General features: G+C 44.1%; 3 protein-coding genes and 1 non-coding gene across 6 annotated transcripts; 3 read left to right on the forward strand and 1 right to left on the reverse strand.

Moving 5' to 3' along the window:
* Window positions 1-1,497: 1,497 nt before the first annotated feature.
* RDH10 (retinol dehydrogenase 10) lies at window positions 1,498-26,897 on the reverse strand. Its single transcript, XM_019725924.3, has 6 exons — window positions 26,259-26,897; window positions 24,276-24,511; window positions 5,418-5,516; window positions 4,101-4,246; window positions 2,413-2,544; window positions 1,498-2,320 (listed from the first exon to the last, which is right to left on the reverse strand). The coding sequence occupies exons 1-6, from the start codon at window positions 26,545-26,547 to the stop codon at window positions 2,197-2,199; spliced, it is 1,026 nt and encodes a 341-aa protein (XP_019581483.1). The 5' UTR covers window positions 26,548-26,897; the 3' UTR covers window positions 1,498-2,196.
* A 1,207-nt stretch (window positions 26,898-28,104) lies between these two features.
* On the forward strand, window positions 28,105-31,393 carry RPL7 (ribosomal protein L7). The gene is made up of 7 exons (XM_019725936.3): window positions 28,105-28,245; window positions 29,022-29,127; window positions 29,404-29,570; window positions 30,123-30,260; window positions 30,381-30,490; window positions 30,796-31,005; window positions 31,324-31,393. Exons 1-6 carry the CDS (start codon window positions 28,232-28,234, stop codon window positions 31,002-31,004), a joined length of 744 nt encoding a protein of 247 aa, XP_019581495.1. The 5' UTR covers window positions 28,105-28,231; the 3' UTR covers window position 31,005; window positions 31,324-31,393.
* A 4,769-nt stretch (window positions 31,394-36,162) lies between these two features.
* C7H8orf89 (chromosome 7 C8orf89 homolog) lies at window positions 36,163-74,406 on the forward strand. Of its 3 annotated transcripts, XM_088799368.1 has the most exons (7): window positions 36,163-36,975; window positions 49,396-49,559; window positions 51,109-51,262; window positions 53,348-53,420; window positions 54,209-54,266; window positions 59,263-59,382; window positions 70,195-74,406. In XM_088799368.1, exons 1-7 carry the CDS (start codon window positions 36,809-36,811, stop codon window positions 70,197-70,199), a joined length of 741 nt encoding a protein of 246 aa, XP_088655494.1. In that variant the 5' UTR covers window positions 36,163-36,808; the 3' UTR covers window positions 70,200-74,406. The 3 variants fall into 3 exon arrangements, with proteins under 3 accessions (XP_088655494.1, XP_074175036.2, XP_088655495.1); XM_074318935.2 differs by lacking the exon at window positions 70,195-74,406 and having other exon boundaries at window positions 36,165-36,975; window positions 59,263-60,077; XM_088799369.1 differs by lacking the exons at window positions 36,163-36,975; window positions 70,195-74,406 and adding an exon at window positions 40,989-42,048 and having other exon boundaries at window positions 59,263-60,077.
* Window positions 39,896-40,002, forward strand: LOC141568768 (U6 spliceosomal RNA). The gene has a single exon (XR_012491962.2). It is a non-coding gene; the product is annotated as a U6 spliceosomal RNA (small nuclear RNA).
* Window positions 74,407-119,666: the final 45,260 nt, after the last annotated feature.

Below are 119,666 nucleotides of genomic sequence, written 5' to 3' on the forward strand. Positions count from 1 at the left end.
TACAGCGTGAGGAAGCAATACAACCTGTAAGGGCCTGGCCTCCTACACTTGCATGAACCGTACCCCCTTCCTTCCCGTCTCCACAGCTAGAGAAGTTGGACAGCGTTCAAGGGAGCGCCACAGATGTAATTAAACTAGGCCCGGACATGGGAATTGAAGACTTCTACAAAAAAGTGAAATGAATTAGGTTTATTGAACTCAGAGACGGACAATCTTACAAGGGCAGTAACAAACAAAAATAGAAAGAGGTTTAAATTACAACGCATGAGAATAAAATGTAAATGTAAGGAAGACTTTCCTTCGTGGTGACATGGAGAACTGGGTGGTGAAAGGAGAACAGATTTCTCGGGGGTGTTGAGTGTGCTGGGGGGGTGGGGGGCTCACGCAGAGGTGACCTGAATCCCCTCTGAAATGTCTCCGCCCACATCATGACGAGTCTACTTCCAAGCACTTCTTTAAATCCCGAATGGAAAATGAAGAGGCAGCCAGTGCCTCAGTTGTTTTAATGGCCTCAGGCTTGGTTCTCATCTACAAAGAGAAGTTCAAACATAGCATGAAGCCGTTCCTTACAACGGCCAGCGATGGGGACACTGGCAGCGAGCCAGGACTCCAGTGGACGTGGATACCGTGCAGATTTGATCTGTGGTGCAAACACACAGGTCCTGGAAGCCTTTCTATTTCCCCACTTTTAGTATAAACAAGCCCCTGATAAAGGATCTCATCTCAGCAGATGGAAACATGGGACATTTGAGTGAATGGCACCCTAGGCCTGTTAATGCCTGTTCCTGAACATTACCCCATTCGGATACTTTGCTTTAACTAAGGTGTGATATGGCACAGAGCAAACAACAACAAAAAACACGATGCTTTTCCCTACAACGCTGCTCATAACTAATAAGCACACACTCAGTTGTATGTAAGTTAATTCTTTAAATTTAATCAGTCCTTTATAAAACTTCCCAATTAATTAGTAAAAGATGGCTTATTTTAATAGCCTTAAACATTGGTCGCTGTTTAAACAAGACATTCTAAAGAAAAAAACAAAAAAGGCAGTCACATAATAGTTTATAGTAATTTACAAGTGGATGGTATACATTTAGATACAGAGGTAGAAGTTCACTTTTACAATGTTTCACTGATACACATTTACCAAATTCAAGGCACAAAATAGTTTGCTTTACAAAAAAATACTGTAAAAATGTCATTTGCTGTTCTACAATGTGAATAAAACTTTTAAAAGAATCTTTACACCCTTCCATACGTACTCCATAGGATAAGATTTTCCCCCTCACTAATCATAGTTGGCACAAAAATGGGGACTTTTTTAAATGCTGAAGTTCCCATTTTTAGAAACTCTTTCTTTTGCAGAGCTGCTATGTATTCTAAAGTCCATCCAAAGAAATGAAACACAGCAACTTCCTGAGGACAGGGCACTTTCTGATGCAGCAAAATTCATAGGTAGAAAATGTATGACTTTTTTTTTTTTTTTTTTTTATAACTAGGTCTCCAGAGTAATAGATACTCAAGGACAGATTTCAGAGATACAATTTAAAATTCGGCTAACACCTCAGTCACTATGACTTTAAGAAAGGGACCCGATCACTGTTACTGTAACAATCAAACATCATGTAATTCCAACTGATGGAGATTTCAAAATTCCTTTTGAAAAGCGCTGTATACACAAACACCATGAAAAAGCCACACAGGCTTTGCAAAGCCGAAACTTAGAAAACATGAGAAAAGTGAGCGCTATCAGTCCTTGAAGTTGCAAGGGTGTCAACTGACTACAGTCTAATGACAAGAATTAATAAACTCTATGGGAATTAAAAAAAACCACACACATGAAACACACTGTCGTCATCATCTCTAGACTTTCTGCTCATTAAAAAAAAGTAATAATGGTGGCCTGGAGATGACATACAGTGCTTGTCTAAAAGGTTAGACTGGTTTTGGGGGTTCTGCCTAGAAGGGACCCTGTTGGCAACAACTTGAGCTCACATTTGCAGATCACATTTTCCAAGTCCTCTAGTCAGTGAATTTACCCTTTATTTTTTTTAAAAAAAGTTGATTAAAAAAAAAAGAAAAAAGTCGACATGATTTAGAATCCAGAGAAGGTCGCTAACGTGGATTGTGGACCGGACTGAAACATCTTGATGGTCTTCGGAGAGAAGTGCTATTCCATACAAAAGAGGATTCTTAGATGCCATTTTTTGCTTCGTTATTGTTTGTGGCTTGTTTTCTTTGAGCAATAAAGGGGTACATACACTTGTCTGCTCCTAGGAACCGGTACATGCACACGACGGCTTCAAAAGGGAGGATGCTGCAAAGGAGAGCCACAGTCGTTAGCGAACATGGGGGGGTTAGTTCAGTTCTGGGGTGGATACGGGGAGACCCAGCGCGAGGGGCCGTTACCTCTTCATGAAGGTCACCATGTACATGAGGCGCGGGGTGCAGATCATGGGCTGGTCGGTGAGGATGGCCTTCATGGCCTGCTTCACGCAGTAGTCAGGCTTCAGCGGGGGCAGGAAAGGCTCGATTTCTTTCCTGCAAGTCATATATGTCAACAACGCAATTAGGCAAGAACGCGAAATCGGGAAGACATATCAAAACATTAACAGTGATGTTATCCGAGCCACAAGACTTGGGATCCATTGTGTTTACTTCATCGTGCTGTCCTGTGCTTTCCAAATTTCCCTATGAACACATTTTATGTGCATCGTCTGGAAAACCAAGTGAAAAAACAAAACAAAAGAAGGCAAAAACTCAGTCTGCTTTTCTGTAAAGTGAGTCATGTTTTAAAAATGCCTTGAAAGGTATTTCAAATTAGGTTTCCACTTTTTTCTTTCAACAGAAAAAGGAGAGGGTGTTTGGCATCGCAAACACTAAACCCAAACAAGATGCCAACTTTTAGTCTGAAGTCTAGTTCAAACGACAGTGTGTAAACACTGGCAGAGCCTTCCTGAGTGAAATAAAAGTTGGCGATGTACTTTCCCAGATGCCTGCATAGGGAAAGCCAAGGTATTTTTCTCGAGGGGGTCTCTGAGGTGAAGTGCATTGAGACATCCTACCTTCAGCTGAATTCAATAAGTTCCCCGTTGAAATATCCTAATAATATAATTTATTTCTTTCACTTTTTCATTGTCCCACCACAGCATTGGACACCTGCTGTGATGCTAAATAGGAAACAGCTCCTCAGACCCTCAGGAACTGGTCCCTAAGTACCTAAGAGGAAAACACACACACACACACACACACACACACACACACACACACACACACACGCACACAGTCTGGAAAGGAGGCAGAGCTGGAGCCCACTCCCAGCCAGACGGACGGAGTGAGGCTGACATTGCAATGACTCCAAGTGCCCTCCACCTACGTGGTAGCTTGGTCAGGTTCAGGATGTGACCAGAGGGAGCTTGAGGAACTCAGGAACTCAGTGGTTATCTGCCATTGCCTTTCAAACTCATCCAAGCAAAGATCTCAAAGTAAGCATGTCTTCACAAGTACCCTCTTAATGACTCATGGCTTTGTTTATTCTGCTTAGCTCAAGTCAGATGGGAGCTGACATTTATATTCCCATATGCCTCCTTTCAAAGTGGGTGGGTATTTCATTTCATTTCTAGTAAATCTAATCGTGCCTTCTCATCCTGTCAGAGTGACTCTAGCTAATACACTCTCGGCAGAAAAGGGGCTCCCAAATCTGGTCTGTAATAGTCAAAGGTCTTTTTAGAAGGAAGGCCGTGACTCTTCTGTGGCTGTGACACTGTTTCCCATCTACACTGAAGTCACCTTTATTTACCAACACTAATGTTTACAAAGAAATGAACACCCAAAGGAATAGCTTCTGAGGAAAACCCCAGGTATTTCTGTTTTCTCCCTGAATGTGGACAGAAGCCTCTGCAGGCTGACAGGCCCCAGACGCTCGCTTGCTAATCAGTCGCACGAATGTTGACCAATGAAAACTACAGGTTCCCTGGCAAGTGACAGTGAAAGCACAAGGCTGACGACGTTGCAGACCTCACTCCACGTATTCTCCTGCTACGCAATGATGACTTTTAAAGCAACTTTTTATCAGTAGTAAGATAGGTTTCACGGACCTGATCCGACAGCCTCTGAACATGCCAGTGTCCACCAGGTAAGGGCAAACCAACGTTGTTTTAATGCCATCCTTCTCAGCAGCCTTTAGCTCGTGGCTCAGGGATTCATGGAAACCCACGACCCCAAATTTACTGGCGCAGTAATCCTGAGTTAGAGGGAGAGAGGGAAACAGTCGTAGGTACATGCACGGATCCCAGACCAAGCCCAAGCTCCTTCCCTGGTCTAACTCTGGGTACGTGTTTGCTACAAAAGGTCACAGGTGACTAAGCAAAGAAAAGGAAAGCATTTTAAAAGACAGATATCTGATGTGGTTCAGTGCAGAAATAATATTTTCAAAGCAACAGCAGAAACAGATGAACACTTTTTGCCACATCAACGAAGTATCGTATTACTCTGGGGAAGTTACCACAAAGGACTCTATGAAAGCTAACAAGCTGGAGTTAAAAATGGAGACAGCTTCCCTTTGAAGTGTCTGGAAAATTTACAAATGGTCTCTTGTTCAGTAACGGAGACTGAAAAGCCAGTTTGTTTAAATTAATGCTAGGAGAACAAAGACAAGCCCAGCTTAGGTTATAAGTTGTTATGATCTGATTCCCATTTTAGGGGGAAGAACAAATGAAAATGATAACTATACCTTGTGAACTTAAACTAGAATGTAACCTAAGGACACGTGGTGTAAAAGGAAGTTCTTCCCCATTACCTAACTTTAAATTTAGGAACGGCAATGTGGGCTATGGGAGTCATCTGTTCTGTGTCCCTTGGTGTATGCACGCGGCAGTGCTTTCAATCTTACACTACAGGACAAACAGCACAGGGCAATATACATACATGTGCATGTTTTATAATCTGAATATGGTGAAGAACGTACAATGCAGGACACCTCCCATCTGCCATAACCGTCTCATCTGAGGAGCTCATACAAGCGAGCTCGCTTTTGGCAAGTTGACCAAAACAGAAGGTCCACCTTTGGCCTCATTTATCTGTCCCTGTGGCATTGCCACCGCCCTCCATGGCTTTATTTCTGACCCTGTCCCTCCCCACTGTCATCAAGCAAAACTGCTAATGAAAATGGGGCACCCGAGGACCAGCCGCTGCCTCCCGACTGCATGCTCAAGCCCGTGCAAGGGATTTCATGGCAGAAGACGCAGAGCTGCATTTCAACAGCTGGCCCTGGGTTACTGGAACGTGCCACCAGGCACACAGGTAGAGGGCTTTCGTGAATGGATAGGTACGCTTTAGGGTACTCTTTAGGGTTTTAGCATATTTGTCGTGAGATAAAGCGATTGAATGCAGGAAATGCTTTCCACCCAACAAACCTCTACTCCAGCGGTACTGAACAATCCCAAGGAACTTGCAACTGTCACTATGTGACCGTGATTAATCTCCAGCATTGTCGGAAGAAAAGCCTTCGTGGTCTGAAAGAAAAGGGAGACACAAACTTCAGAACTGACATGATGTGCTTCATCTAAAACCCAACCCAAGATCACAAAACCATGTTTTACCCACACAATATTACACTTCCCAATTCGTTTATTTTTAAATGAGTTTATGAAAAAGAGAAGATCCTTTAAGTGGCTGGCTAACGTCCCACTGTGTCACTGGCATGGCAGGCCTGTTAGAAGCCGTGACCAACAAGACCCTTTGGGGACAATGTCCAGATGAAAAGAAAGCATCAGTAGAAGGCTCTTTGTCACCTTTCAAGTGATAGTTATCTGCTAATCTAAATGACTCCCAGGTCAGAGATCTTTTTATGCTCCTAACACTTTTGCACAGGCATTTCCCGCTCCGTGAGGCACCTCCTGCCTGCAGGTGACTTGTGCTAATGTTTACCTGATAGCTGTATCTACACAGCGATAAACCCATGAAAAGATGTTCCAGCATCATCTTCCAGCATCCAAAGCCTTACGACCAAAGTGTACTAACAGAAGGTAAAGTAGTTTAGGATGCAAAACAAAACAGGTCAAAGTACAGAAACATTTTAGTGAACACTGTGTTATGCCAACTTTGCACTGAGGAAAACTTCTGCACGACCATGCTCCACGGGGAGGTATGCTGGGGAGTGAGTGACTTTCCCACAGAGGCAGGTGACCGGCCACACCGTGTAGCAGAGCACGTGGCACAAGTTCCAGGGCCGTGAGCCCAGAGGCGGCATGGATCTTATTCACTAAATTCTCTTCTCCCTCTGTCTAGCTCTCTTGCCTTCAAGAGGCAAGGCTGTATTTAAAAAAAAAAAAAAAAAAAATTACTTCAAATTGCTTAAGATGATCTATGAACTACTCTGCCAGGCTCCCAACAGTTTTATAACCTGCTTCTTAAAAGAAAGCAGCAAAGAGCAATCTGTCTACTGTTGAGTTATAGCCCACTGCCAACACAGCTTCCCATGATTTATGAAGTTAAAAAAACCCAAACACTACACAATGGACTTCAGGAAGAGCTGCATTCCCTTCTCAGAGGATTTCCTGGCCAAGGGATCACTGAAGTTTTACATAAATATCTAATTTGCTATGATAACTTTTGCATGCACAAGATCAAAAACAGTCATTCCATCAATTTTGAAGTTTTTCCATGTTGCGATCCACAACGCATCCGGTTGCCAGCTGGATCTTGCTAACGCGTCCCGAGGTCTTCTCCAGTCTGACTCCTGACCATCGAGAAACGCCCCTCGCCCCCAACGCAGACCCCATTTGTCGGGGCCTCCTCACTGTGCTCATGTGCGTGCTTATTCTCACCTGTAAGCTTCACCCATGAACTCTTCTCTGACAATCTACCCCCCACGCCCTCCTATGTCATTCCGAGTGTAACATTCATCACCTATTTACAGAGCCTCTTCTGCTTTTCAAAGTGCTTCCGTCCCTGGAGTTTCCCAATGCTTCTCTATCAAAGGTAGTTAGGGTATTAAGCCTTTATCGAATATTATTCTATTCACCTTGACTTCGTCCCAATTTCTTTAAGACATATGGTTGGTACCATTCACCACAACATATAATGATACGTGTTATGCTATTTTGATTTTGATTGTTTTCCTTTGTCTGGCTGCCCCAGACTAGCTGGAAGATACAGATTCTTTCAACCTTTAGGGGAGGATGTGCTGTGACAGGCGCTGCGGAAGACAGCGATCAGTACTTCTCACGTACTTTATACACTTGGTACATCGCAGTATGTACGACAGACATGCGTTTCAGCTTGGTATTATTTCTTATAGTGGTGAGTGGGAATGGTTAGGGTAATTATCATAGTAATTGATGCTGGTCTGCTTGATAGCCAAAAAAACGGCAAGCTGTGGTACTGTAGGTCATTACAGGTTCAACCTTAGGATCTCTAGCTTATTGATGGCTATTATATTACAGAACCACAATACACGAACGTCACAAAGAAGCTTATATATTCCAATCCAAACTAGAGGATCCTACCCTTAAATAATCAAGTCTACAAGTCTTAAGTACCTGTTAGGATGAATTGTTCCCAGATGAGCTAAAAAGCGTAACGTTTACTCTTGATGTTACCCAGAGATCATGTCTAAGCATTAAAAGTTTGCCTAGTGCTGGGAGACAGGGACAGATTGAGCACAAAGGGCCCTGTTTGGAAGTTCTTAAGGATAAGAACTCAGAAATCCCAAGAAATCACACACAGTATAAAACCCCAGAAAGAATTGGCTACTTGGTGACCCAACGAATCCAAGTGACTGTGACGGCTCACATGGCCAGTGTCCCCTCTCACTCAAGCCGGCGGCTGGCCCTGACTAGAAACACAGACACTGAGTGGGCTGGCTGAAATGACTTCCTGGTATTCATGGGCCACATTGTCGCCTGCAGGTGTTAAATGACTAATCCAGAGCCCGGCACCACATAAAAGTAGGTGATAGAAGATTAACAAGTTCCTAACGGTTTTTTAAGTTTAATTTGTTGCAAGGTTCTGAAACCAATGAATGTCCCCTCCTCTGAAATCAGTCGGGTGGTATTCACTTATTCATGCAGAAGTGTTTCTCACACATCTGTTCCGTGCAGGTACTATATTCCGATGTGGACAAACAGGGGTGAGTAAAGTGGCCGCGGCTCGTATTCCTGTCTCGAGGCAGAACTTAGCACTTAACAGTGTTAAATCCGACATCAGTTCTAGTTTTCTCCTGCACAGAAGCTGGGTATGGTGGCTCCCAGCTTCTACAAAAAACGAGATTTGGGCTTCTTCCTTCTGCACACTTTCCCAGTAGTTAACTCACTGGGTTTGTATTTAAAGAAAAAAAAGAGAAAAGAGAAAACAAAAGAATCCATCAAAATCGGGCTAAGTGACTAAAATCTTTTCCAATTGTGGGCTGTAAATGTATTTTTTCAGGGAAAAATACTTCACTTTAAGTAGCTTGTAAAGTGTGACGTAGGTTTGTTTGTTTTAATATGAAGTTGTTTTTTTTTGGGGGGGCGGTTAGTTACAAGATAAAACAGTAGTGTCAGGTCAACGGTTTGTTTAAAATATGTAATTTGTTGTCTGATCAGGAACAAATGTGGCCCCTGTATGAATGAAATCCAAAGTGTCACTGTATTTGCTCCATTTCAAGACAAGTCTTATGTCCTTTCTTTAGACAAGCTGTGCAATGACAGGTTAACACTCCAGGGAAAAAGAAGGTGCAGAGGAAACTGGGAGGGACTGGCTTCGGTACCCAGACTGCTGGGCTTCCAAAGCTGCCGTCAAACACTTGCTCAGCTCCTACTGTGTGCGGGCGAAGGCCAGCCCGGGATGAGCGCCCGCACGTCGGGACCACTCGAGGCTTCTTTTCAAACCCGAGCGTTCAGGGTTCACGCTGGAGCCCGAGCCACGTGACGGAGGCCTAAGGCTGTTAATCATTTCCTTTGCTGCCTGAGTGGAGGTGAGCAATTACTGCTCGTGCGTTATTTCCACAAGCAAACTCCTGCCTTACGTCTGGAGCACATTACCAAATAAACTTTGATCAACACTAATTCTATCCCTTACTTTACAAGAAAAATGCCATAAATGGGTGGCTAGAAAGCATCGCCCTTTCAGGAATTTTCCCAAGTAACGTGACTGGTTTTCTTTCCTAATTACTCTTGCCCTCAACAGTCTGGTAGATGACATCTGAGATAGCACAGCATATTCCGGCCTTGACGCAGTTTGACAGCACAAAGAAATCTGGCACTTTGCAATGAATTATTAATGTGCACAAATAGTGGAGCATGTACGCGATGGGGACAAGCAGTGAAAGGGGAAGTGCTAGTTGCCATGACACCAGTCAGTTCAAACTAAGGTTCGTGATCTTTAATTTTGTCTCAAAGAGTCGTTAGAAGAGCACAAAGGGCAAACCTGAAGCCCACACCCAAATTCACGTGTGGGCTGCCCTCAGTGAATCTGAGTGGCATCTCTGGTAACTCACTGGAGGCCAGGGCGGCCATGTGTTCTCCACTCCAAGGATGGATTCCCTGGACCAGCAGTTAGCACCTGGGAAAGGGATGTCTCCAGGGAGTACAGGAGCCCGTGGTGGTCGGCTGGATCCTGAGCCTACGTCAGAGAACCGTGCTCCCCTGCTGTGTCCTCTCCCTGAAATGTCTGAGAAACGGGAGGACACCTACTCCTCACCAAGAAAATACGTAGGGTTGACTCTTGAGCGTGGGGGTGTCTCAAAGTCAGTAACCAATATACACTAATTGGTCTGTTTAGTGAGAGCATTTAGAGGTGGAATGGACCTGAGGATTATCTCATCTGCAAAAGAGAAAACTCTTTAATAATGGACCCTGGCTAAAAAGTGTGGAGATGGACCTGTGATTCCCCAGGATTAACTTTTATCACAAGACCCCAATATCATAATCTGCCACCTGCTGACAGGGTTGCTATGTGACTAAAAAAAAAAAAAGGAAAAAGGACACCCACAAGGAAACTGACAATTCCTCCTAAACACACTAACAAGTCTAATTTCTCCACAGCTCCTCAGGGGTCCCCTTCAAAGCACCGGACACTTTGAAAGATAACTGTAAAGGTCCTATTTAGAATGTAAACGAGAACTTCTTAAACAGGAGTGTGACGTCACATAGACGAGCCATGTCGTATCTTGAGAAATCTCTGAATGTTAGGTTTACGCCAAATTAACTTCCTGCAGTTCCAACACTCTAGATCCCTCTTGGTTCTCTTCATGACAGATGGCAACGCAGGGCGTGCAGCTGCACTGTCGGGGCAAATGAGCCCGAAGTGAAACAAAAGAGAATGTGAAGAAAACTGGTATCGGGCAACGTCTGGCTTTTGAAATTTCAAGATTGATGACATTTTAAAGGTGTAGGTAAAACACCCAGAATGTGTTCTCCATACTTGTAAGCAATTCCAGGTTCATGGATACGACGGGGGAAGCAAAGTTAGCTTCTCCCAGTACGAAAGGGCCTCACACTGAATTTTTTTGCATTTGTGCATTTTCCCAACCGTCCTGTGGTCAAGTCAAGAAAAGGCATCTTTTCAAAGAACTGTTTTCAAGTGTTTATCTCTGATTTGAACGTCCAAGAAACAGAGTAGGCTTTCTAAAGAGGCCCATAAATCATATTACGAGAAGAGGATTAACACCATCTGCACATATATAGTACAGTTTTCTGACGTACGTTTAAGGGTTTTCAGAATCTCCAAATAACAACAATACATTCAATTTGAAAAAGATACAATCAAGACTCCACTGAACAAAGAACTGCTAAGTGGACAGTCTCGTGGTGCCCACCCCTTCAGGTGGTTCAACACCTCTCCCTGGGGTCTTGCTCCTTCTGTCTGAATCTTTGTCAGCCTCACAATGGAACATACTGCATCTTTACAAGGATAACATGACATCTGGTGGCACCCTTCTCTGAAAATTCAGTCATTGCTCCTGGAAAATTATTGATTCAACAGTACAAACTACTGAAAGCACTGAAAAAAAGGGTGAGCTGTGTTACAAAGGTTAATAGGATAAATCATTAGTGTGTTCAAAGATTAAAAAGTGGCGACCTACCTCCAAGCTAACATGGGAAAGGAACATGCAGCTAAGTATTTACTTTTCATTCTGTAGATTTACAGGTATCTGCTTAATAAATATATTGACCAGCAAACTTGGGACATGTCACTTTGACCATAGAAAGGGCTACGTGAACAGTTTTCATTCTAAAATGATCCTCAGTTAGGAAGCAAAACCCAAATCTCTACTTGCTAGTAATGTACTGACTTTAAGTATTTTATTTGCAGTCGACAGAACAGATTCTGACATTCATGTAACTGGATCTCAGCTTTGGTTTTTCCCCTTTCCTACTTGGGTGTGTCTGCAGAGACAGAAAGGGACAAATTGAGCAATAGAGCCCCAAGATACTGAAGCCTGGAACGACTCTCTCAGACGGAACATGTTCACCAAAATCTCCATCAGATCCACACTGAATGTCCTCTCTCAGCTAGAGACGAGACTGAAGATGTCAGTCACCAGATTCGTACCAACGTTAACCTACCATCCTTTTTATTATTATGTGGAGGCTACAGGGGTCGGTTTGACATTTGCAGGCATCAGCAGTTACTACTTAACACACACGCACCAGTCTATTCCTACAGTTGCCTGCGACCAAGAAGCTAATAAAAGAGCGAGGCTTTTCAAACGAACACCTATGATGACACCATGGGTTATTCAGCAAAATTAATGCTTCATGAACTGCCTCCCCAATGTTAAAGCGTGGGATGAATCTACCCTGAGGCAGAAACTCAGATATCAACATTCCCGTGCATTTTGGAGTTTGCTATGTAGAAATACCAGAAAGGGGTGACTCAAAACCCAATCTGGAAAGTACAATGGCTCTGAGAGTCCAGAAACCACATGGTCCCAACTGCCAGTCACTTAACCTCCAGTTACTTGACCTTTCTTAACTTGTTTGTGAGAGGAAAAGGAGATCTCCAAGGTACGACTTCTATCCACTAGTTTTTTTCTTCGCTTCCTACCACTCTTTCAAAATACAAGTCGTAACGCTGAGGTATTACTTGCCTGAGACTCTCGTAAATGATTCAATAAAGCATCAAGTCCATCAGGGCACTTGCCAGCAGCTGGTGACCAGTAAAACTATTCATTAAACATTTATATGGTGTCATGGTTGTGCCTTTTAAAATCATGTAACTTGAATTCACGCCTCTTATGTATTACAAACATTACAAATTATCAGTGAAACAACCATCGCTTTTCTGTGTTTGACTTGAGCCCAGGGAAGCTCAGTGCATTAAAAGAAACTGTGAACGCAGAGCATGGCTTCTGCTCCGCCCCCTGGCTGAGTCCTAGATGATCAAAGGAGTGTTCCAGATCTCCCTCCAGCTCAGGCCCCTTCCCCCATTTAATAACTCTTTATAGAATAATGAAAATAACCCACAAAGTTGCAGCCAAATAGTCTGCTGCACAACAGGTTGTCATTAATCCCTTTGCTTTGCCTCAAACTCAAATCACATCCCAGACATTGTAATGAAGACAGCTCTGGCAAAGGGCAGAGGCTCCGTTCTGCTCTAGTGACTGGTAACCACTTCCATGAGGCGTGAGCGTGTGCACGCAGGCTCAGCCAGGTGGCAGGGCTCCTTCCCCACCCCCACCCCGTCCAACAGCCCAGCTTAGCAATGTCCCCACGATCACCGGCCATCACCACCCGCATTTCCTAAATGTAAACCGTTCAAATTCTTCTCCGCTTTCTAGTTTGCTGACTGTGGAGTCTTTACAAGAAATTAAAATCTTTACCTAAATGAAAGATAATCCAGAGGTTACTCGTGAAAACATTTTCTTCCCAAGCACGCACAATCACAACTTAGAGTTTACTCACTATGCACAAAGGTCAATGAAGTACCTATATTGTCTTACGCACTGTTTTATTTTTTAAAAAAAAAAATCTTTGGGAAACTCTTAAAGAAATTGAAGGATTGCAGAAGCCACCTTTTCTATAAATCGGTGGTTCTCAAACTTTGCTGCACATGGGAATCATGTAAGGGGTTTCCACTTGCTGTCCAGGCCACATCCCAGGCTAATTACGCCAGGGAGGGAATCAGGCACCAGGAGACAACCTTCCCTGGAGCCAAGGAGCCGTGTACGAGAACCCAGTGTTCTAGAAGAGTATCTCAACCCCAGCACCACCGACGTTTGGGGCTGGGCAGTTTCATGCCGTGCGAGGGGCTGTCCTGTGCTTTGCAGGGTGTCCAGCAGCGTCTGTGGCCTCTACCTACTAGATGCCAGTAACAACCCGACCCGCACTGACAAGCAAAACTGTCTTTAGATGCAGCCACGTGCCGCTGAAGGGGGAGGAGTCCCCGAGAGCCACGCTCTAGAAGGAACATGCACGTTAGCAGGTCAAGTTCCACAGAGCCCAGCAATGATGCTTTCTCACATTGTAGTGACATTTTTCTAGGTTTGGAGGACATTCTGGGCTTTAAAAAAAAACTTAAAAATCACAACTTAAAAATGGGCTCAGAAGCCCATCACTTGTTGTTTGTAAGCCAATACCTTCAAACCACCACTGCACTACTAAGGTAAGAAAGATCTCTGAAGGGCAATAATGCTGACAACGTGTCAGGGGCCAAAAGTGGGGGCGGGGGTCCTGGCCCTCCAGGAACGGCCCTCCAGGCAGCCATCGGGTCCTGGGCAGGAAGAACACAGCTCTTCAGTGCAGGGCCACCACTCTGTGCCGAGGTGCCTGTGCTTTGGAAACACCACCCTGGGCACCGCCACCAAGAAGAACAGTGACCAGAGAGCACCAGGGCTATTCCTTTTAACACTGGACTGGAACCCAGATCAAAGAATTGAAGCCAGACCAGGGTGGACCCGAGTGCACAGACTGGCATTTTCCTGGTTGACGAGATCTCTAACGGGCTGATGAGCTCAGGGGGGAAAAAAGGTGGGGGAAGACTACTGAGAAAGCGGGAAGGGAACTAAGTATCCAGAGCAGTTCCTCCTCAAGCCTGACGTGTGTAAGCATCGCCGGGGACCTGAATACAACGCAGGTTCTGACCCAGCAGGGCTGGGAGGGGTCTGAGGTGGCTTCGCCATGCGGGTGGCTGGTTTGGGACAGCGGCTGAGCATCAGGCTGGAGCGTGAACGGGGGACTGTCTACGCCAAACCTCAGATGGCTTCACATCAATTTCTCCTAGAAATTCAGCAAAATAGGCAGACGGATTTCTCCGCCTTCTATCCCACCTGTGTTCTTTGGAACAGGATTTTAGGGGTTAGGAAGCCCCTTTCTCCCTTCCCCACACTCTTCCCCCAACAATGTTTGTCAGATAAAGGACAGTTCACGTCAATGCCAAGAGCCCGCTGAGCTTTATGCCCGACTCTGGGAGTTTACAGACTGACTCCATGCACGTTGGCCCTGGGTGGATATTTAGCATTAGCCAGCCCCTCTGCTGTGGTCTCAGTGGTGTGTCCCCCTGAAATTCAGACATTGAAATCCCAACCCCCAAAGTGACGGTATTAGGAGGTGAGTCCTTTGGGGGGTGTTTAGGTCATGACGGTGGAGCCCTTAGGAATGGGATTAGTGCACTCGTCACAGATGCCCCAGAGGGCTCCCTCACCCCTTCCACCATGCGAGGTTACAGTAAACACAGCTGTCTACACACCAAGAAGTGGGTCCTCACCAGACACTGAATCTGCCGGAGGCTTGACCTTGGACAAACCTCCCAAACTGCGAGAAACCCATTTCTGTTGTTTATAAGTCACCCAGGCTTCGGTATTCTGTGATAACAGCCCAAATGCGCTCAGACATCCTCGTCCACATGAAAACAAGCTCTCAAAATGAGACCTAGAAAACTTCAAAATCCTTTCCCCTCCTCCACAGAGGCTTTGAAAGCTTAACTTTCAAGACAGGAAATTCAGACCCTTCTTGAGCCTCCGCGTGTATCTTTCTTACCTTCCACATTTACCTTTCTGAAGCTTTCATGCTTTGGCAAGCCTGTGAGAAAACCCTACCCAGGAAAAAAAATTCCCCCTTTAAAAATCAGATGCTTGGGCCCTAAGTTTGGGTGCATGAACTGGCCCAAAGCGCACACTTTTGAAAATCCACGATCAGCATGTCCAAAGGCAAAGCGTATGGAGTTATCTGGAACTCTGATCCCACAGATTGTTAGGGAACAGAATGAAGGCTTTACATTTCCCAGAAGATAGTAAGTTTAAAACAACAACAACAAGACCCTAAAAGGAAACCACCCTGTTACTGACGAGTATTTATAGAACTTTGTTCAGCCTGTGCTTGGAGAAGGGTCCTTTTAGTTCCCACTTTTCCTGTCCAGTTTGTCAATATTGACATACACACTAGGAAGAGAAGGAAGGAAGCTGAGTGACCAAGGATGCATTACACTACTCTCGATGAAGTAACCACCTTAGATGAGGACCATGGAAAATTCCCAAAAAAGCACAGATTAAAACACTTGACTTGGGCTTTGGTAATAAAACTCTAGTGTGCGGATGGCTCTTTAGTCTAGACGTTTACATGCTTGTCTAATTTATGGAGCAAACTTTCTGGGGATATTAAGCTAGAGTTAATGAGTCATTGCTAACCTAACAGGCTAATTAAAAAAAAAAATCAACATTTGAAGGTAGACTCTTCCATTATATCACAGGGCACAGGCATAAGTGACCCCCAGGAAGGTCTAGGTGCTTTGAACATGTAGCCCAGATAAGGACAGCAGGTTCTCGAGTAACGTCGTTTCCTTCGTGTCATTATGACGTTGATGAGACGCCCTAGGAACTTCCCTCTTGGTTGTATCAATTGGTCTACGGCGAAATTGGTTTCGTCATGTCATTTTGCGTAAAGTCGCAGACTCTATCCACTGCGTCAAGTGAGGGCTGGCTGTGTTTGTTGAGGTTCTAACTAAAGCCTAGGACGAGGGTCTGGGTCCCAGCTTCTTCCTCCCCCAGTGGTGACCCCAGGCAAGCGCCATAACCTCTCTGGGTTTGTTTCCTCATCCATACAAATGGGGACAATGGCTCTACCTAATTCAGAAGAGTGTGACTGAAAGAGCTTTGTGAAATTTAGTGCTGTGTTGAAGCACAGAAAGTGCACACAAGACTCATTAAGCATATATTTATAGGCTATTTTGGTTGTTAAAAGTGCTAATATCTATTTTTGTTTCTGTTGTTTCTTCAAGTTCCTCCTGGTTCTTACTATGTATGCCTCCCAGGCCTCCTGCCCGCCACTCAGTGCCAGACCACACTTCCTGCAAAAACCCAGCACCTAACCACTAGGAGAGACCTCAGAAACACTGCTGGGCAGCTGCTTCAGCTGCTCAGCCCTCTCCTCCAGAATCCTAGATGGTGCTGGGAAATCCCAAAATGCTTTCCAATAACAGCCCTTTCCAACCCTTTTCCTTAGTCCTGTTTCACTAGGAGCACAGAGCAACTGTTTGAAAACTATAATAAATGACAATGCCTGACAGAGAAGTGCCCAGCAAATGTAAAAACACAAACAGCACAGAACTACTTGAAAACAATTTAGTATACCTGATGTTTCCCTCTCTCCCGAGAGATTGTAGAACTAGCTTGTTTTTAAAGAGATCCTTGAGAAATCAGTAGGGGGCAGTATGTTAATTACAATTTGCAGGTGGGAAAATTCAGGCTTTGAATTTCAAGTTTCACTTGTCCTCAAAATACCCATGTGCTTACATAAGTTACACCACAAATATTTTCCCAGTTACACTGATTTGGGAAGTGTTATTTTGAGCCCCATTGTTTAGAATAACACTAAGAAGCCGAACTATGTTAATATTCAAAAATCCCAGTACTAAGCTATTTGAAGGAAAGGCACGAAATTCACATTTTATGCAAGCGGCAAATGAGAGAGACAGCACTGTGGTTTCCCCAAACCCAAACTGCCCGTGTTCTGTGTTAACACGGCTGCCACCTTTTGCACAGATCTGTGTGATCTCTGCGAGTTTCACAGACCAAGTAATGTTTTGTTTCCAAATGTGAATTCATCGTAAGTGGCTTGTCAGTTGGGCTGATTTGACAGCACTCAAGGTTGCAGCAGTCATTGCCCTTACTTGTTAAATATTCTAGCAGCATTTGCTGAAGTGTTGAAAGTTTTATGATCATTATGAGAGGATATTCAATTTTCCCCCCTCCTGTGGTTCACTTAATTTTACTTTCAGAGCATTTAGGAAAATGGTCCCTGACAGGTGTGAACTTGAGTTTTAAGAGAATCGACAAATAAAGTGAAAAAGAAAAAGGAATTCAAGCATGGGCCATGCTGGGTAAAGCTATTAGCATTCCTGCTATTGAAAGGCATCCCCTCGAGGGCTGCGATGGAGCCTCGTATACCCAGAGATGTAGGTGACCGGAGCTGGCCGGCCAGTGTGGCGGGGGAATGTGAGGGAGTCCCCAGGCCACGCTCCCACAAACCTCCGCTCTGAACAGCGTAGTCACAGCACAGGCCGCCCTACGGGACCAGCTGTTGGCTTTAACTACTATACATTCTCAAGAAAGAATGAAAAGACTCCATCCTCTGAGTTATTTTCCAGTTATGCTTACGAGGCGTTCTCGGCCTAAAAGGAGTTTTTAGGTCAGTTAATAGAAACCTTAAGAAGGGGTTAGTTCTTTGAATAGCTAACTATTACAGTAACTTGAGATAAGACATCGCTAATTAAGCCAAGAGAGATTTAACACATTTTAATCTGATCCCTGGAGTTACAGGCTCAAAACATTGGATTTAACCCGTTCAGTGGAGGCAGGGAATGGTCCCCTGTTTCTTAAGGACTCTCAGCGTTTGTCATACTCCAAAGATAGCTACAGAAGGCCCTTCATCTTGGGAACATTACTGGCTGTGTGTGTAGAAGGAAATAAGATACAAATCCACCCTGCCAGGACACCCCCTAGTGGAATTTCAGCATAGTACAATTTGGGGGTCCAAAGACACCTGGGTATGGAGGACTCTACCACAGGCTGGGATGGACTTTCCCCAGTGCAGTGATTATAACCGCACCCCAGCCCCGCACCTTCTACCTGTCATTCACTGAGCAGCCCCAGACAAGCCAACTATGCCAGCCACACATCTGTGGACACAGGCAGATATGTGGGTTAGACAGAAGCAATGTGGCTACTTATCATAATCAAAACAGGCTTCACTGTAGTTTCTGAAAGACCGAGAACAAAAATTTTAGATGAATCTACTATTAATATTGCTTAACTCAAGAAAAAAAAAAGCTTAAATAAAATGGGGCTTCCTGCTTTAAAAATGAATTGTAATTCCCCAGTGAGGTTAACACTGCTCGAAAGGAATTTTCTGATTGCCACATCTTAGATATAATCAAGTGACAAAAGTCAGTTCACCAGAATTTGCCAAAGATCTTGGAAATCTGAAAAATGATTCTGGTAAAAACAAATTTAAAGGAAGAGAATAAACTGAGCGAGTGGGTGGGAGCCGTTAAGCAGCTAGCCTTGGGGTTTGTAGTTCCTCTCCGGGCCCCCAGGACCCAATCCTGCAATGAATGGCCAAGGACGCCACCGAGGTCACTGCCCATTCCGTCCCTCTGCAGCACCTACTCAATCAGTAGCAGTAGCCAGGTAAAAGAATGCTTCCATGTCCTAGAGATTAATTTCTACTCGGGCACATAACTGACAAAGCCCTGGATACAGACATAACCAGGGAGAAACGAACATGTGCCAACTTTGTTTCCAGGATCTGGTAGTGGTTACATCTGGGGATTCAAGAAGGGTCAAAAAGTAGTTCAATTTTGAGACTTCCTGCTGTTACTTGCGGGATGAGTGGGACAGATAAGACAGTTGTGTGAACTTGGGAACTGTCACAGAAGTCACAGTTGAAGCCACGGAAATAAAGAGATGACCAGGCTAGAGGCCCACAGCGAGAAGAGGTGTGAGCACGCAATACTAAGGACTCATTATATTTCGGAAGGTAGGGAGGTTGAGAGGTTTGACAGGAAAATGGGAAGAGAAGCAGGAAAAAGTGGGTTTATGGAAGCTCAAGAGCGGAGTCTCAAAGAGATGGCTGACAGGGTCACACTCTGAAAAAAACATCCAGCTGCACATTGGACATGGTGCTAGGGGAGAACTGTAACTTTTTCATGACGTTGGTTACTTAGTAATATCTTCTAAACAACGGAGATAACCGGACACTGATGAGAACATAACCGGACACTGATGAGAACATGTATCAAAGGTGTTGGGAAGGTTTTTATAGGACGGTTTCCTGCTCACACCAGTCATGTAAAGTGCATTTTATGTCACAGATGCTGATTTCCAATAGCAATTGATGTGGACCCAGCATGTAATCTATCAAACATAGACACTCCAAGTTCAATGACTATGTGACCTTATTTTACGTTAGGAAAGAGGCTATGAAATGATCCTGTTAGGTACCTAGTCTCAGGTGTCCAAGCAGTTGCCATCTAAAGGGATGTTTTACTCAGTTGTTCACTGTGACCGCAAGAATTAATAAGACCAAGGGTGTCTACCCCACGTCAATTTACAGTTCAAGACATAAAATGTCTTTATTTCTAAGCTCAAACACTTGATTTTTATGCATACGCTATTTATTGAATAACAGAAGCCAGATCTGGTATCGACTTAAAAATAGGCCTGGTGTGCAAGTTTTTAAGGGCTATTCAAGAGAGGCAACAATGCTCTATAAAATACGCAGTCAAACAGTTCTTAATATTCTGGTTTGGAGGAAGAAATATTGGCTATATAGTTTTACATGAATACTTTAGAAATTTTAAAAAAATCTAAATCTAAGAGGCCTTGAACAAAACTAGGTTTCTTTAACCAGAGAACAGAGGATTACAGTATTTGAGATTAAAAACTAGTAAATCACAAAAGAACTTGAACAGTAATGATTAGGGACCATTCATGAGATATTAGGTTCTAATGTCTTTAAGTGCTACATTACTCAGATCTAAGCTGGTGGGCTTTTACTTCTCCTGGATGGATTTTAACTAAATAGACCTTAGACATTTGGATATAGATAAATGCCTAATTCAGTAATTAGTATTTTAAAACTGTGAAACCTTTTAAGTTAAGTGGTCTATTAATTAACTACCAATTATCTTGTCTGACTACCATATCAATAGAAGTAAATTACCGACTAGCTGTTTGACAGATTTAGTCCTTTGCCACAGAAAATCTCTTCAGAACATAAAAGGCCTGCAGTTAAATGCTTTTGCTTCCCCCTTTTGGTTAATCAGGGATCAATTTGTTGCTCAAGTATTAAGGCCAAATGCAGCTCTTTGGTCAGAAAGGATCTTACAGATAAACCTGGTGTTTTAGAAATGGCAAGCTAAGGTCCGACGCCTCCTAAAAAATAACAAGTGTTAATGTTTCGGGGAAAACACCGGTTTGCAGTTCCTGTGTGGAGGCCCACTTTCCATATTTCAAAGGAGAGCAGAGAGGTATTTTCAAGCTTTTGCATCCCACAAAGATACAGAGAGCCTAAGTGAACGATTTCTATGATTACGGCAGACTTGAGGTGCACTGCCTTGTACATACATTCTCCATGGTCTCGTCCTCACCACGACTGGGGCACAGCAGGTTATGCTGACTGGCACCTACCCCAAATCTGTCACTTCTTTGACTGGGCACCAAGAGAAAGTTCCTCTAGGAGCTGCTGGTGATGGGAGGGTACCGGAAGATGCAGTATCACAGCAGCACGGAGGGCAGCATACTGCCAAGGGGGGCAGAAACTTCCAGCGTGCACAGACATAGTAAGAAGCCTCTCCTTGAGGCCCCGTCACTGGGAAATATGAATGGCTGCCAGGCACTCAACTGGAGCTTGATTCACATTGGTATATCCACACCAGCCTTCTCAAAGTCACTCGCCTCGTATCGCCGAGCACAGTTAATATACTATAGTAAAAATGAGCATACAGGCGGGGCAGGGAGAGTGGAAAAACTGAGTCGGAAAACAAAGGAGATACATACAATAACGACCGTGAGCCAGCCCCACTTTGAAATCGCAGCAATCTTACCCTGCTTGAATGAGTCCAGCATAATGCTTACCTTCTGAAACCTCAGAAGACAGATACATGTGAGCAGTCTCTGAATAGGTTATCTTCTAAATATTTAAGCAGAAGCCTAGCCTGTATTATCAAACATTTACTGAGTGGCTTATGAGCAGAGTTCTGTGCCAGGCAGGGGAAAACAAACAGGTGCATATAATAAACTGCCTTCAGAGAGCTTGCCATCGACTTTGGGATTTCAGGGCACAAAGTCTAAAAGGCAACACCAGAGAGCACATACTATCCACCCAGGGGTGGTAATGACAGTAAGGACTGCCAGGGACTCATGGCAGGAAGAGAAGACGCCTTAGACAAGTCAGTCACCTGCAGCTTCATCAGAAAACAAGGGGTTGCGCAAGACGGTCCCCAAGGGCCCTTGCAGTTCAAATATGCAAAAATGCCAGAAAAGGGCTGCAGTGGGGAGCGAGGGTCCCAGTAAGCACTTGAGCTAGGCCTTTGAAGGTGGTTGGAGTGGAGGAAGACGGCCTTGCCGGCAGGGGGACGAGGATGGGGGAAGCTTTGCAAGTGGCAGCATCCACAGCCTGGCGGCGGACGTCACGTGGTTTTTCATCGCGCTTTAACTCTGGGTCAGGACCACCACACTAGCGAGCAGTTCATGAAAACAGACAACAACTGCTACTTAAAAGTCTGGCTCATGACGATCTGTCCAAATGACCGAACAAGTCTTTGCTCTGCTGAGCTACTGTTTTTTTTTTCAAAGGTTATGGGGGCAACTTCTTTTCCCTACCTGGACGCAGTGAAAAGACACCCCGGTTATTTTTTTCTGGAAGGAAAGCAGCACATGCCGAAACTGTGCATCTTCGAGCGGTTGCCACGCACATTGTCACCTCAGAGCATGACTGGGCGGGCAGCTGCATTCTGAGCCCATGTAAACCACCCCTACTCCCCCCCCCCCATCACTCCCTGCAAATTATGTGAGTCGTCTTTTACATCTTAATTGCTAGGTCTCAACTGCTTAAAAGGTTTTTAAGTCTCGGCACAAAGTCAGAAAAATTACAACTCGAAAATGAATTTTCTGACTCAATATTGAAAATAAATTCTTAAGTTTAGATGCTTGGGGGAAAAACAGCTGGAGAATTCAGGAGCCTCCCCTATTTTAATATGAAGTGACGTCATTACTGGCAGGGCTTCCAAGAACTCCCTAAATTGTGTACTTAAGCAACAACTCAAAGCAAAGGAAGGACTCAGGGAAGGTGATTTGTTCCTTCTCTCTCTATAGATTCAGCTTCATAATATTTCTACTGGAGATTTGATTTACTTTTCTGCTTAGGTTAGAAAGTAGCATCATGTTTAAGGCACAGACACCAACTCATGTGCATCTTCAAAGCTGAAGCCCTGGCTTGTCTGCACTTAAAATACTCTAAACTAGCTCTCATTTTATAGGAGGGCCAGTGAGGAGAAGCTGCTTTCGGCTTCTAAGCATTTAACTTCAGATTGCATGGGATTTCTTTAAAAATCTGGTTGCATTTGAAATTCCACAACCTAGCAAAATCACCATGCAGAGAAAGCAGGCAAGATGGTCAAACTCCAGAGTATTTTGCGTAGGTAAACGTTTATGGTCTGGAAACCAAGCATCATCTCCATCCAGGTTATTGGAAAACTCCAGTCCTGATGTCGGCAGTTCATAGTAGCGACTAATGGCTGGACACGTGTTTTTAAGGATGACGAGCTGGCTGGAATCAGCTCAAGTTTCTATGGCACCTTCATCCTTACCATTCTTCAAATGGGAAGACTACAGTCCCCCTGGAATTTATGTGTGTCCTCTGTTTTAAAGGGTGATTGTTTTACTCATGAACACACACGATTCTTGATAAACTGTACTGCCTAGTTCATTCGGCGGTACTGGCCTTTGCTCATTTGATCTATCCCGTTGTCACTTGCCACCTGTTCTTGTGGACCCTGCAGCAGCAAGATCTTTCATCCACTCCCCACCCCCACTGCACACCACACACACACACACACACATACACACACACACTTAAATTCCCCCAAACTGTATCTGGTAATCTTCATTTAAAACATGATATGAGTTAGCTTACATAATTTATAAGCTCATTTCTAGAGGTTTGGAAATGAATTAAATAAAGTTCAGGTTTGAAAATAGTAATAAAACATTAAAATAAGCTTCTTCCAGGAGCAGAGAAATGGTTTGATAGTCAAGGGGCAACATTATACTAAGTATTTCTAAAGCCAGATTAAGTTTTTAAGCAGTTGCTAAAAAATTAATGAGGTTTAATGTGACCTATTTAGGAGAAACAGTTCTTTGTTGTGTTTGATTAGAAGGGTAATCTGCCTATGGGGGAAACGAAACAAAACACACCACCCTATCTCCTTACTGTGTCTACAAAACTGAAGGGGGAAACACAACGGAGGAAGAAAAGCCTCACGTGGATCAATAGAGTGCAGGTATAGGGCAGAGTTTCACACCCACAATTACTGAATCAGTTCGGCTGAAAAGCTGGGCTGGGTTTAGTGTTGTCCCCAGCGCAGTAGGAAGCACTCCCCTCTCATCCTTAGATGCTGTAGCGGCTCTGATGTCCTAACCATCATCTAGAAGTGGATATGGTTGCAGCCCCTGGCTCACCAGGTCTTACAGCCCCCCGGCTCCCTACACAGTAACTGCGGCCCTATCAGGGTGACTTCTGTTCTCCTAAGAGAATCACCTTCTCAGCTGAGATGTACTCCCACAGGACAATGCCACAGACACTGCAGATGGTCAGTGGATGCTCAGTGACTGTCAGGGTGGCCTGACCGTTCCCAGGGGACCACAGATGCTGATCTCAGAATCTCTGGCACTTTCCAAAATGTGGCTGAGCAGTAATTTGGAAGCCTAAACTCTGACTTTAGGAATTCATAAGAACAACCAATGTTTTACAAACTCAACAGAAAGTAAAATAAACAAACCCAGGGTTTTATGCTTCCTCTTGTTATTTTTATGGCAATCTTTCAAACTAGTTCAAAATGTTCAGTCCTCTACCCTCTCAAGAAATACTGAATTGGGGGGTGGGGTGGGGAGCAAACAGCTATTTAATAGCAACTGGCATACGTTGTAATTCACCATGGGGAATAGTGAACTGGAAGCAAGCTTTGTGGTGAGAGTGTGCAGGTGGCTTTCAGGCTGGCATTGAAAATACCCTCCTTCCCAACCTTCTCACTGAGTAGGGCCCCGTAATGAAAATAAGGATGTTGATATTTACCCAGAAGTGTGCGTGGCAATTGACCATCATGGTTCTCTCAATGAGCTCGTCAGGACATTCCAGGAGGTGATGCCCCGACACCACACCGGCATTATTCACCAAGACTGAGACCTCGCCAACCTCTTTGCGGACCCTTTCGGCCGTCAGGTAGACGTTCTCCCTCTTTCCCACATCACAGGTGTAGGTAAAAACCTGCAGGTTACAGTGGGGCAGAATTTCTTCCTCACCATTCCCAGCTGTCCTCAGAAGTCCAGATGAGGGGGAAACATGGAACAAAGAAGGGGGGGTGGATTGCAAAACGTGAGTCACAACGGCAATTGGTAGGACAAAGATCACACAAAACAAAAATTCTACAGTGAGCTTCAAGTTTCTCACACTGGAAGGCTTGCCAATGACTGAACCTCCAGCTGCCTTCCTCCCCTAAAAGTCTTGGGGAATTAGAGCAATTTGCTGGAGAACTTTGCTTAGGGGGAAATCATGTAATTGTGACAAGCCCAATACAAGTCAGACCTCATGGGATCGGCTTCCTGGAGCGAAAGACACCTGGAAAGAACTGATCTCAGCCCAGAGAGTAACACCTCCCCCCCCCAAACACACACATTATACCCTCCTCTTTTTGGGGGGAACAGTGGCCAGAAGCAGCTCTTCAGCTTTAGTATGAGGATCCTCAAAATGGAAACTCACCTCAAGGCTCACAAATCAAAACTGTAATTAATAATCTGAATTCATCCAAAGCCAAGAAATGAACCTCAGGTTTCTCATGAAATGTGGAGGTCACATGGGTTTGTTCTAACTGGAGTAGCTGAACCTCCTCTAAGAAAAGCACCCTTACATAAATCAAGTTCATAGGTAAACGTGCAATTTTATCACACAAGAACTCAATTTAAAAACCAAAATCTGTTCCCTGGAAAACAAATAACTATCTCTTAAGTTTTGGCAGGGAGAACAACAATCTGTATTAGCTACCCTCCATACCAGCGTTGAAAATGCAACGTTTTTATTAACCTTTGATGTTCTGACCTAAAAGGCAGGTAGGTGCCAATAATTTTGGTGACAAATGACCAATATGGGGGAGGGGTGGTGCCCAAGTTAATCTTCTCCTTATAGTTCAAGGTTTTCCCTGGAAACAAAAAAATTTGTCGAAAAGCAATTGCCACTATCAAATTTCCTGGACCAATACTTATGGTTGGTAATGGTCTCTGCTTTGGGTTTTTTTTTAAAAAGTCTCAGATTCATGGTAATTGATAAATACACAGAAATGCATTTTTCTTGAGGTTACCAAAAACATGGAATAAATTTACAAAAAAGGCTAAATCTTTCAAGCACTTTGCCTTAAGAGGCACGGTATCCTTTCAATCGGGCTGAGTATGTAACTAAAGTACTTAACTTATCTCTGGTGAAACAATGTAATTATTTTCTCATGGATAAAGTTATAGTGAAATCATCAGTGCGGCCCCAGTTTAAGAGGTTCACAGCACAGTAACATACAGAGGAAGCCAAAAAAAAAAAAAAAAAAGTATACACATTTTAAGATAACACTTCTTAAAACGTGTCTACATTTTTTGGCACCCCCGGTACATTAGTGCATCAATCGGCCCTGAGAACTTCCCAAAGACACTTTAGTTTCCCATCCCAAGGGCGACAGAGGCATTTCTTTAGGATTCAAACTCGTGGTAACAAGTTCCCTCTGCCTTCCCTGTCGTCAGAGGGCTTAGGAAACCCCACGGAGAAACCCCTGTCGTCCCCAAAGAGACAGGACCTCGGGGAAGACCAGGGGTTGGCACACTTTCCCCCTTCGAACCCAGAGGTGACCATGTTCCTTTATCAGGGGCCAAATCCAATCGCAGAAGACCGTGGCGGGGGGTGTTCTCTTCCTCGAGAGCGGGGCTGACCGTGACAGTGGGGTTTCGGGGCCCTGCCGGGCGGGGAGCGGGGGCGGGGAGGGGCTTGACCCAACAATGCTCGGGCGCAGGTCCCAGTTACCTTGCAGCGCCGCGGCGTCCGCCGCCTCCAGATCGCGGTAGATGTGGCGCACCATGCCCGCCGTCTCCTCGTTGCTCTGAGTGTTGATGTCCCAGAGCACCAGCAGCGCCCGGCGCCGGGCGAACTCCAGCGCGAAGAGGCGGCCCAGGCCGCTGCCGGCGCCCGTGATCAGGCACACCTGGCCCGCCACGCTCTTCTCCTTGGGCCGCACCAGCCAGCGCGCGGCGGCCAGCACGAACGCCCAGAGCACTTTGAAAGTGACCACGAAGAACTCCACCACGATGTTCATCGCGCCGCCCGGGGCCCCGCACGAGCCCAGCGCCCGCGTCCGCGCCCACCCCGCGCCGGGCAGCCCGGCTCCCCGCCCTGGGGCGCTTGTCAGAGCCGCTGAGACCAGACGGCTGCGCCCCGCGCCGCCCCCGCCCCCGAGGTGCCTGCCTGGCTGGAGTGCGCGGCGCCGCTCCCTGCGTGCGCGGGGCCACTCCCGCCCGGGCTCCGCGCGGTGGCCCCGGTGTGCCCGCTGCGGCGCTCGCCCGGCTCGGCGCCTCCTGCCGGCGGCCGCCCGCCCGTCCCGGAGCGCCCGCCTGGCCGGCCGGTCCCGCTGCGGCGGCGGTGACAGCCGCGAGTTAGGCGGCGCGCGCTGCCCTCATGGCCAAGCCGCCGCTGCCCGAGCGTCCCTGGAGCCGGCCCGGTGGCTCCCTCTCACCCCGGGGGAGGGGCGCGCGGCGACGGGAGTTGTCAACTTGACCCAAGTTGCGAGAGGGTGGGAGAGTGGGGTGCGGGGCACCGGCAGCGCCAGCACAGGCGACTCGCTCCGCGCAGGCGAGCGCTGCCCCACAGCTTGTAGCCGCCCCCGCGGTCTCGGGTCGCCCTGCCCTGCACTCCCCGCGGCTGTCACTCGGGCACCGGGCTCCGCAGCGAAGCACCACTTGCAGGTCGGGGCGCTCCTGGCCGCTTCTGAGCGGGATCCACGCTCCTCGCTATATAACCCGCGACCGGGAAGAGCCAGCGGCGGCATCGGCCCTCCCTCCGCTCGGCCCTCCCCGCCCCCGGGCGCACCCCGCCCCCGGCCCAGCCCCCAGCCCGCCCGCCGTCCGCGGAACCGCGGCCGGGCAGCCCCTCTCACATGGCCGTGGCCGCAGCCTCCATCCTCGTCGCACCTCCCTTCGCGGCTCACGCCCCCTGCCGTGGGGTGTCCCGACCTCCGCCTGCCAGGCGCGGAGGTCGGGAGTGCCCCGACCATCCTCCTCCCGCCGTCCGATCCTCGCTCGTCCCCGTCTCTCCACTTTGATTAACCGGGGGACTCTGGACGGCCCGCTCTGTAGTCAGGCGCTGCGAAGGACAGCCCTTCAGGGTGGAGGGACGAAAGGACCTCGGCAGCGCGGCAGTGGGGGTGCGGGAGTCGGTGACTGGGGTTGGCAGAGAGCCGAAAAAGTGGTCAAAGCCGCATCTCGGGAGCGACTTAGAGTCGCAGGAGGCTCTTTGTAACGTGGGCTAAAAGGCTCTCCTTTTTCGTGGCTGGAATCACCACCGCGTCGTTTGCTTCCAGTCCCAGGCAAGCGTTGCCCTCCCGCCGGGCGGGCAATGAAGCTGGTGCATGCCGGGATTTGTAGTTCGCACCCCCGCGGCGTGTCATTTGCCTACAGAACTGGGTGGAATTCGATCCGTACCCGGTCTACTCAACCTAAGCACTAGGACCCCGAGTAGTCAAGCTGTCAGCACTCTTTGCTCTCGTCATATTGATTAAAGTTTAATCAGTGCACGCATGTTTCCCATACACATTTTGCCAGAAACTTGATCCTAAGGCTGAATCAGGCACTTCTTAACGTTGAGTCTGCAAGGTGAGTTCTCAGTTCTGAGTTCTTTTCTGGCGTATCCTGGGACACCAATGAATCGTGGGGCTTCCCTCTCGCCGTCTTTAAGTGAACAGTGCGCATGCGCCGACTTCCTCTTTTTTTCCCCCGGCCGGTACCATGGAGGTTGCAGAGTAAGTTGCTCCTCGTTCTGTTGAGAATCCTCTTCCATCCTCTAAACCAGAGACCTTTAGCCTCACGCTCTTTGGATCTGACTGTAGCCTGTACCTTTTCCCACTTACCTGTGTGTTTATGCTGCTCTGCGGCCCCTCTCTGCGGCACTGGTGGGGGCCGCAGGCTAACATGGGATGCAGGCGGCCTTGGGGCGGAGGTTTCGGAGTTACTGGGAATGGGGAGCGGTGTGAGAGCTTCATGTGTACGGGCCCGGTCGGTTGTCCGGTCCGCTGTCTTTTGAGGGAGGCGCAGAACCTCTGAATTGGGTTCGTTCTTGGCTGGTACCTGGCTGGAGAGTAAGTGCCGTCAGCCCTTTGCTTTTAGCATGTGGAGCTTGAGGCCTGAAGCAGGGTGGTCGGGGTTTTTTTGAGTTGGGTTTTTTGGGGGCGTGGGGGGGGACCCTAAGCCCTCGTTAAGAGTCTGGGGTTCAGTGTCTCGTAGCGGTCTCCGTCTGTGCATTTTGTTCACTTCGCTGGGGCTGGTTTTGAGGGAGGCCGGGCCTGGTCGTGGATGAGACGTGCGTCTGTCAGCGCGGTGACTGCTGTTGAAAGTGATTGTTGGCACAGAGAGTCCCTAAGGTCTGCGACTTAGCGCCGTGGCACGTCAGACCCGTGAAAGATGCAAGTGTGTAGACTCCGTGACAGTGGTTCTGTCACGTGAGCAAGTGGGCTCAGTCCCGAGCGGGAGACACGTCGGGCAGCGAGCTTGATGCGCTGTCCCTGTTTGCTAATGTCAGAGAGAAGAAGAAGGTCCCTGCCGTGCCAGAAACGCTGAAGAAGAAGCGGAGGAATTTCGCCGAGCTGAAGATCAAGCGCCTGAGAAAGAAGTTTGCCCAGAAGATGGTAAGGACGCTTTTTGTAAGGCCCTCGCCATGTCAGAAAGTGGCTTTGGGACCCAAAACGAGGAGGGTGTTCTCAGGAGGCCGTGATTACCTCCCCTGTTGTGCCGGGGAGGCGGGTTAGCTCTGGACAGTGGCATCTCCAATGAAGGTGGCCCCTGCCTTCTGGGATGTTAATGGACACCAGGCAAGAAAGATTCCGGGGAAGGTGGTTTTTCTTTTCACGAACTGAGGTTGGGGAGCGACAAATCAGATGAGTCACTGAACGGTTGTTTTTCAGCTTCGAAAGGCGAGAAGGAAGCTTATCTATGAAAAAGCGAAGCACTACCACAAAGAATACAGGCAGATGTACAGGACTGAGATTCGCATGGCGAGGATGGCAAGAAAAGCCGGCAACTTCTACGTCCCCGCGGAACCCAAATTGGCATTTGTCATCAGGATCCGAGGGTAAGTCCAGTTTTTACTGGTTTTAAAGGGAAAGCTGTGTGGTCCCAGCCAAGCTAAACATTACTTGTGGGGCCTGGGTCCCTAAACACGGGAATAAAGATATTGTGGGGATAGTCTGAGCGAGAGGGGGTTATTTTTTAATAGTTTAGTTGCACGCCCTGTGCCCGGAGCTGCTGTCCGTTCTCTCACGGAGCACATGAGTTTGGTGTCCTGGAGCTGAACCTCAGCAGGAGGTAAAAGGTAGCCGCAAACGTGCTGTAGCAAAGGTGTGTACAAAACAAGGAAGTGGTAAAAGGCTCGGGGGAAGTTTGAAACGTCCACAGTATGTGTCCAAAGACAGTTTACTGGATGGAGGAGGTGGCAAGTTGGGACAGGTGACAGCAAAGGTTAGCTGCCTACCGGAAAGCCACCAGTGGTCTAAGTAACGCGAGAGGGTTCCTGTCTATTTCAGTGGGGCTTGTGTTGTCCGAAGTTATAAAGGTGAGTTTCCTGTTCTCCGTTAATGACAGTTGTGACTAAAACCCAGTAAATGTGTTGGTCTTTTCCCGGCAGCATCAATGGCGTGAGCCCAAAGGTCCGGAAGGTGCTGCAGCTGCTTCGCCTTCGCCAGATTTTCAATGGCACCTTTGTCAAGCTCAACAAGGCTTCCATTAACATGCTGAGGATTGTGGAGCCGTACATTGCGTGGGGGTAAGTCTGTCCTTTCGATTTTTCTCTTGGCAAAGTGACTGCGTTAGCAAGGTGAATTTTAGGTGTTTTGACACCTGTAGATCTTTGTTCACTTACATTTATTTGTGTTTCATATTTCAGGTACCCAAACCTGAAATCAGTAAATGAATTGATCTACAAGCGTGGTTATGGCAAAATCAACAAACAGCGAATTGCCCTGACAGATAACACATTGATTGCTCGCTCTCTTGGTAGGTTGCTTACTTGGGGGAAAGTTTGATACTAGACAAAGTTGGTATTTTCTGACCTCTTGTGGCCCTACATTTCTTACTTGTGAACCTTCACATATTCCCTGCAATGCTTAAGTCTGGAAACTGTAAGGTATGATTTTATTGGCTTCAACCTAATCTTAACCATGCGTTTCCCTCTTTACACTATTTACTTGTATGTTCCATCCTATAATTGTGCTTGTGGAATGCCTTAAAATTCAGTAATCTTTCAAAAAGTTAACAACAACAAATGAACAATTCTAATCAAAGAACCTTAAAATGTTCAGGTAAATATGGCATCATCTGCATGGAGGATCTGATTCATGAGATCTACACTGTTGGCAAACGCTTCAAAGAAGCAAACAACTTCCTGTGGCCCTTCAAATTGTCTTCCCCACGAGGTGGAATGAAGAAAAAGACCACCCACTTTGTAGAAGGGGGAGATGCTGGCAACAGAGAAGACCAGATCAACAGGCTGATTAGAAGGATGAACTAAGGTGAGCAGCTACACCTGGAGAGTACTTTACTGCTCAGTAATACTGGAGTGTAAGTCGGAATCGCGAATGCTTCTCCCACTACATTTCAATAAGGGTTTGGTTGAGTTCTAATCGATATTTTTAGTGTGGGAAAAAATCAGCCATCTTACATTACTATGGTTGGCTTGTTACTCCTTTTGAAGATGTTTATGGAGGGAGGAAAGGCCGGGTTTTTTCCTACTTGGAAACTGAATTGGTATTTTTCTTATAATCCTGATGTATATTAATTCTTAGCTATTAAGGTAGTTTCTTTAACGGGTTTATTTTTTTTCTTTTCAGGTATCTACCATGGGTATTTTTGTAATCCAGTCAGTTAATAAAATAAACAGCGACTGTTTTCAAATTGAAATGTGTTGTCTTGGTGACTTCTGTTAGCCTGCCGCTGCTGTCCCTTGACTCTTACGGAAAATCGTGGCGTGTGCTAAAATTAAGCCAAGTCCACAGCTATTGAATGCAAAACTAGGGTTCAGTTGTATCTTGGAAAAACATTCCTTGGGTTTATTTAAGGACCTTTCCATACAAAAGAGAAATGTTTTTTCTGATTAGTTCATTCATTTATTCTTTTTTAGATTCCATTTATTTTTCACTTTTGATTTGTGCCTTTGCGTTAGCGCAAATGGGTGTATTCTATGAAAGGCTATTTCACAGCCTTTGTGCATGCTTTATAGGTAAGGTGGTTAAAAGCAGTTTACAAATAAAAATTCTGTTGCTGAAATGCCGTTTTCACAGGCTTTGGCTTGCCTGTAAAAGACCACATAAACGTTGTTTTCTTTTTGCATTCCATTTTTACGTTCTTTTTCTTGTATCTCGTGTCCTTACTTAGGTAAGTTTTAATAATTGCATGTTATGAAGGAAGGAATGAAATTTGTACCCATTGATGCAAGTTACTTTGGCGTACCCGGAGCGCTCCTAATGAAACTAGTGAGCAAAAACTTTAAATAGAAAGTTTGAGAATTTTATAAGTAACATTCCTGTATGTTTTATGTATCACCTCACCTAGACTAGTGAACTGAAAGTTTTAAGCGTAGGGTGTACCATGCAGCACGAAGAATAGAAGGGAAAACATTTGTAGTCCTCGCTGATGTGTGTGAAAAGGATGCCCTGTCTAATTCTCTTGATACTGTTGCGCCAGAGTCAGTACTTTTTAGTATTTGGAAGTTGCTAGACAAATATATTTAAGAAATTTCTTTAAATTCTTTGGTCTTTGAAGCTACTTCTCTGGATTAGTGAATTTAGGGTCTGAATTCTGGAGAGAAATTAATGAATGTCCTTTCGTTTATAAACTCAGGGTATCAACCCTGTTTTACAAGAAATTTAGTGTCTTAGTAAACAAACAGTTTGATCAATGAACAAAAAATTGTACATTAATCTCTAGGTGGAGTCGAAGAGTGTAAGTTTTGAAGTTATGTTTTACTGCTTCAGTAGATGGAGCAGTAAACCTTTGCTCATCCAGTATTCTGAAAGGTAGAAGTGGCCCCGAAGAAAGAAAATCGCATTGCAACCAAGTACAGGTGGCATATTGTTTACCCAGGTACGGGTGGATGGGGGAGAAGCAATGGGGATAGTAACAGAAGTGGTACTCTATATGTGTGAGGTTTTAGGTTCACAGCGAAATTGAGGGGAACAGTAGCCCCACCCCCCCTTATCCATGGGGGATATGTTCCAAGACCCTCAGTGGATGCCTGAAAACTGGATAGTACCAAACCCTATATATACTGTTTTCTCCTGTATATACATACCTACAATAAAGTTTAATTTACAAGTGAGGCACAGAGATTAACAGGAATTAAAACTTATTAGTGTAATAAGTTATGTGAATATGGCATTAAAAATAAGGGTTACTTGAACACAGGCACTGTGATACAGGACCTAGAAGACAAGTGACTAATGAGCAGGGAGTGTATACAGCATGGAGACACCAGACAAAGGGACGGTTGCCTCCCAGGCCGGGCGTGGGAGTTCACGTTATTCAGAATGCTGTGCATTTGAAAACATGAATGTTTATTTCTGGAATTTTCATAAAATATTTTTGGACTGTGGTTGATGTGGGTAACTGAAATTAAGGAAATCAAACCCATGGCTAATGGGGTTCTACCCCACACTACTTCCCATGTGCCCCTACCCCCAAACACCCATTATTGGTAGCGATAAGTTAGGGTCCACGAACATTGACATGTCACCAAAGGAGCACAGCGTTTAAAGCTGGCAGGGGTAGGAAATTCTGCCAGTATTTCTGGGATAAAGAAATGGATAGTAGATTGACTGTATCTGTCCTGTGCAGACACATTCCTGTTTTCAGTTCTGTAAATTCAACTGTCTATGTAAATGACTTTCCAAGAGGGGCTAGAGAACCAGATGGTGACATGTCTGAGAGTTGGGGAGTGGGAAGGAATTGCAGACATCTAGGATTGCCCTAGAGAAGTCGGAGGCACTTGCTTCAGAATTAAGTAACCTAGGGAATTTGCAGAGGGGGGATAAATAGAAAACATGCGTTCAGGTGACAATTTCAGCTCTCAGTTTCCTGGTACCTAAAGTGGGATCGCCTGCCTTCACCCAGAATTGTAAAGACTAAATAGGTATGAACATGAATTTGTGAACAGTTACAACCTATTTCAATGCAGGTTAATACCCGATTTTACTTAGAAAGCCAACCTCTTAAAAGTCCCTTCTACAAGGGACTGTCTACTGGAAGGCTAACCCACCTACTTTCTGAAAGTGGGCCACTCAGTAAGTTGTACTTGTGCAAAGTCACCTCACGTGTACATTTCCATTTGTACCCTTCATAGTATGCCAGCTTTCTCAGTCTTCCCCTAGCTGTCTTCGTAAGGGGACCTGTCGCATTAAGGGCCTTCAGCAATATGAGCTCGTAACCATTTGTATATCTTCAAAGGTTCCTCTGGTGGGCTGGATAGAGAGTGCCAGCTCTGCCGAACTGCTCGGGGTCACGTACAGCCTCCATGTAGTAGCTTAATACATTGTTTAAACTTCCCTAACCAGGAAATGGCGGGAAACGGTCATACCTAACTTCATAGGATTTTAAAGCGCTGCAGTGATGTCTGGGATGTGATAGGCTCTTGCAAAAGATTGACAACATTCTGATCCCGCAGTCTTTACAGATTTGGTACCAAACCAGCCGAAACACTGCTCTCATACGTGTTTCCCTTCTCTTGGGTAGTAAGCCGTCTAAGGCCAGCCTTTTATCATGCCGTTCCTGACATGTAACACACAGCCATACCTTGTTTTATTGCGCTTCGCTTTACTGTGCTTCACAGATGTTACTTTTTTTATAAATTGAAGGCAAGACCCTCCACCAGCAAAAAGGTTAGGACTTGCTTTATTGTGGTACTGGCTGTTGCAGTGGTCTGGACCTGGTCCTACAGTATCGAGGTATGTTATGGCAGGCCTTAGGTATGCTTCCTATTGCTGTAACAAATCAGCAAACTTAGGTGACTTAAAACACATTTATTGTAACAGTTTTGGAGATCAGAAGTTCAAAATCGGCTTCCCTGGGCTAAATCAAGGTGTCAACAGGCCTGCCTGCCTTCTGAAGGATCTGGGGGAGACTCAGTTTCCTCGCTTTTTCCAGTTTCCAGAAGCTGCTTGCATTTCTTGGCTTGCCCCTTCATTTGCAATGTGCAGTCTCTGCTTCCATCTTTCCATCTGTCTGGCTCTGACCCTCCCTCTTCCCTTCCCTCTTACAAGGACCCTGTGATTACACTGGTCCAGGATAAATCTCCCCATCTCAAATTCCGTAAGTACATCTGCCGTCCTTACATAAGGTAGGATATTCACAGGTTCCAGGAATTAGGACAGGGAAATATTTGGGAGGGAGGGTCATTCTTTGATCTTTTAACTTGTGGCTCCCAGCAGTCGTTTTTTCTTGTTCCTCAGTAATGACCAGCTTCTAATGTAGGGTCTTGGTGCCTGTACTCTTGCATCTGGAACACTCAGCCCTCAGGTGTGTATACATGGGCTGTATCATTCTGGAACAAGGGGTCTCCGACACATCACATCACATCACCTTGTTCTCATGGCATCTCTCACGATCTGAAGTGCTTTTTCCTTTACTTGTCTGTTGCTTTTCCCAACCACTCAAGAATGGAGTGTGTGTACTCAAACCCCCGTAAGGTTTGAGTCTTTGCCTTTGCTATTCCAGCAGTTAGGACAGCGCCTGCTGCATTGCACGCCCTTTGCTGCTTTGAATCCAGCCTCTTAAAGGGTAGTAGCCACTTAAAATTTTGTATCTCCAGTTGTTGATTCATTGCAGTCCTTGAGTGTTGGGATGGGAAATGGTGAGGGGAGTAGGGGCTGGAATGTGGGTTTATGGAGATTCATATATATATATACACTTTTACTCTGGATGAGTCAGACTTACGCAGGGATAAGTAGTACATGAAAATAGAACAGCATATTAGGGAAATATAGGAGATAGTGCCTGCTGTGAGGGTTGGGGAGGTTCACAAAGGAGACAGCACAGCAGGAGCTGTCAGTGGGGGTGTGATGGCCTGGAGGACGTGGCAGCCAGACTGCAAAGCAGACCGTTTAGCAAACGTTGGGCCTGTGGTGCATTGAGCGCAGTGCCCACTTCATCCACAGTCCTAGGTCAGCGAGCGGTTCCTCACTGGAGCAGCCCCAGAACTGAATTCTTCCTTGGTTTTGGGATGGTCCTAGACTTTCCCCTTGAAGTTGTCCATGTGGTTTTAAAATGCTCAGCCCATTCATTCAGGTAAGGGCACCACTATCCCAATTTTCAGATGAGTTAACTTGCCTTCCCCAGGGTCACACAACTCAGTACGTGGTAGGGCTAGTATTAGGTTCCAAGTTTAACTTGAAGCTGGTTTTCTTAACCAAAGGAAAGGTTAGTATCCAGCTTAATGAAAACAGAAGTGAACTTGAGAGTGGTTTCAGGAGTTTTGTGGGATCTGAAACCATATTACCCGAGCTAACCGAGCTAAACTTGGCCGCCCTTCCGTCGGGTCAAGAAAGGAAGGAAGAGGGTTTAGAATACAGGTCAGCAAGAGGACAGACAGATGCTGAGGTACTGCCGTGGAAGACGTGCTGGGCGTCCCAGCTCCGGAGGGGACACATCTATCTAATCTCTCACCAGAGAACCTAGACAAAGGAGGCCTAGAACACGAATCCCTTCCGACCTGGGAGGGGTTGGGGTGACTGCCACTTACCCAGACTGGACTAGTCAGGTATTGCTGGGCTGTTGGAAAGGTCCAGACTCCTCAGTGCTCAGGAGACCCTGGATAGTTTGAATCTTAAAAAATGCAACCCAGAGAACTGCAGGTCGCCAGCCTCGTCCAACTACCCACCCTGTGACCTTTCCTGTCCCGCCGCAGAGCTTACGTCACCAATGACTCCTGTTCACTGGCCTTGTTTCCGCACCCTCTTCCCACCCCTGTGCTGTGACCCCGAAGGCGGCGGCACCTCGAGCGGTGGCTGACTTAGTCCTGCAGAGCGGGGGCACCTCCTCGCCGCTCCAGCACCACCCTGGCTCTGCCCCCTAACGGTCGGCCCTTGCCTGGGGCTGCGGCGGCCCGCGACAGCGCGCAGGGCAGCCGGACGCTCCAGGCTCCTGGCAACCGGTGCGCGTCGGGCGGGTGGGGCGCGCGCCGCTGTGGGCCCGGCCCGGCGGGCTCACGGACCCCCGAGTGTCGCCGGGCTGCTGGCAGCGGAGCATGTTCACCCCGGGAGCGGCGCTGGCAGGAGCGCGCGGCCGGCCGCCCTGCCCCGCCGCCACCGCGGACCGCGCTGCCCCATGGCCGGCCTGGGGCGGGGGCTCTGCCCGGCGCCCGGCCGCCCCAGGTTCCCGTGCCGCTCGCTGCCCCCGCTGACCCTGCTGCCCGAGGCGCAGACCTGGGCGCCACCGCCCCGGCCTGGGCACACGAGGAAGCCCCTCCCTTCCACCGCGGAGCTGCGGGGACAGTGAGTGCGGGCAGCGGCCTCAGGGCGCGGGGCTGGAAGGGAGGCCAGGCCCCCTCCCGAGAAGGGGAAACACCTGGCTGGGCACATGGGTCTCTCCAAGGGTTCTCGTGCACTTGGCGGGGACCTGGCGGGGAGGCCGGGAATGACGAACGCACTCAAGCTGCGGGTTTGGGTCGGGGCAGGGACAGATAGATGGTAGTGAGCCCGGGGGAGGACCCCTCGCCAGATCTCCCGCTTCCCGCACTCCTGCCGTTCAGGTACAGGCCAGCGCCCACGTCCCTCCCTCCAGGGGACGCACCCCTACAGGTGCGCCCGGCAACCCTCCAGGGTTTCAGCTGAAGAGACACGAGAACGGGTTTACTTTCCCCCACACTTGCACCCAGCCGTGTGGATGGAGCAGGACTCCGGCCGCTGAGCGTGTTGCTTAGATAGGTCTGGCCCCGTTTTCATGGCCAATTTTGCTTTGTTCCATTTATGATTTGCCTATGATTTGTGTGTTTATTACTGTTTTCACGAGAGGTTAAAAATACCAGAAAAGATTTGTGTCGTGCAGGAATCTGTTCTACTGTGCCCGTCGTTTCCCCCGCAAACTTTGTAGGGTCACAGACATGAAAAGTGGAGCCTTTCTCTATCCAAATGCACTTTTACAACCATTTTCAGGGTATTGCCCTCCAAGTCACAAGAATCCCCGTTCTTCATCTTTATTGACTTTTTATCTGCATTGCTAAGGGTGAGTTCAATCTCCAGTTACAATGGCATTTCTTCAAAAGTATTTCTGACATTTCCTATTCTAAGTTCTTACATTTGGGAAATTACATTATAATACCTTAGTATTTCCCATTCAAACAGCCCAGAAGTGGAGCTTGAGGTGAAAGCCCTCTTTCTACTCTACTTTCGAACACGTCTTAGAGTTGAGTTGGTGTTTATCCTTCCATTCTTTTTTCATTTGTGTTTTTTAATCGTCAATGGAATCATATGTGGATTCCTTTGAGAAATTGCCTTTTGCACGTAAGCTATGGCAAATACCTTTCATATCAGTTTACTTAGGTCTGCATTGAATATTTCATGGATGTATCATACAGAAGTATGATGTGGTATGCATGTATCATAATTTATGTAACCATTCTGTATTAGGATTGCTTCCAGTTTTTGCTTATTACAAACAACACAACAGTGAACATTCTTACACATGGAACAGTTCAACAAAAAGAATTCCTTGAAGCAGAATTGCTGGGTCCGGAGTATATACTTTAAAAATTTGGTGGACTCTGGTCTAGCCTTCCAAATAGTCTTTACTGACTTACATTTCCATTAACAGGCTGTGTTGAGAAAAACCTATGTGTACTCGTTATTTAAAAACAAAACAATAGCTTCCACTTACCTGGGGCTTATTACATGCCCAGCACTGCGCTGAACCTTTTACATGCATTTTAAGATTTAATCCTCACTAACCCAATGAGAGTCACAGACACTATTATTTTCTTTGTGGTTATTATTTCACTATGGTTATGCAGCTATTGAAGGGCAGAGCCTAGATTAGAATCTAAGTTCATTTTACTCCTTATGTTCTTTGTCGGGTCTGAATTCCTGGTCAGTAGCTGGGAATTGTGTTTCATTGGCTTGTTTGATGATGCAATGAGATTGTGTATTTGGTGTTTCAGAAGTACTACTGCTAGCAGTTCCTTTCTCTACTGACTCCTGTAGAATTGGACATGGTCCAATGCTTCCTGCCGTTTCAGTTCCTCTGGATCTCTCCCCCTCTAGTCACTTCTCTGCCTTTTCTTTATCTTCCTGCCTTGCGTGTATTTTAAGGGAATCGAGCTGTCTTCTCTCTCTTGGCAACTGTAATCCAGTCCGGTCTTCATTCTCACCAGTAAATAGATAACTGAAAATTTTCCATCTATCAACCAAAGCTGTAGACCTCCATTCATGCAGCTTAAGCCCTGGCTGTGTCTCCTCCCGGATTCCCTGTGCTCACTTTAATACTGAGCTTATTGCCCTCCACCCCAAGAGAAGCACTTTCTCTTAGAATTTAATGCATGCTTCCGTTATTCTCTTAGTCACCCTCAGCCACAACCTTCATCGTCTCTGACTCCTTTTTCTTTGCCGAACCTCCTAAATTCAACTGTTAATCGTGCCTTCGCGCTGCTACTACCGTAAGCACCCTGGACCATTACGGTAGCCTTTAACTTGGCTCCAGGATCTGCCAGATTACTCTTCGTAAAGCAGAATGGCTGTGACTGTCCCACGACTCTGTTAAAAAACCTTCAGTGCCTTCCCATTGCTCAAAGAAGAAAGCACAGACCACTTTGGCCACCATTCAAATTTGTCTGTGATCTCGCCCCAGTCAGTCGTTTCATTATTTCTCACAGTGCCCTTACCTGAACTCTCTCCACTCTCCATGGGATCTTGGACGTTTGTGTCTTTTCCTGGAATGCCTCTACCTACACTTTTGCCCGTCTGAATTTTATTTAAATTTTCTAGGGTCATTTTCTAGTGTCTTCCAAATATTTTTTCTACCCTCCATATGAAACTAGTATCTCCCTTCTTTTAACTCCTCTAATATGAGGGAGCGACATACATATATGTGTATGTATAGCTACATATATGTACGTATATATGTACGTATACGTCTCCCCAAGGCTGTAATGCCACAATGCCTTATATTGTCGCTGCATGAGTGGCTACTGTTTTTCCTTTTGGGCAGGAAATTCCGTGAAGGCGGGATCTCTGTTTTGTTCACCTTTGTACTTGTCATGCACGTGGAATTCCCATGTGCACATAGTACATGCTTAGTGAATACATTTGAGTAAGTGAGCGAATACACTCACACTTAGGAATAACAACCACATGTCTTCGTGTATTGTTAGCTATAACGACAAACAGACCCCAACATTTTAGTGATTTAACACATACAGTAGTGCTTGCTTCGGCAGCACATAGACTAAAATTGGAACGATACAGAGAAGATTAGCATGGCCCCTGTGCAAGGGTGACATGCAAATTTGTGAAGCGTTCCATGTTTTTATATCAACTATAATTATATACATATATACATGTATAGTGACAGGATGTGGAGTACAGCATAGTCAGTGGAATTGTAACAGCTATAGACGATGTCAGAGGGGTAGCAGATTGGGGGAGGGAGGTTATCACTTTGTGAGGGGTGTAAATGTCTAACTATTACGTTGTTTTGTACCCCTGAAACTAATAAAAAAACAAGCCAACAACAACAAAACCCACATACAGTAAATTCTCATTCCCCTCACGTGCACATCTTTGGGATGTGGGAGGAAACCAGAGTCCCGGAGAAAATGCACGCAGACCTGGGGCAAACTCCACTCAGACAGTGGCTCCACGGGGAATCATTTATTTTTCTCATCAACACTGTAACGAAAGGACTTTAAGCAAAATGACGTCCTTCAGGGACCTGGTGTTTCTGGTCAGAAGTCAGCTTTGCTCCTTAGTAGTAGGATCCAGGCTCTGCTGTTCGTTAGCACTTCACTCTTGACTAACGGCAGCCAGCAGACAGGGAAGGAGAAAGGATGCAGAGAGCAGGTCTGCTTCTTGAAAGTATTACACCTCATATCCACTCCCGTTCCAATCGCCGGAGGGAGCGAGGTAGCCACTTTCTGGGAACAACTCTCTTCTCTGGAGGAGCAAGGATTTGAGTACACATTCCGCCTTCTCTGCCACAGTTAATTTCTACTAATCAAAATCCGTGGGACTTAGCTTGAACATACCTTGCTTAAAAACGAAATCAAAACTCGCCTACTTCCCCAATCTGGTTAGGTTAGCAAAGGCTCTGTTGTACGTGGAATTTAAACAGCTTTATCGTTAATATTTATAATGAACTGTAATTGTTTGCTTTGTCCGTCCCCCCTCCCCCCCGCCCCGTAGACTGTATGCCTTTATATCTTAATCATTTTTATATTTCAGCTTCTAGGACAATGCCTGGCATTGTGGATCAATAAATAACTAGCTTTCTCAATGAATCTACAACTTGTCTTTCTGTTCACTTGATCATTATTTGGGTTTAAACAGAGCTGAAATTCAAGGTTATCTTACCATCTGCTGCTTGATGTTTGGGTTATTTTCAGCCTTTTTTGCTTTTCTATTATAAAAATATAGGATTTGACATCCGCGAAGATAAATATTTGAATATATCAATGATTATTTCTTTAGGATAAATTCCTAGAAGTGGAATTACACGGTCAAATGTATACAAAATTATAAGGATATATATATAGAGAGATTGCTCTCTGGAGATATTATACCAATACATACACTGAAGCTTTATGTTCCTTAAATCCCATCTTACACTGTCGAGTGTTAAAGAAAATCCTTGGCCATTTTGTGAAACTCAGTCATTACATTGCTTTTATTTGATACCAGTGAGCTTTTATTGACCATGTGGTGTACTTTTTTTCTGTAATGAGTTATCTGTTCTATAATAACTGTACATTCTATAGGCTTCATTTTTATTTTTAAGTATCTTTACCAAAGAATTTAAATCCTTCAGCTCTTTATGTCTTCATTTGAAAAGTTATTCTGGGAACTCCTGGGCACAGTGAGCTGATATGAAAGGGACTCCATTCTGCTTCGTTACATTTCAAATGCTGGGTAAAATATAATAAGATAATTTATGGGTATGTGGCCAAGCTAGGAACCAAGGGAAGGAAATCCCCAGGTGGCAGAAACGAAGGAATGTTCACATAGGAAGCCACTGTTGAGCGTCTGCCGAAAGCTGGAGGTCACAAAGGAGTACTGTTCCAGTCTGTATGACTGCATCACAAATTTCCCCAAAACTGAGTCATGGAAAACAACCACTGATTGTGCTCATGGATTCTGCGGGTCAGGAATTCGGGCAATGCACACCAGGGGCAGCTAGGCCCAGCCTGCTTCCTTGTGTGTGGGGCCTGACATGGATGCTTGGAAGGCTTGGGGCTGGAATCACCTACAGGCTCATTCACTCCCATGTCTGGTGCTTGATGCTGGCTGTAGACCGAGACCTTAGCTGTGGACCTTTCCTGTCACCTGGTTTCCTCACAAAATGGTCGCTGGGTTTCTAAGGTGAGTGTCCCCAGAGCGAGCCGGTAGAAGTTGTATCACCTGTTATGACCTGAAATCACACAGTCACTTCTCCAGCATGTTATTGACCGAGGAAGTTAGTTTCAGGGAGGAGAACACAAACTCCGCCTATTGAAGGAGGCGTGACAACACAACATTGAAGGAAGAACTTGTGGGAACCGATACGTGTCAGTGCATTCATTCTTCTTTGAAAAATACAACCCTTGACACAGTACCTTGACACAGATGATGGCTAGAAAAATACCCCCCATTTCCTGAGGAGGCTGCAAGGAAGCTTGCCATCCCCTTGAACTAGGAAATGAGTCAGCAGCTAAACATTAGACCTTCATATCCTGCAAAGCTCAGGTCTGGGGTCTGAATTCATACGACTACATGGTTACGGTAACACAGTCCAAGAAACTGACATGGGAACTGGGCTGGCACGTCTGAAACCCAGGTCCAGGCAGAGAGAAATGGAAAACCTCTCTGAATAGGGAAGTTTCAGTCGCTCAGGGAACATTGGATTCCTGTAGATAGCGATCTCTCGAAGATGAGCTCACAGTCAAAGATGACACATTATATAAAGAAATGAATCACAAGGAAGGAGACTTGGCAGATTTAGCAAACGGGATACTGGTACCCTAAAACTAAAAAATAATAGAACATGATGGGAAAAAAATGAGGAGACGAAGGTGTGCAAACCACAAGTTAAGAACAGGAGAAAAAGAACAGGAGAAGTCTAGGATTGCATGTTCTGGTTTTGCCGATCACATCTCTGTGATGTCATGTAGTGTGTTCCTTTGTCCCCTGCATTTCCTCTAAATTGGTAGTTACTTCTAAAGGCTGGATCAAAGTGGCTGCTCTACTGGACAGCGCAGGTGTTGACACAGGTCTTTCTGCTGTAGAGCATGTTGGTTGTATTCTGGCTTTGGGGCGTTTGCACTCACTGTTTTCTTGGCGAAGAATGTTCTCTCCTTACATCTTCCCCGGATATCTCTGGCTACTTCTGGTCCGTTCAGATCTCATCCCAATATCACCGGACCTATGAGACCTTCTTTACCCATCCAGTCTGAAACAACTCTGGCCCTTCGGCACATTGCCACAATGAATCACAGTCAGCCCTCGTTAGCCATCAATTCTGTATTTGCTAATTCACCTATTCATTACAATTTATGTATACCTCTGAAATCAATACTCAGAGTGCATTCCTGCTCACTTGCAGACATGTGCAGAGTGGTGAAAAATTTGGGTTGCTGACACACAGTTCCCAGTGGACGTCAAACAAGGTGCCGCTCTGCCTTCTTTGTCACAGCCCTTACACTATAAGCAAGGTTCTTCTCACCATCTCTGCTGTGCCATGTATTTCACATTTGTGTGCTTGCTCTTGGTGATTTTGTTATAAGTGCAGTGCTAACATCCCGCCCTGTGTGCCTAAGTGCAAGATGAATGTGCTGTATCTTACGAAGAAAGGATGTGTGTCAGAGAAGCTTCCTTTAGGCATGCGTTACCATGCTGTTAGCGGTGAGCTCAGTGGTAATCAATCAGTGATATGCATTCAATAAGGGGTCTTTAAACAGAAACACACCAAAAACAAGGTTACGTATTGATCAGCGGATGAAAATGTTGCGACCAGAGGCTCACAGGAACCTAGTTTCATATTTCCCCTGGGAGCAATAGTTCAGTGTTCGTTAGTTCAGTATTAGTGGTGACTTCATAGAACGTGGTTATCGCGAATAATGAGAATCAGCTCTACTTCCTTTGATTTTATCTGAAATAAACTTTGTTCATTTCTTGGCTTGCTTAGTGTTTATCTCCCCCACCTAAGCTTCAGGAGGACAGGGGCCCCCCCACCCCCCCACCGCCCTGCCCCGCCGGTTCTGTTCACTTGTACATCCGTAATGCCTGACATATGATTGTCCTTCAGTACATTTTTGTTAAATGAATACATGGAAGGATGGATAAATAATGAACAGTGAACAAACATTCAATTACCATTGTCCTCTAGTTCTAAACTAGGTGGTAAAAAGATGACATTAATTTTAAAATATTTGGAATATTTTTAATACAAAAAAATACTTACATGCACTCATATTTTTGGGGTGGCTTTGAAAATATAGTAATTATTTGATAAGTCCTTAGTCAAACAATTAGTTTGTTTTAATCCCAGGTCTCTTTACTGTTAATTTGAGAAAGCATTTGTTTTGAGTGAGTTCTTTATGGCCTGCCCTAGACCATAAGTACTTGGTTCCTTTGATTATCTCTTTCTACATGTGTTTTTTTGTCGTTTTTCTTTTTCTTTCTTTCTTTCTTTCTTTCTTTCTTTCTTTCTTTCTTTCTTTCTTTCTTTCTTTCTTTCTTTCTTTCTTTTCTTTCTTTCTTTCTTTTTTTTTTGTCCTATAAAATATCCTTAATTTTTCTCTTTCCACTAGAATTAGGTGGTGACCATGATTTCAGGAAACATCAGATCAAAAACATTTGTTTTTTAAAAAATTATTTCAGCACATTCCTTAAGTGGTACATTCTTGCAACTCTGGGCTTCCCCTTCCTCCCCCACCCCCAAGTATTCAGTTTTCAGAAGTTTTTCTCTTGACCTGGTTTGATCAAATGCCGCAGAGGCATTTATTGTTAGTCCCTGATTGTTTCTTCTGCTGGTAGAGAGAAGGGTCTGCCTTGGAGCTGCAAGAAAGTTGTCAGGTCATCTTCACCTCCACAAGTAAAAGGAAAAACAAGTTCTTAGAATGGAGTCTGGATCGTCATTGTAAGAGTCTTTTAAGACTTTGGAAATTTAATTTACTCCATATTTTAGTTTAGATTTGTTTAGATTTTCATTATTGCTGTTGCTGTTATGGTGGTCTTGTTTTCTCAAGTCGTTAGCAAAAAGCCCTATAAAAATCCGGCGAGTTCAAGAGCATCAAAGACAGAATGAGTCATTCTTCTTGTTGCTTGGAAGGGGAATGAAGCCCAAGTCCAGAGAGAGAGGGTGGTGGTAGCAGTGGAGAGTATTGGGAAGCAGTGGGAACCTCTGAGCCCTGCTGCAGGGAAAGAGGGTGGCTCAAAGCCAGAGAACTTGGCAGGTCTGGTTGGAGATGCCCACGCAGGCCCTTGGCGTGGTACTGAGGTTGTGACTCTCCCCTCTCTTTCTGTCTCTGGCTGCGTTTCCTACTGCTTTTCACCCCCATCTGTAGCCCATTTCCTGTCTGCTTTCCACCCTCACCTTTAACTCTCAGCACTGCCATTTCAAAGCAGACCGGAGACCTCATCACCAAATCCAGACTGTCCCCTGTATTCTTATCCGTTTTCTCTTATTACAATAAATAACCTCTCTAGGGTATGACACAGCTGGCTCTTTAGGGCTGGCCTTCCTAGGAGGTGCTGACTGCTCACCACCCCTCCGTTTCTGAGGCTACTTTTGTGTCTCTGCTCCTTCCCTCTTTCCTCTCCTTCTCCCTCTTCCTCCTGTCTTCCCTCTGTCTCCTGTCCTTTTCCCTCGCCTCCCAGGTCCTCCTCGTTCCGCTCCTTGCTTGCTGGCGTGTACCCAGGCGTAAGGAGGCATTCATGCCATGTTGCCTCTCACTGTGTAGACTTTTTTAAAATTATTTTTAGTTAAGTATAGCTGGCATACAATCTTATATTGGGTATATTAGTTTCAGGTGAACAGTATAAGTGATTTGACATTTTTATACCTTACAATGTGATCACCCCATTAATTCTAGTAACCATCTGTCACCATGTAAACTTACCGCAATATTATTGACTGTATTCTCCCTCCCCTTTTCTCCCACCCTCCCACCCCCTTCCTTCCAATAACCATCCCTTTGGTCTCTATTTCTATGAGTCTGTTATTGTTTTGTTTATTTCAGTCTTTTTACATGCTTTTCTGTATTAGGAGCCTGTATTGCTACAAGCACTCACTACACTGCATTATCCGTTTTCTTGTCTGTGTTTCCTGTACTGGACTCTAAGCTCCTCAAGGGCAGGAACTATTTTGTTTATCTTGTTTCTCCAACGCCTGGTGCTATCCTCAGTATAGAATCAAACCTCAGTAAATAACATTTTGTAGGAATGAATGAACACAGCTGACTCTGGATGTCTGTAATCCTTATGTTGTGAAGATTGAAGAAAATGAATATAAGATTAAGAAAATGTGAAGATTGAAGAAAATGAATATAAGCCAGGAGCACAGATGAATACGCGTCCAGTTAATTGTCACTGTGGTGGTTTCATTGTCCTAAGTAGGGGCCGCGTCTGAGCAGAATTGTACTCTCTTCAGAGTGTAGTAATACCTTGTGCATAACCGACACTTAATATATATGACTGAGTTGAATATACATGTGGTAAGTAAGCTGGATATATGATTAATTGTTCTTCGGTGTCCATTTTAGAATAAAAGTAATGGCTATCTGAGGACGTGTTTTTCATGGAGCATAGAAATTATCTTTTCTTCAGGCACGAATGCATTTTATCATGGTAATAATTTAAACAATTGTTTTTATTGTGGTAAGAACACTTACCCTTGAGATTTACCCTCTTAAGATCAAGTGTACAACACTGTATTGTTATCTGTAAGTACAATGTTGTACACAGATCTCTAGAACTTACTCATCTTGCTTCGCTGAAACTTTATACCCAATGACGAGCAACTACCCTTTTCCTCCAACCCCCAGCCCCTGGCAGCCACCATTACGTGCTTTTATGAGACGGACTACTTTAGACACCTCGTATAAATGGAGTCATGCAGTATTTGTCACTTAGCATAATGTCTTTAAGGTTCATCCATGCTGTTGCAGATTTCCTTCTGTTTTTATGGGAGAATAATATCCCATTGAATATCTATGCCACCTTTTCTTTATCCAGTCACCTGGTGATGGGCACTTAGGTTATTTCCATATCTTGGCCCTTGTGATAGTGCTACAAAGAACGTGGGAGTGCTAGTATCTCTTTGAGATCCTGATTTCAATTCTTTTGGATAAATACCCACAAGTAGGATTGCTGGCTGGTAGGGCAGTTCTATTTTTAAGTGTTTGAGGAACCTCCATACTGTTTTCCATAATGGCTGCACCATTTTGCATTTCCACCAATAGTGTGCAAAGGTTCCAGTCTCTCTACTCCTCACCAACACTTGTCTTTTAAAACAAAAAAATGTATAATAGCCATCCTAACAGGTATGAGGTGATAGCTCATTGTGATTTTGATTTGCATTCCCCTCATGATTAGTGATGTTGAAAATCTTCTCGTATACCTGTTAGCTATTTGTATGTCTTCTCTGGAGAAATGTCTATCCGAGTCCTTAGCCCATTTTTAATAGGGTTATTATTATTATTATTATTATTATTATTATTATTATTATTATTTGGCTAGGGTGTTGTAGGAGTTTCTTATATATTTTGGATATTAACCCCGTATCAGATATATGCTTTGCCAATATTTTCTTCCGTTCTGTAGGCTGTCTTTTTACTCTTTGATTGTTTCCTTTGCTGTGCAGCTTTGTAGTTTGATGTAGTCCCACTTGCCTATTTTTTATTTTGTTTCCTGTGCTTTTGGTGTCATATCCATCAAATCATTGCCAAAACTAATGTCATGAAGCTTTTCCACTATGTTTAGTTCTAGGAGTTTTACAGTTTCATGTCTTAGGCTTAAGTCTTTAATCCACTTTGAGTTTATTTTTGTGTGTGGCGTAAGATAAGAAAGGGTTCAGTTTCATTCTTTTGCATGTGTACGTTCAGTTCTCCCAACACTATTTGTTGAAGAGACTATTCTTGTTCTATTGCGTATTCTTGGCACTCTTGTCAAGAATCATTTGACTGTATATGTGTGGATTTATTTCTGGACCTTGTTCTGTTCCATTGGCTTATATGTCTGTCTTTATGCCATATGTCTGTCATATTGCTTTAATTACTTAAGATTTGTAATATGTCAGGAAGTTTGTTGCCTCCAGCTTTGATCTTCTTTCTCAAGATTGTTTTGGCTATCTGGGGTCATTTCTGGTTCCATATAAATTTTTGAATTATTTTTACTATTTTTGTAAAAAATGTCATTGGGAGTTTGATAGGGATCACATTGAATCTGTAGATCATTTTGCATAGTATGAATATTTTGCCAATATTAAGTTTTCCAGTCTATGAACATGGAATATCCTTCCATAATTTTGTGTATTCTTAATTTCTTTCATCAATGTTTTGCAGTTTTTCAGTATACGAGTTTTTCACTCCCTTAGTTGATTCCTAAGTATTTTATTCTTTTTGATGCTATTGTAATTGGATCGTTTTCCCTTTTCAGGATAGTTTGTTATTAGTGTATAGAAATGCAAGTGATTTTTGTTTGTTGATTTTGTATCCCACAACTTTACTGAATTCCTTTATTAGTTCTAACATTTTTGGGGTAGAATCTTAGGGTATTCTGTATTCTGTATATGTATGTGTGTGTGTGTGTGTGTGTGTGTGTGTGTGTGTGTGTATATGTGTGTGTGTGTATATAATATATATAATACAGAATGTATATATATATTCTGTATATGTGTGTATATATATATTTTACATATATATACACATATATATATAAAGTCATGTCAGTGTCAAGAGGGACAGTTCGGTTCTTCCTATCCTATCTGGATGACTTTTGTTCCCTTTTCTTTCCTAATTGCTTCTGGCTGGGACTTCCAGTACTACATTGAATATAAGTATTGAGAGTAGACACCCTTGCCTTGCTCCTGATTTTAGAGGAAGCGCTTTCAGTTTTTCACCATTGACTGAGGTTAGCTGTGGGCTTTTCATATACAGCCTTTATTACGTTGAGATAATTTCACTCTGTTCCTAGTTTGTTGAAAGTTTTTTTTTATCATGAAAGGATGTTGAATTTCATCAAGTGCTTTTTCTACATCTATTGAGATGATCATGTGATTTTTTTTTTATTCTTCATTCTGTTAATGTGGTGTATCCCGTTCATTGATTTTTGTGAGTTGAACCATCCTTGCATCCCAAAGATAAATCCCACTTTGTCGTGGTGAATAATGGTAATATTTTTGAGAGAATTCTAAGCATTCTCTTGTACATGATAACTTGCTGTTGGACTTTAATTGTTTGTTTGTTTATGTTGCCAAGTATCTTACCTGGAATTTGAAAGAATTCATTAAAATATATAAAAGAAAAAAATTCTTACTGTGTATTTTAGCTATATTCTTAAAGACCTCTTGCTTTAAAATCCCAAGAATATGTACTGACATGTTACAAGTAAACTTTTCATTGAAATCTATGTTAGTATTTAATGTGTACAATGGCAAACAAATTAAAAAAAGTATGTATCTCTGAAATACATTTTTTTTTTTTTGTATTTTGTGTTCTGAACCTGGATTAGCATCTCACTTTCATCAGCACTGTTGGAAGAAGGAAAAATGCCGGTGCTATCTCCTGAAATCAAATTTGAGACGTCTTATGTCACCAGAAATTCCCTTGACGGCTGTTTTCTTTTTGAGAGTAGTTGGAGGAAAGCAGTTTTAGAAACACAAAAGATGAGGAAAGGTGACTTCAATTTTACTCTTATTTTACTTAAGAAAATATAGAAATAGTGAATTTGTATTTACTTGTATATTTTTAAGCAGTGAGAGTATAATTTCTGTAACTTTTCGGTAAGGATAATATCTTAAGCTTATGGAAAAGAAAATGGAAGCAAATTAAAATGAATTTACTTAATGTAATTCTGTAACTCATGATAGAAACAAATTTTAAAGAACTATTTATTGTGATATCAGTGCAGTACTCTCTGTTGGATCATACTGCTTTTCATAAATAGTGTTTATTTTTAAATAGCTCAAGTTGGTTTTTATATTTAAAAAAACCCAGATCTTTAACAGTCCCTTTTTAGTAATTCTAACCAAAATGTTACTTTTTGAGTGAGCTATGTGGAAAGTATTTTGTATCCTATAGTGGCTTAGTAAAGACTAGTTTGACACTTTTGACATGTAAATGAGTGTATTAATAGCTTCCTCCCTTAATTTCAGATTATAATTGTATTTTTTATTTATCCTGAATTCTGCCTTTAGCTTTATTAATGGAGATATAATTCTTGAAAATAGCAAAGCTCAAACTCCCCAACCATTTCATCACTTCTGATTTTGAATACATTGCTATAGGTTTTCAAAGTTTTCACCATATTCCCATTAAAGATACTCAGAACACGCCAGTTTATCGACCCTCCTACTCCTAAATCTAGTTGCTGAAAAGAGAATCTATATATATTTTTTGATCAAGAAAAACTATTGTTTTTTGCAAAAGAGAAAAATAAGAGATTGCAAAATGATATTTTGAGTATTTAACATAATTCCAATCCCATTGAATACCTTTGTTATTGTTGTGCTAGACTTGCTTAGTAGAAAAAGCGTAAAACACAATTCTCTATGTTTGGTTTAATGATCACCCAGATCTCTTAATCTGCCTTTTCCATTTATGGCCTCCATTTTGAATTAAAAATGATAATAATTTGACAAGCTCTATGTCCAGTAATAATGTGAGGTCAGTAGAAGAGGCAGTCGTAAGGCTTCAATGTTGTTGTTTATAGATTCGGTGTGGAATTTTGCAGAGAGATAATTAAAATCAATTCCTGAAACAGATTTCTTTTATCTCTCATTGCTAGCTCGGAGGATCATGTATTTACACATCTTGATTTTTTTGCATAAAACCCAGAAGGTGGAAAGATTTAAAGTAGGAGATAATACAAGACTCTTGAAAGTGCCCTTAAAGTCTTTCCATGTGAATGCACCTAATATTCTGAGAATTATAATTATATGAAATAATGAAGCCAAAGGGCAGTGGTGACTGTGGGAGATCTGTGAAGCTGTCCTTTATCCCTTATTCTAATTCTTAATCATCCCCTTGATCACTCTTCTCCACTGTCCCTACACTAGGGATTCTAAGGTGTCCTCATGGGAACGATGTTAGATAACTCACAGTAGCTTAATTTTCTTTACTTAATGACTGCGTGAGTGTATGCTATTATGCATTGTAGTAGTATGTAGGTATATACATTTACTTAAGAAATAATGAACAAAATTATGATACTATTTTTAATTAGACTACACCACAGCATTTGGTCTGGAAGAGCTCAGAAAACGTGTCAAAATGCCGTATTTACCAGGACTGCAAAGTTGCCAAAACAGTGTGAGTTCATCGCCCCTGGCGGTTCATGGTAGGCTGCTGGGGGCTGACACCGAGATGCCTCGAGCCAGGTAGATCGTCTATTCACTTCTCTTTTGTTGAATATGTATTTGTAGTAATACTGCTGAATATAGAGGTCTTTCCGGCCAGTAAATCTAATTCTTTCTTGCCTACTAATATTTTCTTTCCATGAAGGAATTAATTTTTAAATCCAAGTTAGCGATGTTATTCAGTTTGACCAGTAGGTGCTTTTCTCGGTTTTCAAGTGACATTGCCAGAAAGGATTTAAGGGCTTTCTCTTAAAAATCTTTATGGCCCAAGTGTAGATTGCTCATGAGAATATTGGAATTTTTAGCAATAAAAACAAACGAACTCTCTGCAATATTAATAGGTTTCATTACCTTGACTACAGAACTTTGTGTTTCATTTCTCCTTTGACTGAAGTGGTGTAAGGGGAGATTCTGAATGAGATGTCAGCCGAATGAAAACCCTGCATCGCCTACATCAGAAATGAGTTTGTCAGGCAGTCAAGTCCCACTGACTTTGCATACTGGCATTTAAAAATATTATTATAAATACCTTTCCTACTGCAAATTAGACTGACTTACCATGAAAAGAAACCCCTTTCTTCAAAGGGATTTATAAATTAGTAAGTCTCCTATTTTATTTGGTTTATTGAATTTTTTATCAGGTATTAATTGAATGTGGCAGACTAAAAAAAAGATGAAGCATTTATAGCAGTCTGACTTGCAACTCTCTTTAGGGCAGATTTTTATTTTCATATTATCTCCTGCCATAATGAGCTTTGAAAGTTATCCAGTTATGCATAGCCCACAAGTACTGGAATTTCAGAATCTATTTCTTGAGTTTTCCACTAGTATTATTGTTCTTGTTAATTAACTCTTGAAATAAATCCTGGTAATATAAATAGAAAACTAGAACATACTAAAAATGAAAAGCTGTGGTTAGTTTATATCCCAATTATGAAAATAAGTAAGAGCTTTGAAGAAAATTTGGGGAAAAAAAGAAAAACAATTATTTGACAATTTACCCATCCTAACATATCGATTTTTATTGTTGGGTATTCTCTTCTATCCTTCATTGTCATGAGTTTTAATTTTAATTGTGGTTTTGGTGTACTTACAACTTTTCTATTCTGCCTTTTTACTTAGTATTACAAGTGTATCTTTTTTCATGTCACGACATAATCTTCAAGTGGTCTTTACTGTCCACATTATATTTCATTGATGGGTCCATATCTTATTTAACTGTGTTTAATAACAGTTTATGTAATAGTCCCTATCATTGGACTCTTAAGGTGCTTGGACTTTTTCGGTTTTCTAAATAACACTCCGAGGGAACAATAGCACGCATCAAGTCTTTCCCATCATTTTTTAAAATATTATCTGAGGACAGGTTGCCAACCTCTAAAAATATGAAAAGCAAAATTACTCTTTCTGAAATGAGATTACAGTGAAGTAAGAAAGAATCAGAGATGATAGAAGAGAGAGAGTGAGTGGCTAGTAGACTAGAAGGTAAGAGTTAACAGAGGAAGGCTGACAGGGATGTAGAAAGAAGAAGGATCGTTGGAAACATGGGTGTAAAATCCACTTAAGGACAGTGACTTTCCATGGTTACCAAGACACCTGTATCCCTGACACTCAGCTCGCTCTTGTCATTTCACTGGGAGTCACAACCCTGTGATGGCTGGTGGGGCGGGGGCAGGTTAAGAGTGTGGAGGGCTGCCTACGGCAATGGACTTGTCTCAGTACACACCGGTCTTGTTACCCATCTTTCAATGCATATGATTGTCTTAAAGAAACGGGAAGCCTGGAAAGCACCCCCTGAATGAGTCCATCCTGCCTCTAAATGTTCAGTCTTTATTTTGCTTCCTACTGTTTACACTCTATTTCAGTTTATTTATTTTTTTCATTTGCAATTTTATTTGCAGTTTGTGTGATGATCCCTTTACATTGTGCATTGACTTGAGTGTGAATTTACTTAAGTCAATGAAGTATAATTTAACTGTATTACATTCGGGTTATGATAAGTGGTCTTTATATGAAAAGTGGCGAAGTGCCGTAATGTTTACGAAGTGCTTGGCAAGTGTAAATAGATGTTAATGCTCTTGCTTGTCTTTATTTTAACCATTCTAGTGAGAACAAGTTGAGTTGCCTACAAGTGTTTTATTCGCCTCTGCACATTACCCAAGAACAGTCTTGGCAAAGCAGGGAAGTACTTAGTTTTGTTCTCTCTCTCTCTCTTTTTTTTTTTTTTTTTGCAACCTCTTACCCTCTTTTTTTCTCCCTCCCGATGTAAATATTTGCTTTGAAAATGCTGATAAAAGTCTAACATTTTTTCAGATTAATGATAACCAGAAATTTTCAGTGAATCTCAAGGCACATTCTGGTAATATAACTGATAGCAATAATTCTAGAGGTAAAGAGTATTTAAAAGTTTGGGCTGACTTCTAAAGTTTAAAATAGTTACAAGAAATTTCGAATTTTTATGGACTATCTCACCCACAGCAGATTCAATCATGATGTACTTCCTCTAATAACCTACTTACTAACTGGGTCTGTTCCAGAAGGACAAAACTTAATTATGACAAAATTCAGATTATGGTGATGAATAGTAAAAAGTACACAAATACGGGAGCTGGTAGTTGGCATATCCAGACACCCTGTGAATCCAATCTTGATTCCCTTCCTCTTAGCATTCCCAGAACGTTGATCAGTGAGAGGTAAATTGAGATAAAGATGGGAAAAGTTAGACCTAACACTCATCCACTGGTAAAATTTATTAGCAAAACCAGACATATTAAGTTGGTTCATATCAGCTTCTGATTAGATTCGTCCTAGTGGAAGGAATTTTGTTTCTTTAATGTTTATTTAATTTCCACGTAATATCTTTCAACAAGTTTCACCGAAAGCATGCTTCTTGTCTCTTATTCTATTGTTAAGAATGAATAAACCCTGAATTTATAGATAATTGATTTTATGATAACATATAATTTTAGGATGAAGAAAATTAGGGAGACATGCTCTGTGGTACCACGCCATGAGAAATCAAAAGGTAAATAGGCACATCTTTTTCTCCTACGACACGTCTATTTGGTATTGAATACTCACTTTTTTTTTAACTTCCTTTACTTCCACTAGTTTAATTGTCTTTGTCTTGTTAACGCTTTTTAAAATCTTTGTTTATTTTATAAACTTAGTACATGTTGTGTTCAACATGCATATACCTTTATTATCTCAGGACCTGGGACAGGCCCTCATCACCTCCCATGGGTGGTGCAGTGTAGGCCAGCTTTGAATTTCTGACCTTTCAAATCCTCAACACTGCGACAAAAGCCTAAAACCTTGGCTTCTAATCACATCACTCCCTTATTCAAAAACAGTGACTCCTCCTTACCCACAGGCTAAAGTATAAACCCCGTAGCTTGGTATTGAACCCTTTCCCATCTTCCCCTAACTTTCCTTTCTGGCCTTATCTTCTAATGAACTTTTTTCATGAATCCTGTGTATCTATAACACCAACTACAGAAACTTATTATCTATACGCCGTCCGTTTTGGGTTCATAAAAACTACTCTTAGATTGGTTTACTCCTAAGTCCATAGTGACAAAAAGGGTTTATAACAACACCAAGGTGTATTTCCACCTACTTGAAGTATGGGTTTGTTCTTTGAGTCTCTAAAATCAGGAATGCTCACCTCTACATTTCTGATATGTTTGATCAGAATTTTGGTTTTCAAAAACAGACACTGAAAAATCTCTTGAGCCAGGTAATTACACTTTTAATGATGTCTACAAGAGAATTTCTTGGCAGCTCTGGTATCTAGACTTACTGCCTTATCCCTTTCTATAGCTTTCATGTATTACAGCTTCCTGGGCATTTTATGCCAAGAGAACGATATATGGCATATGACATAATGCATATGTCTAGCATTTAAATTCTCCAATAAATTCTTAACCATTTCTTGAAAAAGTTTTCAATTTTGCCACAATATTTTCCTGTCTTTTGTTGGTTATTATCCAAGCCAGGGTTTTCAACGGCAACAATGCTAACATTTTGGACCAGATCATTCCTTCTTGTGGGCGTCTGTCCTGTGCAGGGAAGGCCTTTACTCACTGGCACCACCACCCCAAGTGTGGTTATCAGGAATGGCTCCAGATGTTGCCAAATGTCCTTAGCGTGGCAAAGTCATTCCCAGTCGAGAATCCCTGGATTAAATATAACATCTTTATGTTATTTACTATTTGTCCTTCAGACTTTCAAATGTTTCCTTCTTTACCTATGTGTAACAATTATTTCCTTACCAATCTAAGATTTTTTTAAACCTTATTTTTATCACTGTCATAGTTGTCTTCTTCTAGTGCATCCATCACTTCCATGACTTTGCACTGATGGAATAATGGAGTAAATAGAGCCCCTCCAATCACAGCACAGACACAAAATTACTAAGTAAGACCTTCATTGACATCTTTGGTAGCAGTCAGAACTGACTTGTTAGCAGCTTTGCAAGTTCTGTCTCTAGATGTTCATAAGGTTAAATGTTCGTGAACTTCTCCTTGGATATTTCCTTTTCTGTGAATTTCCATGTACTATAAACAACTTCTGTAATCAACGGGCAGCCTAAAATAAAAATATAAGTGTTCATTTCAACAAAAGGCATTTGTTTTGCATTTTGGCCCAAACGAACATTTGCCGACCTATTTTCCAACAGGCCCATTTTAGGGTTCTGTCGGGCTGGGTGCTCTGCTTACTTGCCTTTGTATCCTGCAGTGCCTACGCCAGTTTCTGCAACAAACTGAGTGTTCAGTAAATACTTGCTGAATTTCCTTCAGAGTCATGCAAGGTGGCAGTTCCTTCACTTGTGGAGCTTACGTCCTAGTGAGAAAATACAGCCACCCAATATTAAAACTAGTAAAGAAGTCCGTGACCTAGTATATTAGAAGGTGCAAATGCAATGGAAACCACAATAAACAAGTAGAACTGGGTAAGGTAGGTCAGGTGATCTGGGGCGAAAAGGACGATTTACAGTTTTTAATAGAGTGGTCAGAATGGGTTGAATCGAGAGGGTACTATTTGAGCAAAGACTTGAAAGAGGTGAGGGAGTTAAACCCCGGGGAAACAGTTATTCTCTTGGAGCCAGCAAAGGTCCCAAGGCAGGACGGTACCAAACCTGTTGGAAGAGTGTCAGGAGTCGAGTGTGGCTCATCTCAGAGTGTGGAAGATGAGGTCAGACAGGTGATGGAGTACCCCCGACCATGTAGGGCCTTGGAAGGGATGTGTATTTAAATTAATTCTGGTTGAAGTGAGGGGCCATTGAATGATTTTAACAAAAGAATGCTTTCACTGTGCTCTGATTTACGTTTTTAAAGGATCATTGTGACAACTGTCATCTATTTCAATACCGTGTTTCCCCGAAAATAAGACCTAGCCAAACAATCAGCTCTAAATGCGTCTTTTGGAGCAAAAATTAATATAAGACCCGGTCTTATTGTACTATAATATAAGACTGGGTCTTATATAATATAATAAATATAATATAATATAATACAATATAATACAAGACCGGGTCTTATATTAATTTTTGTTCCAAAAGACGCATTAGACCTGATTGTCCAGCTCAGTCTTATTTTCAGGGAAACACAGTAGTTACAAGTTTTTAAAAACTGGCCCATAGAACTCCCACCTCTGGCTATGATAGAATAACTCCTATCAGACCAACTTTACCACCAATAATTACCATGAGAGCTAATTATAAAGATATAATACAAATATATTTTATAATAAATAAATAACATAATGTAAAAGTAACATATATTTATTATTAATAGAGAAATATTAAAAAGCAACTGTTTTAAGGTGTTGAGCTATCGTTTCCAACAGGACTTGAAAGACTGAGATACTGGAGGGATAACTGCAGAGAAGTGAGCCCAAAATTCTGTGAGCAGTTTTCCCAACAGGTGTCTGCCTCTTCCTGAGCAGCATGCATGCTGGGTAATATTTCAAGACCTCAAGCAGAAAAGAACTTGGAGACTAAAGAGCTGAGCAGAGGTTCCAGCAAATTAGCGTTTGCTGGGGAGACAGAGGTAGGGGCGTCAGGCCTACTAAGAAGAGCCCTTAGTAAACACCAGGCTTTCAGTTAAAATTCCTGAAGGGCTACCCACTATAAAGGCATTGCAAGAATAGACTAGCTTTCAAACAGCCTAAAATGCAGTCTTGGCTGGATTGGAGTGATCTGCCTGCCAAAAAAAAAAAAAAAAATGAAATCTCTCTAGAGAACTATAAGGTAACCCAGCGCCTTACAGGTAAATCATTTGGGTCACTTGTGTCCTTCGTAGGAATCTTTTAATATTGACTCAATCATTTTAATTTTGGGGACTCTTAAGGCATTCTAATTCTTCTTCAATCCATTTCAGTAAATTATACTTTCTAGAATTTTTTGCATTTTGTGTTAAGTTTTCAAATTGACTGGCATAAAGGTTAGTCTTTGCTCTGTCTCTACTTCTGTCTCTCTTCCACTACTATTATTTATTTGTTCCTTGTGCCTTTTCTTTGTAATTAATCTCACCAGAAGCTTTCTTTTTTATTAGTCTTTTCAGTGAAGAACTCTTGACTCTTTAAAAATCTTTGTTATTGTAAGTTTGTTTTCTATTTCATCGATTTCTCCTCTTTTCTGTATTATCTTTTTTTCTTCCATATTCTTTGGATTTATTCTTTCCCTCATGTATATCTCATACCTAGCTTATTAATTTTCAGCTTTCTTTTCTAACATAGGAATTTTAGGCTATAAACCGCTCTATGTACAACTTTTGCTGCACACACAAGTTTTGTAGTGTTTCCTTTATCATCTAGTTAAATGTGTGTTTTTTGTGTTATTTGTTTTTTGATTGATAAATAATTTAGAATGTGTATATACATTTCTAAATATTTGAGAATTTTTACTTATTGTGAACAACTTCCATGTTAATTGGATTGGTCTGTACGGTAACAATTCTTTGAAATTTTTCTGCTATTGCATTATCGCTTAATGCTTGGAATCTAGTGATTTTGCAGCCCGAGGGTCTTTCTAAATGTCAAGTCCATTGTATTGCTCAGAAAAAGAATCCTGATCATATTTTTACCCTCTACTCTCTCTCTGAACTTCTCACACATGTTATATACTCAACTAAAACAAAACAAAAAAACCCAACCACATTGGAAAATTGAAAACAGCTTTTTGACACTTGAAACTGAAGTTAAATAATAATATTTCAAAGCTGTGTGGACCCGTATGTTATTTTCAAAGACTTGTATGTTTCTAAATAGAAGTATTTATACACATTTACATATTTAGGGCAATGCATAGTCATGGTATGGGAACTTGGACTTTGGTGGATCTAGGTTGAAATCCTGTCCGTCACAGTTACTAGGTGTATGCTCTTGGGCAAGTATTTTCGCTTCACTAAATCTTTTTGTTGTTGTTAAATCTGTAATCCAAGTTAGCACTAGTTCCCTACTTCATAATGTTGTATGGATGAAATAGATGAAAAGAGTACTTGCCTAGAGAGATACATGTTATCTATTACTGTTAGTATTACTGCCACTCTATAATAGAGGCTGGATTAATATTGTTTCAGTGAATGACTCATTTTACTTTACAATTTTATTTTACTTCACTTAACATTTACGAGAAACAATTTTATTTGGAGACAATAACTTGATAAGCATGTAAAGTGTTAGATGAGCTAATTATTTCTAGAGATTGTGCCTTTTACTTAAGAATAAATTCCTCAGCCATCCCATGTTTTAAGAAGCATGAGATAGACACAGAACTAGTTTTCTATCATTAAATGCAAGCATTGCAGGGTTTTTTAAATTAAATATTTTTTTGAGATGACTTGCTATCACAGTCACTTTAGGACGTAAGTAGTGGCATTTCTACTTCAAGGAATGTGTTATATGAAGAACTAATTGTGTTGATGGTGATCTGAGGAACAGATATTTTGCTCACACTATAGAGAATATCATTAATGTACACTTAATTTAATTTTAATGACTGATGTTTTTCTTCACAGGTTTTGGCTTCAGCGATCCTCTCAACGGAGCATCATCTGAATACTTACAAAGACTTTCCCAAATGGCCATCCTGGAGTATGATACCATTCGTCAAGAAACAGCCAGAAAATCAAAAAAGGGTAAGAAACGAGAGCTACACGACTGCTAATAACTCTCATATGGATACTTTCTTCACTGACTTTTAAGGTTGAAACTTTTTCACTTCCTTTTCCTTTTTCTTTTCTTTTTTTTGATATGTGGTATGATGTGTAATGAATTACATTAAAATGCAAATGTAAATAGGAAATAAATATTTTATGTTACATACAGAACAATTGATATTTTGTCAACATTACAAAAGGACATTTAAGTTATGGGTTATGGGGACATAAGCATAAAAAAATTCTATTCCATGCATTTTATGCACATTGATTCTATTTTTTGATTCAATTTGATAAGTGTTCTTTGAGTGCCTATCTGTACAATTACCTTCGGTAGGAGTTGTAGAAGATTCAAGAAAAAGTGAGTTCTTGTTGTTAGAAGGCGCCGAATTAAAACCCCTCCTTTACCCTGCTTGAGTCTGAAACAGTTGTGAGCTAAGTATTCAAGCAGATGAAGATGAAAATATTGGCTTCATTTGCAGATAAAACCTGGAAGGGAAATCCTAGCTTAGGTGTGTGGCAGCCTGCAAATGCTGAGCATCAGAATTGAGCCCATGCATGCACCACGTCAGGTGGTGCTGATGCCCTCAGGCTCATGTGCTGAGTGAGGGTCTTCACCGCTAAGCAGAACAAGGCTTCTGCAGTGTGTAGACAGGCAGATCCCTGAGGGGGAAGGAGGTGGGGAGAGACGGGGAGGAGGAGGGGGAGGAAGGTCTAGGTCAGGAGGAAAACCCCTCCTCAAGAAAGCCTGAGGCGTGGGGGAGAAGTGTTTGTCAGTGCACCTCCCCGAGAAACCTGGAGAAATCCTGGACCCCAATGACTGATCCAGTGGAGAGTGGGATCCGGCTGTAAGAGAACCACAGGGGGTTAGAGAAGTTCGGAAACGGGGCAGTAACACCCAGCAGGTAAGTTTCATGGAAGATGCAGTATTAGAAATGGGCCTTAAAGACAGGACAGATGGAGGGAGAGGGACTTTCTAGAGACGGACTAACATAAGCAAAGATGCGCTGTGCATTTGGGAGTGATGCGCGTGGCTGGGTGCATGTGGTAGGATAGGGCAGGCGGCAGAAACCACAGGCCAGCACCACGCTGAGTGACACTGAGCAGATGAAGGCTGTGGGAACTGGGGCGCTCACTGCCAGCTTCCGCCCTTGGTGTCATGGGGAACGTAGGCCCAACGGGGCCAGCTGTTCCAACTTTTCATGAGAAGCCAGACTCTGGATTTTTGTGTGAAATCTTCCAACGTGTAAATGTTACCAACGAATTCAAAATTAGCAGCTAATTCCAAATTTGTAAAGCCCTCGTGTGGGCCAAAGAAAGTTACAGGTGCGCGCTCGATCTGGCTTTGAGGGACCATTTATTTATGGAGCCTTGGGGTCAAAGGAATCGAGGGTGGTAGGGCTTGAGGTAATTGGATGATACCTGGTGGAGAGACTCAGGTCCTGAGCATGAGTTTGTATTTCCTCTGTGTCACAATGGGAGATTTTCAGGATGAAAGTAAATTATTGCTTTTGTGCTGTAGGAAGATTCACTCAGGTATAATTGGTAGGCTAGATTGTGACGGTTGGACACTGGAGGTGGGAAAACCAGCGAGGAAATGTTTATGAAAATTGAAGTAAGAATCTCTCAGGAGAAAGGTAGAAACAGGAATGGGAAGGAGAGACTAGATACTTGGGACATCAAGGCAAGGACTTAAGATCAACGATTGGATCTATGGGTCTCAAGAAAGGAAGAATCAAAACCAGCTCATTTCCACTTTTAGACAGAAGGTTCTCGGGAGGACGTACTGGTTTTGGGGAATAGCAGGATGAATGAAACTTTGGGTGTATTCAGTTTAAGATACTATCAGGACATCCACACAGAGATCCAAACAGGTAGGTGAAAGCCGGTGTGTAATTCTGGAAAAAAGATACTGACTAGAGTTAGAACTTGGAGAAACACCTGCATAGCAAAGGCTGAGTTTTCCTGCTACAAAAGTAGAGAGAGAAGAGAGCCCAGATTCGTAAGGGATGGGAGGGAATAGGAAGAAGACAAAAATAGAAGGAAAAAAAAAAAGCATCACCGATGTAGGGGAATGGACATATTCCATGTCCTTGCATGCTTTATATTAATGTATAAAATATACTATTAATATGTATGTGTTTGTATGCATTGTCACAATGCATTAGTTCCTATGGGGATAACTAAATAAACTTAAATGCATATGCTTATGCTTACATCCGAATTTCGATTGAGAATGATTTAGATATTAACCTGTACCTTTTCTACCTTCTGATAATCCACTCCAAGTGTGGTCAATGATTTAAGAAATGGGAAATGGGAGAAAAGATACTCTCAAACAAAAATTTGACGAACTCTCTTTGGGTGAGCACTTCTAAACACCTTTGGTTATCAAATGGATTTCATTAATTAAGCTCCTACTATGTACTCTATAAACATTTAATATTATTTGTCAATCTTATGAAAACCCTAAAAAGTAGGAGGGTGATATTATTCCTGTTTTTTTTTTTTTTTTTTTTAATAAAAATAAAGTAGATAAAGGGTCTTTGTTTTACACTGGGTCTCTAGCGAGAAAATAGGAGAACTAACCTGCTAGGTTCCAAAGCCCATATACATAAACTTAATGGAATACTGATTTTTAAAAACCTTAAACTTAGTTGATACACCTTGGTTTAGTTCCTTAACATTTAGGGGAAGGTAGTACTTGCAAGATAGAAAAATATCTCATAATATTGAGCTAAGTTTCTGACTTATGACATGCACACATCTTGGAGCATTTATACCAGTAGAGTAGAAAGACCCCTCCCTGCCCCCCTCTCCCCCATGAAAGAGTTCAACTCAAGTCAATTCAAGAAAGCAGTGGAATGTTTATTTCTTTTTAATAAATGAGATATCCTGACAATAATTAATCACCTTTTTAGCCTTGGGTTGAATTTAATTTAACTCATGTTTTTCATTAAATCTTTTTTTTTTTAAAACCCACAGGCTCTACTTCCTTACATTGCATTTGCTCTTTTTGTTTCTCGTGAGCTTTTTTGAAAAACCAGCATGTATGTAGTGCACAGAAGTAGTGCTCAAATCACCCCCCAGTAAGATACACCCACAATTAAGAGATAAGGATGAGACGCCAACTTCTGAAATTGTAGCTACTACTATGGATGTTAAATTTATGTCTGGGGTTGAAGACGGTCTTGCCGGAAACGACCATTGTGTATCTGTGATTTGGACGTTTCTCCAGTATAAGCCGTGTCAGTCAGAATCTTGGGAGTCTGTACCTTATGGCAAATATTTAGGGTGGGAGCACTGAGTCCTGATTTCTGCATGAGAAAACTGTTCTTTACAAAGAATACTTACTTCAGCAAGGACAAGTGGTTAGTCAATGATAATTTCCAAAGGAGTTTCCTAAGACTCACTGCCTTTTCTCTAATTCTAAGCTCATCAAGCAACCCTTTACTATGTAATCTAGACTCCTGAGTAAATACAGTCACCAAAAAGCGATGACAATAATAGCTAAATTTTTTTCCATGTTCACCATTACAGGTCATTGTGCTAAACGCTTTTCATCTATCTTATTGAATCATCCCAACGCCCTAGGTTTACAAGCTCCAGTCATCTTCACTCCATTCCCCTGGCGACTATTATACGCCTTCTCTTTTCTCTTCACATCACTAGTGCCTTTCCCCAACCTCTCACTCTTAGCGTATGACCTCTGTCCTTATCTCACTGAGAACGTAGGAGCAATCAGAAGAGAACTTGCACTTACTCCTCTAGGAACCTGCTCGATGCTCTAACATTCACTGTCCATGCCCCTGAGAGCAGCCTCACCTCCATGCATCTCTCTTCCTCACCTCCATGCGTCTCTCTCTCCTCTTACTCCAGCAATTGTCTCCAAATCATCATTTTCCCTGACACGATCAATCGTTATACCTCTTGCTGCAGGATCTCCTGTCTTAAACAAACATACAAACATTTACCCTCTTACGATCTACCGCTCTGTGTGTTTCCTTCTCAGTCTCCTTAACAAGTCATACAGCTCGTGAAGTGGCATAGCTGGGATTTGAACCTTCAAAGGCGGACACGCCTGCTTATCCATTTCTACGTCCCTCGTACCTGGTACTGTGCTCAGCATGTAGTGTGAACTGGGAAGCTTCTTTCCTTTCCTTTTCTTTTTTTTCCTGTTTTCTGTGAGAAGCCTCTTTATGATTTTGTGAGAAAGAATGCAGAGCTAGAGGTCAGTTGGTGGTGAGATAATTGAGACCAGAGACACTGGGCTTTCTCACCAACAAGAGGGAGACACGACCAAGGAATGGAATTTCTGAGAAGTGGGCACAGGTAGGCGATCCAGACAGGTAAGTGGCAAACTTTGGTTAGGACCTGACAGAAGGAAATTGGGTCTAGTTTGGCAGGCAGTGTCTTCAGCGGCTAGCAGCATTTCCTAGTCTGCAGTCAGGAGCCCATCATCTCAGGACAAGTCCCTGGGACACTGACACTGAGATGGAGACATGTGCACAGTAAGTTTCTTGGGGACACTGTCAGGAGTGGCCCTCCTGAGGGAGAGCTGGCAGAAGGAAAGGGCAGTGCAGTCTCGGTGAGAGCTTCAGCCAGTCCCGCATGGAGCAGTGAGGCTGGAAAAGCCCCCTCAGGGGTGTGAAACCCTGAAGCAAGGAGACTTCACCTTTATAAGCTACATCCTTTGTCCCGCGCACCAGTCATTGGACGTGAACTGCAGGTGGGGACGGCTGAGACCTGGGCAAGGGCGCTGTCTTCTGCTGAGGGAAATTCCAGAAGGAGGACTCAGCTGAGAGCACAAACACCCCCAGCCACTGGGGGGCGAGTCCTGCAGTCCCACAAGGGAGATCTGGGGGGCACGTGACAGCACCCACCTCCCTCTCCCCAGAGAAACCCAAGTATCAGGTAGGACGTGAGGACAAGCCCTCAAGAGTGGAGGAAGAAGACGGCTTGACCAGGCCCCGGGAAGGCGCCTGCTAGGAAGTGGTTCAAGTGGGGAGATTTTGTGCGCGTGGTCAGGGAAGCAGACGGGATGCTGAGGTACCTGAGTCCACCAGCAGGGGAAGGCTCTTACCACGCATGGGACTGAGGGGCTGAGGGATGAAAACAGTGCCGGCCGAGCCCAGCGAGGGCAGGAGCTGGGGAAGGACGACTGCCTGGTAGGAGCTGTAGTCACAAGGGGCCCCAGGAGGTGCAGCAGGGGAGCCGCTAAGTCCCTGACGCTCCACCTCCCACCAATGCCTCTCATCAGCCAACCAGCTGAAAGTCACTTGGTAACAGAGCCTGGGTGAGGCAATTCTGGTGTCTGTATCTTGGCTCAGAGCAGGGTGAACAGAGGGTGGACTTAGGGTGAGCAGATGGAGGACAACCAGCAAAGAGTACAAATCCAAAACAGTCCAGGGATTAGAACTCAGGGTGAAGGGTGAGGTGCTGCTCTGCTCTGCCTTCCAGATGTTTCTACTGACAAAGACTGAGGCTGACCTAGAGTCTGGGATGGAACTGAATTTTGGGGAGGTCACCGATGTGAGGTTTGGAGCCAAAGTACAGGGACAATGTGGAGCAGAAGATGGGGACAAATGGTCCCAGAGGGAAGGACCGGAGGGAGAATTTGGCTAATGTGAAGCCCAAGAAAGCAAGAAATCCACCAACCCCCCAGAATTCAGGGGCCTCTGACCTCGCATCCACTCCCACCGAGCCCTGCTGGCTTGTGTTTGGTTCCCGCTGAGGTCTCCAACACTGTGCCTTCCAGTGGCATTTGAGTGACTGAACTTGAGGAGGGCAGCTTGAGTGCACCATGCAGCCTGAAAAATCTGAGACGTCAGGAGGGAAAGGGGGAGCAGGAAACGTTTAAAGCGAGGGGGTTGAATTGGACGGGGATGATGCAAGGTTGTGCCGCCGTAGTCCATCCCCTAAAAATCACCAGCGTCTGACACGGAGCACGCAGAGTTCAAATGGTGGTGGCCAGTATTTGTTCCTGTTCCTGTACAGTCAGCTTGAACCGGGCATCCAGGAATGCCGGTCTCCTCCCTGATCTTCTCTCTTTGTTTGTAGTCCTGTAGCTGACCTCCGCCACATCTCTGTCTTGGCTCACTCCTGGGAGTGGGAGGCCGAGGCTCTGGAGAGTATTCTTCCTGAGACGATGAGAAAGACGGCAGCTTGTAAACACTCCTCCTCTTTAGAGGCAGGCCGGGCCCTTTAGAATGTTCACAGAGGAGCACCTGCCAGACACACATCCCTCTTGGTAAATGTGACCACTCCCGTAGCTGCTTTGATGTGTCATCCAGGTAAAGTTCCCTTCCACCAGGAGTGAGGCCAGGGAGGAAGGAAGGAAGGAAAGAAGGAAGGGACGAGGGAGATGAAAAGCCCCATCCTTCCACACTGAAAATAGTATTAATAACTATTATTCTAGGGGCTACTTATTGAGCAGTAGCTCATAAACTGAATGGCTGCTCTATATCAGGTAGATATTAGATGCTGTAGCAGGTTAAATGGTGGCCACCCCGCCCCCAAAGGTAGATCCGAATTGCTGGAACCTGGGAATGGGACCTTATTTGGAAAAAGGGTCATTGCAGATGCCATTGAGTTAAGGATCTCAAGATGAGATCATGGGGGTGGACTCTAAGTCCAATGACAAGTGCCCTCATAAAAGACACACAGAGTGACACCGGAGAAGAGAAGGCAATATGAAAACCGGAGCAGAGATGGGAGCGATGCAGCCGCAAACCAAGGTTGGCCTGGAGCCACCAGAAGCTGGGAGAGGCGAGGGGTGATTCTCCCCGAGAGCCTAGGCAGGCAGGGTGGCCCTGCCGACACCTCGATTTTAGTCTCCTGGCCCCTGGAACTGTGAGAGAACAATTTCCTGTTGTTTTCAACAACCCAGTTTCTGGTGATTCTTTCGGTGGCCCCAGGAATCTACACAGATGCCCTCCATGCAGTATTTCTAATCCTCACTACGCCCAGCAAGGTGAAGGTACTGTTTTCCCGTTTTGTAGACAAAGAGATTGCGATTTGAACTTGGGCTTGCCTGAACCCTGAGTCCCTGTGCATTCCGTCACATTACAATGTCACGCTAATGTCCTTCCAGTTCAAACAGTGCCCTTCTGTGTTCCTGGCCCCACTCGGACTCATCCATCAACAACATTTAATTGACGGGTCATTGGGTTAGGGCTGTGGATACAAAGTCGATTGTCATTAATTCCTGCTTCTTCACCTCATTTAGGGCCTGAAGCTTCAGGGGGAGGAAACCTTCCCACCTCGGAAAATAAATAGAAATATTATGGAGCCCTAAGTAATAGTTTGAATTTTTATAATAACCGACATCTCTGCAGTGATGTATGGGTTACCAAACCCTTTCACTCACACGATTTCATCTGATCCTTGGAAGACGAGGTTACACAGAGATGTTACCTGTGGATGATTTATTTCGTGGATGAGGACAACAGAGGGTCCCCAAGTCAAGTGGGTCCCTTGGTGCCACACATGGTTATGGAGCGGCAGCTCCCCACAGCACCCCATCACCGGGAACACTTTATACACCTCCTTGAGGTCCATCGTGGACTCATATAATCAACCATATAATCTCAAGGGCTTTACGTTTATTTGGTTTTTCTATCTGGATTCTTCTCCTTTGGAAATAAGGGAAGACTGCCAACTGGAATTATGAAGAGCTGGCTCCTATTTGAACGGGTTTGAGGTGTTGAATAAAGATCTGATGTTGGCTGACAGCCCCACGTCAGAAGAAAGCTGAAGCAAGACCTGCGTTAGAATAAATATTTGTGATTCCTTGAGCAGGCCTTGCCTCTTAATGTATGGCTTTTGCAAAATGCTTATGGTGTGCAGTCTGATTGATGCTCATGTTTAAAGAAGTATAGAAATCGCCACCAGTGCCTGGTGATTCCACCACAGTGTTCAGCTAAACACAGAAAATGTGTGAGTTCAGAGTTACGGGCATAGCTGACTTTCCCTGGAATGCAAGTGGTCATCTACACAAAGTAAATGTGGGGGGGGAGAAGCGTGCTTTGGAGTCATTGACAGTGTTTTGCTTGTGCCTTGCTTTTATCTGAAACTAAAGAGGTGTCAGTCTGTAATTTTTCTACAACTCTATAAACCTGAGTACCATCTGAGATAACGGGAACATGAAGAGAGACCAAAAATCTCTCTTCCAAAAACTGGATCTGGTGAAATAATGCCATCGGGGAGAAGAAAGGAAGTCAGTCTGAAACAAAACACCAACCGAACTCAAGATTATCCAAGAGAATGTACTTAACGCCACTGAATTGTACACTTAGAGATGGTTACGACGGTAAATCGTATGTGTATTGTACCACACACACAGAAAAACTGTACAAACAAGACCTGCAGTTGGGGTAAGGGACAGTCGTCAGAAACTGTTTCAAGGGTACGTTTCTAAAGGGTAGATCAACTTGTGAATATTTGCAATCTGCTAAAATACATTTACATTAAATGAAATTGACTTGTCATGAGGCAGACCTGTCATCTGTCTTTTTGCTCTTGTTGTCCAAACAGCACTGCGTAAACATAGCCTTTAAATCTGTCAGCTCCTTCTGCCAGCCCCTTGGTGATTTTCTCCTCCCTTCCAGTGTTTTCTCAGAGCCCTGTTGCCCAATGCGTAACGCTGATGCACGAAAGACACATATGGGTCGTGCACTCGAAAGCATCAGTCAGTGAGTGACTTACGTATTTGGCTCAAACTAGAAAACAGCGACTTTCACTGTCTGTCCCCCATTCCCGCCCCTCCCAGTTGTCAAGGGAATGGAAGTCGGAGACCAGGGAACCATCAGAGTAGTTAGATCACTAAGCAGGAGTGTGACGTTTCCATGGAGACCAAAGAGCTGAGGCTAGGGCCAAAGCAGGTGACATTTAGAGGATGCACAGGTGAGCCACCACCAATCTATGTCAGGTACTAAGTTGACCAACATTATTTTGTTTATTTCTCACAGTGGCCTAATGAGCGAGGTGTTATTTTGATCATGATTAACCCCATTTTGCGATGAGGCTCAGAGAGATTCGGTCCCTTTCTTGAGGTCTCATAGCTAGTTCACAGCAGAACTGAAATTTGAGCCCGTGCCCTTAACCACTATGCTGCCCTCGAGGCAGGGGACCCTCCGTGGGGTTACAGAAAAGACAGGCTGCCCTTCCCCGCAGCTTCTTGTTTAGAAGGAACTGGAATGTATGTCATTGCATCTCGATGCTGCATCTTCACTATTTGTTTATGAAACAGAACACACGTAGCGTCTGATTTTGTCATGGGCGGGAAGAGTCACGCCGTAGATTCACACCCCCGTGTGTGGCTTAGATTCACTCTCCCCAAAGGTGGCTGCATGGAGACGTGACTGTCTATTCCGTAAGCACGAAGGACGAACTCGATCCAGTTCCACCTGGTGAGGGGGAAGCCTGGCCCAGGGGGGCTGGGCATGAACGAGCCATTTGGCTTGTGAGATGTTGCAGACACACCCCAATGTTGTCATTGAACGAAGAGTACAGTGTTCTCGAGGGGTGGCAGTCGTGGGTCCAGTGTGTGACAGAGGGATGGGTTGCCAGTTATTGCGGATATCCCATCAGGGAATGACTGACCTCTCGCCGTGTCATGGAAGGTAACAGGATTCGCACTGGGATAGAAACTAGGAACGCAGAAGTCATTTGTCCCTTTGGCTCTTCGTGGAGGGAAAGGCAAACCCACAGGACCGCTTCTAACACCGAGGTCCAAGTGCAGAAATGGAAGCGAGTGGAAGGGTCTGTGTGAGCAGAGAATGGGACAGGCTAAGGCCGCTGCTGAGGCTTACAGGACAGCCTCAACATCTGGAGGAGGATTTGCTAAGCAGAGCAGAGAAGAAAAGGTCATTTTAAGTCAAGGAAACCCCATTTTCGATGGGGTAGAGGTATGAATGTGTATGTCATTATTGCGGAATAGTGAGAAATTCGGGGCTGGAGCAGGAGATGTATATGGGGCAGGTAGGAAGGTGTGTGGAGGGGGTCCCCATAAATAGGCTTTATGACAAAGATATGCAGCAAATCTCCTCCTGTTTCCTAACAATACAAGTGGGAAAGAGATCGCTGTAGTGTAATGTTCAGCACCATTCCTTTTAGAGAAAGGTTCACATTTCCGAGTATTCAAGAGCAAAATAACTCCTTTGGGTCATGGTCAATTTGTGGCCACTGGATTACCATGAAAGTAGAACTCTAGAGACAGTCCTTTTACAAAGACAGAGGACAAGTTGATAACTTACGGTGGCTTAAGAAGTCTCTCTGGCAGATTGGGGCGGGACTTCTGAATATTTTCTGGATTTTGCAAGGGAAGAAATTTTTAAAAACACGCCAAGAAAAAATAGATAGGACAAAGAATAAATCCACAGAAGTTTTTGTTTCTTTATTCTTATCATCCAAGTAACTTCCAGGGATACGTGTGTTCTGCAAAAAGAATCCACTGGAAAATGATTTGTAGGTATTTACATGGTTACTCTAGTTCATAATTGTAAGCTTTCCAATGGACATTCATAATGAACTTCAAATGTCCAAAAGAACCGACAGGGCTGTCACACATTCCAGGCTTCACATCTGCTACCAAATTGATGGTAACTTAGGTAAGTTAGAAAGTACATAGGCAGGGAGGTTTGCTTTAAGAATGCTCTTTGATGCGAGGGCAGTCAGAGCTCCTGGGTGGAAGACACAGGAGAGGTGCTGGAACCCCCAGACATAGCCTCATGGCGTTTGAGCGACTTAGTGCTTTAATTTCAGGTTTGTTTCTCTGAGTCTCTCCCACAGGATGAGTTGTGTCCAGTCCTGGCTCCTGACCCTCTTAGATAAGTCCCCAGCGAAAGAAGTTTCTGGAACAAGAGAAGACTGTTGCAATTCAACCGTTCTTCTTTGGTGATCACAAAGAGTGGAACAGAATAACCATAACAAACCAGCTTGATTTTAAATGACAAAAGGAGATAGTGAGAAATAAATATAAAAACATGTTTCAAATTCTAAGGAGAGAGGAAAATGAGCAGTAATTTCCCACTTTAATCCCCTGTGTGTTAAGGGAATCTGTCCTGCCCTGGGATCACAGGGCTGTCCATTATTGTGTAAACGGAATTTGTTATTAGCATATCAATGTGTCTTCTCAACCATTTTGTAGACTTTTATTTTTTGAATGCCCCCCTTTTATGTTCTTGAGTTTTTCCATTTCCCCATCATGTAGGATCATACACGGCCAGATTCATTTTACATTGGATGACAAATGGCGTTTGAATTTGTAGGGTTGCAAGGTCAAGGCTGTTCTCTATTAGTCAGCCAGGCTCCCCCAGAGTGTCGCAGTCATGAGAATGTGTGGAAATCCCTGAGTACTGTGCCACTGCCTGCTCGGTCCTGATGAATGCAGAATTCTGCCCTCACTTGGATTCCTAATCCCTCACTCCATCCAAAGGAGGGACCATGCCACGGGATTGCCAAAGTAAACTGCTTCGTGTGGGCATGGTATTATTATTCGTCCTGGGGCTCTCCGGAGTCCATGTTAATCCAGAATTCTGAAAGATCCATTTCCTGAGCCTTAAATAAGAGACGTGTCTCAAGGGCTATGCTCCCACCTGCCAACCAGGGAACCTTACAGGAGAATAAGCCCCCTTGGGAGAGACACACCCAGAATTGTCAGGAGGGAAGCAAAAACAGAGTCCTTCCAGGACACCGAGTAACCGAGAATTTAGAAGCTGCCAGTTGTGACGTGGATGAAGGGTGTTTCTAATCCCAGTAGCCTAGTCCACCAGCCTTTACCACATGCCTTTACCCAGTGGGGTAATTTGATTAAAAGCGACTGATTGCAAGATGTTTCGGTCTTCTATGAATATTGTGCTTATGTCTGTGTGTGCTCTCTGTAAAAGTCGTGCTACACACATACAGATGCACACAGAGAAAACTCACATCAATTCAGACCCTACTCATTTTAAATTTTGTGCCACTCCCATAGATACCAATTAGCATTTTGTACTCTCTATGATAAAATGGCTTTTCATAGACCTTTAGTGGGACAAAGGAGATTGTAAGTAAAATACTCAGGAAAATAGTTTTTCCAAGTACTTACATGCTCTAGCTAATGTACAAACAACTGAAATTCTAATTCAAGTCATTTTAACAGTGATTTAAGTGGTCTCTTTCAAGACCTTTACTAGGTTAAGGTCTGTTTCTTCAACTAAATCATTACTTACCCCCCCTCTATTCTCTAGCCGAGGGCACTGAGTACTCTAAATTAAATTGGTTTTCAGAAATGTTTGTTGGTAGTTATGTTGAAGATCATGATAATAAGTCATCATGTGTCTTTAGTTACTAAATATGTAAAGTAATAAATCTAAAATAAAAATTCTACAATTCAAACTTTTCCCTTATTAAATATTTAATAATAGCTATCATGTGTCAAACCCTTATTTTATGAGGAGGCTACGTGCTTTATATGCATCATGTGATTTAATGTTTCCCATGTAAGGATAAATGTGATCGTGATATTACAGATGAGATTCAGAGAGGTTAAGTAACTTGCCTCAGGTCACACAGCGAGTGAGTGGGCTGAGCTGCAATTCAAACTCAAATCCTTCTGATTTCAAACCCAGGCTTTTTAACCACTGCGATGTATTGCTTTGGTGGTGTGGTTCAACTCGTCCCCCCTGTGTCTGAATTGGTGGGATTTTTAGTGTTCTGCAAAGCCTGGCCTCCATGCAGCCAACCAGGAAACACTTGCCCTGCCCTTGTGGACGTTAGAATGAATGAAGAGTCAAGGTTAAGACCAAAGCAAAGGGAATGTCTGCAACAGAAAAGACTAGCTGCTAGCAAATTCCTGAATCCAATTTTGATCTTCTTGCGTAAAACAAGTCCCCAAATCCTGCTTGCTTTTGTTGGAATGGGACAATGTTGACTGAAAGACTTAGCCATTGTTATTCATACTTTTGTAGAAGGCAGAAGACTTTAAAATGATAATTAATGTTGCAAATAGAAGGACAAAAATAGAAGTACAAACATATTATTCATTATACTTACTCTTTTTTAGAGGCATATTTCAGTTCTTTCTAAAAAGGTTTCAGGGGAGCAATCCTTAATACATGGATTTTAATTGATTTTAACCTGTTCTTTCACCTTCACATACATTCCACACATAAAGATAAGGAAGATTCAGTCCAATTCTCCACGGATTTAATGAGGACCCACATATGTCATTCTCTGAGCTAGACGTTAGAGACTTGGGTTTGGGTCCTGACTTTGCCACTTGGATCTGTATGTTATGGGCTGAATTGTGTCTTCCCCAAAATTCATATGTTGAAGGTATAGCCCCCCGACCTCAGAATGTGCTCTTTTTGAGAAATAGTCAGTGCAGATATAGTTCTTTAAGATGAGGTCACACTGGAGTAGGGTGTGTCCCTAATCCAATATGGCTGGTTTGCTTATGAAAAGGGGAATTTGGACACAGACAGAACACTGTGTAAAGATGAAGGCAGAGATCGGCATGATGCTTCTACAAGCCAAGGACTGCAGAGATTTCCAGCAAACCGGAAGCTCGGAGAGAGACATGGAACAGATTCTCCCTCACAGCCTCAGAAGGAACCAACCCTGCCTACATCCTGACCTTGGACTTCTAGCCTCTAGAACTGTGGGACAAATCTCTGTTGTTTCTGTCACCCAGTTTGTGGTATTTTGTTACAGCAGCCCTAGCAAACCGATACACTATATAATTCTGAGGTAGTTCTTTAATGTCTATAAGTTTGGGTTCATGCATCTATAGAAGAATGATAACTCACCTAGCCCTTTGGGTTATGGTGAGTTTAGTAATGCTTATCCCATTGTGTTAGAAGGACTCTTGTTTTTTCTCCACTTGTTTGTAAGTTCAGTGAGGGTGGGAGCCATGGTTGTTGTCTTTTATTCTGTTCCCAGGCTGCACAGTAGATGTTCAATGATGAAGTGAGTTATTTAATGAGGAAAAAATATGCAAAATATCTAGCACACGGTAATAATAGTGAATGCTTATTCTGTATCAGACATGCCATTTAATCTTAATCCACACGATTTTTCAATTGAATCCTCCCATCCCCTCTGTGAGTTAGGTGCTATTTTATCACCTTCCTTTTATGGAAGAAGAAAGTGAGACAAAAAGAGGTTAATTCATTTGCCAAGACTAATATCCCTGGCAAGCTGAGTTTCAAATCCAGGCAACCTGGTCCCAAGTGCTGGTATCTTAACAACTATACTGTGCTGCCTATTGGTGATTGCTGTGTATGTATAAATATTAGCTCACTGCCTTCTTTCTTTCCTTCCATGTTTTTTTCTTAACCATTGTGATAGTAGCTCTTTGGTGTGTGAAATACGCTGGGCTAAATTCCAGCTGTATGTAGAATTCCTTTCTTGCTGTGTTTCTAAATAGAGTGGTTTACAAGAGGTGATCTCTCTAGAGAATTGGAGAATAAAAGGGAAGCAGTAGCCTTTTGTATCTCTCTCTCTCTCCCTCCCTTTCTCTTTCAGTTCGTCAATCAAACCTAATCTAGAGGTTACGGTGAAGGGATTTTTCCTGATATTGGTAGTTTGTGTCTTCTCTCTTTATCAGACTGACTCAAGGTTTATCAGTTTGATCGATCTTCCCAAAACCCAGCTGTTGTTTTTCTTGATGATCTCCATCGATGTTCAGTTTTCTTGCTTTTCCTGTTATTGCATCCTTCCTTCTGCTCACTTGAGTTTGCTTTGCTTTTCTTTCTCTAGTTTCTTAATGGAGGCTTCCATTATTTTTCTGAGATCTTTTTTATTTTCTAACGTAAGCATTTATGTTATAAATTTCCCTCTAGGAGCTGCATCCCTCAAATTTTGATGTTATGTTTTCTTTTTCATCCTATTAAAATATTTTCTCATACCTCTTGTGAATTCCTCATTCAACCAAGATTATTTAGAAGGACATTGTTTAATATAAAGTAATTAGTGGTTTTTCTAGATAAGTTTTTGTAGATAAGTTATTGACTCTTCTAGATAAGTTATTGACTTCTAGTGTTAATTTACTATGCTCAGAGAGCAGATTTTTATATGATTTTAATTTAAAAAAACCTTGTGGAGGCTTTTTTATGACTCAGAACATGGTTTATCTTGGCAAATGTTTCATAAGCACGTCAAGTGAATATGTATTCAGCTGTTTTTGGTTAAATAGTGTTCTCTAAATATCAACTCAGTCAATTTGCGTATTAGTTTTGGTCACTATTTACTGATTTTTCTATTTGTTCTATCAATTATTAAGAGAGGAGTGTCAAAATCTTCAATTATAATTGCATGTTTATCAATTTTTTCTTTTTGTCCAATTTATGCTTCATGTATTCTGAAGCTGTTTGGTGCTTGTGCAGACAGAATTGTGATGTCTTTTTGATGAATGGACCACTTTGTTATTATGCAATGTCCCCTGTCTCTTTAGTAATATTCCTTTCTTTCCCCCATGAAATCTAATTTGTCAAATACTAATGTAACCACTTCTGCTTTATTTTCAGTAGTAATTTCATGGTATACATGTTTTCCATCCTTTCACTTTTAACCAGTTTGTGTTTTCCTATTTTTAAAGTAGGTTTCTTATAGACAGCGTATAACTGGCTCTTGTTTTTTAATCCAGTCTGACAATCTCAGCCTCTTTCTTTCTTTTTTTTTTTTTTGAAAGTGTCGAAAATTTTATTAACATTCAGTTTACCTTGTACCCGTGGTCCACCAAGATATAAGAGTGCTGCTCCCTAATGAAGTTACCCTTCAGGGTTTGATCCTTGGCGTAGAAGTTGTGGAGCTTTGGTGTTTTGGGAGGTTTCAGCTCCACTTGTGTCACTAAGAGGGTCTCTCCCTGGTCTCTTGCCCTTTCTCCAGTCTTTCTCACGAGCACCAGCGAGAGGCCAGTGGTAAAGAGCTTGCAAGTGAGTCTAACCTCCCCTTGTGTTTTGTGACCCTACCTTTTCCAAACTGACATGCTAGCCCCCACTGGCTTTTAAGAAGATGTCCAAATTTTAGATAATTTATTTCTACCCACTTGTCTGGTGGCCACCTCTTTTTTCCTTGCTTTATCAAAGGTGAAACAATATTTGTGTCCCATCTCTGCTAGGACTTGTCACTCTTTGTAATTCAGTTTCCTTGGTTGCTTTGTGACCTCAACTCCTTGATGGGTTCAAGAAAAGTGACGATTTTGTAGATTATCTGCTGTTTTCTCATTGCGTTTTCTCATTGTGGGGTGAGGTAGGTTCTCTTGTGACTTTCTACATCCTAAGTGAAGCTGGAGGGTTTTAAGTAGCAGAGTGATGTGATCTTACTTACATTTGTAAAAGCTTCCTGTGGCTGCTTTGTGGAGAATGCATTTTAAGGGGCTAAGAGTAGAAGTGGGGAGACCGTGGAGGACACTAGCAAGGCACTTTGGCATGAGAGAATGGGGGCCTAGACTGGGGTCGTGCAAGAGGTGAAGGAGGGGTTCAGGGCATAGTTTAGAAGTAAATTAAGCGGATTTGTTGGCAGACTGAATGGGGGCAGTCAGAAATGGAGAGGGTTGAAGGGTAATACCTAGGCCTAGTTTGAACAATGGAATGAATATCAGTGCTATTACTGATAGGAAAACAGACCTGAGGGAAAGTCCAGAGTTCTATGTCGACATGTGAAGTTCTAGATCAAGTGAAGGTATCAAGTCAGAAGTTGGATACTCAAGTCCAGAGCTCAGAGTAAAGTTCTGGTCTGACGATTTACCTGTGAGAGTTATCTGTGTAGAGTTGATATCTAAAGTATTGGGACGGATGGGATTACCTAGCAAAAGGATATAGATAGCAGAGGTCACCCATTTGACATAGGATTGAGGAGAGAGAGGGGGGGCATAAGCAAGACAGAGAAGCGGTGGTCAAGAACCCTCAGGGAAGACTTGAACGATCCCTTGAAGGAAGATTTTAACCTAGATTTGGTAGGAATCAGTAAGTCACAAAAACACTGTATTTCATTCAAGGGAAACTTAAGATAACACTATAAATTACTTTGATTATTAGGTAAATAAAACTGTCAATTGCTTCTGGAATCTTGGGCTCAGATCTTTCATCGATACCAACCATACATCTGCCACTGCTTGCTGGTGGCGGAAGAGGGTGGACAAAAACCTCTCTTTCCAAGAATAACTGCCGAAAAAGTCTATTAGGTTCTCGAAAGAAACTTTGCTCCAAATCCCGCAGCATCAGAATAAACCCTTCACCTGTAGCTCAGTACCAGGGTTTCTTGCAGTTGCGTGCAGGGGTATTTTACTGAAAATTTACTAAGCTTTGCAGATACATGCACCTGTCAGAGGCTTGATGTGCCTTTGTCAGTGTTTGCCTCTCCTTCTCCCTCTGAGGCTTATGCTCCCTGGTCAGATGGGTCCTGGCTGCATTGCACAGATTCTTTCTTTGGTGTTTGCATGTGTTATTGTGAAATCTACTGGTTCTTCAGAGGAGATATGCTCTGTTGAGTAAGAGAAATGTGGCTAAAGGAACATACTAATGAGGCTGATTAGATGCTTTTATTGGTGTGACCTTTCCACTTAACTCTGAGACGGTGCTGTTTGAGGTTTAAAAATGAATCATAAACCTCACATTTCTTTCATTTGGTCCCTGAATCACATACAGACACTATGTAGCAGGGTTTAGAAAATATGAAATATTAGTGTGAGTTTGGATTTTTTTTTCAAGTAGGGATGAACAGTATTAAGCCCCTCTCAAACTTTCTGACTGAGAGAAGGACGAGACAAGCTGAATGGAGGAGGGTGCGTTTTTGTCTGCAAGCACCAGACACCATCAATTCCACTTCTGTTTCCTAGCAATTCTAAAAGGCCACCATCCCGCCCAGGCACTAGCACACCGCAAGCTGACCCAAGCGCCTGTTGAGAAATGTTTTAGACATGAATTCTGCTGGACTGCAGGCCACTGCTTGGGTCCCAAGTGGTCATTCTTTTGCCTCCCTTAAGACACATAAACTTGAAATCCATCTTGATCGTTATCCCTCCCCTTGGGACCTAGAATGTCATTTTTTCCTGATAATTATTTTTAGTTAGTTTGGGCATTTCTGTCATCTCGTGGCAGCTGAAGGACCTTGGTCCTCTGTGCTAACCCCAGGGAATGGGCCACCCGGCCCGCGCAGTGGTGGCTGGACTCCACACCAGCAATATCCCAGGTGGCCTTTCTTCTCCCTGCTGCATCCTTCCATCCCTGCCCAGGAATGCAACGTGCATTGGTGCACCTGTGACCACACTGGGAGGCATTTTCCATCTTCCCCCTTCTGCACAATCAAGATGCTGACTCATTCGTTTTGGCCACCGCCTTGGCCTCGCTTAGTGTTTTATTTGTTTTGGTTTGTTTGGTGTTCCCCCCACCGCGAATCTCCAAGAGGAGTATGTGTAATTAGAAGCAAGCTGTGATCACCAGCCAAGTTTTATTACCTGGCTCTGCATCTAAGCATGTTAGATGAAGATGGTTACTATGAAGGTAGTGTGAACTTAAAAGAAAAAAATGTTGTGGTTTTTGTGGAACTCAGATGTCCAGATTGGTGGGGGTGGGGAGAGGTGTGTGTGGGGGGCCTTTTCCCTGCTCCATCTCCATCTCTTAAGAGTTCCTTTGGTTTGGCTGGAAAGTCATAAAAATCTACTGCTCTCCCCAAAGGTGTGCAAATTCCTGGGACACAGAAGGAAAGCCCTTTCTCATGGAAGCTTAGAGAGAGAGAGAGAGAGAGAGAGAGAGAGAGAGAGAGAGAGAGAGAGAGAGAGAGTTTAAGGAATTGGCTCACATGATTTTGGAGGCTGGCAAGTAAAAAAGTCTGTAGTTCTAGTCTGAAGGCCATCAGCCTGGAGACCCAGGAAGGAGCAGTTCAAGTTCAAAGGCCACCGCTGGCAGAATTCCCTCTTGCTGTGGGTTGGGTGGCAATGGGGGTGCGGTCGTTGAATGAGGCTGTCACATTATGGAGGGCAATCTGCTTTATTCAGAGTCCACTGACTTACATGTTAATTTATCCAAAAACATCCTCACAGACACATCCAGAATGTTTGACCCCCATCTAGGCACCCCATGGCACACATACAATTAGCCATCACCCCAGTTTTCACAAGTCTTGTCCTACTGCACTGAGGGGCTCACCATCCCGGTGTCCCTGCTCCTTCCCCACCCCCCACACCTGCTTGTTTCCAACACTGGGAAGTTTGGCTCCTTCTCGCATTGGGTTGAATCTTCAGGGTCTCAGCTTCCAAAATGGTGCATCAACGTGTTTTCCTGAACAAGTAGTTTCTGCCCTAAGAGCACCAGGAACTGCCAGTCATTTCTTCCACTCTGTTACCTCTCTGAAAATGCTGTCAATGTCACAGCAATTTGAAACGATTTCACGATGTCCTGTTTTCAAGAAACAGAGCTGTCATTTGCATTTAATCAAATTATAATAATTGATATTATAAAAGGACCAAGTGCAAAGAGCCTTTTCAAAAAGCAAAGTCCCTTGTGTGTTTAAAATATGATTGTGTATAAAGTTCGATTCCCTGGCAATCTGTCAGGTGCATTGATAACGAAAGGTGAACACAACTAAAGCTTGCACAACTAGAGTGAGACTTCCTAACCTGCCTCCTAGAAAGCTGGGAGGCCCTACTGTACTTTGCTTCTGTCCTGGGTCCGCGCTGCCTCATGCCCACAGCTGAAAATACTCATTCCTGACCAACCCAAGAGTGGCAGAGAACAGTAACTACTTAGAGGCAGAGACATTTTTCTATGCTTCGTTCTTATCATAATTAGCGTGTACAGTTGACCCTTGAACAACATAGGGTTGGGGCACCGATCCCTGTGCAGTGGAAAATCCACGTATAACTTTTGATTTCCCCAAAACTTCGTTGTCCCTCGGTATCCGCGGGATTCCCAAATCTATGGGTTCTCAAGTCCCCTGTATAAAGTGGCATAGATCGATACATACAGTCAGCTCTCTGCAGCCCCAGATTACCAATCACGGATGGAAAACAGTACAGGCATTTATAGAAAAAACTGCGTGTATGTGGACCCACGTAGTTCAAACTCCAGGGTGAACTGTATTCATTAAGGGACGGTAGTAGCTAGCATCTTTGAGGTTCTGCTTTGTGCCAGGGCCCTGTATTAACACAGCACATGCCTTCTCTCACTTCATCTTTATAAATCACCCTTATCAGGTACACTTATCAGCTTCATTTTGCAGATGAGGAAACGGAGGTTTGACGGCTGTTCACAAGCTGTCTGATCCTGAAGCTGGGATTTGCATCCAAGAGGATCTGAGTCCCTGTGAAGAAGGAGACTTAGCCAAACAACCCTCCACATCACGGGGGCCAGGCACAAGTCTTGCTTCTCCCTAACTCTCAGCTTTGCTTCCCTGCTAGAATTATTCAAACAAGCCAACCACATCCTCCCCTGGGAACCAGAGGGCATGTCACCCTCCTGGTACTACACAGCCTGCCCCCACGGCCCCTGCTGTTTCACTGTTTCTGAGCGCAACCCCGTGTGGCTTTGTGTGGTGGCAGCGACCTCCTCCCCTGGGCTAGGAGTTGCTAGCCCTGTGACTAATAAGTTGCTGACAATCGCATCTGTCCAGTGTCGCTGTTGAGTCCTTGGCCATCCCCCAAACCCTAGGGTGGGACCCCCTCCTTCACCAATAGGGTGAAGAGGAGGCGATCAAAACGGTGGGTGCTGTGCCAGGAGTGGGAGCGGCGTGGCCTGGGGCAAAGTGCTTCATCTCCTGCCGTCTACGTCTTCGCGGCGTCCAAGTCATGAACTAGAAGCTGTTAGCGCTGTTGAGTCACTTCTGTTTGCTTGACTTGCTTACATTTCCTCCCTTTGTAGATGGAGTAAATGTCAGCAAACCCAGGGGCTGCCTTCCATGGGTTGCTCTGCCAGTGTGGGAAGAAGTACCCCACGGGGCAGGTTGCTGGCTGCAGGGGTGGCACCTCGGAGGGGCTGTGGGGTAGCTGGGCTGCAGAAGTGGGAGTGACACACACACACACATCAAAACCACAGGGGGAAGGAGGCTCATGATCTCTGAGCCATCCTGATTTCTCGTTAGTGAGGTTTTTCCACATTAAATGTGTAAAAGGCATGCTCGCAAACATGCTTTTGAGTTCGAGGCATATTTGGCTAATTGAGAACAGGCGTTTTGTATCCAAAGGGGCAAATAAAAGGACAGCCTAGGAAAACAAGCTACCAAGATTATCTTTCCTTCAAAAACCAAAGGAATGAGAGGAAATAACTTCGTGAAAGAAGAAAGTGTCCTCAGTTATATTTTGGGGTCATTATTCCTATCAGTCCTTTCAAAGGCCTTTGTTTTTATAATAATAGTACTTCATACTTTTTGGGGGGTGGGGCGTTCCGTCTTTGATTGCTCACAATAGTCCCATGAGGTGTAGCAGCAACTTAATATTGACTGAAGGCGAGAGGAGGCAATACAGGCGCCGTCATTCTCAGATACCAGGTCAGTTATGGTGTAACCAGAAATGGGATGAGACCTCCTGTGCCTTGTTACCATCATAGTACTAGGGATACATGTGGTATGAAATCCCTCGTAGCAAGCCCGCTGTCTCTGTTTAGACAGTGATGGTCCCTGCCACCCTCAGAGACAGTAGACGCACATGCCAACAGCAGAAAAAGCCGCTAGGACTCGGGAAGGGTCTCACAAACCAGTGGTGCCTTGGGAAGGGTCACACGGCCCAGATGTGCCATTCCCAAAACTGGTCAAGCCGAGGAGAGTAACTCCTGCCCACCAAGCCTGCGAGGTCTGACACAGAAACCAGATTTCCAACCTCTTAGTCCACAATGAGACCCATAGCTGCCAAGTGGCATAGACTCGTCTCAATTGTCCAATTTTAAGATGCACTTTCCCCCTCATGTTTGAAGATCCCTGACACAGGGATTAATTTCGCAACCACTGTCAGCCAGACAGCGGCTCTGACAGAGTTGACGTTGCCCGCAAACAGATGAATTGGGTTGTTATTTCTTGTGACATGTCTGGAAAGCTGCAACCATTGATGCTTCCATCAACAAACCAGTGAGGACCACTTGGGGGGAGGAATATGAATTGTGATTCTTGTCTGAAACCTGTGGACATCCATCTGGTAAGATCAAGAAAGCACTAGAATCAGAGCCTTCAGAATCGGTGTTGGCAGCCTGAGAAAAACTTGGAAGAAAATCTGGGTGGATTTCTTAGTAGGAGCACAGTTTCCCCCACCCATTACATTTTATTTAAAAAAAAAAAAAATTAGACTTACAGGAAAGTTAAAAAGTAGTTCAATGAATACCTAGATTTTCCTGTTCATGTTATTTTGAGACATTTGCCTTCTCTCCTTCCCTCTGTTCTTTTGGGTGTTTTTGTTTCTTTGCTTGCTTTGTTTCATTTTGAAAGTGAAGAGCAAACATGATGCTTCACTCCTAAATACTTCAGCATGTACTTATCTTTTACAAACTAAGACATTTTTCTAGATAACGACATACCATTATCACACCCCCAAAATTAACATTCATATCTTAATATTATCGGATATACAGCCTATATTCAAATAGATATCAGTTTATTCTGTTTTTAAAAAATGCTGCATCACCCACATTGTGGAAGGTAGAAGGTCATATTATGTTGGAAAAAACACAGACATCAAAGACTCTAAGTCTAAAAGTGAGTCAGCAGAAGCAGACACCACATGTGAAGGCGTTTTAGGAATTACTTTAGCCGTTTTATTTCCCTCACATTTTTCTTTTCATGTATGCACAGACTTGACGTATGATAAAAATCTATACCTAACTAAGTTTAAAATCATCTAAGTGATTAAAAGGTGAAGTGGTAAGAGAGCCTTGTGTTGCAGTGTAATTGGCAGCATTGTTTTTTCCCTCGCGGTACATAAAACAATGGTGCACCTTACATATGGTAAAATGCTTTAGGCAGTTGGAGGTTCAGAGCCAAGAAGGAAACATGCCGGAACATGAACTCAGCTGAGTGTCCTGAGTGTCACTGTTTGCACACCTGATGCCCAGTGGTCAGGCCAGGACCCCTCCCTCTCCGGGACCCATCGGCTGGAAACAGCCCACGTGACTCTCGCTCTCCTCACCTTTCAGGATACCTGGCAATCTCCCCAGCCCCTCTGTGGTCACTTTCTTTCTTCAGACCCGTTGCAATACAATCAATTGAAGTGCTGCGTTCACTCCAGCTGGACTGGGTGTTCCTAAGTCGCCTGTGTCTGAGTTATGCTCTTGGCACGTCTGTCAGCTGGCTAATCACGGCCACCTCAAGTTTATCCTTCCCCATACAGAGATCTGCTTTCAGGCTCACCTTTGCTGTAAGCTTCCAAGTGGCTACCAGCTTATCTCTGCCCAGCTGCCCTAGCTTCCACTCTAGAAAACAAAATATACGACCAACAAAAGAGAAAGAAACAAAACAGAAATATATAAGAGTCTTGAGAGGGCATGGATTAGTTGCTGGCCAGGGGACCCGACTTCCATGCCTGGCTGATCGGCACGTGTTGGAGATGGGTCATGTACACATGCGACCACCTGAGCTGTGTCTTCAGCAGAGGCCCTAGATGGGGGCCGAGTAGGGGCTGGGCTGGGGCAGACACGTCCACCTGCCTCGTATAATGGCATTGCCCCTCCAAACGCCATCAGCACATTTGTTCACTTTGTCTATTTCCTTTTACTATTGATAGAAGATGTGGGCCTTTTACGAGGGTGTACGTATGCGTGTGTATCTACAATTAGACACTAGTGAACATTCTTCAGGGCTTAAACTGGGTCGGCTCTTACAGGATCTTTTCTCTGGCTCCTTGGTGATCCTGCCTCTCTCTTTCTAAACCTTCTCTTCCTCTTATCCTCGCAAAACGTCTTGTCTCGTATTCTGCATAGATTAGTATAAAATGTGCGTTTTCTTCTCCCTTAGGACAGCTCTGGGTACCATCTCTTAATTAATCTTCCCAAAGTGCTATTGCTAGTATATTAATTATTCTTTTCCTGGGAATCTACTCTGGTTCCCCATTGTTTTTTGTTCCTGGGAAAATCAATTCACTGCTCTGAATCTTGTACTTTGGTGTAAATGGTACAATAACATCAGCCTTGTAGGGCTGTGGTCAGGGTGAGTGGTAATGTCCACAGGATGCCTGGAGCAGGGCCTGGCAAAGTGTGGGAGCCTAACAGATGCTTGTTTGTACCTCACAGGTTGGCTCTGATGCCTGAGTCTGCATCATGTCCACAAAGAGCCCGCACGTTTCTTGAGAACGTTCCCTGGCTTTCTCTCTTATCTAGACCCAGACACACTCAGTGAGGCTTGTGCAATGAAACTGAAAAATGGTGCGACTGGCCCCTAGGAGAGGCAGGACCCGGCCCTATGGCCTCGAAACTGGTCACTGCCCATGTGCTTGGCTCTTCACAGCCCCAGGGGAGGCCCCCGGTGGAGCTTTTTGTTTCTGGTACCTACAGGCTGTCTCCCTGGCACTTATACTGGGCTCCAAGTTTTCCTGACCTCGCTCAGGGTGCTTCCGTGACACCTTCTGTTGACTTGTCACCCCAGGATGAGGACTAATGGACCCTTAACTCTTTTCCCCAAGACAGGACTAGGAAACTACACGGCGGGAGATTCAATAAGTGTCAGGAAATGCTGGCAAGTCTGAGTTTGCATCAACAAGCCTAGACTTTGCTCCGTCTCCCTAGGAACCAGTGTTTGCTGCCCTTCTCGATGACCGGGAGTGGAAGCCACTCACTTGACTTGCCAGGGTGTTGTTAGGATACCACAGAGACCAGGACAAAGGAAGGAGTCCTCACCTTAGGGCCCAGCCTCGTGAGCACCCAGGAAGAGCTGGGGCTCACCCAGAATGCGTGGCCTTGGGACTGGAAAGACCTCCTGACTAGGTTATCCTGGTGTCCCTGGGGCAGCACGACCACCCCATTACCATCTCCAGGTAGTCTCTTGGTTTTAGCACATTTTTTCAACTTCTGCTCCTTCAACCACTGTTCAACCCTCTTTCTATGTCTCCTGTTCAAACTCCTCAGCGTAGGATTTGATTCATCTACAATGTCATTTCTGATGCGCAGTTTTGCAGCAAACCACACCGTAGGTGGCACCGTAGGTCGTGGGTAGGTGGCCTCAGATCAGGTGGCCACCCTGGTCCAATAAGCTGTGGCCAGGGTGACGGTCATAGGCATCGACAGCCCCCCCGCCCCTCCCTCCCCACCATGGGGAAGACCCTCTGGAACCACTGAGACTATGTGCATCTCAGGAGAGTTCAGCTGGCTCCATTCACCTTGCGTCTCCTTCTTCCCATAAAAGATGTCTAATAGTCAACATTTATAGAAAATATTTTTATTCAAATGTAGCTGATATACAATATTATATTGGTTTCAGATGTACACCATAGTTATTCAACATTTATGTTCAACTCACTAAAGAAATGACCACTATAATAAGTCCAGCCACCATCTGACACCGCACTGTGCTATCACAATAGTATTGACTATATTCCCTATGTTGTACATTACATCCCCATGACTTATTTGTTTTATACCTGGAAATTTGAACCTTATTCTCCTTCACGTTCCCCCCCTTTTAATTTTCAATTATAGTTGACATTTAATATAATATTAATTTCAGTGGTACAGTATAGTGGTTAGACATTTATATCATTTAGGAAGTGATGCCCCAGACTAATCTAGTACCCACCTGGCCCTATCCATAGTTATTACCATATTATTGATTATATTCCCTATGCTTTACTTTAAATCCCTGTGACTATTTTGTAACTACCAATTTGTAATGCCTTCACCTTTTTCACCCATTCCAACCCCCCTCCCGTCTGGCAACCATCAAAATGCTCTCTGTATCTATGAGTTTGTTTCTGTTTTGTTTGTTTATTTTGTTCTTGAGCTTCCACATATAAGCAAAATCACACTGTATCTGTCTTTCACTGTCTGACATACTTCACTCAGCACAGTACCCTCCAGGTCCATCCATGCCACTGCAGATGGCAAGAACCCATTCCCTTCCATGGCTGAGCAATGTTCCATTGTATATATGTACCACCTCCTCTGTATCCATTCATCCATCAACAGACACCAGGCTGCCTCCACATCTTGGCCATTGTAAACAATGCTGTGATGAACATATGGATGTACATGTCCCCTTGAATTAGCATTTTGGGTTTCTTCAGATAAATACCTAGAAGTGGGATTACTGGGTCCTTCTTTGTCACTTGTTATAGCATTTGTTTTAAAGTCTACTTTGTCTGGTATACGTATTGCTACCATAGCTTTTTTGTTTGTTTCAATTTTCATGAAATATCTTTTTCCCATCCCTTTACTTTCTGTGTGTGCCTTTCCATCTGAAGTGAGTCTCTTGTAGGCAGCATATGTAAGGGTCTTGTTTTCTTATCCATCAGCCACCCTATCTGTTGATTGCAGCTTTTAATCCATTTACTTTGAAAGTAATTGTTGATAGATACGTAGTTATTGCCATTTTATTACTTAGACTTTTTTATCTTTTTTTTTGTCTTAAAGAAGTCCCTCTAACGTTCCTTGTAATACTGGTTTGGTGGTGAGGAACTCCTTTAGCTTTCTTTTGTCTGGAAAGCTCTCTGTGCGTGGCTTGGAGGTGCCCTGAGAAGCCAAGATGTGAACCAAGGCCAGCTGTTGCTAATGCCGTGCTTAGGGCAGCTCAGCCAGAGGTATGGGACAGACCAAAGCCAGATGCTTCTTGTTTGAATTTTGCGAACTTTTGAGAGATTTTAGGAAAGTCCGCAGCATGAGACAAGTCTTTTCTGTTTAACTGAAAAGCCACTGGAAGCTGTTTGGGTGTACCTGAAAGTTGGGTGGGGCGGGATCTCAGAATCACCAGGGCAAGGCGAATGAAGGGCATTAGCCAGTTTGATGGAGACTCGGATATAGCATCCACCTCCTCTGCACACAGGGAGGGGGCAGGCTCAACAAAGAAACAATGGCTTCTGCCAGCTCCTCCACCTGGGAGAAAGCTGCCCCTCCAGCCTTGGCTGTGAAGCCAGACAATTCTGCTCCTCTCTGGCACCTTTTGAGCTGCTACCCAGCACTGGATCTCAGAGTGAATGAGTCTGTCAATGAATAAGTTTGTATGTGGTCTTTTTAAGAGGAGCAACTGGGAGTGCAGTTGCCCTCTGTCTCACTCAACCACAATCTCTGCAGGTTTTCACACCCAGAAATTATGGGGACTTCTCTCTCTGGTGTTGGAACCCTGGGCTGGGGAGCTTGGTGTGTGTGGGACCTCCGCAGCCGAGGTATCCCTCTTGATTTTTAATGGTCACACATGGGTGTGGGACCAGCCCGTTCCGCGTCTCTGCCCCTCCTACCAGTCTCGAGGTGGCTTCTTTTGCATGTCCGTAGTTGTAATGCTTCGGTTCAGCTAGACTTCAGGTGATTCTCAGTGATGGTTGCTCGGTGGTTTAGTTGTAATTGATGTGGCCCTGAGAGGAGGTGAGCACAGTGTTGACCTACTTCACCATCTTGACAGAAATCTCTATAGAAACTATTTTAGTTGGGGAAACGAGCTAATTCTTATTTGAAACCACCCTGAATTTTACCCCTTTTCCCTTCAATTCAAGCTCCACACTACTGCTAAGGTTCTCTTTTTAAATGCATATTAAATCGCATCAAGATAAAATCTTGCAGTGGCTTTCCATCACCTTCAGGCTGAAATCTTAACTCTTTAGTATGTCTTTCAAGATCTGGCTGCAAACGGTCTTACTGGACTCACCCCTTGTCTTCCACTCCACATACCCCCCCCCACACACACACACACACTGTGTATATAGATCCCCTTTGCTTTAACTATGTCCAACTTTTGCAGTCCCCTGAAGGCCTTTCTAGAACACCTTTCCCTCTCCCTTCTGATTAACTCCTTGTCACTCTTTGGGATCCAGGGTCAAGTCTCGTAACGAAATCTTCCACTGTCCTCCAGAGCTGTCTTAGATGTCCTCAGTCATGCACCCGTAACATGTAACCCCATCTACAGCAACTCACCCCACTGCTTTGGAACTGTTGATGTAACTTGTTTTTCTGTACTGGATGACAAACTCACGGGGGCAGGGGCTATATTTTATTCACTGTGGTATCCTAACATTTTGTGGGAGCTCACACATTTTTTGAATGAAGTGAAAGAAAAAAATGAATGACTGAGTGGATTTCCTCCAAAATGGGTACCTCTTGCAAAAGCAATGAGATGAAGTAAAGAATATGAGCTTTAGAATCTTGAATTTCAGCTCTGCCACTCAATAGCCGAGTGACCTTGACCTCTCTGGGGCCTGCATTATTTGTGGGGTGTGGTGAGGGGTTAGGGGTGGGGCAGTGTGTGGCCTGCAGTCCTATTCTCTTAGCTCTGGACTCTCAAGGACCTGGGTCCACATAGGGCCGTCTGAGGATGTAAACAGAGCTTCCTGGCTCAGGAGAGCTGGTCACCGAAGACACGGAACAAGACGTTTCTCCTTCTAGAAAACCTCTGCAGTATAAACGGGACTGTTTGGTAGCTGCTACTGGTTAGTGTTTTTTTTTTGAAATGGTGTCTTGACTCAATTTATTTTTCTCTAATTGGTCTTTCAAAAGAACAAGGCTTGAATGCTGTGGATTGGGGAGTAGCAAAAAGGGAAAGAAATAAGAATCTACCCACATGTCTCCCCATACTAGAACTCTCCATTCCCTTTTTTACTCCTTTTAAAAACTTTTATTTTGAAAACTTTTTAGATCTTTTCTACTTGAATCCTCTTCTTGATTTGAAATTGTTCCTTTCGTCAAATATGAAGTGTTTGGGGACAAATGGTGTCCCAGTGCCTTTATTCTTTCTAATAATAGTATGAAATTTTCGAAGGATCGTGAAATAAATGGATCACCCAAAGAATCTGTGTTTTGGACAAGACGCAGCCAAACTCATTGCCATCTTACTGGTGAATATGTCTGTTGGCCCGAATGTGTTGAACTTAGGCCCAAGCAAGTAATTCCAGTTAGTCGTTGATTGCAAACCCATTGTCTTTCAAGTTTAATAGCGGTCTGCCTGGTCACTGTGGCCAAGAACTTTGAATAGAAAATAAAGACAAGGTGGATTATTGGCCTCCAAGTGCCCCTCCAAGGCAAACCTTGCCTCTGCCTGGGTTTTATGTGGGTACTCTGTCCCCATTATGGTGTTCAGTACCCCTTACCCTGCTTGCCAGAGCTGGGTTATTGGCAGGGGGAGTGTTTACTCGCCTTCTGGGGATAAGCTTTTAATCACCTACCAAGAGCAGTTGGCCTGCCCTGAAAACACTTCAGTAAAATGGGATTCAGCCCTCAGTTGGCTCGGCCTTTGTCAGCCCCAGGTTTGCTTGTGCCAAGATGCTTTAAAGCCAGAAATGGAGGTCAAAAAGTTATTCAGCGTTGGCATGTCTTGTTGGCTGGCTTGTTTGGTATATTCTTATTACAACATAGGTGAATGTTGGCTAGCTTCTTTCTCGCTTTTATAAATACTGCCGTGCACATTTTTATCGTTTGCTTCTCTGCCTGGTCTTGCAAAGATGGCTGTGATGGAGGATGAACAAGCTGAGTCCATCAGTGGAGCTGTCCCCTTATGAGAAGGGGTCGTGGCGTCCCAGACAATTAGTGCTGGGGATGCCATCAAGGGTGGTGTGAGGAGGTCACCTGGGAGCTGGCCAGACAGGCCAGAACACTTACAGCTAAACCCTTCCCAGGGATCCAGTTCTTCTGAGAGGGCTTCAAACCGCGCTGAGCTCTGCGTCCACTAGATGGCACAGTGACACTGGGCACACACATCACGGGGTGCCTCGGGGTCTCTGGCACTCACCCTTCCTGGCTTGATCGTCCCTGAACAAAAGCTGGAGGGTAGTTCAAGCTGGCAGTTGGGGTAATCTTCCTAAATCTCTATATCTTGGATCCATTTCTCTAAATCTTTCATTGTATACATTGTGAAAATTGTGTGGCTTTTGTAAAAAAAAACTCTGGACAATAATTAATGAGAAGGATCCAGAGAAATATATACCTGCTTGATTATATAGGAGAAATGCCATTTAAAGTGGATCAAACCATCTCTGATCCTTAGAAAATGTATCCTAATATTTTGGGTAAAATATACGGCTTACCTAGCCGTTGTGTTATGCCAGGTATTGTCTTACGTGCTTTAGCTGCATTAATTAATTTAATCCTTACAGCATACTGAATTTGCAGACAGGAAAACTGGGGCATGGAGAGATTAAGTTATTTGCTTACAGTCACAGAGCTAATTAGTGCTGGAGCTGAGACTCAAACCTTGAGTTTTGGCTCTAAAGTCCGTCTCTTAGTGAGTGTGCTATCCACAGAGAAGGCTGAGGAGCTCTGCAAAATGAGCTTCTGTGCTTTCTCATTGCAAAGGGAAAAGCTTAGGTTCTAAACACCTCCCTTCCTCCCTGCTCCCCGTTACCATTGCTACTCAGAACCTCAGTGCTCTATATCAGTGTACCAATATTCTCACGTTTGGGTTCTATAGCAAATGTCATCGTCTTACAGAAATGATGCTGGGACAGCGTAATTTCTTTGTCTTTCCATTTAGAAGAACATTGCTTTAAAAAAAAAAAAATCTGCCTGCTGATTCTCATTCTGACTTTTCATTTACAGATAAAAAAAAATTACTGCGCTAAGTCGTTTCTCCACTTCAGGATGTTTAGCCTATGGCTAGAGAATCTATCCTGATATTCATTCTTCCACCTACTCAGTGATGTTAACAGAACATATGCAACGTACCTGGTCATGAGGTTAGAGCGAAAACTCAGGCCAGCTTGCTGCCTTCACGTCACTCACAGCTTGGGAGAGGTGACAAACATATAAACACACCATGGGAAGCTGTTGGGGCTATAACAGAGCTTTGGGCATTGGGGGGCCGGGGGTTGTCAGGACAGCCATCAGAGAGGACAGGATCTTTGTGGACTGAGTCATGAAGGATGAGAGGGGTCCCCTAGGCAAACACAGTGTTTTCCCAGGTAAAGAACGCACACTGTTCGAAATGCTCAGAGTGTGGACACTTTGGGAGATGAGCCTGGAAAATTCCCAGAGGCCAAGCCACGAAGTTCTCAGTCAAAGTTGGAAATTTCTTCTGTAGCCACTGGGAAGCCACAGTGAGCTTGCCTGGAAGGAAAGGATATCATCAGATTTGTGTTTTAGGAAGAGGACTCTGGTCCGAAGGATGGGTTACAGCTCAGGGGGCTGTGGCTGGACGGGATGTGGGGCCCAGTCTGGAGGTCCTTGCAATTGTGGGGGTGAACTGAGATAATGAGGGTGGGGATGCTGAATGGGAAGGGGGAAGAGTTTCAGGGGAATTTCTGAGACACTGTAAGCAGACCTTTATTTGTATGTGTAGGTATACGTTATTTGTGGCCAGCTTTCTCCCACCGAGGATTTGGGGTAATACCTCAGGATTTGCTAATCTGACGAATACAGGATGTGAGGGACAGGAGAGCATCTGGGAAGGTGCCCATCCTTGGGTTTGGACTGCTGGATGGGCAGGGTGCCATTAATCAATCCGTACGGGGCACAAAAGGAAAGGAGCTCTGACTCTCGGAGGGACCTAGTGTTTAATTTCAAACCCGTGGCATAGCAAGTGGTGTGGACCATTGAGTGGCTGCAAGGATCTGGCCCTTGGTTGTAATGCAGAATGTGGAATTAGCAGCCTATTGGTGGAGGCCAAAAACCGTGAGAGTAGATGTCGTTACAGACTCAGATAAAAATACAAACTGTTTAGTTCTTTCCAAATGTTTGGCTCTTTCAAATCTCATAGATCCGTCTGCATTTTTTTTTCACCTTTCATCAAAAGTTGAAATGCCATACAGACAGCTTTTGGGAGCAATGACGGAACTGAACAAAGAATACAGTGTCTCCAGGTTTCTTTTGGTCTGCCTTCGCTTATGCCCAAAGTCCCGGGCACATTTTATACTCAAAGTTCTTCCCAAGATCAATGGAACACTGGTGTGGAGGGAGACGACCTTGAGGTTCAGTCAGATCCTTTGCAGATTCTAGACAACGCGGCACCTCCAGCAGTTGAGTAACACTCCGGATTTTTGGAGGACTGGAGAGAACATGCTTCACTGGTAGGTGAAGTAAGGGAGGGGACTAAAGTCAGCTTCAGCCTTCTATTTAGTTTAAAACGGTGTAAATGTTTAAACTATGATACGTAAACTCGCTCTCAGGCCCCTTTTCACTGTAAGCAGCCTTGACAGTTAACCATTCAGTTTCTCCGGGGTGGAGGACGCTCTGAGCATCCTTTTGGAGAAGACAGGGGGCAGGGCAAATGGGTTTGCCATCGGCTCCAGCTTTGGCACGATGGAGGCGCTGAAGGCAGCTGTGCCAGCACGTGGGTGAAATTCAGTGGGAGAGACCTTCTTCCTCCAATCTTGGGGCTTTTGCCACAATACCAAACAAGTCCCAAATCCAAGTGACTTACAGCAGCAAACATTTATTTCTCCGTAATGCTACGGAGAGCAATGAGAGCAATGGATTGACCATGGTTCTGCTCTAGGCTGTGGGCTGACTCGGAGGCGGCTTCTCCTACCTTCTTGCTCTGGGACTCAGGCCTCAAGAGCGTTGCCCACCTGCAACGCGCAGCCTGTGGCAGAAAGTGGAAGCACAAGAGGCTGAGCCATGCCCAGCCGTCTCATTTCCCTGCTGCTCAGGAATGACTACGGCATGTCTCCTTGTGTTCCGTTGGCCAAAGCAGGTCACATGGCCACGCCCAAAGGAATGTGTTACAGGGAAGGAGGAAGTGAGTCATTGAGCACAGTAGCGCTTTCTGCCACAGTTACTTGTTCATTCATCACCTATTTATTGACTGCCATTGTGCTGGATATTGATCTATAGGAACAGAAGTAAATCTGTTCCTTGCCCTCGTGGAGCTTGCAATCCAGTATGGGACATAAATGATGAAACCAGCAATTACCTTAATAAAGGTTGAGTGAACCCAGTCCTAGATTTCAGACCCTTCACACCGGGCGGGGAGGTTGCAGAGCATAGGATGGCTGCCATGAGTTTTTAGGGATGAGTTACTCCAGAATGTTACCATATCAAGGCCTACACAGCAATTTTCCATGGATGGGGTGGGGATTGGTAGAGAGATTCTGTTCTTGAAAATCCTATTTGGGTCACCAGCTTCCGGGGACTCATTAGGGCCTTCTTTGCTGAGATAATGTCAGGCCTGGCATATTACCTGCCTTGACATCCTTTATCTCACCTGCCACCTGAAAACCCAGCCCCACTGGGCCTCCCAGTCTGATCTGTCCTGAATCAGTAAAGGCTTAAACTGATCCAACTCTGCATTTGGGGCTGAGGCTCAAGTTCCCCTTGGCTAGTTGTCTCTCCATGACCGGCTGCCCCAATTTTGAAAACCGGGTCCCTGCCACATGCCAGGGCTTTCTCTCTAAGCTTCCAAACTCTTTCATGTCCTCCTGCCTGTACTGCTGTGACCCAACTTCCCACCAGGGACTCCTTTTATATTTGTTGGGCTGCCTGTTCCAGGGTCAATAAACACCACTGCTCCTTCAACATCTTTGCAGGAGGTTGTCTCTCAGAAGACTCCTCCTGTGGGTGCCACTTCTCCAGCCCTCTGGAACTCAGGGCCAGGAAACGGGGAGATGTTCTTCTTATTCCCCAGTGTGGCCTCCTGTATGAGCCCTGTGCTCCTTGAAAAGAAGAAATCCTGCTTGCATACGAGTATATATAGACAGCTCTTTTGGGGTTCAGGGAAGACCCCGGCACAGGATGACTGGACTTTTCTCCATACTCACTGCTCGGTACAACTGAAATGTGCTGGTATCAAGGGGTGTTCCATGCACGCAGCGTGGAGACAATGCATGGGGAAGGGATGGCTTTCACATATAGCAGACCAACAGTTTCCAGCCATGATTCATTCAAATTTACTTTTTATACGAGTTCTTGGCCTCTGGAACAGTGATCCTGGACAGTGGGGTCCAAGGTCGCAGGTGAATATAAATACACCCCGAGGTTGTAGAGAAGTTTACCGTGGGCCAGTTAAGTCTGAAAGCAAGCCAGCCAAATGGGGAAATAGCTCAAGTGCCCTGTCTGCAAAGCTTTGCTGAGATTTATTTGGAAAGTTGTGGTGTCTCCCAAAATGAATCCACAGATTGCCTTGCTCTGATTACAAGAAGAACGTTGAGGTCTTTATTAACCGTCATCAGTGGATTCCTTCCCTCCTTAAGGAGATTAATTAGGTAAATTTCATTACAGCAACACCAACTTTCTTGGAAAGAAACCATCCAACTTCAGAATGACTTTGAGTTTATATCTGGAAACTAAGCAATGTTAATGTTTACAGTTGAGAATGTGAAACGTTAGGTTTTAATAGATGTTGATGTCATTCTTGGCATCCCGCGATGATATAAACTACTCTGTGAAGAGGTAACACATTGTTAAATGGAACCAACATGCAAAGAAAGAAGTTGAAATGTACACATACTCACTGTTCAACCCTGCCTCCCACTTACCCACCCTGCATCTGCCATTTGAGCTGAACCAGAAAATGGCAGTTGACGTGCCCCCCATCTATCACGAAGGTCTAGATAGAGAGATGAAGGAATTTCTCCCATTCTCCTTAGTGGTTCAACACTCTAGCTCTTTCAAAGAGGGTCAAGATGGCCAAGGAGAGAGAAGTCACTTTTAGCCTGGGTTCTGCCACTGCTTGTTGCCTGACCTTGGACAGTCACCCTCTCTGGGCTCAGCTTCCCCATGTGTCAAGTGAGAAACCTAGACTCACTGGCTTCCAACCATCAGCATAAAACTGTTTAGAGAGTAAGTTTCCTGCCACTTAGGTAGATTTGCCCAAGATGCAGCCATTGGACGAGCCCCACTTCCACCCCTGAGGGAATCTGGGAACTTTGGGGCTGAGTCCTTACACCTGCCAGGGGGGTCATTGGAGTCCTGAACCAGCTTCATGACAATCAGGGGCTGGGACAGTTCTGAGATGGTCTCGGGCACACGCTGTGCAAACACACACTCCTTAGACCCTCTACCCCCAACCTCCCTCCATCTGTTCTCTGCTTTTCTAGTTTTTGGAGTGTCACCATGTGTGATTGTGTTCTCGCACTTCCGCAAGGTGGGCAGAGCAAGAGTCTTACACAGAATTGCTAAACGAAGCTCAAATGTATTAGGTAAATTGACATTTTGGGGCACAGTGTAGAATTTCTCTCACTTTACTAAGGAGAGGAGCATCTCTCCATGACCTCTTAGTGTCCTTAAAATCATTCCACATAACAGCCTTGGAGAAGTAGTTTAGTTCGGTGGGCGTCTGACAAGTCCCGGAAAGACCTGTATGCCTGATTTCCCCTAATAGTTAATTTGGTTCTCTCGGGGGGCTTGAGAACCTGGGCAACATTTTAGTAGTTCTCTGGACCACCAAGTGACCTAGGACTAAACGGGACTTTCCACTCATGAAGTTATAAGGTAATTCGGTGAAGTTACAGGTACACCTCTTACCTGAGATATTGTGTGGATGGAACTTGAACAACCAAAGGCACGTCTAGGATGCCAGTGGCCCCAAACAGGTGTGCTTGGGCTTGGAGCGTCTGTGAGGTCCTGGCTTACCTGGGAGGTTTGACCCTCCCAAGGACGCAGGAATGTTGGGCCTTTTTGCACCGACTACACACACCCTCCAAGTACTGTGCTCTGTTCTGGACTCAGCAACTTCAGAATGAAAGGGAAAAACCAACACAAAAGTTCAGAGTGGAGCCATGAAGTTGATGAGTGAGTTGGAAATATTATTTTAGGCATGATGATGGAAAAACGGGGTGAGCTCACTTTGGGGAGAGATTGTCAAGGAGAGGACTGGTCCTCATCCTCAAACACATAACGATTATTTTACAAAGACTAGAGGCCGTTTGCTATCCAGGGAGGACGGCACAAGGAAATGCAGGCACACACTCCTGCTCAGGTGTATTCAGGTAGCGGGAGGAAGGCTGGCCTGCCAGCCCGGACTGGGTCTGAGGAAGCGGTCTCCTGCCTTCCTCTCGTGACCTCGGAAGCAGAGAGAATTTGCCTCTTGCTAGTGAGGTTGAATTCCCTGACAGGAACAGAGGGACTAGATCACACCTACATGTTAGCACTGCCCCCGCAACTCTAATTTTTCACCGGAGGCCAAATCAAACCCACCTACACAATTATGAAAACCAGCGTTGAACACTAATAAGAGCACAAGAGAAAAAGAGAAATATTTTAATTGTCAACTCCAGGAGTTTGAAGTGCGAAAGCTGGGGTACAGGGCCAGTGCCTCAGATGTATGACAGCGCACCCCAGCTCTGCTCCCCTCGAGTTCCAAAACTATTGTGAAGACAGAGCTAGCTGTGCTCGCAAGCTTCCAGCGTTCTAGGGTCATGTCACTGCTTTTAAAAAACAATATTTTGAATTTGTCTAAAAACCACTTTTTTCCCCCAAAGATAAGACTTAGCCGGACCATCAGCTCTAATGTGTCTTTTGGAGCAAAAATTAATATAAGACTGGGTCTTATTTTACTTGAAGACTGGGTATAATATAATATAATATAATATAATATAATATAATATAATATAATATAATATAATATAATATAATATGATACAATACCAGGTCTTATATTAATTTTTGCTCCAAAAGAGCATTAGAGCTGATGGTCTGGCTAGGTCTTATTTTGGGGGAAACACAGTAGGAGCGACACATTCTCTTCCATTGACCACTTGGGAAATGAGAAAAAAAGAGACTGTTTCAATGTCAGAGGTTTAGGTCAAAGGGGTACCTTTGCTACAAAATGCCTGATTTGCAAAATGGACAACTGGTTTGCATGTGTGTAAGTAATAAAGGCTGCTGCTCTGAGCTGGGTTTCTTATTGTCGGGATGGCTGGTGGCACTCCTGGGGCCTGAATCCCACGACCACGGGCTGTGGTGGGACGGGAGGGCTCCCTCTTATGGGTTCCTGACCCGTTCTCCTCACCAGGGACTGTGATCTTAGACAAGCCACCCAACTTTCACAGTTCCAGTTTCCTTCTTTAAAACGAGGCTGTTAGAGTAGATCGGTGTTTCCTAAATGTCAGGCAGTTTGGGATTCAACGTCCCATCTGTACCCTACTTGTCCTTTTCTATTAATATTTTTCTTTACATGAACTCCTTTTTCATTATATAAATGTCTTTAAAAGGTGATTTTATGTCTTACCAATCAGGAAAGCTACCCCACTAGCCATAAATAGTAAGTCAATGCAAAAGGGAATACAATGAAAACAAAACTATGTTATTAAATTCTAGCGGGTTAAGTGCTGCTTGCCAAGATCTGTGCCTGGGGCTTGCTCTCTCTTTATTAAAAAGGCAGATTAGCAAGTGTTAGAAAAGTGTTAAAGATATATTAGCCCCAAACTGATACTTTCTTTTTGACATAATCATGAGAGTTGAAAGAAACTTGAAAGACTGGCTTACTCTTTTGTAAGCAAACTTTTTACTTGGAAATAATTTCCAACTTACTGAAAAGGCGTAAGAATAGTACAAAAGAACTCCAGTAGATCTTTTATCCAGACTTAACCACTTTTGAACATCGGCCATATCCGCTTTATCATGTTCTCTCTTTCTCTATATACACTTATAATTTTTTTCTGAACCACTGGGTAGCTTGCATACACACCATGCCCCTAAAACCTCAGAATGTCTTTCCTAAGCTTAAGGAGATTCTTTTTTACAACCACAGGATAACAATTATAGTAAGGAAATTTAATGTTGATGCAATACTTCTGTGCCTAGCGGGTCAACGGACAAAATACTCAATTTTGTCCGTTGACCCGATAATGTCATTTATAGCCATTTTTTCCCTCCCAGTACAGGAAGCAGTTCAGATCATGTATTGCATTTCGTGGTTATGTCTCTTTGGTTTTATTTAATTTGGAACCGTTCTTCGTCTTTTCTTTGTATTTCATGACTTTGGCATTTTTGAAGAATGCAGGCTAGTTACTTTATAGACCAACCCTCAATTTCCGGTGTGTAGAGTAGATCCAGGAAAGATTGGCATGCTTCTGCTTCGGGGCTGTTTAATGGCATGCCCATGTTCCTATGAAATCGTCTCTTGTGTAACAGCGAGGGCCACCTACTCTTGACTGACACTGAATGAGATCATCTCCATAATTCCGTTTAGTACCTTTTCGTTTATAGTTCTGAAGAAATCCAGACACTGGTATTAACCAAACCACATTATTTATAATAAGTCACATCCTCTGCGGTATTTCCTGTTGTTTCTAGTGCTATCAGATATTGTACAGGCGGCCTCGAATTTAAAGGGAAGCTCTTCCTTCATGCCGCCCTCGGTCTCTGCAACGGTCGATAATGACTTTTATATGAGAGTCACGCATGGCCAAGGAGAGAGCGTAAAGAGAAAGAGGATGCCTGAGTGATAGATGCATAGAGTGGACGGTTGGAGCAGGAATTCCTACTCCGTGGGAGCTCCGTTGTGAACAGAAACGGAAAATAAATAATGGGACAGAAATGAGCCTCAGTGGAGAGCTGTTTGGGTCAGAGTGGAAGTCTCCAGAAGCAGTTAGAGAGGCAGCCAAAGATGGGGGCCAGGAAGCAGGACTCAAGTCTTCTGCCCCTTCTGTATACGAAGTATCTTTGTAGTTTTTTGTTCTTGTTTTAATGTTTAGAGACAGAAAACCAACTCGCACTAGCATTAGTAAAAAGAAGAATTTATTGGCTTCCGGAGTGGCTAGATCCAGGGGCTCAAATGACATCGTTAGAAGTGTCCCTCAGCTCTGCTTTTTTCTACGTTAGCTTCTTACTCAAACCCTCTCTCTTTAGTTAGATAGAAAAATGGTCCTTATTAGTGTACATGTGGATTACCCTCTCGGAAGGAGAGCCCCTCTTTCCCAGCATGCATATTAGTCTTCCAGAGTGGACTCTGCATGACCTCGTGTGGGTCAAACTCCCACCACTGGGCCCATCATTGTGTTTAAGAAGATGGGATTCTCTGACATCCAGGCTGCGTGACCCACCCCATGCACTGGGGAACCAAGGCAGGTGATGGATAGTCCTACCCGGTGTAGAAGAGGCCGTTCCCCCAAGGAAAAGATGTTATTCAAGGAAAACTTAGCAGATACTCAGTACAAAGAGATAACACACTACAGAGGGTGGTGTGGTGAGCTCTCTGATGGCACATGAAGAAGAATTGGTGCAGTGTGGTGGCCCAGGGCCCAGGCATTGGGTCTCAATCCTGACTGGCCCGTTCATTAGTCTGTGGCCATGGGCAAGTTCTCTCCAAACCCAAGTTTCTTCATCTGCAAAAATGGAGAAAATACTACTTACCGTCTTATCAAGGTTCTTAGTTGCAAATAAGAATGCACTCTATGTAGCTCAAGCAGAAAGAGATTTATCGAGATTTATTGGTGGCTCGTGGGCCCCCAGAGCATCTAGAGAAATGGACTCCGGGGTACAATCCCAGGAGTAATTCCCCGAGCCATGCTGGCCCACTGGCCCGATAGGAGCTGCCACCTCGCTCCCCCAATTCTAGCTGCACTGGTGTGGAAACTGCCGCTGCTGTCGACCCCAGAAACCTGCCATCTCCACTGGCCACCAGGCTGACCGACAGACGTTCCCTGCCACACCTGATTCTCACACAGCTCCCTCCGAGTCCCCCTCTCTCAGGGGCGTGTCTGATCACTGGAACCACATTTCGTGCACGCTGGCTTCGTGGCACACACACGTATAGGGCTCTGCCCTTGGGATGGGTGGGGCCATGCCTTGCTTGATGGTCTGCTGCTGTGGCTATCTTAAACTTCTTAACCATCTTATCCTTGAACTGGTGCTTTTATACAAAGTCGATGGGACAATGGAGTGTGTGTGTGAGTGCAGGGAAGACCCACTGGGCGTCCCACGTGCACCCATGGGCTCAGGCCTGTAGGGGTGAGGGAAGTGTGGGCACCGAGCTGTCGGCTCCACTGCCGAGGCCCACATCCTCACTTGGGACAGTCCAGGGCACCATGAGGGGCCCAGGTGGTGGCTGGGCAGGACCCAGGCTCCGATTGGTGGTGGACGCAGAGAAAGGGCCCCATCAGGGTGGGGGTGGGGCAGGGACCGTGGTGGGCAGCCAGGTGGCCTGTGCCTCTTTGCAGCATCTGTACAAATATTAATGCAGTAACTCTAACCTAATTTAGATCCTCCAGCCCGAGAGGTAGGATAGGAACTGACGGTGATTTTCCTTTAAAGTGTATTCTGATCACATACACATAAACGTGGCAGTAAAGCGATAAAATAAAGACATATATGTAGCCATTGCAAGAGAATGTAGCAGGGAATGGTTAGAATTGTTCACAGAGTTTAGAACCTCTGGTTTTGACAACCGCTGCAACATTGCAAAGCAAACATCCACAGGGAGAGAAACAGAAGTTACAATTTAAGATTGCCACATTTGATGGAAAAGCACACTGTTTTCAGATGAAGCTTTGGATGAATCAGTTATTACCAAGGAAGATAATTTCATGACTAATTTTTCTTTGTAACTGAAGACCCAGTGGCAGAATATAAAAATAGGTGCTCTGAATTACGTGCAAATCATGAGGCCACTTTCACTTTTCTTTACGACCGCAACAAGTTACAGGAAGTGTCAGAAGAAAGAGCAACATGCCATTGTATGAATCTGCACTTAAAATTTCATTCAGACTTACACAGAACTGATTTGTATGCGGACTTAAATCTTTTCAGAAAACTTGTTCTGCAAGAATCACCAGCTCTAGATATACTAAAATTTGTGTTTCAAAATAATTGAGCAAAAATTTATCCCAATGTTGTCATGGACGATGAGATACTCTTAACAACTCCAGTGAGAGTGGCATTAGAAAAGTCCTTCTCAAAATTAAAAATTATGGAAAATCATTTGTAAGTTTCCGTTTGCTAACTGCCATCATTTGGATTATATTGACTGACAATCATGTTGCTAAAAGCATAAATTTTGAGGCCTGAATAAATGAAGTTTCAGAAAAAGAAGTTAGAAAAATCTGAAGATCAGTCAAGATACCACATTAGTATTGTTCCTTATATTATTTAAAGTTATGCCCCAATTTGTTTGCACTTGTAAATTTACGTTATTAATATATTACTATTACTGTATAGTATATTTGATGAGTAATAAAATATTTTAAAATAAATGGATTATAGTTTAGAACCTTTAACTGTAGTTTTCCCCCTGTGTTTTGACTAAGAGACCCCCCATTTTCATGTTTCACTGGGCCCCACAAATTATGTAGCTGGCTCTGGTTAATGCCTATACTTTAGGTCCAAGCGAAGCGGGGAAATGTCATTTTGGGGGATTCTACCTTGGAAAAAGGGCTTCATAAAGCAAGCAACCAGCCAGTCAGGAATAACAGAATATCAGCACCCCTCCCACCTCACTGGCGGCCAAGCCACTAACCATATTTATTTTCCCTCTTGGTTTGGGTGGGCCCAGCAGAGTATGAAAGAGGATTAGGTTCACAGCATTAATCCCGACATTCTCAGGAAGGATCAGCGAATTCCAAAGGCCAGGGTGGTGCATCAAAGTGAAACCAGCTGTCCCCAGCCCTGGGAGGCTTGGCTTGCCTAACTACACAGGCCCCCTGGCCCCAACGGTGCTTTCTCAATGCCCCTGGGCACCTGCCTGCCTCCCAGAAGCTATTTTTGTTCTTTGGTACTTTCCTAATGCTCTGTTTAACGCACAGAATGCATAGACTGCAAATATTTACCTTTCTCAAAGCTAGGTCCCAGGAAACTCTTATTGATTTAAAAAGGTTAGTCATTTAGTCTAAGGTTAGTCATTTAGTCTCATGCCATTTCTGTGCCCCGTGAATGACTGAGTAGCCCTAGAGTTCTCCTCCGCAGTTATCCTGAGAGAGAAAGAAGTTGTTCTAAGTTGAGGAATGAATTTGAACCTGAAAATCAGAAAGCTCCGCTGCAAGACTTGGCAAAGATACATTCGCTGTCAGCGTTCGTGTTTTCTTTCTTATGCCCCAAAGGACACCAAGAACATGTGTGCGTGTGTGTGTATGTGTGTGTGTGTGGCCAGTTTCCTAGAATAAATCCACTATGTTGCCTAAAGATAGACCAGCAAGCCCCCTGGGAAAGTGTGGTGGCTACAAAAGGAAGAATGACCCGTCTTGCATCCCTGGAAAGAGCCCACAGAGACACAGTGTGTTAGTGTGTTAGGGATCCCGGAGACCCAATTTCTTCAGTTTGGAGATAACAAACCCGTGCCTGGGGGGCCGCCTTGTTGGTTGGAGGTAGAGTTGGGGTCGCCTGAGTCCTGACTCAGGGCTTGCCTGCTTCTCCCCCACTCTGCCCCACAACTGCCAAGACCAAAGACAAGAGTCCAGGAACAACCATCAAATGGGCTCGGAGTGCCAGTAGTGGTGACTCCTTGGCCTGGAGCTGTCACAGCAGGGAACATAACGAAGAAAAGTCAAGACCAAAATATAGCTGTTTGGGAATGTTGGAGTCTGGTGGAACAGGGCTAGATCAGAAACTTGCTTCAGGCTAGGACTGGGGACGTAAGAAAGTGAGTGTGTATGCCATTTTTGTATAAGAGAAGAAAAGGCATCTGACTTTAGCATCCCAAGAAATCTGTGTGTCTGTGTGGAGCATGCAGTTTAAGAGTGACCGTTGTGGAATTAGGCTGCTGGGCTCAAGACCCAGCTTCTTCCCTTACTAGTTGTGCACTCTGGGCGAATCAAGTCAGGCCACAGCTCAGATTCCTTAGTTATAAAGTACGGGGACTTTTAATAGTAACTTCATAGGGGATATTGTGAGGATTCAGTGAGATTATCTACGCAAAGCCCTTGGAGCAGTGCCTGGCGGTTGGTAAGGGCCGCGTAAAAGTGAGCTGTTATCACATCCGACAACATCTAGGACCCATACTTCTCAGGCTGTTGATTTTCTGGGACTCCTGCCCACCAGTTATGCTTCTCACCTGCTGTACACAGAGCTAACACCCTCTCATCCAGATTGCATGCCAGCACTATCGAGCACACGAAGGACAAATTCACCTAACAGACCCACTCCTCTGTGGGGGCACAGGGGGACCGTCAGGCAGGGCTGTCCAGTCCCTTCATCCCACCTCAAATCTGCCTCTGATAGGGGTTGACTTGTTCGGATGTCCACCCCAGCTTCTAACCCCTAGATGAAAATCTCCTTCTCTCAGTAAGGACTCTCGTGTCTGAATTGCCCCATGAAATATGTAAGATCTTGGAACTAATTCCTCATAGTAGATATTTTTTTTATAAAAAGTACTTTTTGCCTGAGTAGAACAAGCTTGCCACATTGAATAGCAGATTTTTATTCATCCACAGTATAAGGAAACCAACTTTGCTCCTTGTCTCTTCTTTCAAATGACCTCACACGTGTCCCAGACTTCCTGATATTTGTCCTTTGGTGATTATAACTATTGTACGCTGTTCTGAACTGACAATGCACCCAGGCTCCAGAGGGAGGTGGAACAGCAGAGGGTCAGAGGATACGGGGCTTGGCCGCTTCAGGAGAGATTCTAGCCCAAGGCATGGTGGAGCTCTTCAGTGAGCAAGAAACCCAGAGGGGACAAAAGCCCACACCAAATAGTGGCTGGAGAAGCTGTCTGCTCTCACCAGGGGCTGGGGCAGTGGGGACCACTGTTCACCTGTAGTCCACAGTGAACAGCTGCTCCCATAGCCACCTGCCTGGACGGAGGCGTCCAGTAGGGACCTGATATTAAGGCAGCCCCCTGGGAGTCCACAGCTGTGTCCTAAAGGCCTCGCACTGACCATTGCTCTTGGCAGGGCAACCCAGGGGGGTGGACTGCATGTCCTCACTAGTCTGTGGGCTCAAGGCAAGTTTTTGGCAGGTCTAGATAGGTGGGGGGGGGGGTAGGGTTTGAGGTCATCACGGTGGCCATGATTATATTGTGATGTGGCTTCCTTTGAGTTGGCTGGCCACGTCCCAGGCTAAGGGACGCTTATAAATTTGTGGCATTTTGACTTGATAGTTTTGTAATATCGTTGCCTATCTTCTTCGCAATTCCCTCCCTTACTCCCTCCCTCACCCGCACACTCATTCCAACACCTGACGAACATCTACCATGAGTCTGACCGGTGCTGAGGGACAGGGACATAGAGAGGAGACGAAGTCTTTCTTCAAACAGTGGGTCTACTGGAATGGTGATGATGATTTTATGTGACAAACTGGCCAGGCTACAGTACCCAGGGATTGGGTCCAACAGTATTATGTTTCTAGGAAGGCTTTTTTTTTTTTTTTTTAGATAAGATTAATGTTGAAATCAGTAGAGTTTGAGTAAAGCAGATTACCCTCCGAAATGTGGGTGGGTGGGCCTCATCCAATCAGTTGACGGCTTTAAAAGGAAAAAGGCTGACCTCTAAGGAAGACAGAATTCTGCCAGTAGACGGCCTTTGGACTAAAACCGCACCTCAGCTCTTCTCTGCATCTCCAGCCATGTAGAGTGTGGACATGCCAGGCTCCATGAGCATCCTAACGAACACCAAAATCCAGTCTCTGTTTTATTGCCCTCTTGATGACTTTGGCATTTTAGTAAACAATTTTTTTTTCTGACAATACTGTGGAAAACATAGAAAATATTAAACATAATACCCAGATGGTCACTGTCAGCAACTTGCCGAACCTCCTTTTTTTCTATGCACATATTGGCATGTACACCCAACAAAATTAGAATCATGAGTCTTTATCCTGTTTTTCTTTTTTTTTAAAAAAAAATAACATTAATGGTAAGCATTTTAAAAGTGTCATTAAAATATATGGAGAGATGTGTAGGGCCTGCCCACTGGTCTGTTTTTGTTGGAAATTTAGGTTGTTTCCTATTTTCTATTATTATAAATAGCTCTGCAAGGAAAGTTTTTGTACATAAATCTACGTCTGCCTCTGATTATTTCCTTAGGGAAGATTCCTGGAAGGGGAACTCTGGCCTCATAAATGAGAGAATTATGAAAAATGGAAGGGGAAAACGCAATAAATTAAATGAATTGGGTTGCTTGACTCAATTTAACTGAGAAAATAAGAAACACCTGACTTCCTCCAGGGCCAAACTCATGGTCACTGACGTTCCACAGGCAGGAAGCCGTGAGGCATGATGGAAAGGGAACTGAATTAGGGGCCAGCTTGCGCCTGGGTCCACTTCATTTCTCTTTACAGCCAGGGGCCCCTGAGATGCTTTGCTCCCAGTTCTTCAGGTAAAGCGGAGATTTAGTAAGTGCCCTACCTGCTTCGCGCGAGGTGGTGAAGAGCCACCGACGGCATGTGTGTGAATGGTCCCCTCACCCACGTGGCTTTTCCTCCTTTAAGAGCGAGGTGGGACGCTGCTTCTTCTGTGAAGTCTGTTTTGACCTGCCAAGGATAAATCAGTCGCCTCTACTCTAACACTTTCTCCAGGCTCTTTCCGTGTGTATAATGTTGACTTAGAATTTGTTCGCACTTCTGTTCTTCCAGGAGCCTGTGAGTGTGAGTTTTATTTAAATCTTTTCTCACCACTGGTGCTTAGTAGAGCACAAGGCATGCAGAAGGTGCCCAATCGATGTTGACTGATGGAATGTAAAGTGCTAAATGAGCATGATACCATCCACGAGCATTTATTAAGCACCAGGGGTGTGTCTCTGAACTCAAGATGCTCACGCTACAGTAGAACAAATAATTTTTTTAAAAGATTCGAGGTAGCCGTTGCTAAGTGCCTGGTGGGTTGTGCAGATGCAAAGCACTGTGGGAACTCGGAGCAGAGCTGGGGGCCATCACAGAGGGCCGTGGAGGTCAGGGAAGCCTTCTGGGAACAGACCTGGGCCTCTGAGAGACGTGGGCCTTAGACGAGAGGGGAATAAAGAGATGTTATCCCAGAAAGGGGAACTGTGTCAGCAAAGGTGGTCCAGGGCGTGAATATGTCGTCTGGTATACGGTAGGGACTCCATGACACTTGTTGAGTGAGTGACTAAAGAAGCCAGTGGAGGACCATGCATTCTGAGCACAAGACAGCCGAGGGTGCCTTCCCAAAGGGACTACCAATTTTGTCGGTGCAAAAATATCACATTCCCAATAATGTGAATGCAGTGTCTTATCACCTCATCGTTTTCCAAATATGGATCTACACACTGTTCGGCTAGATTTCCTTGTGCTGTGGCTGACATTACAGGTGCGTGCTCCATCCGCCTCCCTCCACAGGCCCACCCTTCAGCAGACCAGGGATGGGGAATTTGGCTCTGCTCTGTCAGGTCAGTTTCCACGCGCAAGTGACATGCAACTTGGAGGTGTCCTTCTGCTTAATTCACTGTTTCCTCAGACAGATATTTTTAAAGCCACTCTGTCCCTTCTGTTCGGGCTGACATTTGTGTACAAGTCATATTGTTTGTCAAAGACCAAGCTTCAGGAGTTGAAGGGTTTCTCACAAAAGCATCAGTGAATTGCCAAGTAACCATGTCAGGCAATATATTTTGCCTCTCAGCATCTGACTTTAGGTAAGAGATTCAAACTTGTCTTTGCAATGGATGGGTCATGGAGTGTTGTTTTTCAGTTAAAGTTAGGTTCAGCTGTGAATAACAGACCCCCCACCCCCCGCCAACAAATTTAAACAAGATAGTAGTTTAATTCTTTTGCACATATAAGAAGTCTGGAACAACGGAGTCCAGGGTTTGTAGGGTGACTCCATTGTCACCAGAGATACAAAGCCCTTCTCATCTCACCCGAATCCTTCCCTTGGATGTGACCGTTTCTTCGCATCCAAGATTCCTGTGGCATTTGGCAGTTTCAGCCCTTGTCTCAGCCACTTGGCAAAGAGCAGGATGGAGGAAGGGATGGGAGAAAGTGCAACTTCTCCCTGTGTTACAGGACTCTCTGGAAATCCCACACAGCACTCTGCTTATGTCTCAGTGGAAGGCCACACCAAACTGGAAGGGAAAATGGGAAATGTTGTCCTGTAGCTGGGCTCGCAGTGCCCAGCTAAAAACCAGGCCTCGGGTCATTCGAAACAGTAGGAGAAGATGCATGTTTGATGGGCAACTAATCATCTCTGCCACAAATTTGACTGCATCCATCCTTATCTTCGACTCACTTCAGAAGCAAAGCAATGATCCAAATGAATGGAAGAGACATACAAAAATGTCACCCGTGGGAAAAAATGCAATCTGTGTTCTGAATCCCAGGTCCTTCTATTTCAGAGGTGCTAAATCAGAAGTTTGAAGCCCTAGGGAGAGGACGGATGTCTCTAGTACTCTATCATATATATACACAGGAGGGGCCAGAAAAATGTATATGCATTTTAAGAAACGAAAAAAACTGTATTAAAATTGTAATACTCAATATATACCAAATATACTCAATATAACAAAAGATGAAAACAAGTCTCGTTTGACTTCTGCAATTATAAGAGGTGCTCAAAGTGGTTCCTATCCGTGGAATTTTAATACAGTGTGTTTCCTTTCTTAAAACATGTATACATTTTTTTGGCACCCTCTGTATATGTTTATTTCAGTAGGTAGGGTACCGACTAACACCTGAATAGCCATCCTTTGTTTTGCAGATTTGACAATTGTTTACAATTGTCAGAGTTACAGTTTTCAGATTCAAGAATTTTAACCTTATTTATTGGGACATCTAAATATAGGAAAAATACATAAAGCATAAATGTAACTTACTTTTAAATAGAGCTTGCGAGAGCTTCTATATCATTGTTTAACTTGATTTTCTCTATAGCACTGTGAGGAAGGAAGGACAGCCTTCCGTTGTGTCTCACTTTTCAGAAGTGAGGAAACAGGACAGGTGACTTACCCAAGGTTCACAGCCAATGGTGGGTCCAGAACTTGAACCCGTGTCTTCTGCCCCCAGAGCCCGTGTGCTTTACCAACACGGCTGCCTCTCTCAGAGGCTGTAGCCGTCCTGGGACATTTGGCTGAGACAGAATGAGGTGAGTTGAGTGTTCTGAAAAATTGTTGGTAAGTAAAAATGAACGGAAAGAAGTAGTAGTCGCTGTAGACATTGAAACATAAGATATCCTGAGAGCTATGCAGTAAATGCAGCATGAATTACCGCTTGAAATAAACAGTGTCTAGCGAGAGGAATGTGCAAAGCCACTCTCATAGATTTAAGATTTTACTATAAATGAAATAAAGGCGGCTGGAAGGCACACATCTTTGGCAATGCTTTCTCCTCGTCACTATTTTTGTTCCCCATCTAAAGAAAATTTTCAAGATTTCCTTGTAAGGACAAGAGGAAAAAAAAAAAATCATGCCGTGACTTCATGACCTTTGTGGAAGCAACTGTGAGTGAATATTCCTCTTCTCCAGCAGTTGGAAAGAACTGGTAACACACTGTGAAATCTTCCCACCCACCCACGAATGGCACACACTGACGCAATCAGCTCAACAGTCTCAAAAAGTGGTCTCTGGGAATCATTACCCCGTATCTTTCAGCTGTGGAATGCCCCCTGGGACTTGAATAAAGGGTGTACCCTCCGAAGGGGCAGCCCTCTTCTTCCTTAAGTAGGCATTGGAGCCGAGCCCTTTGGTGCTATGTATTTGGTTCTCATAAACTCTTTCATTTCTGGAATTTGTTCTGGATGGTGGCAAGAAGAGAAGCAAGAAAGAGAAATGTCTCGCTCCCATGTATTTGGAGATTGGCTATAACTGTGTTGGCTATCATAAGTGATTCTTCTCTCACAAAGGGACGTTGAGCTAACCCAGCTCATTTATTTATTAAACACACACTTAAATAATGTTTATTGAGTGCCAAGTAGGGACTTTGCAAATACTAACTCATTTAATACTTACAACAGCCCTCTGAGGGAGGTGCTACTTTACCAGTGAGGAAACTGAGGCACGCAAGCTTTAATTAACTGGCCCAAGGTCAAAGGGCTTGTAAGTGGACCCAGGACCCATGCCCTGAGCCACCACGCAGGCTCTCATCTTCCTGACTTGCAGAAGTCCAGGAAGAAGGTCTGTTTGAAGACCCCAGGTTGTATAAGACGGTATTTATTCGATTTGGGGCCGTGTACAGTACATCGCTAAAAACAAAACTGCATTTTTCTCCCTCTACGACTTCTGACACCAAATGTGAGTCTTTTTCCCACACCGACCACGGGACGGCATGAAGGGAGGCAGGGAGGGTCATTACCAGGAGGAGAATATTGGTTTGCTCATTTTCTCGAAAGGCTGGTGCTGCTAACGATGAATCTGTGTCTGATCTGCAGTTTCCTCTCTCTGTGATGGGGATTATCAGAGCTAACTTGCATTCATTTTGGTTTGTAGGCTTAGAAATATACATCAAATCAGACAATGCTCGTCACTGTACTTTATAAACCAACAGTTATGTATATGAAGTACTTCTGTAATCATGATGGAGCCAAAATACGTGTTTCTGTTTTCATTTTTTTCTCACTCCACCCTTCATTTGACTTTGGGGTTAAAAGAAAAAAAAAGGAGGACTCAAGACTCTCATGTTCTCCAGAAGTCATTAAAATCAGCTACTAATCTTTTTCCCTTTGTCGGAACATTCCAAATATTACACCGCTCCCCCAAACGCAAAACATTCATTATTATAATGACACCTTCATAAAGGAAACACTTTCTGAATGGCACTCTTCCAAAATCTTAAAGTATACTAATCTTCCAGGCTTGAAAATGTTTTATTGGCTTGCAAACATTCAGACCTTCTGTTTATCACAAGAGTAAGGATGGTAGACTTTGTGATTATCTGATATTTGAAGCCGCAGACAGTTGTACTCACAAGAAGCTTCGTTCTGTTAGGTCCCTTCCATCTTAGTCGGTTCTCACTTAATCGTGGAGCTCATCCGCTTTGGGGGTCTACTGTCTGTCTTCTTTTCCTGGGAGTCTTACCTGCAGACATTAAGGCCACATCAGAGGAGGGCCACGGCTGGGGGAGGGACGCCTGGATCTATGAAAGAATACAGGTTTCTCATACGTTCAAAGTCAAACGTAACTTGTGGGCTTACCTCTTTCTGTTTGTTTCCCCCACATTTCTGTTGTGTTCCCTCCACTTGGCTAATTGAAATTCAGCCACATTTTAAATTCCTCAACCTATTTCAACCAGAATCCCATCCCCACCGCTTCACTGAAACTACTCTCAGTTGGCCAAGTGGATGGACATATTTCAGATGCTAGGAAAACAGAGACCAAAAACAGGCCTCGACCTAGAAGAGCTTGTTGACCCCTGGGGAAGAGACACAGGTGAACAAACAGCACATGACATAGGAAAGGCTTTGGCTGGTGTTTGGGGGAGCACAGAGGCCATCTGCTGACCCATGTGCAGTGTTTGAGATCCTGGCATTGGGGTCTGATGGTTCCCCCATAAATCTCTGGTATTTGTCATCCCATCGGGCTGTCTGCCTCTCAGAGGACACAGGTGGCATGAGATATCATCCTGCTCCTGGCACCCACTTTTAGAGATACTTCCTAGAGCAAGCACAGTGTGAACCAAATAAGGGAATGCCAACAGGTGGAGCGGCAGGCTTGGTGGCCGGCAGGTGGGAGTGCTGTCACGTGCTGTGGTACTAGTGGTGGCTTAATTCCATGGCTGCCCAGCTGGAAGCACCTCCCCCCTCAGCAGACGCACATATCTTCTACTTGGCTTAACATCTGGCAAGTGCACAGGGTGTGCTGAGGCTTAGGGCTTTGGAGTCACACAGACTGGGCGTTCAGATCCTGGATCAGCCATTTCTTAGTTGTGTAACCTTACCTCCTGGTAGAAAAAAAAAAAAAAAGGAACAGTAATACTGGCTGCGAAAATAAATGTAAAGTATGTAGCATGTAGTAAGCGACTGATACCTTGCAGCAAATAGTGTCATTATTCTTACTCCAAGAGATACATCAAAGACATCTTGAAAATCTACTCATTTCGGAAGAGAATGAGGAGACTAAGCCCTTCCTTTCCACAAAAGAGCTGAGATGTGAGAAAGGCAGCTGGTTTTTGTTTGTTTTCCCTAAGGCCACTTCCAATGGAATAGCCTGTCATTGGTGTAACGGTGGCCATTCATCTAACGGATATAAACACACAGCAAGAAGCCCACCCGCTGACCTCAGCCTGCTGGTACCTCAGGTGGGCCGGGTAGCACAGACGAGCCATGCCACACACCTGCTGATTCTTGCACAGAATCAGTCTTCCTTTGCACAGGCTTCTGGGACCAGCACTCAGGTGTCTCCTTTAACTTGTTCCCCTCGTAACTGGACTGTCACTTGCTTCTTGGAATGAAGGGATTTCATTTTGGGTACATGACGATGTAATTAGACAGCGAATGTGGACGTGCTCTGGGGGGGGGGGGGGTCTCCTAGCCCTGGCCCCGTAGCTTTTCTCTGGTGTCTGTTCTTAAATGCTGTGTTACTAGCAGCCAAGCCGTGAAATGGAAAATAACCTTAGTCTCTTCCCTATGAGGAAAGGGGAAAATATTACTGAAAAGGAAAAAAAAAATAGTGGAACCGCTTCAAATTATTCCCAATATTTGGGAAATTCAAATGATGGCAAAGTAGAAAATATTCGTATTATTTTTCACATTAAAAATGTTCAAAATTAAGTGAAGTCTGTAAGATTTTGAAAGAAATTTCTATCCAGGGACCAGAAAGACTGGAGTTTCGGCTGTGTTTTTTGGACACCTGGATGCATGATAATAGTATATGGTTGAAAAAGGGATAATATGCTTTCAAGATAGTCTTTGCACAGTGTTTGGGTTTCAGCTGGCTATAAACCTTTCCTGTTTTTATTGTGCACTGCAAAATTGGCGAAGAGAAAAACTAGACCCAGGTGCCTGAATAATTTTCTCTAATGAACAAATAATTCCACACAATTTACATTATGGTGAATCAGATTAACAGTTAATTTACAATTTAAGTGAGGAAATGCCAGTCCCTAAAACAAGTGTATTCTGTAGATTGAACCGTCACTGCTTTACCTGCTCTGAGGTTAAAGATTGCAATGCAGAAAATGTGTATCTAACTTTCAGAACCATCCCAGAAAGAAAAGCCCATTAGAAGTAGGGGAAAATCTCAGCACCTTCACGGTTCCTGACTTATCCGTGACCAAATCCCATTTGCTTTCCAAAAAGATTTCATCAGAAGGAGACAGGGTTAGAGGGTTGAGACGGTTTGCTCTAGGCAAGCTGGGCCAAAGCTCTCATCTGGACTTCTGACACGAGAGGGCTTTTCAGGCACTTTTTCGTGCTTCTCAGAAGAAAGCATTCTGGCTGCTCTGTTTCTCTTCGGAACTCTCCAGGGGTGTCATCATAAACTTCTTGTTTACCCGTTACACACACCAGCCTTCTGAAGAAGATCTGTGTATTCCCTTGGTGATATAAGAAACAGCCCAACGGAAGAAACACACAGAAATTCAGGAGCTTTGCCACAAGCTTTGTGGAAAACGAGGTAAATAGGCTTGTTAGAGGGTTCTTCTTAAAACAAGTTTGAAGCTTGATGGATTTCCATTGGAATTGAATTCCTTGATAAATGACTTCCTGTAAAGAGGCCCTCACATCTCATGAAAGTTAGTGCAGTGCTTCGCCACCCTCCACTCTGGGGTTGTCCCAGCCTGGCAGAGTCCGGATGCTTCCGGCCCACGCTTTGCAGAATGTTCTGGAGCCGCCTCCGCCAGACATAGCATTCGGTGGGTGTGGGAGGCTGTGTTTGTTCCGTGTCACCTGGAGAGAGCAGTCACAAAAGGGAGGCTCTTGGGAGGCCTTGTGTGTGTGTTCGTTTGTTTTGACTCTGTGTTGAGCACAAAGCGAGTGACGCCCTCGGTAGAACTTACCATTCCCAGTTCCTACTGACCACCTGCCCTCCAGTAAAGAATACTGTTTGGATCCAAAATAAAATCAAAATGAAACAAAAATCCACATGGAAGAGGAGAATCCTGTACTTTCTTTTGTCTTTTCTAATGTCCTTTTTCTCCTCTATTGAGTTCTAACATCTCCTGTAATCTCAGGGTCACAGTAAGTATTTCCATTTTGGATTCACATGTTCAAAGGAATTTGTCACTTCAAAATTTACTCTGCATTAAGCTGCCACTTGGCTGCCGTATTATGCCTATTTCAGGAATGGGTAAACTCCTAAAAACTGACCATTTGGATCCAGCACTGTTTTCCCTGGGTGGCCGTTAGGGCCGTGGTTCTCAATCTTTTGTGCAGAATATCTTATCAGCTGCTGGATGGAAAAACCTAGTTCCTATCATTAGAGAAGCAACCAATATGACTTTTTCCCAAAGAGCATTTCCACATTGACATGCATTCTTGCAGAGGCGTAGAACTTTCATGAAAACACTGCTCCCCACCCAACAATTACCCACTGTCTTTCCTCCTCAAACGCCCCACCTGGCCCCACCCCCCTAATCCCCCTGGAGAACCCTTGCTGTCCCTGATGTTCTGCAAAGTGTGCTGGAGGGGAAATTGAAAGTTCCAGGTGCCAGCCCTAGCTTTCCAGGCTTTCCCAATCCCGGGACCTGGTTCAGTTCATCTAGCCTCTCTAGCACTTAAGTTGGGACTAAACGCCAACTGAGAAATGCTGGCTTCTACGCAATGGGAACAATGAGGGTTTCAAGTAGTTTCCGATTCCGTAGGCCTGAGAATTTGCATTTCTGCCAAGATCCCAGGAGATGCTGATGCCGCCGGACTGGGAACCCCACTCCGACCACGCATGCTTCTCTTTCTTTAAGCCCTTAACTGCAGCAGGGCAATCAGCTTCTAAAGAGTCCTGTTTTATTTATCTGGCCCTTCTTGGTATGGTTGCCTGGAGAATTCCAGGAGTGAAAGAGGACTTGGATGTATGGGCCTAAGAAAGCAGTTATCACCCTGAGCTTCCACACGGCAGTTTGTAAAAGCCCCTCTTATCCCCTACAGCATGTTTGGGGACAGACCCGTATCTGAAAGATCGGTAGTGGGCCATTCGAGAACGTAATTAGAGATAACAACATGTGTCTGTGTTACGGTTTCCATGGTACCAGCTGGATCAACAGCCTGCCCATCACTCAGCCTGGCAGTCACCCTTGGCATGGAGTTAAATGGAACAGTGGCTTCAGAAGGATAGTCGTGCTCTTGATTTTAAACCCAGCTCAGGAATTACTGTGTTCTCAGGTTTCACTGCATGTCTGGGAAATTGCACAAATTCTTCAGGTTTTCTTGCTCGAAGTGGGCCTTTTTAAACTCAAAAGAGTTCTCTATGCTGAATGGGGACTCTGACCCAAGGCCAGGCACACCCACAGGTGACTGACCAGATTTCTTATTGTCGCTGGGCATCCTCAACCTGCCGCTGAGAACAGTATCTTGGGAAGAGTAGACAGTTGTACTCTGTGTCATTTGTCAAAAAGCAGTCACATCTCTTATTTCATCCCATCTATCACAAATATTAATGACAAAGCCGGGAAGACAATCCAGGTTTCCTGAAACTTCGTCCCATGTTCTGTCCTCCTCATGCTGCTTCAACACTTTTATCACAGTCCTTAGATCCATGCCCAGAACGCTTTTCCACATATGGGAGGGAGGGAGGACGGAGGGAGGGAGGGAACCCAGAATAACCAAGCCTGCAGATCTAACTTCCAGGTTACAGGAAATACAAGGAATAGAAGCACTAGGGAACGCCATGAAGAGGCCAGTGGAGGAATCCAGAATGTACGACCTTCTGCACTATTTCCAGACTCATGTTTTTCAACAAGTCAATGGCATGGGGAAAAAATGGTTTGTGTGTGTGTGTGTGTGTGTGTGTGTGTGTGTGTGTGTGTGTGTGTGTTGATAGGGGAGAAACTGTAGTAGATTATAAGAGACTAAGGATACAAAGCAAACAAATGCAACGTGTGGAAATTTCCTAGATCCTAATTAAACCAAACCAACTGTAAATAAACATTGGGGGGTGGGTTGGGGGGAATTAGAATATTAAATGATATTAAGGAATTACTGTTACATTTTCTTAAGTGTGATTGTCACATAGTTGTTAGGTAAGAAACTGATCTTAAGTTTTAGAAAGGTTATGCTGAACTATTTAGGGGTGAAATAGCCTTTAAATGCCTCACCAGGTTTGTATGTGGACATAGGATCAATAAACTCCCTTCGTGATTAGGTCAGTGTGAGCTTTCTTAATGGTATGTTTGAAGGCTGATGATAGCTATCTAGTGGAGAGGGAAAACTAGTGGTTCAGAAGAGGGGGGGACATTTCTCAAGTAACGTCCATGAGCAAGCAAGAAGAGTTGTGCTCTAGTACGGGGCCAGTTAGTAGCTACTCAGTGACCCACGGTCCCACGCCAGCCTTCAAAGTGCTTCTTACGGATCCCTAGAAAGATAAGTACAGATATTGAGAGTACACATTTAAAAACTTTTCTAGCAATTTAACAGAGCAATTTTATGCCTATCGAACCTAATCATTAACATTGGGCTTCTAAAAAACGATGAGTTTTCTGTTATTCTTAACAGAAAGAGTCATAACCGATGGGATATTTATTATTTTACCATCACTGCTGCCAGGGCTTCTTAACCTGGGTCCTTGGATGCAGCCCAGGAGCTCTGTGAACCCCGTTTATGGTATACCACAAGGAATTGCATACAGATACACAAACACATTCATACATACGTCATACACGGTGTCGCACACATCTCTCAGTAGCTTTCATCAGGTCCTTGTAGAGATAGATCCACAACCCAAAAATGCTGAAAAACCCTCACCCCAGAGTTGCCTTAGAGTAGTCCTCCCCACTCTATTTAGAGTTGCCTCTGGGGGCACTCCCCGCCGCCCCCAGATTTCCAGATTTTAAAATTCTCAATCGCTAATTCCATATTTGTGCGGCCCCATCACCTGTAGTCGTGAAAGCACGACTGTCTTTGGTTGTTCTTCTCCTCATCACTCTGCCAAAAGGCAGCTCTTAAAACGAACACGACAAGGAAACCAAGATGCCCCCGTGACAAACAAGCTTCCTCACACCCGGGTTGGGTGAGGGGCAGGGCTGTGCGGCTTCGGAAAGCCTCAGGCACCAGTCCCTCCTTCCTGCCCGTCTCAGTTCTGCCAGGTTGGCAAGCTCCATTTGCACAATCCTTTATGGCTTAGCTACTCCCCACACGATTAGCTGTTTAAACAAATTCCAGAAAGCACATCAATTATTACTAATGAATTCCAAATCAATTCATCCAGAACTACAAAGGGCCACCAGATGTTTCAGGCAAGGAGAAAAGAGGGGGGTGGAGGCAAAGGAGAGGGCAGATTCCTTCCCACTGCTCTATTAACTTGGATCTGAAAGCTATAATTTATCAAGGCACCCGACACAAAGAGGCATCACACACATTTAAAAATGTTTCTTGGAGATCATTTGAACATTAATTTCATTGTGGACTATGACTTTACGTTGATAAAACTAGGAAAAACTCTTCAGATCACTTTTGCGTGTATATCTTAGTTTATCCTCCGTGTATCTGAGTGAGAAAGCAAAGGCTGTGACTATTTCCTATCTTTCTGGGTGAGTAAATTAAGACAAAGTAAAACACATAGTTTAAGAAGAAAAATAGTACGACTATGTTTAGAAACCAGATGTGCCGAGATTATCGTTGGATACTGTCACTTTCAAAAGACCAGTGAGTGCATAGACCTAGACACTTTCCAAGGAATAAAGTCACAAAGGCCCATATGAAGGCCACCCGATGTGTTTTAAGGTAGGGATCATGAGATATGACCAGGGCAAGGAAACAACACTACAGTGGTGAGCTTAAGGGTCAGCGTGAGAAAGTGCGCTGGCTGTGGGCAGGTGAAGGTCCCCAGGGGCTGGGGTCTCTGGTAAGGGGAGAAGGAGCAGGGGATCTTTAGGCATTGGGACGCCGTCAGCAAAGACATGGGAATGTATTTCTAGTGCCAGCTCGTCAGAGTTCACGTGCCAGAGCTGCCCCTGCAGTTTGACTTCCCCCCGGAAACTGGTTCCATTATCTCACTGACCTTTAAAGATTCTTGTTGTTCTCATGTCGAAAACGAAACCCCTTCAAACACTGTGATGTCGGTGTTACGTAAAATTGGACAACTTCGAAGGAGGTTAGTAGACTTGGGAGTGAGAAATAGGGAATCATGGGTAGGAGACCAGGAAAGGACCTGAAAAAAACGTGATTCAGCACGTTCGTCTCTCAGGTAAGGGACCTGGAACACACACACTTTCTTTTTAGATACGGAGGTGACCATGTGTTAATGAATGGCTTTCTTCTGCTTCTTCTTATTTTTATGCTCATTTTAAATAGTCATGTGTCTTCAGTAGGCTTTAAATATTTAAAACTTGGAGTCTCACATGTTGGAATGAATAAGAATTCAGTTTTGGTGATTTTGTTCAAATAACCAAATTTTCTTTCAAGGTAGATTTCTAATTTTTTTCTTTTTACAATACCGCATGTTAAATATCTGAGAAAGTGTCCAAAGTTAGAACCTCATGGAGAGAAATGTCTCAGTGGCTATACTTTTGTTTCTGCCATGTAAGTACTGCTGAATAAAGCTGACTTTTGTTTGTGACTGCCTTTCATGGTGCATTCCATCTATACAATACAGTTGATTTATAAACTCTTAAAAAGAAGACATACTTCGGAGAAAGACGTGGGCTTGGTCCGAGTGAAAGTCATGGAATAAACAACCTCTTGCAATCACTTACATTCCAAAATCATTTTCCAGGGTGATTATCAAGCCAAGAACTACAGAAACCAATGTCTGTAATTTGAACTGTATCAATGAAAAAAAAAAAAAAAAAGAGAGAGAGAGAGAGAGAGAAGGAGAGAGAGAGACAGAGAAAAGCCCTACTTATCAACTCAAGAAGGACATATTTGTTTTTTAACTCCAAGGTCAACTTTCTAACCATACACTTCCGTTAGAAATAATGAGGTAATAGGACTGTTAGAACGACACCTTGCTTCTTTCTCTTCTCCTTCTCCTTTATTAGATTTAAATTAACTTTTGTTTAAAAATTATAATATATAAACATGTAAATTAAAAATTTTAAGTTGTTAACATTTAGGTTATTATTTTGAATTTTAAGAATTAAAAAAAATAAAATAGAGGCACGTCAAAATGCCGAGAACACTATCCATCAATTTCTTTCCTGACAAATAGCGTGACTCTTTTCGTCTCTGTTGGCACCAGTGGCAAAGTGCCACGCTTGAAGTAGCCAAAACCTGCTATTTCTGTAGAGATACGGCTTTGAAGGGTTATGCCAATGCTTTTGAGAAACAAAAGTGCTGAGTGAAAGCAGGAACCAGGCCTCCTGAATCATCAAAACATTGTGTTTGAGGCTGACTTTCCAATAGAGTAGTCATTCCACAAACATTTTATTCCACAAACACTTATTGAGTGTCAGCTGTGTGCCAGGAGCTGGATTTCAAAGACAAGAAAAACACAGCCCCTGCCTTACAGGAGGTTCCAGTCCTGCAGAGGATACAGATAAACGGACAGTACGGCCTCAGGTTGTAACATGCACCAAAATTGAGAAATAATAGTATTAAAGGGTAATATTTATGAAATGCTGGCCAAAGGCATAGCACTGGGCTAGTAATGTCCTGAGAAAGCATGGAGAAGGGACAGAAATAGTTAGGAAGATAAAACACCCTGTTATATATGAAAAAGAAAAGAAAAGAAAGGGTGATATATCTGACAGAAGAAATGCTATAGGGCCAAATACTATAGAGACAGGGCCAAAGTCAGACTGACTTCATGCCGCTTTATTCTTGTAACCTCATAAAACCCTCAAGCAACAGATATTTTCGAGCCTCACCTCGGTTCCACCCTCACTCAGGCAATCAAAGAAGAGAGGGTCTGGAACAGACCAAAATGTCATTGATGAAACAAAAACCAGCTAAGAGTCTGATGCCCTTTTTCTTCACAGCAAAATGTTCCGAATCAACATGACTCTGGTATCACAGTGGATATTGACACAGTCTCATCGGAAAACGTGGCTTTAGAGTCGGTAGAAATGGGTTCTCCATCCTGGTGGTGTGAGCCTGGATAAGTTTCCTGAGTCTCAGTTTCTTCCTCTGTGAAATTGAACTGAGAAGACCTAACATGCAGGGCTGCTATGGAGAGTAATAAACAATGGTACCCAGCACATGGCACTCAAAGCCGGTCGCTATTATTGCCAGCTTCAGTCACTCTCTAGCCTCCAGGTGGCAGCCCAACACCTTGACCGACACCTGCGACCCAGCCTCAGATTTTTGAATTCACTGTGTGTGTGTGTGTGTGTGTGTGTGTGTGTGTGTGTGTGTGTGTGTGTGTCCTGGGTATGGAGCACAACAGACCAGTCTATACTAGAGTTTCTCAGCCTTGGCACGATTGGCATTTTGGATTGGATGATTCTTTGTGTGGTGGGGGCCGTCCTGAGCATTGCAGGGTGTTTAACAGCCTCCCTGTCGTCTCCCCCTAGATGCCAGTAGCACCAACCCCCCATTACAACCCAAAATGTGCCCAGCCATAACCAAATGTCCCGGGGTGGGCATGGGGCCAAAATGGCCGCCGGTGGAGAACCACTGCTTTACACGTTGATCTTGTATTCCTCTGATTGCCAACCAAACAGTCGTGGAGAAGGGAATGGCATTTAGCCTACATCGTGTTAAAGGTTCCCCAAATCTGCTGGCTCCTCACAAAAACCTGCTTCCAAGGACAGACTTTGCCAGTGTTATTTGCAAGCTTCCACTCACACGCTCAGTAGCACAATGCTGTTGGTTTTTTTGAGGCCAAAATGCTGTTTCCAGGACAATCTCAGGCTCCAGGCTTTCTGAGCCAGCTACACCTCTGTCCTCCTCACAATCTGCTCTCTTGTCTGCGTTTGTGCACAGTGACACTGTGATGCTCTCATCCCCTTCATCTCACTGGGCCTCTTTTCTCATTCCCCCCCAACAGACACACGCTTGACCTCTCTCTTGTTCCCCAGGATGTCTCTGTGCTCGGCCCCCACCCCCAGCTGAAAGAGTCTCCCACATCCTTCCTGCCTGGTCACCCCGGTCTCTTCCTCACAGATCCTTTTCCAAACCCTACTCCGCAGGGACGTCTCTCCTAACTCTGTCTAGCGATCTCTCTTTCCTCCAGCAACTTTCCCAGGACCATATCTATCGACCCCTCGATGAAACACATTCTGAAAAGAGCATCGTTTGATAACACGCCCTGTGGAGTTACAAGTGATTTCATTAAATGCAAACACTCCCTTCTGTCTGCCCCGTTTTCTGAGCTGCCTTTGCACAGCCGTTGTGCTGAATTCCACAGGTGTCTCTGATATTGAGCTTGGACAAAATCCACTTGTTCCAGGTCTACGGATATTTCA

This window comes from Rhinolophus sinicus, chromosome 7 (genome assembly GCF_057876585.1).
Source record: "Rhinolophus sinicus isolate RSI-liver-muscle chromosome 7, RSI-T2T, whole genome shotgun sequence".
NCBI classification, from domain to species: Eukaryota; Metazoa; Chordata; class Mammalia; order Chiroptera; family Rhinolophidae; genus Rhinolophus; species Rhinolophus sinicus.

Coding starts and splice junctions, on each gene's coding strand:
- RDH10 (XM_019725924.3), bottom strand. CDS start 26,547: ATGAACATCGTGGTGGAGTTCTTCGTGGTCACTTTCAAAGTGCTCTGG. Junction 5,517..24,275: donor ATTGCCACGCACACTTCTGG/GTAAATATCAAC, acceptor CTTTTCTTTCAG/ACCACGAAGGCTTTTCTTCC. Junction 4,247..5,417: donor TCAGTACCGCTGGAGTAGAG/GTTTGTTGGGTG, acceptor CCTCTAACTCAG/GATTACTGCGCCAGTAAATT.
- C7H8orf89 (XM_074318935.2), top strand. CDS start 36,809: ATGGCCGGCCTGGGGCGGGGGCTCTGCCCGGCGCCCGGCCGCCCCAGG. Junction 49,560..51,108: donor AACACAAAAGATGAGGAAAG/GTGACTTCAATT, acceptor ATTTTTAATTAG/ACTACACCACAGCATTTGGT. Junction 54,267..59,262: donor ACGCCATGAGAAATCAAAAG/GTAAATAGGCAC, acceptor TTTTCTTCACAG/GTTTTGGCTTCAGCGATCCT.
- RPL7 (XM_019725936.3), top strand. Junction 29,571..30,122: donor TTTGTCATCAGGATCCGAGG/GTAAGTCCAGTT, acceptor TTTTCCCGGCAG/CATCAATGGCGTGAGCCCAA. Junction 30,261..30,380: donor GAGCCGTACATTGCGTGGGG/GTAAGTCTGTCC, acceptor TTCATATTTCAG/GTACCCAAACCTGAAATCAG.